Below are 144,179 nucleotides of genomic sequence, written 5' to 3'. Positions count from 1 at the left end.
CTGATTGCAGTAAGTAGTAGATAGTATTTTGACAGGAGTGCGTTCACATGGAAACACAGAGCTAGAGGAATTTGGGGTCTGGGGAATTTTGCTCGATATACAACGCTCCATTTTTTGTAGTATGTTACAATTGGTGAAACTGTGATCCACTAATGGTTAAATTTTGTGTATTCACTGAACTAGTAAGGAATAAAACTAGTATTTGAATCCAAGTAATTTTTATATATGACAAAATAATACTCATTTAAATTTTCACTTTTTCCATATCTTGGACTTCATTTCAGCTAGCATAATTTGATATGATCATGTGTACATAGCTATTGAGCAATTGTGATCTTCTGCTAGGACTATCCTAGACATACACTAATTATTACAAATGAGGAAACCATGGAACCTATGTTTGTTTTGATTTGGATTATTTCATCTAAGCCTTCCCATTTCCTTATGAATAGGACAATGTCTATGGAAGCATAGAATTCCATGGTGTATATATACCACATTTTCTTGATCCATTCATCTACTGAGGGGCATCTGGGTTGGTTTCATATCTTAGCTATGATAAATAATGCTGCAGTGATCATTGTTGTGTTGGTAACTTTAGTATGGCCTTGTTTGTGCCCAGGAATGGGATTGCTGGGTCATAGGGGAACTCTATGCTTAGTCTTTTCAGGAAAGTCCATACTGCTTTCCAGAGTGGTTGTATCAGTGTATATTCCCCAAAATAGTGTAGTAACATTCCCTTTATTCCACATCACATCCCTGACAGCATCTGTTATTATTTTTCTTGATAATGGCCATGCTAACCATTCTAACTGTGGTGAGGTGGAATCTCAATGTAGTTTTGATTTGCATTTCTTTTATGGCCAGAGATGCTGAACATTTCTTCACTGTTCTAGTGGCTATTCTTTTTTTTTTGTCAGTCATGAGGCATGAATTCTGGACCGGGCCATTGTCCTTGAGCTCCTCAGATCAAGGCTAGCACTCTGCCAATTGAGCCACAGTGCCACTTCTGGTTTTCTAGTGGTCAACTGCATTTATCCAGCCTTTCTTTGATTTGTTGTGTTTCTGAATCTTTACTTAGGATAATTTAACCTATGCAATGGAGCATTAGTATTTCTTCTATCCATTCCTGTATTATTTTCAGGATATCTAGTCTTTTTTAATTATTTTTTTGCCAGTCTTGGAGCTTGAACTCGGTGCCTGAGTACTCTTCTTGGACTTTCTGAAGGCTAGAGCTCTACCACTTGAGCAACAGCACCACTTCTGACTTTTTTTTTCTATGTGTGTGGTACCAAGGAATTGAACTCAGGTCTTTGTGCATGCTAGGAAAGCACTCTACCACTAGGCCAAACTAGTGGCCTGTATCTAGTCTTACATTGAGGTATTTGACCATTTGAAGTTCATTATGGTGCAGGAAGGATAATATAAGGATCTCATTTCAGTTTTCTACACATGAATAGTCAATTCTGCCAGCACCATTTGTTGAAAATACTTGTCTTCCTTCCATGTCATTATTTTGGCTCCCTTATCAAAGATTAGGTAGCCATTGATCTCTGGGATTATTTCTGGGACTTCAATTCTATTCCATTCCTCCTCAGGCCTGTTCATGTCCTAGTACCAAGCTGTTTTTATATAACTATGGCTTTATAATAAAGTTTGAAGTTTGGTATTGATATTCCTCCAGCACTATTTCCTGCTAAGGACTGTTTTTGCTATTTGGGTCTTCTATTATTCCATGTGAATTTTTGGATTGCATCTTCTATATCATTAAAAAATGAGGATGGGATATTGATGGCTATTGCATTGAATTTGTAGATAGCTTTGGGCAGCATTTCCATTTTCATGATGTTAATCCTCCCAGTCCTTAAATATATGATTATATCATCTACAAGAGGGAGAGATTTACTTCTTCTTTCCATATTTGGATCCTTTTTGTGTCCATCTTTTACCTTATTCCTCTAGCTAGGAATTCTAATAGTATTATTGAAGAGGTTTGACCAGAGTAAACATTCTTGTTCTTGTCTGGATTTGTAAAGGAATTGGTTTCAACTTTCACCAGTATGCAAAAAATTTATGTCTATGTAATTGTGTTTATATCTCCAATACCATGTCCATAGCATTGGGTATGCAAATATTGAGTCCTCGCTCTTGTACTGTTTGGATCTAATATCCACATATTAAGGATACCATGCGCCTTTTGTTCCTTTGGTCTTGACTTGTCTCACTAAACGTGATTTGCTCTAGATTCATCCACTTCCCTGAAAATGTCATTATATTATCTTGTGTTTGTAGAGCATTTTGAGAACTGTCCTTTAGGTTTTGCATTGATTGCTCTGTTTCCTGTTTATTTTGAGTAGGAGTTGAGGCTCCCTGACTTGCCATTTTTCTTGTGTTTCTATGGCTTGTTCTACTAGCCTGGAAATAAAAGCAAATCTAACACCACACCAGAAGACAATTTTAAGACAAGAACCAACCCAGATATCTGTAGACTGCACATATTTTAGAGGTTCATAATCATAGATAGATATTTCACTCTATCTCTTCTTTCAGAATGTAAAAGCAGATCCAATACCACGACAGAACACAATTTTAGAACAGAAATCAACCTCAAGCCCTGTAATTGCACTGACTTTAGAGGTTCAAAATCATCAACAGGTATTCCATTATCGATCTCTCCTTTTTTGTTTGTTCAGGGAAGGGTATAGTGATTCAAGAGTGAGGTTATATATAGTTGTAATCAGTGAATGAATCTGCCATGAGCTTTAGATCAGTCTCAACTACAAGGAAAATATGATTAGCTTCTTTGACACCATCACAAGGGGCACAGATAGTCTAACTTAATGACAAACAACTAGGGATAAAGAAAATGATGGCGTGAAGGGCCATAAGTAAAGAAAATGGGTTGAGGTGAAATCATCAGAAAAATTAAAATATATAATTATATATAAATGGGATATATAAAAGGAGAAAGAAGGCAAATATCATGTAACCCTTTTATTAACTACAATAAAAATATATTAAAAAGTATTTCAAAACAAAAAATAAATAAATAAAAGGAGAAAGAAGAATGGGGGAATGTAAAAAAGGAAAGGAGCAGAAGAAAGAACACTAAGACCTAAATACAGAGAAAGAGAACAAAGAAAACATTGAATAAATGAATAAAATAAATAACTTTTGAAGATTATATACATATGAAGTAATAATACTAAAATTTAAAGTACTAAAATTGTGAAATCAAAAACTGAGTAATCAAACTACAGCCTGATTTAAGTGTGCACACAATTAAGGATGAAGCCTAGCAATCACCATAGTCTGTTTTCCTAGGAATAAACATAACAGCACTGAAGAAGAAAAAGTGGGGAGGAGGGAGGAAAAAAGAAAAATTACAAAATAATAAATAAAAAAAATTAAACTTAGAAAACAAAAGCTCTTCAATTTGGCACATCTTGGGTTTCCACTATGTCCAATATCCAGTCCCTTGATGGAGCTTTTGATTTCCTTACAGTTGTCAATTTTCCTTGTAGCTTACTTGCTTTCTCAAATGAGTTTGCTTGAGCAGGCAGAAAAATGGTGTGCCTTACAAACTTGGAGTTTTTGTGTCCCTCATCCCAGACTAACTTAGTGCGAGGGGGCATTTGCTTTGGTTTAATGCTGGAAGGAGGTGGCTGGTTTCTGTAGATTGGAGGCTCTGCAAGTGAATTTGAGTATGGGTGGGATTGAAGTATGTCTAGAATCAATGGCTTTTCCCAGATGGGCTAGCTCTAGAGACTTTCTTTTGACTCAGCCTGGAGCTCCTCTTTGCTTTTTTCAGTCTATCCAGTTCTTTCCCTTTTTCTCTTTTCAATGAGATTTTCTATCTTTTTGCCTCTAAACTTTTGCAGCCAGCTAAGCTGCAGTTGTAGCTGCTGTATGATAACTGTAATGTCTTTGTTCAATACAGAAGGGTGGGGGTCAGTTATTGCTGTACCGCCTCTAGTAAAGTTGTCCCTCCCTGGGAAGAGCTTCCTCTTCCTGGGTGGAGAAACCTTAACCTGGGTAGAGTTGACTCTCACTGGTCAGATTCTTTGCCCTGTCAAAAAATGGTACTACTGTCACTCTTCCTCCAGCCCAAGTTGTATGCTAGCTGCTCTGGCAAGCTCTATGACATTATGAAAGATGACATTCTTCTCGGATGGGGAGGACAGCTCTCATCCAAAAGCTGTTCTGTGACTGGGAATGAAGATGTCATTCATGGAGTAGTCACGTTTTCTCTTGTTTTTTTTGGACCATCCGTGATCTGTACATGTCTATGGCCAGCAGGGTATGGATTTCTACTCCTACTCATCCACTTATTGCTGGTGGTGAGTGAAAAGCCTCACATACTCTGTATCTGGTGCCTTTGTCACTACCGTGTGCTTAAACCTGTATTGTTAAGCAGGCTGCCTCATTTTTTTTCTCTGACCAAAATCTCAGCACTATCACAACTCACTGAGTGTGAGTCTCTAGCCATGGACATTACTCTGGGATGCTAACACATGTTTCTTGGAGAAAGCTCAATTAGACTCCAGCTGCAGTCTACAATCTTTTTCTTTCCCTCAATTTTTACTTATTGAATAATACTCGGCCAAGTACTTATCCTAAAGCCAGAGCAACCCATATACTGGTACATATATACATACACAAATATGATGATATCTCTGTGTGTGTACAGAAAGCAAAAAGGGGGTGATATAGTTGAAAAGATAGGCCAAAATCTCTATTAACGAGTTCTTAATATTTACTTGCACTATTTTCAGGCGTAATCACTCTTGAAAACCTCATGCTTCACTTATAAATATTTAGGGATTTGAAAAAGTGTGAATCAAACACAGGCAAGAAAACCAAAATTGGACAAGTGAGATTACACCAAACTACAAAGCTTCTACTTAGTCAAGATACTGGAAAAATATAATAATGACCTGTGGAACAGGACAAAGCATTTGAAAAAGGTATACATTCAAAGGTTTATTGTCCACAATAGCTAAGGAATTCCAAACAATTCAATAGAAAGAAGACAAGTAGTTCAATGAAAACTTAAGAATCAGAATAGACAGCTTAGCATCACTAATCATCAGGGAAACTTAATTATATAGTGGGACATCACCTCACACCTGTTAGAATAATCATCATTTAAAAAATGAGAAGCCAGGGGCCAGGATTTTGGCCTAGTGGTAGAGAACTTGCCTAGCATGCACGAAAATGCAGGTTCTACTCCTTGGTACCACATATATAGAAAAAAGCTAGAAGTGGTGCTGTGGCTCAAATGGTAGAGCGCTAGCCTTGAGGAAAAGCCCAAGGACAGTGCTCAGGCCCTGAGTTCAAGCACCAGGACTGGCAAAAAAATGAAAAGCACCTGTATTCTTAGCTACTCAGGAGGCTGAGATCTGAGGATCATGGTTCAAAGCCAGTTTGAGAAAGAAAATCTATGATTGTTATCTCCAATTAACTATCAAAAATCTGGAAGTGGTGTCATGTCTCCAAGGGATAGAGCACTAGCCTTGAGCACAAAAGCTGAAGAACAGTACCCAGGTCCCAACGTCAAGCCCCAGGACAAGTATATATGAAAAAGAGAAACATGAGAAAGAGAGGGGGGGGGCAGACCGACAGAGACAGAGACAGAGACAGAGACAGATGGACAGACAGAAAGTGGAAATTCGCACCAAGGAGTTACTACTCAATAATTCAGTTTATCAGGACAATGTATCTTGATCAGTGTCATGCCTTTCATCATTCCACCTCAATTTTCTTAGTTTCATAGAATATGCATTGACTATTTTAATGTATTCTCTGCCATTTTGCTCTTCTTTCCTCTCCTTTATTCTCTCAATCTCTCCCTTACATCTTTCAAGTGCCAATTTCCTGGTATTCATTTTCTTTGACTGAGTTCTTTTTTAGAAGGAATTACACATTTAAATCCTTCCCCACAAATACCATACTTCACTTAATACATTTTTGTGCTCTTGTATACAACCCTGTATGTGTTTAATTGTACATTTATAAATTAGTTCTGGCATCCACATATGAGAGAGAACATACAGGCTTTGTCTTTCTGGGTCTGATGTGGGAAAAGAGATCCCTTGTACACTGTTGGTGTGAATATAAATTAATATATTTGCTATGGAAAATGCTATGTAGAATGCACAAAACCCTAAAATCACAACCACCATGTGATCCAGCAATCCCACTTTGAGGTGTATTTCTAAGGAAATGAAGTCAAGATGACAGGTATCTTCGCTCCCACGTGCATTGCCACACACAAGTCACAATAATCAAGATATGATCTTCAAAACTTCAAGTAAGGTTTTCAATATATACTCTATTTTCACTCTTGTAGAGTTAAAAAGTCATACCATTGTAAGTTGCAGACAATCTATATTTATTTGTCTTAATCTTTGCTTTAGAGTTACTTATGAGATCCTTGTAATACTCAGCTCTCTCATCATATGCAGCCAAACTGAAGCATTGATTAGAAATTTTGAGCACATGAATGGGACTATTGAATGACAGCTCCAGTAAGATGTAATGAAAATCGGGGAAAGATGGCAGCGGTTCAGGGTGAGTCTTTCTGAGCTCTCATCAAGATACCAGTTTTAGCACTGTAGTGGAAAGTTCATGCCTAAAGATTGACTCTAAGAAAGTTTTAGGCCCACAGAGATCTCAGTCAGAGAGGAAAAAGTCAGGCACCTTGCTCAAGAACAAAGTTTGGAGCCCACACCATTGGAAGCCTCGGTGCGAATCGCTCCCCAGAGGAGCTACAGCCGAGATACATGCTCCCACCCAAATCAGAGCAGCCAGCTGCTTCACTGCAGTGCAGATCTATGAGCTACAGACAGAGCTCAGGCAACCCTTCACCTACCCAAGGCGTGGACCTGCCAGCTTCACGGACCCACACAACCAAAGAAGTTGTGAGTACTTCACTAAAGACATTTTCACTTCTGCTCCCAAAACGGCATTGGAAAGGTAGCCCCTCTCCCACCAGACTACAGCAGTGCCATGCTGACTACTGGCAAAGATCCTGCCATACCAACTGGAACCTGAGAAGTGGCGCCAGCTCTCAAAAGGACAAAGGTTTTTCCCAGAGTCATCTTACCAGATATAAACTTTCTTGCCCTGGGAGAACCAGCTTGGCCTGCTCAGGGATACTCTCCCAGTAAACAAAGCCAGAGACAGCTCCACTCCAAGGCTCTCTGCTGATCTGGTTAAAAGAACAGTGGCCCCAGCTCTGAAGCTCACCACAGACTCCAGTAAGAATACAACTCCATTCTAACTCAAGCTACCAAAAACAGCAAATGTCCCCTGCAGGACACATAAAGCTCATCACCCTGCCAATAAATTAACCTGGGTGAACTGTCACAGAGTCCTTCTTCTTCCCAATCAAGCAAACTGATTGGAAAACCCACCTAAGCCAAATCATAGGAGAAAAAAAATGCCTCGTATAGCATCTGGATCCAGAATTCAGTAGAGACACAAGTCTCCCCCACCAAAAAAAAAAAACAAAAACAAAACAAAAAAAAACACCTAAATAATACTTTTTCTTTTTTCTTCTCCAGTCATAATTTTTTCAAATTTTAGTACTTTTTTCATTTGCATTTTTACTTGTTCTCACTTTCTTTTTTTCCATTTTACCTCTATTCTGTTTTTCATTTTTCTTTTCTCATTCCTTCAGTCATTGTGGTCATTCCTAAATACATAGTGATAGCATTGTGTACAGACCTGTTACAAATTGTACTTGAATTGACCCAGTCCCTTGCTTTTTAATCTGTCTGTTCTTAACCTTAGTGTTTCTTGTTTAAGAACTCATAATAGTGAGGTGTCCCTTTTTATCATTGATCGCTCTTCTTTATATACTCTTTTTATTACCCTTTTTATTTTTACAAGTTTTATGTATTATTTTTTTTCTTAGTTTTGTATTCATTTACTTTCCCCTTTCTAACACTTTAGGTCAGTAGTCTTCACTCTACCCTTTACTTCATTACTATGCTACTCTTACATTCCTACATTATTCTTTTTCTATTTCCCCACTTGTCTTTCATACTATCTTTCTATCTCTGGTTTTTTATTCCTGCTTCAATTCTTATAATGCATGGATATACAGTTGACTTTTGTTGACCAAGACTGTAAAAGTATGTGTTCAATTATACTATAGGTCCAGAGTGACCTATATCATAGGGATTGGATTCTGGGGTTTTTGGTCATACAACTGTGTTCAGAGTGTTGTTAGATTTGTCTGTAAGTGCACAAAAAGAGAGAAACAGTGATAATACTAGTCTAAAATTGTGAACTTCTACAGTTTGGGCAGCTATATAACTCTAGATTGGTTATACCTTAAAACTGTAATATTGTGTCTTGCTCCCATTTTCAAATGGGCAGAACAAGAAACTGAAGAAAAATGCCAAATCAAGGAATAGCAACTCCCGCCCAATATGAACAGACAATAGAGCAGTCAAAGGCAAACCTAGAGGAGAGCTCCCCAAATGTTCTACAAAAATGCAATTGGTAAGCATGATCAATGAAAACATACAAATGGATATATGTGAATGTGAGGAAGCAATAAACAAGTATATACCTGGATGTGAGGAAGCCTGTCAAAAAAAATGGATGAATTCATAGAATCTACAAACAAAAAGCTGACTGAACTCCAACGAATGTCCAATGAGAGTAAAGCTGCTGAGCTAAAGGACTTCAAAGGGACCACGCAAATCAAATCAAGGAGGTAAAGAAGTCCATACACAATCTAAAACAAGAGATACAAGGCATCAAAAATGACAAATTCGAAGTAGGGAGATAAAGAACAAAGTAGAAACTATTGATAGCAGTTTAGACAATGCAGGAGAGAGCCTCCAGGGACAAAGATAATCTAGATATTATAGAGAAAGTACAGAAAATGAGTCAAAACAAATCTAGGTAATATGAGAGATCTCTTCAGGAGCTCCAAGATACAATTAGGAAGCCTAATTTAAGGCTAATCGGTATTGAGGAGGGCCTGGAGAAGGAGGAAATGGAAATATACTTCGGGGAATCATCTCAGAGAACCCAAATACCCAGAGGGGCAGGCTCATGCAGATACAAGAAGCTTTTAGAACCCCAAACAGACCTGACCAGAAAAGAACATCCCACGGCCACATCATATTCCATACAAGATTAATAGAGACCAAGGAAAGGATCCTAAAAGTGGCCAGGGAGAAGAGAACAACCACCTACAGAGGAAACCCTATCAGAATAATCATAGATTTCTCAACAGAGACAAAGCAAGCAAAAAGAGCTTCAAAAGAGGCGTGTCACACCCTAAAGACAAATAAATACCAACCAAGAGCTAGCTCTCATTCATAACTGAGGGAACAATAAAGACTTTCCACTCCAAGAAAAACTTGCAACAATACGTATAGACCAAACCAACATTACACAAAATTCTCAAAGAGGTTTTACACATTGAAAATCAACACAAACATGATACTGACTGAAAAATGGCACCTAAAAATCATACCAGTTGATCACTGTAAGAATCAATAAACCACAGGCCCTAACAAAATTTTTTAAAATGGGAGGAACAAAAAAAAAGGCAGGAACTAGTAAATATTTTTCAATCCTAACCCACAATATAAGTGGTCTTAACTCTCCAATTAAACTGCATAGACTGTTTAGTTGGATCAAAAAGCAAGATCCATCCATCTACTGTATTCGAGACACATTTTGCCCCAAAAAACAAACATATTTTGAGAGTAAGAGGCTGGAATAAAATTTATCAAGCTAACGGCCCTCATAAAAAAGCTGGAGTTGCCATCCTCAAATTAGATAAAATAGACTTCAAACTAAAATTAGTGAGAAGAGACAAAGAAGGTTATTACATACTAATAAAGGGATCTCTCCTCTAGGAGGATATAACCATTCTAAATATCTACACGCCTAATGCCAGAGCACCGAACTTCATTAAAGAAACTTTACTTTCACTAAAACCACAAATAGATCCAAACACAGTGAATGTTGGTGATTTAACACATCACTCTCACCTATGGACAGATCAATCAGGCAAAAACTCAACAGAGAAACCACAGAATTGAACACCTGTGTAGACCAATTAGATCTAACAGACATCTGCAGGTTGTTCCACCCAGAAACAATAGAATATACATTTTTCAGCAGCACATGGAACATTGTCTAAAGTAGACCACATTTTAGAGCATGAAGCAAACCTGTGCAAATTCAGAAACACTGAAATTATTCCTGAATTCTCTCAAACCACAATGGCATCAAATTGGAACTGAACACAAATCTCCACAATGAAAACACTGTAACTCATGGAGATTGAACAACACATTATTGAATCACCAGTGGGTCATTAAGGAGATCAAAACAGAAATTCAACATTTTATGAAATTTAACAGAAAGGAGCACACAAAATACCAGCTCCTTTGGGACACAGGAAATGCAGTACTCAGAGGAAAATTTATAGCTAAGAGTGCCTACATTAGTAAATGGGAAAAAGCGCAAAGTAACAATTTAATGGTACACCTTAAGTTCTTGGATAAAGAGCAACAAACCAATCCCAGTTCCAGTAGAAGGAAGGAAATTATTAAAATCAAAGCAGATTTAAAGGAATTGGAGTCCAAAAAGCCATAGAAAGATTCAACAAAACAAGGAGTTAGTTCACTGAAAAATAACAAAATTGACCAACCCTTAGCAAATCTCACGAAAAAAAGAATAGATGCATCCAAATAAACAAAATCATGAGCAAGAATGGAAAAATCACGACAGAAATGATCAAGATACAGATTGTCATAAAGGAATACTTTTCAAAACTTTATGCCAACAAATTTGAGAAAATAGAAGAGCTGGATGAATTTCTAGCCAATATTAACATACACAAACTGAACTAAGAAGACCTAATCGAAATAAACAGACATATTTCAAGTACTGAAATAGAAATGGCAATAAGAAACCTCCCATCCAAGAAAAGCCCAAGGCCAGATGGATTCACAGCTGAATTCTATAAGGCCTTGAAAGCAGAGCAATACCAATATTCCTCAAGCACTTCAATGAAATTGAAAGCTAAGCCTCTTTGCCAAACATGTTCTACAAAGCCACCATACCCTCATCCTGAAAGACAGGGACTCATCAAAGAAAGAGAACTATGGACTCATTTCTATCACGAATATTGATGCAAAATTTCTCAACAAAATACTGGACAACCATCTTCAGCAACTCACCAAAAAATTATACACTGGAAACAGAAGATGGCGCCGAGACAATAGGGACGCTGCCTAGCTCTCTCTCACAAAAAGAGAGAACCAGGGAGTCCCACGAGCCAACTACCTTAAGAAATCCACAACAACAAACTCAAAAAGCAACGGAAGATTCAAACCGGAAAAGAAATCCAGATAAAGCTCACATCCAACTTTCCCAAAGAGTTTGGACAGCGAGGACCCCTCCCTCACCCCTTGCCACACTGAGCCGCGAAAAGCAGCGGTGGAGGGCCCCGGGCCGGGCAACCCCCACCCCCAGAAACCAGCATAGGACTGGGCCAGCGAGCCGCAGAAGCAGCAGAACCCAGACGCGGAACCAGAACAGCAAGCAGCGGAATCAAGATGCAGAACACAGGCAGCGGAGGAGACCTGAGGGGAGTGAAAGACTCCCCAACACCTTGGAACACCCGCAGGCAGAACACAGAGGCGAGAGTAATACAGCACATCCCCAAACACATAGGGAAAACAGAGCTGGTGCCAAGCAATAGAACTTAACTCAGACCCCTCCACCCCGCCTGAGAAAGACTGGTGGGAGCAGGGGGGGCAAAGAATTTAGAATCCTGTCCCTTCCCTCAACAGCCCCCTCCCCCAGGCCATTGACTGGAGACTGACAGGCGGGCGGGGCTAAGACCCGGCACCACACCAAGGGAGGCAGAGCTGTACCAACTCCCACCCGCCTAACAGGCTCAACTCCCAGCCCTCTGACTAGAGACTGACAGGCAGGCTACACTAAGACTCAGCACCCCACCAGGGGAGGCAGAGCTGTCCCAGCTCCCACCCACACAATAGGTTCTCTCCCAGGCCAATGGATCTGGAGAGTGGAGGGCACTGAGTTCATGCCTTAAAACAGCGGGTGGGGTGTGAGGGAAAATAGGAGCCAGCAACTGTCCCCCTCAAATCTTGAGCAAGACAGCACCAAGAGACTCACTGACAAAGCAGTGGAAACACAGCAGGGATCTGAAGGGCCGACCAGCAGCCAAGCTTGCCTTCGGAGAATCAGAAAGGCTCAGCTCCGCCCTTGGAGCCCACTTCCTCAGCTAGGCCCCGCCCCTGGGAACAGAGCGGTCTCCTGCTGGTCCTGCTGAGAACCCCTGGAAACTCTCAAACCCCAGACCCTTGGCCGGGGGCGCCTCTGGAAGCAGCACAGGAAAACATCCGCCCACCACGCTCAGACTGAAGCTCACAGATCCATCCCAGGGCCCACCGTGAGGCCATATAACGAATGATTGTTGTCCTTAATGTACTATGTTATCCCTCATCTCTTTTGCTGTCCCTTGGGTATCTCATATTGTTACAGTATCTCACTTTCTTATCTGATATATTGAATTTATTTGTATTTGGTTATCTGAAACTTGATAGGGAAGGGGGGGAAAACCAATACGGGGAGTGGGTGGTGGGTGGGGGGAGAGTAATGGGTACCAAGACATGTGAAAGGGTATCAATGTATGTGAATTAATACACCTTCTATCTGGCAAATATCATGTAACCCTTTTATTAATTACAATAAAAGTACATATAAAAAAAACAGCAGAGGCTGTCTAGTTGGATGAAAAAGCAAGAACCATCGTTCTGCTGTCTTCAAGAGACACATCTTACCCAAAAAAACAATCATCTTTTGAAAGTGAGAGGTTGGAATAAACTTTATCAAGCTAACAGCCCCCATAAAGAGGCTGGAGTTGCCATCCCCATATCAGATAAAATAGACTTCAAACTAAAATTTGTAAGAAAAGACAAAGAAGGTTACTACATACTACTAAAGGGATCTTTCCTCCAGGAAGACATAACGATCGTAAATATTTACACACCCAATCCCGGAGCTCCGAACTTCATTAAGCAAACTTTACTTGCACTGAAACCATACATAGATTGAAACACAGTGATTGTTGGTGACTTCAACACACCACTGTCACTTATGGACAGATCAACAAGGCAAAAACTCAACAGAGAAACCTTAGAACTGAACAACTATATAGACCAACTAGATCTAATAGACATCTGCAGAATATTCCACCCAGCAACAACACAATATACGTTTTTCTAAGCAGCACATGGAACATTTCCTAAAATAGACCACATCTTAGGCCATAAAACAAACCTGGACAGATTCAGAAACACTGAAATTATTCCCTGCATACTCTCAGACCACAAAGGCATCAAATTGGAACTGAACACACATCTCCACCAACGAAAACCCTATAACTCATGGAGACTGAGCAATACATTGTTGAATCACCAATGGGTCATCGAAGAGATCAGAACAGAAATCCAACATTTCATAAAATTTAACAATAAGGAGCACACAAAATACCAACTCCTGGGGACACAGCAAAGGCAGTACTCAGAGGAAAATTTATAGTGCTGAGTGCCTACAACAACAAGTTGGAAAAATTGCAAACCAACAAGTTAATGTCTCACCTTAAGCTCCTGGAAAAAGAGCAACAAACCAACCCTAATCCCAGTAGAAGGAAGCAAATTCTTAAAATCAAAGCAGAATTGGAATCCAAAAAAAACTATAGAAAGAATCAACAAAACAAGGAGTTGGTTCTTTGAAAGAATTAACAAAATTGGGGGCCGGGAGTTTGGCCTAGTGGTTAAAGTGCTTGCCTAGCATGCATGAAGACCCGGGTTGGATTCCTCGGTACCACATACATAGAAAAAAAGCCGGAAGTGGCGCTGAGGCTCAAGTGGTAGAGCGCTAGCCTTGAGAAAGTCCAAGGACAGTGCTCAGGCCCTGAGCTCAAGCACAGGACTGGCAAAAAAAAAAAATTAACAAAATTGACAAGCCCTTAGCAAATCTTACCAAAAAAAGAAGAGAGCATATCGAAATAAACAAAATTGCAGATGAAAATGGTAATATCAAGACAGAAATTACCAAGATCCAGAATATTATGAGGGAATATTTCTCAAACCTTTATTCCAACAAATTTGAGAATCTAGAAGAAATGGATGAATTCCTAGCCAATATTAACATACCCATACTGAACCAAGAAGAACTAACTGAACTAAACAGGCCTATTTCAAGCTCTGAAATAGAAATGGCAATAAGAGAACTTCTACCTAAGAAAAGCCCAGGGCCAGATGGATTCACAGCTGAATTCTATGAGGCCTTCAAAGCAGAGCTCACACCAATACTCCTCAAGCTCTTTAACGAAATTGAAAATGAAGGTTCCTTACTAAACTCATTCTATGAAGCCAGTATAACCCTCATGTCCAAACCAGACAGAGATTCATCAAAGAAAGAGAAATATAGACCTATTTCTTTGATAAACATCGATGCAAAACTTCTCAACAAAATACTGGCCAACCATCTACAACAACTTATTAAAAAATTATACACTATGATCAAACAGGATTCATCACAGGGAGACAAAGCTGGTTCAACATATGCAAATCAATTAATATAATTCAACACATCAACAGGAAAAAAGGACAAAAATCACATGATTGTCTCAATAGATGCAGAAAAGGCATTTGACAAGATCCAAATCCCCTTCATGTTAAAAGCTCTGGAGAAATTAGGAATCCATGGAACATTCCTCAATATAATAAAGGCTGTGTATGACAAACTCATTGCTAGTATTATACTTGATGTTGAAAAGCTAAAGTCATTCCCTCTAAAATAAGGAATGAGACAAGGATGCCCACTCTCTCCACTCCTCTTTAACAGAGTATTAAAATTTCTAGCCAATGCAATAAGGCAAGAAGCAAGCATAAAGGGGATCCAAGTAGGGAAAGAGGAAGTAAAACTATCCCTCTTTCAGATGACTTGATTCTGTAATTAAAGAATCTATACACTCTACTCCCAAGCTCCTTGAGCTGATTCAAAACTTTGGAAGGGTAGCAGGCTACTAAATTAACCCTCAGAAATTAACTGCCTTCCTCTACGCCAACAGTGAGAGGAACAAGGAAACAATCAGGAAAGCAACTCCATTCGCAATAGCCTCATAGAAAATAAAGTACCTAGGAATTAGCTTAACTAAGAATGTAAAGGACCTTTTTGATGAAAACTTTAAAACCCTAAAAAAGGAAATTAAAGCAGAACTAAGGAAATGGAAAAATCTCCCATGCTCCTGGATTGGAAGAATCAACATTGTGAAAATAACAATCTTGCCAAGGGCTACCTACAAATTCAATGCAATACCCATCAATATCCCAATGGCATTCTTTAAAGAAACAGAAGAGGCAATCCAAAATTTCATATGGAATAATAAAAGACTCCATATAGCAAAAACACTTCTCAGCAGAAAGAACAGTGCAAGAGGAATTTCAATTCCAAACTTTAGACTCTATTACAGAGCTATAATTCTCAAAACAGCTTGGTACTGGCACAAGAACATGCCTGAAGACCAATGGAATAGAACTGAGGACCCAGATATTAAACCACAGACCTATGGCCACCTAATCTTTGACAAGGGAGCCAAAAAATAGAATGGAAGAAAGACAGCCTCGTCAACAAGTTGTGCTGGCAGAATTGGTTAAGCACCTGCAAAAAAACTAAAGTTGGATCCTTCTTTGTCACCCTGCACTAGAATTAACTCCAAATGGATCAAAGACCTGGAGGTAAAAGCTGACACACTGAAAACTTTACAAGAAGGAATAGGAGATACACTAGGTCTCCTTGGCACAGGTCGAAACTTTCTTATCAATGACCAAGAATCACAGCAAATAAGAGAAAGGCTGGATAAATGGGACTGCATTAAACTGCAGAGCTTTTGTATGGCAAAGGACATAGCTAGTAAATTAATTAGGAAGCCTACAGAGTGGGAGAATATCTTCACCAACCAAACAACGGACAAAGGCCTCATATCTAAAATATATCAACAGCTCAAAAAATTGAATCATTCCAAAACTAACCTCCAAAGTAACAACCATCCCATTAAAAAATGGGCCAAAGACTTAAAGAGAGTCTTCTCTGAAGAAGAAATAAAAATGGCCTATAGACACATGAAGAAATGCTCAACATCTCTGGTCATAAAAGAAATGCAAATCAAAACAACTCTAAGATTCCACCTCACTCCAGTTAGAATGGCCAGGATCAGGAAAATGAATAAAAACAGAAGCTGGAAGGGATGTGGCCAGGAGGGATCACTACTACACTGTTGGTGGGAGTGCAAACCCGCTCAACCACTATGGAAAGCAATATGGCAGTGCCTCAGAAGGCTAAACATAGAGCTCCTCTATGACCCAGCAATTCCACTACTTGGCATTTACCCAATCATCCAGAATCTAGGGCATACTAAATCCACTAGCACAACAATGTTCATTGCAACATTATTCACCATAACAAAAATATGGAACCAACCTAGATGTCCCTGAGTTGATAAGTGGATCAACAATTTGTGGTATTTGTACACAATGGAATTCTATGCTGCTGTCAGAAAAAACTACATCGACCCATTTGTTAGGAAATGGAGAGTCTTAGAAAAAGTCATATTAAGTGAAGTAAGCCAGACTCAAAGGAAATTAGGCTCCATGGTTCCCCTCATTTGTCATAATCAGTAGAAACCTTGTGCTCTACTAGCAGAGATCTGCAATAGAGCAAAGCCTTGATACATAAGGACATATAGTACAAAGCTAAATGAAAAGACCTCCAGGATATTGAAACAAAAGCCATACAATGAATGTTTGTTGTCCTTAATGTACTATGTTATCATCTCCTTTGCTGTCCCTTGGTTATCTCATATTGATATAGTATCTCACTTTGTTATTTGATATATTGGATTTATTTGTATTTGGTTATTTGAAATGGGATAGGGAAGGGGGAAAAACCAAAACAGGGGGTGTGGAGGGAAGGGTAATCGGTACCAAGACATGTGAAAGGGTATCAATATATGTGAATTAATGGACCTTCTATCTGGCAAATATCATGTAACCCTTTTATTAATTACAATAAAAAATGATTCACTGTATATCTTCTGCTCCTTCGTCAAATACAAGTTGCCTATAGGTATGTGGTTCTCTTTCTGGGTCTTCTATTCTGTTCCGCTGATCTTCTGGTCTTTTTTGTGCCAATACCAAGTTGTTTTTGTTTTTATGGTTCTATACTAGAGTTTGAAGTCTGGTATTGTAATACCACCAGCATTGCTCTTTTTGCCTAAAATTGTTTTGGCTATTCTAGGTCTTTTCTTGTTCCATATGAATCTTTGGATTATATCTTCTATTTCAGTAAAGAATGTCTTTGGGATTTTGATGGGGATTGCATTGAATTTGTATATCAATTTTGGCAGTATAGCCATTTTCACTATGTTGGTTCCCCCTAAGCCATGAGCATGTGATGTCTTTCCATTTCCTAGTGCCCTCTGTAATTTGTTTCCTTAGGCTTTTATAGTTTTCATTGAATAATTCCTTTACATCTTTGGTTAAGTATATTCCTAAGTATTTTATTCTTTGGGGGGCTATTGCAAATGGGATCATTTTCTTGATTTGGCCTTCTGTGTGATAAATGGGACTACCTAAAAATAAAAAGTTTCTGTACAGGTAAATACATGGTCGTGAAACTAGAGAGACAGGCAATCAACTAGGAAAAGATATTTACCAATAATACATCTGACAAATGCTTAACATCCAGTATCTACAGGGAACTCAAGAAACTAATCCCCCGAAAACCCAATAAACCATTCACTAAATGGGCAAGGGAACTAAAGAGAGACCTATCAGAAGAAGAGATTAAAATGGCAGAAAAACATAAGAGAAAATGTTCATCATCTATGGGTCATAAAGGAAATGCAAATAAAAACAACCCTAAGATACCACCTTACCCAACAAGAATGGCCAAAATTTTGAACTCAGACAATGACAGTTGCTGGTGGGGTTGTGGAGAAAAAGGAACCCTACTACACTGCTGGTGGGAATGTAGACTAGTTCAGCCACTCTGGAAAGCAGTGCGGAGGTTCCTTAAAGAACTGAAAATAGACCTTCCCTATGATCCTGCCATACCACTTCTGGGCATCTATCCTGAACAGCATGACCCAGGATATTATAAAGACACCTGCTCAGCTATGTTCATCTCTGCACTATTCACAATAGCCAGGCGATGGAAACAATCCAGATGCCCTACTGCAGATGAATGGATACAGAAAATGTGGTATATATACACAATGGAATTCTACATAGCCAAAAGACAAGATAAAACAATGGCATTCGCAGGGAAGTGGATGAATCTAGAGCGAATCATGTTGAGTGAGATAAGTCAAGACTTAAGGAACAAAAGACACATGGTATCCTTAATATGTGGCTATTAAATCCAAAGAGTACAAGAGTGAGAACTCAATAACTGCATACCCAAAGCTACGGACATGGTAATGGAAATACAAACATAACTATATAGACATAAAAACCTATGACTCTATAGTCATAATTTTTTATTTCATAAATTGATATGTTCTTATGACATACAAACCCTTAGCCTAATTGTGATTGAGTTCTAAATACTAAGTCCCAGAGATTGTAATTTAGAGATTCCCTCCTTGAACACTTGTTTCTTAAACTTGTCATTTAAAATATGATGCAAATATAAGCCATATAATGAATGATTGTTGTTCTTGAGGTACTATGCTCTCTCATCTCTTTTGCTGTCCCTTGGTTATCTCATATTGTTACACTATCTCACTTAGTTACCTGATATATCAGATATATTTGTATTTGATTATCTGAAATTGGATAGGGAAAGGGGGAAAACAAGATGAGGGGTGGAGTTGGGGGGGAGGGAAATGGGGACCAGGACATGTGAAAGAGTATCAGTGTATGGGAATTAATGCACCAACTATCTGGCAAATATCATGCAACCCTTCTATTTATTACAATAAAAAAATATATGAAGAAAAGTAAATGCAAGAGAACAACTGGGCCACAAGAGTGCTGAGTTAAAAGTCACAAGGCCTGCAGGTAGGAGCACATTATTTCCATACTGCATCATCTCCATTCCCAAGAGGTCAATTTGTGGGCCAAGAAAAGCTCAAGGCGAAAGGTCAAATTCTGGATGTTTTGTTTTCTTTTAAAGAAGTTTATATAGATTGATCTTTTTAAAAAGTAAATGTATGGGTTGGGAGTTTATCCTAGTGGTAGAGTGCTTGCCTACCATGCACGAACACCTGGGTTCGATTTCTCAGGACCACATACATTAAAAAAAAGCCAGAAGTGGTGTTCAGGCTCAAGAAGTATAGCTCCAGCCTTGAGAAAGTCCAAGGACAGTGCTCAGGCCCTGAGCTCAAGCCCAGGACTGGCAAAAAAATAACACTAAAAAAATAAAAAAAGTCAATGTACGCAAAGATTGATTTAATAGGGTAGGTTATTATTACATGGTAGAGCCATGTGTTCTTTTTTTTTTAATTTTTTTTTATTGTAATTAGTAAAAGGGTTACATGATATTTGCCAGATAGAAGGTGCATTAATTCACATACATTGATACCCTTTCACATGTCTTGGTACCCATTACCCTCCCCCCCCACACCCCCACCCGTCTTGGTTTTCTCCCCTTCCCTATCAAATTTCAAATATCCAAATACAAATAAATTCAATATATCAGATAACAAAGTGAGATACTATACCAATATGAGATAACCAAGGGACAGCAAAGGAGATGAGAGACAACATAGTACATTAATGACAACAATCATTCATTATATGGCTTTTGTTTCAATATCCTGGAGGTCCTTTCAATTAGCTTCACATTATATGGACTTATGTATCAAGATTTTGCTCTATTGCAAATCTCTGCTAGTAGAGCCCAAGGTTTCTACTGATTATGACGAATGAGGGAAACCATTGAGCCTAAGTTCCTTTGAGTCTGGCTTACTTCACTTGATAGGATTTTTTCTAAGTCTTTCCATTTCCTAACAAATGGGTCGATGTCATTCTTTCTGACAGCAGCATAGAATTCCATTGTGTACAAATACCACAACTTGTTGATCCACTCATCAACTGAGGGACATCTAGGTTGGTTCCATATCTTTGCTATGGTGAATAGTGCTGCAATGAACATTGTTGTGCTAGTGGGTTTAGTATGTCCTTGTTTCTGGGTGGTTGGGTAAATGCCAAGTAGTGGAATTTAGAGCCGTGTGTTCTAAGAAGAGCAACTTTGAGAATTCAGGAGATGGTAATCCAATGTATAAATCTATTAACAATTTGTATTTTTGACACCAGTATCTGAAACCAGAAAATGCTAAGTTTGTATGTGGAAATGTGTTTGTTCTGCAGTTGAGATGTGCTATTTTGTACCTCATCAACCAATAAAACTTATCTACAACCACTAAAAACAAAAACAAACAAACAAAAAAACAAAAAAGTCAACTGCCTTCCTATATGCCAACAATGAGAGGAGCAAGGCAACAATAAGGAAAGCAACTTCTTTTATAATAGCCTCAAAGAAAATGACGTACAAAGGAATTAATGTAACTAAAAATATAAAGGACATTTTGATAAAAACTTTTAAACCCTGAAAAAGGAAATTAAAGCAATCAGGGACTCCTTTTGCAATAGCCTCAAGAAAATAAAATATCTATGAATTAACGTAACTAAGAATATAAAGGACCTTTTGATGAAAACTTTAAAACACTGAAAAAAAGAAATTAAAGCAGAATTGAGTATATGAAAAAGCCTCCCATGCTCCTGGATTGGAAGAATTAATATCGAGAAAATGGCAAACTTGCCAAGGGCTACCTACAAATTCAATGCAATACCCAGCAATATCCCAATGACATTCTTTAAAGAAATAGAAGAGGCAATCCAAAATTTCATATGGAATAATGAAAGACCCCGTATAGCAAAAACACTTCTTAGCAGAAAGAAGAGCGCAGGAGGAATTTCAATACCAAACTTTAGACTCTATTACAGAGCTATAATAATCAAAACAGCCTGGTACTGGCACAAGAACAGGCCTGAAGACCGATGGAATACAACTGAGGACTCAGATATTAACTCACAGTCATATGGCCACCTAATCTTTGATATGGGAGCCATAAACATAGAATGGAAGAAAGACAGCCTCTTCAACAAGTGGTGCTGGCAGAACTGGTTAAGCACCTGCAAAAAAAACTAAAGTTGGATCCTTCTTTGTCACCCTGCACTAGGATTAACTCCAAATGGATCAAAGACCTCAAGGAACCGAAAACTTTACAAGAAGGAATAAGAGATACACTTGGTCTCCTTGGCACAGGTCGAAAATTTCTTAATAAGGACCAAGAAACACAACAAATCAGAGAAAGGCTGGATAAGTGGGACTGCATTAAACTGCAGAGCCTCTGTATGGCAAAGGACATAGCTAGCAAATTAACTAGAAAGCCTGCAGAGTGGGAGAAGATCTTCACTAACCATACAATGGACAAAGGCCTCATATCTAAAATATACCAACAGCTCAAAAAATTGAATCACTCCAAAACTAATCTCCAAAGAAACAACCATCCCATTAAAAGATGGGCCAAAGACTTAAAGAGAGTCTTCTCTGAAGAAGAAATGAAAATGGCCTATAGACACATGAAGAAATGCTTGACATCTCTGGCCATAAAAGAAATGCAAATCAAAACAACTCTAAGATACCACCTTATCCCAACAAGAATGGCCAAGATTTTGAACTCAGACAATGACAGTTGCTGGCGGGGTTGTGGAGAAAAAGGAACCCTACTACACTGCTGGTGGGAATGTAGACTACTTCAGCCACTCTGGAAAGCAGTGCGGAGGTTCCTTAAAGAACCTGCTCAGCTATGTTCATCTCTGCACTATTCACAATAGCCAGGCGATGGAAACAATCCAGATGCCCTACTGCAGATGAATGGATACAGAAAATGTGGTATATATACACAATGGAATAACAACTGATGCTGGAGGGGATGTGGCCAGGAGGGATTAGTACTACACTGTTGGTGGGAGTGCAAACTCGTTCAACCACTATGGAAAGCAGTATGGCAGTTCCTCAAAAGACTAAACATAGAACTCCCCTATGACCCAGCAATTCCACTACTTGGCATTTACCCAATCATCCAGAAACAAGGACATACTAAATCCACTAGCACAACAATGTTCATTGCAGCATTATTCACCATAGGAAAAATATGGAACCAACCTAGATGTCCCTCAGTTGATGAGCGGATCAACAAGTTGTGGTGTTTGTACACAATGGAATTCTATGCGGCTGTCAGAAAGAATGACATTGCCCCATTTGTATGGAAATGGAAAGACTTAGAAAATATATTAAGCAAAGCCAAACCCAAAAGAAGATAGGCTCAATGATTTCCTTCATTTGTAATAATTAGTACAAACCTAGGACTCTCCTAGCAGAGGATTGCAATAGCTCAAACCCTAGATACATAAGCCCTTATAGAGTGAGGCCAAATTAATGAACCTCAAGGACATGGAAACAAGAGCTTAATGATGAGTGACTATTGTTCTTAATGTTCTGTGCATTTTTTCTCTTCTTTTCTGCTGTCCTTTAGTTAATCCCACATTGTTACACTATCTGACTTTGTTACCTGGTATATCATATATACATATATATATATTTGTTTATTTGAAAGAGGATGGTAAAAAATTAGGGGAGGGGTTAGGGGGAAGGAAATGAGGAGAAAAACATGAGAAGAGCTATCAATGTGTGAGAAATAATGCACCTTCTATCTGGCTAATATAACTGTAACCCCTCTATACATTAAAAATTTTAAAAAGATGTATTGCATATATGTTTTAATATACCAGGGGAGTCCCAAGTTATGTTGTCCCAATACACTTGCTAATAGAGCTTTTTTGTATCCTCAAAAATGTCCCATTTTGACATGAGAAAGCGTATCAATGTATATTTAGTAACACATCTTCTATCTGGTGAATATAATGTAGCCCTTGTATTAATTACAATAAAAATATATATCCTTAATATGTGGCTATTAAATCCAAAGAGTACAATAGTGAGAACTCAATAACTGCATACCCAAAGCTATGGACATGGTAATGGAAATACAAACATAACTATATAGACATAAAAACCTATGATTCTATAGACATAATGTTTTATTTCATAAATTAATGTTTCTATGACATACAAACCCTTAGCCTAACTTTGACTGTTCTAAATACTAAGTCCTAGTGATTGTAATTAGAGATTCCCTCCTTGAACACTTGTTTCTTAAACTTGTCATTTAAAATATGATGTAAACATAAGGCATATAATGAATGATTGTTGTTCTTAAGGTACTATGTTATCTCTCATCCCTTTTGCTGTCCCTTGGTTATCTCATATTGTTACACTATCTCACTTTGTTCCCTGATATATCGGATATATTTGTATTTGGTTATTTGACATTGGATAGGGAACGGGGAAAACAAGATGAGGGGTGGGGGTGGGGGGGAGGGAAATGGGGACCAAGACATGTGAAAGGGTATCACTGTATGGGAATTAATGCACCATCTACCTGGCAAATACCATGCAACCCTTCTATTAATTACAATAAAAATATATGAAAAGAATATATATATATGAAAAAATTTAAAAAATAAAAAACAATGAAAATGTCCCATTTTATAGAATAAATGACATGGTCATTCTAAATACAGAGCAATCTGCTTGGGACATTTATTAGAAATTCTTAGTGCCAATATATTACTTTTTTCCTTTTTGAAGTATTTCCCATTAATACTCTTTCAGATTTCTACTTATAGGTAAAGGTGAATGTTCTAGAAACTGCCAAATTATGGTGGATAAAAAATAAAAACATGACTTATACAAACTGAAGATCAAGTTGACAAAGGATATTTTGAGGATAATAACAGATTCTGGAGGGGATGTGGCCAGGAGGGATCAGTACTACACTGTTGGTGGGAGTGCAAACTCATTCAACCACTATGGAAAGCAGTGTGGCAGTGCCTCAAAAGGCTAAACATAGAACTCCCCTATGACCCAGCAATTCCACTACTTGGCATTTACCCAACCATCCAGAAACAAGGGCATACTAAATCCACTAGCACAACAATGTTCATTGCAGCACTATTCACCATAGCAAAAATATGGAACCAACCTAGATGTCCCTCAGTTGATGAGTGGATCAACAAGTTGTGGTATTTGTACACAATGGAATTCTATGCTGCTGTCAGAAAGAATGACATCGACCCATTTGTTAGGAAATGGAAAGGCTTAGAAAAAATCATATTAAGTGAAGTAAGCCAGACTCAAAGGAACTTAGGCTCAATGGTTTCCCTCATTTGTCATAATCAGTAGAAACCTTGGGCTCTACTAGCAGAGATCTGCAATAGAGCAAAATCTTGATACATAAGGCCATATAGTATGAAGCTAATTGAAAGGACCTCCAGGATATTGAAACAAAAGCCATATAACGAATGGTTGTTGTCCTTAATGTACTATGTTGTCTCTCATGTCCTTTGCTGTCCCTTGGTTATCTCATATTGTTACAGTATCTCACTTTGTTATCTGATATATTGAATTATTTGTATTTGGTTATTTGAAATTTGACAGGGAAGGGGGGAAAACCAAAACGGGTGGGGGATTTGGGGGGAGGGTAATGGGTACCAAGACATGTGAAAGGGTATCAATGTATGTGAATTAATGCACCTTCTATCTGGCAAATATCATGTAACCCTTTTACTAATTACAATAAAAAAGGATATTTCGAGGAGCTAGATGCAATTCACAGGACATTAATAAGTAATATTGGAATAAGATTATTGTGTCATATACACAACTGGTTAATCTCCATAAAAATTGTAAAAACAATGATTTTCAAGTGATCTTTTCTACTGGACAAGAATTATTTATATTTTTCTTGGGTGAAATGTGCAAGTTAACATAAAATATCAGAGTCTGAACCTTTAATAGAAATAGTAAGTCAAATAAAGGTCTATTTCCCTAGACAATTAAATCATTATTCAGCGATATTCTTAAACTCGGTAATATATGAAAAGATATGCTGAACTCAGCACCAGTGGCTAATGTCTTTAATCCTAGTTACCCATGAATATGAGGTCTGGTAGATCACATATCTAGGGAGGGGTGGCTTGGTTTGGCTTCCTTTTTGCTTTGGTTTGCCTCTTTTTTATTGTTGTTATTGCTAGTCCAGCATAGGAAATGGAATTCAGGGCTTTGCACTTACTAGGCCATTATAGCACTACTAACTGAGCTACACATGTAGTCAAACCTGTAGTTTCATGGTATTGTAGAGAAGGGTACACATTCAAATAGGCAAGGAGGGAGTGCTTCGTGAACCATTTTCAATCAGCCCTCTTCATATATCTTCCACTTAAATGCCAGTTTCAGAAGTGCATGGTACTTTCAGTTGCAGTCCATGGGAGGATTCTTTAGAGAAAAAGTAGGTTGACTCTCAGCTTTTCCCGCTACCTACCTAGAATTCATTTGTCTCAGAAATATTAATTCAGACTACTTTGATGAATCTTCCTTCCATCTTCCAAGATATTATTGCTGTCTCTTTGCCTCTATGTCTCTCCATCCTGGTTTTATGCTTTTAAAAATCTTTTCTTTGTAGCATGAGGTATGTTAGGTTTGATGAGATGTCAATATATTTCAGTCTTTTTCCATTAATTAAAAATGTCCATTTTTCAAAGCATATTACTTTTACATTTTACTTGCAAGATAACCTGCTAACTATTAACATTTAGATATTTGAGTATGGGAAGAAGTTAGGAAGTATTTGACATCAGGGTGAACAGATTCACTCACTTTCCTGGTTTGGGCATAGCATCTTTGCTCTCATTGGAATTAAACCAGTATAATTACTGGATCCAAGAAATAAAGGGAGTACTCTTAGAATGAAATTAGAAGCATGTGTTCAATTCACCAGCATCTGTGCCCCCAAAGTGTGGCTGCTTATTTCCTTCCTAATAAAATCATAGGGATAATTATATTGAGAAATTTAGAAGCTCCATCTATCAACTTAGGCAATAACAGGTGCCTGTTTTGTGAACTTAACATTTTAATCACTTCCCTACCACTAAAATAAGAACAAGCAGAACTGTGTTATCTATGAGAAGCCTAGAATGGTATCTAGCATTTAGGGACTGTTTATTATTACTGTTATCTGGAAACATCCAGTTTAATAGGCTTATGTTATTAAACTTATGAGCTGTATTGGCAGACCCTTATCCTCAGCATGTTAATATATCCATGTGTTTTCTTTACTTGTCACTGAATATTATACATTAAATTTATAAGCCATATGGCTCATTCACCTTAATTTGGAATTATATTTTCAATTTTGGTGTTAGACTTTCTTTGTACTGGTACTAGGGCTTGAACTCAAGACCTCATGAACTTGCTTAGATTTTTTTTTTCAATCAAAGCTATTGCTCTGCTGCTTTAAACCATACCTCTACTTCCTTGTATTAGACTATCTTAAACCTGTATGCTGCCTACCCATTACAGGTAATTTCTCACTCTGAAAATAAAAATGAGATTTGGGGGTCAAATTAATGTCTAAGCAGTGAATAAGAGAGAGATAAATAGAACTCCTTACTACAGAACTATTTTGGGTTTTAATAGACTAGCTTGGAGTATGGTTCTTTAAGGATATATAGGATATGCTCTATTTCCCAAACTTTTTGACAATGTAAACTGTTTTTCCCTCTCAGAAGCATCTCATGGGACTAATGTTCCACAGACCACACTTTGGGAAAGGCTTCATTAAGAAAATAGGTACTGCCATCTTGGTGCCTTTTTAACATCAATTTTGTGTTCATGTTTACTTTCATTTGTGCCCTTGAGCAAAATGATTGGATATACTGACACATTTCAGCAAAGACTGCAGTGGAGGCTGTCAAAAGGTTGACTGGTCTGAATAAATGCCCTTTTTCTTGAAATCGAAAGCCAAATGTAGAGGAAAGAAAATCCATGGAGATAAATGAATGGAGACCTTAGGGACTTTCTGCAAGATGACAGGAAAAGGAAAGAATGACTAGTGAATCAGTCTCAGAAACGAACTATGGAAGCTCTCAAAATCTCCCCAGAAGGAAGAATAGAAAAATGAACTGTGCTTCCACTCTACTCGTTTATAAAACTCTCATTTAGTCCATTTTCTCTCCAACAGTCCTGTGAGATTGATAAGTTTTCTCATTTTACCAGTGTTATTAATGTATTGAGACTTTAAACACCTCATACAATGTCACATGGTTAACAAATCTCAGGGCTTGCAGCTAAACTCAACCTTGTTTGTCACTGTGTCACTTTAGCAAGTGTTCTTGCATGCTATGCAAAATTACCTCTCAGCAATGATATTCAGAAATCTATGTAACAATTCCTGAGAAAGGACCACAGTTAGTTGGCGGCAAGTGCAAAGGTGATCTAATTGGCACACTCCCACTTCCTTCTCTAGAAGGAACCCATACATTTATTCAGGTCTGTAGCTGGCTCATACATGTGGATTTAGTGTCTTCAGGATTTTATTTTGCTCTGCATCTATGAGTTGCCTATCATCAGGGGTGGGGAAAGAGACAAGCAAACTAAAATGTTAGTGCAGAGAGTTGCCCAATGTGGTAGTATAGTGTGATTAATTTGCCGATGGGAAGATCAAACTGCTTGGGTTTAATCCTGGCTCTATCCCTTGTTACATGTGGATAAATTTCTTTATTTCTCTGACTCTTGTTTACTTATATATAAAATGGGAATCATAATAGCATGTTTTAATTAGCAAACATCAGTTATACAAAGGGGGGAAGCGCTTTCATTGTGACACATGTGTTCAATGTATCCTAATTAATCTTCCCTACTCACCTTCCCTCTTTCTAAAACAATTTCAAAGGTTTCACTGTTCTATTTTCCTATATACAAATAGCCAACTTTGACCATATGCAGGCAATATTTTCCCTCTTTTTCTCAAGGAACTGTGTAAGATTAAATGAGCTAAAATATATCTAGCGTTCGGTTAGAACAGAGTCTATTCCATAATATATGCTTTATTAGTTTAGGTAATTATTATTATCCCAATATATAGGCTATGATTATGAACACCTTCTAGAGTCAAATAAATGAATAAATAGAATTTCAGATTGTAAGCAAAAACAAACCAAAAACAAAAAACAAAAAACAAAACCAACAAGAATCAATCTGCAATTCAAGACTTAGTAACTAAGCAATACCAAGTGGTTAAAACCAGGGGATTATTATTAGCTGTTGGTGTCCTATTTTTAAAGTCCTACTGTGTAGCTGTGGATGTGACCTAGGAGATTCTCAAGCAACCAATCTCTGCTCTCTTATGTTTCTAACCTTGCTTCCTGTTGGCTTCTTAAAAGCTTGTATTTGTTTTGACTGACCTTACTCAATAAGGAGATTTGTTCTTCTTTTTTTTTACCACTTCTCATTATTAGCTTATTTTCCATTAAAGTAGAAGTCTGTGTTATTGCTATTTTAAAATACTGTCCAAGTTTTCTGATTAAGTTTTGCAGTTCCCTGAAGTGTTTACAGAATGGGCTCAGAACATAATGCTTACTTAAGGGAACACAACTTTCCCACAGAAAATCGCAAGGTATCCTGCCCTGAAATTTCTTTCTAGTCTCTTAAAATCAACAGTGTTAGTTTATCAAATTTACCTTGCCTCTAGATCAGTTGCCATCCTTTCCTGTACATCATTGTTGTAAGCTGCCTGACTTATAACAAGCATGCTTCATTATAGAGTAGTGGTTAAAGTCTTTACCGTCAGATGAATCTGGTTTTGAGTTATCCTCCAGTGGTGTGACCTTAGACACATTACTAACTGGCATTTAACACAGCCAAGCCTCAGTTTCCTTTTCTATGAAATGGAGGAAAAACCTGATACGCACCTCACAGGTCATTTGAAGGTGAAAAGATTCTCAACAAAACCTTCAGTGGAGTGATTACCCATAATTATAGCTAACACCAACTATGTGGGAGTGATCTAGCACCCTTTACTTGCCTGGAGTTATTTCAAGCTTATAATAATTCTAAGATTAAGGTTCCATTACTATCCCCATTTGGCAACTAAAAAAAACAGTAAGCATAATCAATGTATGTGAATTAAGCATAGAAAAGCTCGTTTACCTGTTCAGGTCACAAAGCATAACTGCTCAAGTCAAGGCAGCTTGTTTCCACTCACCATACTGTTACTACCTTCCGTGTATATTTACTCAAACTTCTCATCACTATTCTCAGCAAATGAAAATCTGTCCTGAGTACTTTGCTAAAAACTTGCATGGCATTCATGAATCTTAAACTCCATGAATTATTAGTGCTTTCTATTTCCTACATATGAAGTGACTAAGGCCTAGAGAGGTAAAGAAACTTGGTTAATGTAGCTCAGAGAGGAAGTGAAAAAGTAGAATTTTAGTTTCCTATCTGCAGAACTTCACTGGTACTACTATTCATGTTCTTCAAAGTTTTTTCTTTATATGACAGAAACAAAGAATATTCCCATTTTTGGGTAATTGTATAGTTTGTTTAGCCAGGTGGTGACTGTCCATAGAAACAGAAAATTGCTTTTATGAACGGAAGTCTTCATTTATCATAAAATTCCCCTTGGTATAGAAATGCCAAGGTAGCAGGTTTAGATCAAGGACTATCACTCTAATGGACTCCAGTATAAAACTAATTTTGGAGCTCTAATTGGTTACATAGACCTTGAAGACAAAAGTCTACGAAATTGTCCTGCATTCCTTAATCCTACTAAATTCTTCCATGGCTAAATCATATGTAATATGAATCTTCTATATTGTTATCTCATGAAAGCAGATCTAGAAGTGATTGTGTCATTCTATTCCTCAGAAGTCTTATAGAATTAGAATGAGTATGCTCAGCCTGACATGTAAGAACCTCTATAACCACAGTTCAACCTTCTTGCCAATATGTTACTCACATTCTAATCATACCTTTCTGTTTCCTGCTTCTAAGTTTACATTTTGCAATTTGTGCCTCTGCACCTGTGCCTACTCCCTATCCCCCTCCCCTATATCCAGTTTAGTATTTATCTTAGCTTCCTCATGAACTCCATCTCATAATGAGGTTTTGCTTCAATTTTACAATTCACAACCCATTTTACTATGGAAAAGAGTTAAACACAAGCATTTATTCAATATCAGCCTAACAAAATAACCATGTAGCTCTTGGAATGACTTAAGAAAGGTTCTCTACTACTGTGATTTCACAAGAGTTTAGTAATTGAAAATCCCAGTAAAGTTATTGGTTAAAAACATGATCTTGACCGGGAGTTTGGCCTAGTGGTAGAGTGTTCGTCTAGCATGCACGAAGCCCTGAGTTGGATTCCTCGGTACACATACACAGAAAAAGCAGGAAGTGGGGCCGGGAGTTTGGCCTAGTGGTAGAGTGCTTGCCTAGCATGCACGAAGACCCAGGTTCGATTCCTCGGTACCACATACATAGAAAAAAGCCAGAAGTGGTGCTGAGGCTCAAGTGGTAGAGCTCTAGCCTTGAGAAAGACCAAGAACAGTGCTCAGGCCCTGAGCTCAAGCCCAGGACTGGCAAAAAAAAATCTATTAAGTGAAGTAAGCCAGACACAAAAGAAACATAGGCTCAGTGGTTTCCCTCATTTGTAATAAGTAGTACAAACCTAGGACTCTCCTAGCAGAGGATTACAATACCTCAAAAAAAAAAAAGCAGGAAGTGGTGCTGTGGCTTAAATGGCAGACTGCTGGCATTGAGGAAAAAGTGGCCAAGGATATTGCCCAGGCTCTGAGCTCAAGCCCCAGGACTGGAAATAACAACAACAAAAACAACAACAACAAAAACCATGAAGTTTCAGTCCCTCAGGATGAATAAATTCTAGATACCTACTATCCAATGTGGTGACTATCGTTGTTATTGTATACTTGAAATTTGCAAAGAATATAGGTGTCAAATATTCTCACCACACATATAAATGATAACTATGTGAAGTAATGGATATGTTGATTAACTCAATGGTAATCACTTCACAACATATAGTAATACTAAAACAGCAATATAATAAATTTTAGATATGTACAATTCTGTTAATTGCATATTGGTAAACATTTGTAAATAGTGATCCTATTCTCCCTCAAACAATATAAATTCTACAAGGGCATGTCCTCCATTATATTTGTAGAATTTTTATAGTTCAGACTTCTGCTTAAGTACATGAGGGTTATTTATTAAGTATTTAAGAACTAAATGAACAGAACAAGGTAGCAGTATGTACAAACCTCTAAAGGGTACAGAAAGTATTTGTATGCATGAGTTGTTCATAAGGAAATTAAGTAATTTGCTTGTGGCAATTTACTCTATAGTCATTCCACCTATTCTTGCCATCAAAGGTTTCTTATCTTGCTTCTTTCAACAGATTGATCTCAAAACTTAGTTCAGAATTTCTGCCAACTTGAAATAATTGCACATTCTGTTTTGCATTTTAATTGTTCAATTTTCTCAAATTTTTCCTTCTGTCTCTGAAAGCTCTTATTTACTCAATCCTTTCAGAGTATCAACCATCGTTCTATTCATCATTCTTGCCAAACTTTGCAATGTCCCCTGTCATTTTATTGTGCCTTGTATTCTCTCTTGAACCAAATTCTTCTCAGTAGTCTGTCTCCACATCCCTTAATATGGATGCTTTAAGACTTCTTGATTTTTTTTAACTTTTCAGGAACTGTGATCACTAATAGCCACAGCTGCCCTATGCATCAGTTATATCTATGTTACTGAAAAGCCTAATAAAATCCCATTGCGCTTCAAATGTTCCCTCTTTACATCTTGTGATTTAGTTAAAAAAAAGAAAGAAAGAAAGAAAGAAAAATTGCTCATTTCTCTAGTTGAAAGCTTCAGAGAGATCCATATTTTGAGTATACTCTACTCCTCCCAAACAGAATTTCTTCTCCCAAGGCATTATCATGCCAACGCCTAATTGCCAGCCCATTTCCCTTTCAGTGATTTGCACAAGACTGTCAGCAAGCTGTCTAGATGAAGAAGACTTGGCTTTCAAAAGGCATAAAAGAGACTGAAATAATAGGCTTGTTCAGATATAGCAAGTGAAACCATTGCCCAAACTCCACCCTCTCTTTTTCTCTTTTTTTTCTAATCAAAATTTAGAAGCCTATGTATCCCTCTCTGGGCAACACTACTGACACCAATACAAATTGGAGGAAAGGAATAAATAATTCTGATTATTTTGGAGTATATTATGCTCATTATTTTAATCAAAATGATTATTTCTATGAAGTTGGAAAAGAGAAATCCAGATATGGAATTTCATTTTTAACTAGTATACATTTTTCTGGGTGTGTAGCATTGTAGAAAGAATGTTACTGATCCATTAGTAGTTTAATAACTTATTCAAACTATTCATGGCATCCAAAAATATTTCAGAGTGCCTGGAAAACAAGTTGATTCATTCATTACTGATGTGGGTATATGATTTCACTGAGTGTAATTAAATTTTCTCACTAAAAGTGTACAGTACCTGGGGCCGAGAGTTTGGCCTAGTGGTAGAGTGCTTGCCTAGCATGCACAAAGACCCAGGTTAGGTTCTTCGGTACCACATACATAGAAAAATGCTGGAAGTGGTGCTGAGGCTCAAGTGGTAGAGCTCTAGCCTTGAGAAAGTCCAAAGACAGTGCTCAGGCCCTGAGCTCAAGCCAAGGACTGACAAAAAAAATTATACAGTATCAACAGTTTTTCAAGGGTTAGAGAAAGAAGACTTCTTTACAACAAAAGATCAGAAGAATGGGTTTTCTCTTAGGATTCTGTCAATTTCGGTTTAATGACATTGTGTTATTACATACCATTCCAATTATCTTCCTTAATAATTAGTTCTACCCATGACCCAACGCTACAAACAATTATGTGTTTTCACTCCTAGAAGGAACAACACAGTACAGACTGGAAGGAATATATAATGAGAAGTAAACTAACAATGAAAGAAAGGGAAAACTGAACTCCAAAAGTTAAGGGATTGTAAATGATGATTACCCTCCCACCATTTACCATAGCTAAGATATGGAACCAACCCAGATGCCTCTCAGTAGATGAATGGATCAAGAAGATGTAGTACTTATACACACTGGAATTCTAGGCTGCCATCAGAAAGAATGATATCACCCCATTCATAAGAAAATAGAAAGACTTAGAAAGAAAACATATTAAGTGAAGTAAGACAGATCCAAAGGAGCATAGGTTCCATGACATCCCTCATTTATAATAATTAGTACACATCTAAGATTCTCCTAGCAAAGGATCATAATACCTCAAAATCTATATACATATGGTCATACAGGATGAGACTAAACAAAATGAACTACAGGTTAATGAAATAACAGGTTTATCTCTGTGATTGCTTTTCTTAATGTACTATGTGAAGTTATTTCTTTTCTCTTTTTCTCCACTTATGGTTAATCTCATGAGATTAGGGTATCTGAATTTGTATACTGGTATACTGTATATGCACTTATTTGTTTATTTGAAACAGGGAAGGGAAGGGGGGAAACAAGATCACTGGGTGGGGGTGGGGGAGGGAAAGGGGGACAAAAATATGAGAAGGGATATCAAGGTTCAAGAAGAAATGTACCCACGACCTGACAAATATAACTGTATGCCCTCTATACATTATCCCAACAATAAAACACAATAACAATGTCATCTAGACTCAGTCCCACAGGCAAACTTTCCATGCAGCCTGACTTAGGCACAGGTGCCCAGGAAAGCAAGCTCCTTAAGGGAAAAGTTTTTCATAAACAGATGGGAAAAATAAAATAAAAAGGGGGAAAAAAGGTCGTCTAGTATCAAAGAAAGACAACTAATTGAAAAACAGTTCTATGACTAGGTCTGGGAGATGGGCTTTCAAAGACAAAAGCATTCTGAAAATAATTTTTCTTTATCAAGTATATGACCATAAAAGCCAGTATTTAACTGAATTGAAGGTCAGGGTCTTCAATGGAAAAACAGATATTAAAGATTCTATCACACAAAGCTGTCATTAGTAAATTACACAATGGACACAAAGACTCTGGGACATGGGGAATATTTAATTATCATGTTTCCCTGATTTCAACTGAGTTTTTTGAACCAAAGCCTCACAATCTTGGGCTGTAAGAGAAAGAGGGAAATAACACTTTATATAGTTTAATGACCTCATTTTTACAGAGACAATAACATTTTAGAAAAGTTAAATGTGCTTTACTAGGCTGATTTGTAAAGTGGGAATAGGGCTCTGAGATATTAGTCAAATATTGTGAGAATGTCAATAATTCATTCTTCATCCAGATTAAGACCATGCACAGAAGATACACCGTATCTAATGATTTCCTAGATTTTATACTTAAGTCAGCTTCATATTTTAAGTGTACAATTATCAATCTGCAGCTCATAATTTCCATGGCTTTTTTCTCAGACACTTTCAAGGTTACTTAGGATGTGTGAAGGCAGAGAGTTGATCTCAAGAAAAGAAATGTGATGGAGAAGCAACCGGATGATTCACTTTCAAATGGCAGGAGAGAATTGGAAGAGGAGAATGCTGGAGGTTTAGAGCATTAAACAAGGTAGAAAAACAGGTTGGGGATGGTTTAAGGTATTTTGGGGATTCTGGTACTAGAGATTGAAACTAGGAGTATAGAACATAAGTGGGTTCACAATGGAATCAGAGAATATCAGTGTACTCTAGACATGCAATGCTTAAGGTGCCAGGGAACATTCAGGCCGAATGATCTACCAAGCAATGTTTCAGTCATCCCTTTGGGAAAGAAGGTGAAGTTGGGTTTTAGAGTAATTCAGGGGTGATCATGAGTCTGGTGAGTACAGTTTCTGATTTAGGGCTCTCATCAGAAATTTAGGCTGAGAATTGGGAAGTCGTTATCTGAGGCCAAGTAAAACGATAGGAATATGCAGGGATGAAGAAGATTAAAGATAAGCAATGAATGTTCTATAAGGATATAAAGGCATGCTGGGGGCCTAACTATATTGTAAGGTAAAGGACAAGATGAGAATTGGCTAGAAAAGGACACAATACTTATCTTAGATAAGGCAATGTTTAAAGAAACAAGTATAAATTCCACCATTTTTCATCTTTTTTTTTTTTACTGTGCTATGACCTAGTTACTTTCTCACTGCTTTACAAAATCTCTCCCAAAGGATTTCAAAGTACCATGTTCCACATATACCAGCAGGTTGAATCATAGATGTGAGATGAAGAAGAGGAAAACAAATTAAACCCCATATATGTCCGAGGTTACACAGGGACTCTCTTCTTGTCCTATCAATCAAGTGTTGGCCTTGAGAGTTATCATCCTCCCACATCTGCATGTATTAGACTTTGCAAAGAGCTTTCGTGACTATCATCCAAACAGGATCGTTAGAGAGCCATTGTGAAAAACAGATTAATGTATATGAACTTTACTTTACAGGTAAGGACTCTGAGTCTCAGGAAAGTAAAGAAGTCACTTGGATAGTCAGTGGCAGAGCTGCTTGTGGGATACAGGTTTTCAGCCTCTCAGTCTAATGGTCTATCTGCAGCAAACTCCTGTCAAACTAGGATCATTAGCTGGCGGCTCTGGTTTCTGTCCTATATGTGCTCATGAAAACTTGTCACATGTACCTCCAGGACATGCGTCATAATTATTGATAACATTGACAGCGCTGATAAGCAAAACCTCTGAAGAAAACCAACCTCACTTTAATACAATTTAATTCTGTTCCTGCCAGGTGCTTACAACAGAGAACAGAATATAGCATCTGTCCTCAAATAAACAATCTAAATAAAAAAATCATGTCCAAAAGGAATGTTTAGAGTTCCTTACTCTTCTACTAACAGTCTGTTACCATTGACAATAGCATAGATACTCCTTGCACATTCACCTCTTTTATTCCAGCACTCGATATGGTGGGGGGGGGGAGGAAACTAAAATGACGATGTCTAGGAAAGACAGCAATGAATGATAGAAGATGAGTGAAATAAAGGAAAAACACCACACATACTAGGGTATATAGAGAAATGGATGTCAACTGCAATAAGTTGATTTCACACATGTGTGCACATATGCACACACACACACATGCACACACACACACACACACACACACACACACACACTTACTTTCCATGAGTTAATTTATATCTTAGACTGATTTTCAGCTATAAAAAAAATCTCTCAAAGAAGCCTGGTAATTAGAAATCACTGAATGAATGTTAACTATTCTTATTATCATGATGGCCAGATCATAATCACTCTCATCGTAATCATCATCACTGGCAGGCCTATCTCAATATTTAGGCACCTGCAAGGTGTGTTTAACTGTTTAGACAGAAAGGTAGGAAAGCTCCAAATATGAATCTTATCCAATTCAATAACCTTACAGGGCCTTCCTGAAGCCCCCCACCCAAATCAAACAACATGAGACTATTAAAAGCTGGGTTTGCTTTCAACAATCTGGCCTATTTCTGTCAAAGTTTCCTGTTAGGTAGAACTGATATGCCTGGATGAGTTTGTGCAGCCCCAAACCCTGTGTTCCCTTCCAGCCAAACATGATTTTGCACTTTACAGTAAAGAGGTTTCTTTCTGAGAGATTTTTTTGTTGTTATTGTCAGACATGGGGCTTGAACTCTGGCCTCGGCAATTCAGTCCTGAGCAATTCAGCTCAAGGCTAGCATGCTATCACTTGAGCCACAGAGCCACTTTGGTTTTCTGGTGTATAATTGGAGGTAAGAATCTCATGGTCTTTTGTGCCTGGGTTGGCTTTTAACCATGATCCTCAGATCTCAGCCACCTGAGTAGCTAGGATTACAGGGGTGAGCCACTGGCACTTAGCTCCAAGAGAGATTTTTAAAATGGAATTCCTCATAGCTCAAGATGAAAGCATTGGACATGTCAGGACCAAAAGCTTAGACCACTAAGACTAACTGACCCAAGTGTTCTAATATAATTAGAACACAATCATAGTCACATCAGAAAAATCACAAACTTTATCTAGAGATTTCACATAATTGTCTTCTAAGTAATTATGAAAAGTGTTGCGTGGATACGAAACCAATACATTACCTCATGTTTTATTAGGCAATCTGGACAGAACAGAAACACAGAAGAGAGGAAAGCAATCAAGATGCTTTGATTACTAATGCTTACAGAATGAGTCATTTGCCTTGCTAGCTACCATTGTTTCCTTGGAATAGAAAATAAAATTGCTTTCCCCATACTCCAAGGTTATGTTCATTCCAAAGATCAGGAAGAAATTCCCAAGTAAATGTTGTCGTTATTAGATGCCTAACATTGACTATGGCAGGTCCTTTATAGTACAAGATCTAATTTAATTCTTGTAATACAGATGTATTACAGTTTGTAGATAGAACTTGCAACTATTATGATCATTACTAGATTACAAATAAAGAAATTACAACTTTATTCTATTCTGTCACATTATTTTATAGGGTCTCACTGTGTTATCACAGCTGGAACTAAAACTGTGTGGCACAGGGGATGAAACTCAGGGCCTTACACATGATAGGCAAGGATTCTACTTCTGAGCTACAGCTCTATTTATAAGTGTTAGCCTTCTCCTTGGTAGAAACACTGATAAGGTTAACCTTTAAATTACAATTAATAGGCATAAAAGAAAACCTGTACAAAAATAAAGACACTTGTCTTTTAATGTAAACATTCAAGGTTGTAAGATAATTGATATATTACTCTAAAGTTTATTGTATTTAATTGATATCCAAATGAAAATACTAAGGGGACTTTTTAAATTTTTAACATGCTATTAAAAACATGCAATAACAGCCAAAAAAACTAATGGAAAATGTTATAAAGCTAGGGTTATTACAACAGTGTAGGACTGGCTACTAAGAAAACAAAACAGGTTGGTGGAACAGTACACAGGGTCCAGAAAGAACAACCATACATATAAACATTTGTACTATATAGATGTTATTTAAAATTCATTTCTGTCAGGAAATGAATTATTCAATAACTGATGTTGGTATTCTTGGCTAATTCTTTGCCTCAAAATATATTCCAGATAGTAAAATACTGTAAAAAATACAATAATAAAATCACTAAATGGAAGGATGACAGAATATGAAGTTAATTGTATTTTGAGGCTAGCTTTCCTAATCAACAAATAAATCCCAGTAGTCATGTAGAAAAACAGGTTACTCTTCCACCAAATCTTTTCCTTGCCAAAATATATGTTCAGGGCCGGGAATTTGGCCTAGAGATAAGAGTGCTTGCCTAGCATGCACGAAGTCCCGGGTTCAATTCCTCAGTGCCACATACAGAGAAAAAAGCTAGAAGGGTACCGTAGCTCAAGTGGTAGAGTTCTAGCTTTGAAAAAGTCTAAGGACATTGCTCAGGCCCTGAGTCCAATCCCCACAATTAGTAAAATATATATATATATATACATATATATACACATATATATATACACATATATACCATATACATATATTCAGAAACTGAGAGTAATGGAAGTAGGGAAATTGTCCTAACTCTAACCCCTTTGCACATCACCTTAAAAAATCAAATAGAATGTTTTGAAATTATTTTGAGCATGTAACAAGTATTCTGAAGGTTTTATTATGTGTTACTTACTGAAAAACAAAAACTCCTCTCCCCCTACAGCTCCTATTTGATTTAGTAAATGTGAAGGGTGATAAATGTATTTTTGCTATCATTTCAACTTAAAACTGGACATTTTATTGTATAAAAATCTATAATTTGAGGGCGGGGAGTTTGGCCTAGTGGTAGAATGCTTGCCTAGCATGCATGAAGACCCTTGGTACCACATACATAGAAAAAAAGCCAGAAGTGGTACTGAGGCTCAAGTGGTAGAGCGCTAGCCTTGAGAAAGTCCAAGGACAGTGCTCAGACCCTGAGCTCAAGCCCAGGACTGGCAAAAAAAAATGTATAATTTGAGCCAGGGGTGTGGCCTAGTGGTAAAGTGCTTGCTTGGCATGCACCAAGCCCTGGATTGGATTCCATATATACAGAAAAAGCTGGAAGTTGTGCTATGGCTCAAGTGGTAAAGCACTTTCCTTGAGCAAAAAAAGTGAAAAGACAGTGCCCAGGCCCTGAGTTCAAGCCCCAGAACTGACAAATGTGTGTGTGTGTGTGTGTGTGTGTGTGTGTGAGATTTGAAAGAAAGAATTTACAAGAAAAGTACTAATTACACTCCTTTCAGGAAAATTGTACTAGAGAAAGGCATCTCTTTGGATGGAATTTACTATTCAGTTACAGATTTTATGATAGTTGAGTATTTGTAGTTCATTTTATATGTTTTTAAGGTAGAAAGCTTGTCTAGATAAACAAGATAGAATTTAATAAGCAAAAGATTCCTTATTTTTCAGTTAAAAACTGTATTTTAAAAATGCCTGGGATTTTCCTCTTAGCTATAGGCTAAAAATGATTCAATTATATGAAATCATTGCTAAAACAGTTTTAGGCAATTTTAGGCAGTGTAATAGAACCTTATTATGTAAATCAACATAATTGATTGTGTTTCTTTACTATGTGCTCTTTCAGCCATGTCTGAAGTATTATGGCCATTTTATAAGTTAGGAGAAGATAGATTCTTCATCTACTGAGAGTTTCTAGGACAAAGAAGAATGGATGAAGTAGCTGAGAAAGATGAATTACAAAAAGGTAAGGCTAAAGGAAATTAAAGAGATAATGTCTTCAAATATGTGATGCTAAGAAGAGGTAGACTTATTTTACAGTTATCCAAATAGCATGTTTTGGTTCAATATGAAAATGTTCTATTAATCTGGTTGCGAGGTGGGAATAGAGTTGGTGAAAAATAATATTTACTGTCTACTATATGACAGACTCATTGAAAACATAATACTAATCCTCACAGAAATCCTGCAGGGAAGGTATTATTATCTATTTTCTAGAGGAGAAAATGGAGGCTTTGTAATGAATAAATTTACCTAAGACCATACAGCTGTGAAGAACAGAGAAGGATTTTCTTTTCTCTTGCTTTCTCATTTTATTAGCATTGTTATTGTATAGATTTCATTCTAGTATTTGTCTCTCTGTCTCTCTTTCTGGCTCTTTCTGTATCTCTGTTTATCTCTGTCTGTCTGTCTCTGTCTGTCTGTCTGTCTGTCTGTCTGTCTGTCTGTCTATCTCTCTCTCCCCCTACCTCCCTCTCACCCTCCCTTGCTCCCCCCTCATATTTAATTCGATTTTCCCCTATTTGGAAAAGTACACTACCACCACACCTATAACAGCTGTACTCACCTGGATCTTACTCTTTACACACGCACACACACACGCGAGCATCCTTTCCTTTACCTGTAGGATAAAGTGCTAAGGGAGAAAGTCATCTTCACTCTCACCTTCCATGGGTCCGATTCCTCCATGTTTGATTCACTGTGCACGTGTAGATTGGACACGCATCACCAGAGGACTGATCCCCCTTCCTTCCTGAACTCACCCTCTCATCCCCTTTGCCTCTCCACCATTACAGAGCACACAGAAACATATCGGATCATAATCATGGCAGATTTATTTCATCACCCCGTGTCCCCTTGGGAGGAGGATAGCCCAGTTGTTCATGGCCAGGGATCTAGAGATGTCACAGATGATAATGAGGGACATGAGGTATGTTCCTGGCCTGGCCTTGTTTTCTCTTCCACTAGGCCTTCTGCCTTTTTTAAGTCACGTGATAGCATACTTGCTCCTCATCCCATGCCTGCCTTGGTACCAGAGACCCTTTTGGGTTGATCTCTGGACCTGGAAGGACAACAGGACGTTCTTAGAAAGCAATTTGCTAGAGAAAAAAGAGGTGGGTGGGAAGATGGGAATATTGAATGCACAGGAAGCAGATTAGAAACAAGTTGTGCCGGGGTTGGGAGGACAGGATCTTGGGGAAGAAATCAAGAGGAACAAGTGGCAGAGAATGGATGGGTCGCTTCACCTTTCCTTTACACCCAGATCTAGAAAATGCCCTTCTCTTGTTCGATTTTCCTCGCAGAAGTAAGGTACTCTTGCGGGAAGACCTCTTCCGCCCAATCATTGCTCTAGCCATGGTTTTTTTTTGTTTGTTTTTTTGTTTTTTGGGGTTTTTTTTTTTGCCAGTCCTGGGCTTGAGCTCAGGGCCTGAGCACTGTCCTTGGACTTTCTCAAGGCTAGAGCTCTATCACTTGAGCCTCAGCACCACTTCCGGCTTTTTTCTATGTATGTGGTACCAAGGAATCGAACCCAGGTCTTCGTGCATACTAGGCTAGCACGCTACCACTAGGCCAAACTCCTGGCCCAAGCCATGGTTTCTTGTTCTCTATCTTGAGCTGTCACATTCGTGGTCTGACTGCCAGGCCTCAGGATACTTAGGTATGCGCCAATCATGGAGGAGTGGCCACGCCCCAAGTCATTGTTAGGTCAGCAAGTGACTCCTGTCTCGCCAGCCACCAACCAGGGACGGGCTAACATGTCAAAAAGCACCAACCATGACTCCTTTGGGAGATGGGGCTGCAGGGTTGTAGAAGGGAAGAAGAGAAAAGTTTCCAGAAGGGGAAACCAATAATTTCTACCTGGAGAAACAGAGCTTTGCTTTAGATTGCCTTTCTATACCACCTCCTCGCCATCAAAGAGCACGCAGAAACACATATTGCATCATCACCCTGTTGAGTTTATTTTAAACAGCCCGTGTCCCCTTTAGAAAGGCAGAGGGTGGGTCAAATGTTTATGGCCAGAGATATACAGATATTACAGATGATGATGACGTCCATCTCTGGCCTTGTTCCCTCTTCCTTCCTTGGGTCTGGAGGCGGCTTACTTGTTGTTCATCCCACGCCGGCCACGGCTCCTGAGACCCTTCCGGGATGACCTGCGGAACTGGAAGGACGACAGGAAGACGTTAGAAAGCCACTGGATGGAGAGAAGAGGGTGGAGGGGAGAGGGAACAGGGAATTCACAGGAAGGCTGAGGGCTGGGAGCATTCTGTGCCAGGGGAGGGCAGGGAGGATCTTGGGGAAGAAGTCAAGGGGAAGAAGAGAGGACCTGGGGTAGATCACCTCACCTTTCCTTTCCCAGGTCCTCTTAGAGCCATGCAGTTCTTTCTTCCGCGTTTGGAAGATCGCCTTCGACGGAGTGAGGTCCCCTTGTGGGCCTTAGTGGCAGCCTGGCGCCTTGTAATCATTGCCATGCTTTCTTCTTGGATGCCTGAAGCAGTCTAGCCTCCGGCTGTCTGAACACTCAAATATATGCCAGGAAGCCACGCCCTTTGTCATTGTTAGGTCACCCAGCCAATCCCTGAACAGGAAGGGGCTAACAAAGCTCAAAGCATCATCTTGACTCCTGGGTGGTTGGAGATGAGGGATGCAGAGAGGAAGGGAGGAAAGCTTCTGGAATAGAAGGCCAAGAATTTGTATTTGGAGAAACAAGAGCTTTGCCTTATTACTCTTTCGTGTGTGTGTGTGTCCTGGAACTTGAACTCAGGTCTATTTATCTCAAAGCAATAACTCTATCTTAATACTGCTTGGCATTATCTATGAGCTTTGCTTTTTGCTCAAGGAAAGCATTCCATCTCTTGAGCCACACCCCCGCTTCTACCTCTTTGCAGATAGAGATTTTCATGAACATAAGAGTCTCATGGGCTTTCTTGCCAACGCTGGAAGCCACAATCCTAAGATCTCAGCCTCCCAAGCAGCTAGGATTATAGGTGTGAGCCAGTGTGTTTGGCTACTATTCTTTTGTTATTAATGATTTTTAAGTAGATGCACAAAGGATTATCAGTTCACATGTCAGTTCATGAATCCAATACGCCTTAATAAATGCTACCCTTTCCATTATCCATTATTCTTAGCTCAGTTGATAGAGTCATCCATATTCTGGCCTTCAGCTGTCTTTCTACAATCACTTATCACATTAAACTATACAGTAGCTATACAATTTTTGAGTTACTCCAACACATGTAGAAAAACGTTTCAAAACAGGATTCAATGTGTTATCCAGTTCTATCCATTTATTGTCACTGAATTATATTTGCAATTCTTTACAAATGTCAGATAACTAAGTGACAGGCAAATTATGTCATATACAACAGTGATTTTGTTCAAGTTTGTCTAGTTGCTTTATCTCAACATTCCTTCACTTCAAGTAAATCCATATAAAGAAGTGATGTTGGATTTTTTTAAAAATATATTATAGCAGATGCCTGATTTCTTCTATGTGTATTCATTTTTTTGTTTTTTCTTATTTTTCATACTTTAATGTTGACTTGAGGGTTTAAAATTATGATTTATTTACATATACAGGTTCTATGTCAGGTAGAAAATGAAAATTTCCTCCACAAACAACCAAACAAAAAACCAACAACTAAATTTTCCTATCACTTGTAAAGACACAGGTTTAAAACATTAAAAACTCCATGCAAATTTAACAGCACTAGATACTTTTATTTTGCAGAACACAACAATTAACAAGAATAACTTCTATCCTGAAGGCACTTTTACAAGAGGATGGGAATATTGGCAAAATCTGTGGGAAAAGAATGAGGTAACAACTGCTAAGAGTAATGGGACATATTACTAGAGTGTACTGGGGGCCGCCACAGTTTACCATTTTATATGACACCAAATATGACTGTGCTCACTCACAACGCCTTCCAGTGAAAGGTTTCTAAGGAAGCTCTATCTGCAGGAATCAGCACTTCAATCCCATTTAGACGTTTTCCTTCTCATATAACTATGTCCTTCACTGTCGATAGCTTCGTAGAGGTCCTTCTTATTGTCTTGTGTTGCGTGTAGATAACCAAGGTAAGCCACACAAAGCAAAAGGGTCACCAATCCAAAAGCCATTACTGGTTTGTTAGGTTTAATGAAGAGTTCAGAATTCACAGCTCGAAATAAGGTCGTTGTGTGAACGCCTCTGAGCCCTGGGTTTGGAAAGTCTTTCTCTTTGGGTGGTTCTTTTTTAAATGATGGAGGCTCAGGTGATGAAGACATCTTGACTGACAATGCTTTATTACCACTCTGCGGCACGCCGCCTGCGCGCCTATGTGTATTCATTTTGACATCTGTCTAAGAATCATAATTTTACCTTTGATTGAAAATTTAACATATGGCATAGGATCTTTTTTTAATATATATTTCTTATCTCTGTTCTGTCATATACTGTTTCCTCACTGATAATAACTTCCTAACTCTATCCTGTTTAATTGGAGAGGTTTAATTGAAGTAAAGTTAGAAAGAATGAACCAACTAACCTAGGTCTTTTTTGACAGCAAGTAGCAGTATATTCATTTGTCACATCATCTGAAGGAGAAGTTTTTTTTAACAATTAACTATTTGGTATATTATATTCCAAATAGAATCTATGAAGCTATGGTTATTTGAAATATGACAGAGAAGGGGGGAAATCGAGATGAGGGGGGGGAGAAGAAATGGGGACCATGACATGAGAAAGGGTATCAATATTGGAGAAGTAATGTACCTTCTGTTTGGTGAATATAATGTAACCCTTCTATTAATTACAATAAAAAATGAAGAAAAAATTAAAAAAAGAATCTATGAAGCAAAGCATAAAGACAGATGTGATTTCTAGTGCTCCTGGATGGCCTCCTGAATTTCTTAGGGAACAGCCCTATACATTTTTAACAAAAGCTGTTTCTTTTCATTTGTGTGGGAAAACTCAGACCAGTAATTTGTGAAAGAAAAGAATGGAAATGATCTCAATGAAATGGTACACAATGCTTATAATAGACTCCTCTCTTCCAAAGAAAACACTTCTTTACAATTCTAGCTGAGACGATAACAGAGACAGTACCTATGGAAAATAGCACAAATAACATAGGTATGTGACAGGTATAACTAGTTAAAAATCACATGCTCACTAAACACAGGCTCTTATTACTGCATCCATTAAATGGCAAACCTCAACAGCTAGAGCCAATCCACTGCACAAAGTATAGACAAGTTTTCTACAGAAGCTACAAAATTGTTCCAATCTTTTCTCATCTATTACTCCATACCAGTAGTTGGTAATTCCACCACAGGTGGTGTCACTACTTTGAGCTGAAAAATTACAGGAGATTACATTTTCAAATAGGACATGGAAAGGGATGGCCTGTCAGTTCTCATTAACAAGCTACATGTCTCCGAACAAGGTGCTTTCTATTTTTGGATTCCAGGTATAAAATGAAGGGTTGGGGCTATTTCTGTATTTTCCATTTCCAAAACATATTCTTTTTAAGCAGCTAATAAGTATTAACCAATCAACAAGATTCAGAACAGATAAATTATGACAGAAAGCAGGGAGAGAGAAATAAACAGGGCAATCATTCAATGGGGTTGAAGTGTGATAGGACACTACAGGAAGAGGAATTAAGCAGCTATATGGCTGATTCAGCATGAAATATACAGATACCGGGGCCGGGAGTTTGGCCTAGTGGTTAAAGTGCTTGCCTAGCATGCATGAAGACCCGTATTCGATTACTTCGTACCACATACATAGAAAAAAGCCAGAAGTGGTGCTGAGGCTCAAGTGGTAGAGCTCTAGCCTTGAGAAAGTCCAAGGACAGTGCCCTGAGCTCAAGCCCAGGACTGGCAAAAAAAAAAAAAAAGAAAAAAAAGAAAAAAAAAAGAAATATACAGATACCCAGTCCATGGAGCTCTGTGCATATAAACTTTATTTCATAATTTCTACTTCACACAGAGGATCTGAGATATATCCATATATTTGTGTCTCTGTCTCTTGGTCTCTCTGGTCTATCTCTGTCTCCACTTACCTTCTCGTTTCCCCCAGCATCCTCTCTTCTCCCTCCTAAGTACAGAAATTCTTAAGACTAATTTTCACTTCAGTAATCAATCTGCATTGGAAATTGTAAAGCAAATCCATGTTATTATTGTAGTACTTTTATTTGTTAGAAGAACAATGCTACAGAGGAATAAACTCTCTCCTTAGAAAAGTTTTTGGTTTTGGTTTATTTTTTCCTTTTTGCCCGTGGCTTGAACTCAGAGCCTGGGTGCTGTATCTGAGCTTCTTTTGCTCCAATCCAGAGCTCTATCACTTGAACCATAAAGCAACTTCTGGCCTTTTCTGAGTTCCACAGACTTTCCTGCCTGTGCTGGCTTCAAACCATGATCCTCAGAACTCAGCCTTCTGATAGAATTACAGGCATGAACTACCAGGGAGAGAGTGTTATTTTTCATGTATCATTTTATTTAATAAAGAGGCTCACCTGGACTAATTTGGACCAAAATTTTTAAACAACCCAGTTTACTTTTAAAGGAGTTCATCCTAGGTCTATTTAACTTTATCTGGAGATGCTTGTTTGCTTATCTACTCAGATAAAGGTAGTATCTAACTAGTGTTCAGAGAGGGTTCCAGTTAAACCTGGCAGAAAGCTCAGAAATTGATCTGTCTTGGTATCCTTTGGTTAAAACTTGCTTTGCATTCAATGGTTTATCTCATTTTCATAAGGTCCAAGGGCACATGTTTATTAGAATGTTCATAACTTGGCCAAGCCAGTCCTCTGGATCAAAGTACATTTGTTTTGTTTTTAGTATATGTACTATAAAATAAGAATCAATTTCTCCTAGCTTCTCATAACCAGATATTTGAGGGCTAGGCACTGTGCATATATCTATACAGAGCTCAGAAATGAAGTGCTGGATGACAAGGTAAATATGAGTCATTTCTAATATTGTAACCCTCAACTCTGACACACACACACACCATATTAAAAGAGAATAGTGAAAGATAATCAAGACACCTGATTAAAAAAAACATGCTCAGATTAGATATGACTATCAGAGTTTATTTACTCGACAAACCATAAGGTGGTGAACAATGAAAAATTTTCTTAGTAATTTAGATTTCAAATGGCCTGATGTACATCGATACATACCCATATAAATTGGGTCTTTTATCTTTGTATACCTGGCCACTGTGGAAAGAATGAAGAGGATGAGAGTAGAACAAAAGAAAAGGAAAGAAATGAGCAGAGAGGAAGAAACAGAAAAGACAAGAGTTTGTTGCTTTTCAAAGGTCAAGAAGCAGAGATCTCATGGCATTTTTTTGCCAGTCCTGGGGCTTGAGCTCAAGGTCTGAGCACTATCCTTAGGCTTTATCAAGGCTGGTGCTCTACCACTTGAGCCACAGCACCACTACCAGCTTTTTCTATGTATGTGGTACTGAATACCCAAACCCAGGACTTTGTGCATTCGAGTCAAACACTCTACCACTAAGCCACACTCCTGGCCCCTCACAGTATTTAAAAGAAAAAAGAAAAGAAAGCAGTCTTTTACATTTTAACAGTAGGAAAAAATGGACAGAATTTAATTTCTATTTAAAGTTCCACAGTGCAAGCACTCTTTAAAGACTTCCTTTTTTCTCACTTAAGGAGCATCCCAAAATTAAGCTGTGTAGGTGAAAGTAGTCTTTTGAGAACTAAATGAGTTGGTATATGTAAACCCCTAAAAACAGCATCAAGCACTTAGTAAGTAGCCATTATTGTTTATAGCCATCACAATCATCACACTTTTGCCAAGATAAACACTATCACTGTAAAACTTCCTCTTGCTTTTTTAACATTTTGTCACAAAACACATTAAATGTCATGTTTTTGTTCCTAACTTCACATATAAATAGAATCATCTCTTAAAAACTGACTTGTAAATGAAATAAAAAGAACCTTCAAGTCTAATCTTCATCCTCTGGGAGCTAAATGTTCCCTATTCTTGATAAAAATTTGAACATATTCAGGCCAATTACATTTTTGTTTTATGATCATTTGCTATGTAGGTATAGCTGTATTTCTGGTTAGTGTAGTCTCCAGAACGATCTGTACATGGTGAACAAATGACGAATTGTATCTTCGAAGAAGTCTAATCAAACCTCCATGTTGTAGTATTCTGAGCACTGTCCATACAGTACACAAGACAACTCCCTCCCATAAAACAGCAACACACTCAGATATAAGTGATTCAGACTAGGCTTTTGAAATATCCCCAGACAGAACAGATGATTCCAGTAAAAGCTGATTCTAGTCCCATGCAGTCAACATTATACTTAACCATAAGACTGAATAACTCCCCCTCGAAGTTCTGTTTTCTAAATTTTAAGCTTTATCTGGGTTTTTGTGAGTATATAAAAAAAGGTGATTGCCACTTACATGGGAAAAATTAGAATTTCTCCAAGTTCCAGAAGCAGTAAAACACATGCCTCTGTTTCCCAAGAAGGTCATGGTTTGATGGTTTGGACAGATTTTCTGTTATTCAAGAAAGTAATATTCAAAATTGGAAATTAGGGTACTTTATTAGTCAAAGTTGTCCTGAAAAACAAACAACCAACCGTGGGAAAACAATTATACCATGATACTCTAAGGCAGAGTTTCAATCCTAGGCTGCAGATCTAAGAACCAAGGAGGCCAATAGTGTAAGCTCCTGTCTGAATCTGAGTCCAAATGCAGAAAATTGATGCATTTAAAAGACTAAACATAGAACTCCCCTATGATCCAGCAATTCCACTACTTGGCATTTACCCTTATCGTCCACAAACAAGGACATACTAAATCCACTAGCACAACAATGTTCATTGCAGCACTATTTACCATACCAAAGACATGGAACCAACCCAGATGCCCCTCAGTGGATGAGTGGATCAACAAGATGTGGTATTTATACACAATGGAATTCTATGCTGCTGTCAGAAAAAAACGACATCGCCCCATTTGTTAGGAAATGGAAAGATTTAGAAAATCAATGTATGTGAATTAATGCACCTTCTATCTGGCAAATATCATGTAACCCTTTTATTAATTACAATAAAAACATTAAAAATAAATAAATAAAAGATAATCAGACCTTAATTATAGCCACTTAGAAGGCTGAGATGTGTAGATTGGAGGTTAAAGACAGCTAGAATAGAAAAAGTCCATGAGACTGTTTTGTTCATATATTTTTGTTGTAATTAATAGAAGGGTTACATTATATTCACCAGATAGAGGATGCATCACTTCACATACATTGATACCCTTTCTCATGTCTGGGTCCCCAATTCCCTCCCCCCACACCCGCCCCTCATCTTGTTTTCCTCCCTTCCTGTTGGGAGCCAGAGTGGAATCAAACTGTACTTTGATTTGCATCAGATAATTGCTTGATTGTCTTATTGTTTTTTGGCCTTGTCCTGTTCAATTGATCTGAGATTTACCATATGAATGTAACCCCCAACAGTTCCCTGATTAACCATCTGGATGTAACACCTGGCAGTACCCTGGTCTCAAGAAGGGATATAAGCTTTGAGTTGATAATAAACGGGGCGGCAGTTTTTGCCTGGGCTGCAGACCTCCAGGACCCGATGTGTTTGGCTCTCTTCTATTTTTTCCAGTCCCTGCCCCCTATTTCAGGAACCCCAATTTGCTGCCGGTAAGCCCCGGAACCTTCCCTATCCGACTTCAAATAACCAAATACACATATATACAATATATCAGATAACCAGGTGAAATACTGTAACAATATGAGATAACCAAGGGACAGAAAAAGAGATGAGAGATAACATAGTACGTTAAGGACAGCAATCACTCATTATATGGCTTTTGTTTCTATATCCTGGAGATCCTTCATTTAGCGTCATTCTACATGGCCTTACGTATTTAGGTTTTGTTCTATTGTAAATCTCTGCTAGGAGAGCCCAAGGTTTCTATTGAGGGAAACCATTGAGCCTATGTTCCTTTGAGTCTGGCTTACTTCACTTAATATGATTTTTCTAAGTCTTTCCATTTCCTTACAAATGGGGCGATGTCATTCTTTCTGACAGCAGCATAGAATTCCATTGTGTATAAATACCACATCTTGTTGATCCACTCATCCACTGAGGGGCATCTGGGCTGGTTCCATGTCTTTGGTATGGTAAATAGTGCTGCAATGAACATTGTTGTGCTAGTGGATTTAGTATGTCCTTGTTTGTGGACGATTAGGGTAAATGCCAAGTAGTGGAATTGCTGGGTCATAGTGGATTTAGTATGTCCTTGTTTGTGGACAATTAGGGTAAATGCCAAGTAGTGGAATTGCTGGGTCATAGGGGAGTTCTGTGTTTAGTCTTTTGAGGAACTGCCACACTGCTTTCCATAGTGGTTGAACGAGTTTGCACTCCCACCAACAGTGTAGTACTGATCCCTCCTGGCCACATCCCCTCCAGCATCTGTTGTTATTAGATTTCTTGATCCTGGCCATTCTAACTGTGAGGTGGAATCTTAGAGTTGTTTTGACTTGCATTTCTTTTTGTCAATGAGATTCTTAATTGCAATTATCTACCAAGCCTCAATACAGGCACAAGAAAAGATGGAGCATAGACTCCATGGCATCACTCACTTGTAATAATTAGTACACATCTAGGATTCTCCTAGAAAAGGATCACAATAGCTCAAAACTATGTACATATGGCCATAGAGGATGAGACTAAATGAAATGAACTCTAGGACATGGAAACAAGGGATTTATTTTTGTGGTTGCTGTTCTTAATGTACTATGTGAAGTTATTTCTTTTCTCTTTTTATTCCGCTTGTGGTTAATTTCATGTGGTTACTGTATCTAACTTTGTTACCTGGTACAGTACATACACTTATTAGTTTATTTGAAATAGGGAAGGGAAGGGGGAAAACAAGATGACTGGGAAGGGGAATGGCGAGGGAAAGGAAGACCAAACCATGAGAAGGGGTATCAAGGTTCAAGAAGTAATGTACCCACTACCTGACAAATGTAACTGTAACCCCTCTATACATTATTCCAACAATAAAATACAATAAAAAATAGAAAAAGGAAGATAATCAAGAAAAGACAGTGAAGGGATGGGTTGGGAAGGATGGGTGAGACTGTCTAAAAGGGTGACATTGATCAAGACACATTGTATTCATAAAATTCTTTGTGGAATAGAAACTATCCAACTAAAGATAATAATAAAAATGTTTACTCAACCTTTATTTGATATATTCCTGCAATACATTTGATGTGATTCATGCACATTAGGGAAGACAATCTCCTTTACTTAGTGTATGAATTCAGGTGTTAATCTCATTCAAAACATCCCTACAGATATATCCAAAATAGTGTTTAACCAGATACCTGGATAGCCCATGACCCATATAAGCAAATGTATAAATTTAACCATTATAGAGACTTAGGTGCTCATAATTTGGCTCTAAGTGTTGATCAAAATGAATGGTTAGATGGAAGAGGAACTTGTCCATCTTCCCATTTTAGCCTGCAATCTTCTCCCATGCAATCTTTATTCGTTGGCATTAGTATGTCCCTCAGCAGTTCCTGTTTTCCCAGCAAGCATTCATAACAAGATTGTTTGATGTTAGGAAGGTAAAAAGGTGATACTACTTCCTTATCCTACTTACTAATCTTATTCATTGGCTGGAGCATTCAAGGTGAATACTGAACTTCCATTTTTTTCACCATTCACTTGATAATATGGGGCTCTGATCAATGGCTTACACACAAAAGGCAATTTAATGTACAAAGGATACTTCTAAGACTTTGAACAAGGCCCAAATCTAGCTATAGACCAGAGGCAAAATGATTTTGAAAGGACAGAAAATGACAGGACAGCTATTCAGATTCAAAAAATCCATAGAAATCCAGAAATCCATAGAAAATGTAATTCCACATTTGCTCCTCCTTTCCTTCTCCAATATCAGGATTCGTTCTCCAAATGGCCTGACTTTTCTGAGAGCTATAAGAATGATAGAGTGTATGAGCCACTGCATTCAAAATAGGCACTATCTTAACAGATGGTGCAGAATCAGGAGTTGAAAGGAGAAAGCTATTGTTAGGCAACATTTCAAACAACAAAAAATAGGTTGTAGGGACTTGGGGAGGAGATTTTGTTTTGATTCAATGCAGCAAATTACCTGGATGGCTTACACTATTTGACAATCTAAGAATATCAAATTATCCACTGAAAATCTGGCTACCTAAGCTGCTTTGCCCAACCACACATTATTTGCTCAACAAATTTTCTGCTCTCAAGTCTCTAAGAGGAAATTTTAAAATGCTCTTTTCACCACTTCAGAAAAATTGATTTGTAAAAAAGCAACTCTAGAAAAAATTCACAAAATGAAACACTCTGGAACATCCAGGTTTCTCTTGAAAATAGTTATAGCTGTCTGTAGAAAACAATATCTTTCATGTCCATTGATTAAATGTGAAAACATACCTAAAACACTGTCAAGCACAGTATAACAAATATATGTATATATATATATATATTCATATCCCTTTCATCTAAAAATCTTAAAGTTTTGATGACACTTAAGTCCTTTGTTGTATACAGGGGAGGATATGGGCCAGATCTGTTTGCATGCAGAAGAATTGGCAAAATATGGGAAGCCCAGTTCAGTAAAGTCAGCTTTCATGGTTAGAGGGAACCAGTACTTCCTGTTCTCAAAAGAATTACTGTGAAGCCATTAGAACCCTCAAATATTATTGTCATAGCTACAAAATAATTATCACAAGATATTGCAAAGATCCCAAATTGACTTCTAGAGCAGTTCCACTCTATTTTGGACAATGAATAGACAGAAGCATAGTGGAAGGAACATTAGTTCTGGCATCAAACCTGTGCTTAATTTCTGGCTGAGCTATTTACTAGCTGTGGGATGCTAAATTTACCTGCTCTAAGATAGTGATAATCTTACTTGCTGCCAAAGATTGTTTTGATGAGCAAACTAAATAAAGCACCTAATGAAACTACTCTAGTCGTTGGTACCATATCATATACACAATATATAATAGCTTAAAAATAAAGGAGTGTGATGCAATGTGATGAATGATGTTAGTGAAAAAGATCCACATCCAGTAGCTTTCTGTTTACGTGAAATAATCATAATAGGTAAATTCATGCAGATAGTTCTAGGGATAACGATTTGTAGGGATGAGGAAAGGGATTGAAATGAGGAATATCTATTAATTATACCGGTTTCTTTGAGGAATCTTTTAAATGCCACTTTTATGCAATTTAAACTTAAAGTAACTATGTATATTTCTCATTTGTATACTATTCTGTTTCTTGTTCTTCTATCCTTTCCAGGGATTCCTTTTGGATCACTTGAGCATTTAATAGAATTCCATTTCTATTTTTATAAGTATTTGTTTTATAATTTATATTATATATTTTGCAGTGGCTGATATATACATATATACATGCATATACATATCTGTTTTCTTGTTTCCCTACTTTCAGTACCACCTCAAATGATGATATAAATTTTCTTGTATTTATCATAAAACAATTACAATTTAAAATGATTTTTAAAATTATAGTTTGAAAAAACAATTATTAGATTATATTTCCCTCCATTTTTACCTATTCTACTATTGGTTTCCTTCCTGAAGTTCTAGCACTTTTATTATTTCATTTGTGCTTAGAGAATTTAGCAACAAATCTGGGTTTTTTCTCAACATTGTCTTCCTTTCTCCATTTTTAGTGAGGCTTACTTAGACATACAGTCTCATGCATATTGAGCAAGCACACTGCCCCAAAGTCTCATCACCAGTCCTCACCTTCATGTTTGAAGGATACTTTAGTCACATACAAAATAAGGTGCTGACATTTCTTTCTATGCCATTTTCTTCAGAATTCCATTTTTTCAGTTAACAAGTTCATTGATATTTGGTTCCTTATTGCTCTGGCTTTTCCAAGACTTTTTTTGCCAGTCCTGGGGCTTGTTAAAACTCAGGGCTTCAGCACTGTCCTTGGGCTTTCCTCAAGGCTATAGCTCTACCACTTGAGCCACAGCAAAACTTCTGGCTTCTTCTATGCATGCTAGGCAAGCACTCTAACATTAGGCCAAACTCCCGGCCAATTTCCAAGATTTTTTTATGTTTAGGTTTCAGAAATTTATCATGAAATCTTGGTACAATTTTCTTTGGATTTATCCTACTTGGGCTACACATAGATTCTTAAATCTGTATATCTGTGTCTTTTTCCCCATTTCAAAATTGTTTACCTTGATTTAATCAACTTACTTTTCAGCTTGATGCTTTCTCCTTGTCTTCTAAAACTCTAATAACAGAAATTTGAGGGGTTTGTCATTGTAAAAATGAACAGTGGCTAAGGAGTGATGAACATTTTTATTATTTCTCACCTTATTTTCCCTCTGTATTCAAATGAGGCAATTTCCACTATCTACCCTTAAGTTCAAGCTCACTTATTTGTTCGTGTCTCACATTCACTCTATTACTGAGGCTGTCTGTGGATCTTTTAAAATTGAGTCAATATATTTGTCAGTGCCATTACATAGCTTCATAATAGTTTACATTCTTCATATTTTTCATTTATCTGATATGTTTTGTATTTATTATAAGAATATTTGTTGCATAGTACTGGTAGTTCATGCCTGCAATCCTAGCTACTCAGGAGGCTGAAAACTGAGGATTGTGAGTCAAAGCCAGCATAGGCAGGAAAGTCTTTGAGACTTTAATCTCCAATTAACCACTAAAAAAGGCAGAGATGGAGCTGTAGCTCAATTGATAGAACACTAGCCTTGAGAAAATAGTTTTTACAATTAGTTTTCAGGCCCTGAATTCAAGTCCCAGCACCAACACAGACAGACAGACAGACAGACAGACAGACAGACAGACAGACAGACACACACACACACACACACACACACACACACACACACACACACACACACGAGTGTTAGATAAGTCCAGTGGCTCACACCTGTAAATTAACACTTGCGATACTGAGATCAGAAGAATTAAGAATTTTGGGGGGCCAGGAGTTTGGCCTAGTGGTAGAGTGCTTGCTTAGCATGCACAAAGACTGGGGTTCGATTCCCTGGTAACACATACATAGAAAAAGCTAGAAGTGGTGCTGTGGCTCAAGTGGTAGACCTCTAGCCTTGAGGAAAGCCCAAGGGCAGTGCTCAGGCCCGGAGTTCAATAAATAAATAAATAAATAAATAAATACACGAAAATAAATATAATTTGCTGGCACAGAGGCTCACGCCTGTAATCCTACCTACTCAGAAGGCTGAGATCTGAGGATCTTGGTACAAAGCCAGCCTGAGCGATACAAAGCTGAGAGACTCTTGTCTCCAATTAACCACTGAAAAACAGAAAGTGGGACTATGGTTCAAGGGTAGGGTGGTATCCTTGAGCTGAAGAGCTCAGGGACAGCACCCAGGCCAGAGTTTAAGCCCCATGACACACACACAAAAAAATTTGTCTCACCACTGTCATCCCAGGTAAGATAGAAAGTATAAACAGTGATGCTATGCTTCAGAGATGCCCAGGCAAAAGGCAAGATTCTATTTTTAAAATAATGAGAACAAAAAGGGATGGAGTATGAGTCAAGTGGCAGAGCATCAGAGCATATGCCTAGAAGAGGAAAAGCCCTAAATTCAAACTCCAGTGTCATGAACATTAGTTTGCTATTGTGGATAGAAGCTTTTTTCTCAATTCTACTTTAATGGCCTCAAATAATTGTGTCATCTCATTATTTATGACTGCAGAGTATCTTCCTATACAAAGTGATTTTCAGTTGTATACTATGATATGATGTGCATACAATGCTGTGAGATTCTCGGCCCTTAATTTTTTTTTTTTTTTGGTCGGCTATGAGACTTCAACTCTGGGCCTGGGATTTGCACCAGCGCTGCTCTTCAACTCAAGTCTACAGCCCTACCCCTTGAGCCACATAGCCACTTCTGGTTTTCTGGTAGTTACTTGGAGATAAGAGTCTCATGGTCTTTAGTGCCCAGTCTCAGCCTCCTAATTAACTTGGATTAAAGGCATGACTACCTTGCCTAGCATCTTAATTTTCTTTATGCCTACCTTCCAAACCTACGTACAATCTTTAATGTCATTGTGTAGGGATGGAGATTCAACTCTCCCCTGGGCTCTGTTGCCATCATGTGGGGGTTGCAATTTCTATTATCTCATCTTTCTCCTTTTGTCTCACCTTGTTGAGCTAGGCAGAGGTATAGAAGCACACTTCCTTCTGGACTCACTGACAGCAACTTGAAGTGTCACATGCCTTTATCAGATAACTCAGAGGATGAAAAATCAGCTGCCCTTCTCACATTCCCAATATCAGCCCCAGACAAGGAAATATCATATCCCTTACTTCTACATAAGAGGGAACACCCAAGTACGGGGCTGAGAGGAACATCACCTTGTTTCATTTTGGGGAGTAGAGTCAAAGACCTGTTTTCCTGAATCAGAGTATAGTTATCACATTCTGCAAAAGAAGATAGTATGGAATATCAGTTTCTGCTTGGCTCCTCTGAAACTGTGAGAGATAGGGGAATAATTATTCCATTGGCGGTTACCTGTAGTAGAATAAGACTTGCCAACCAAACAGATACTTTTATATCAGGCCACAATTCTCTAGTACCTTAACAAGTGGGAACAGGCTGTTTATGAAACATTTGTTGTTGTTGTTATTGTTGTTGTTTTTAGTACGAGTCTATTGGATTTAGTTTGGGGGCTGCTGAAGCACCTTATGTTGGGTATATAGGAGATTAAAAACTCAAGCAAAATCACTACTGTGCTGCTCGTCAAGTCCCTAGTTCTGAACAATGATCTTCTTTCTTCCTCTCAGAGTCTCTCTATGATTGTTAAGTCTAGGGCTGAATTTATTAGTAACAAAAAGAATATAAGAAGAGATAGGCTTATCCTAAAAAGGAACAGTCTAGTATTCTTGGTAATATCAATAAGAGTGAAAACATCCTAGTTGTCTTTCAAGGAGAGAATATATGGTGGTGTCTGTCCTATAAATCCTACTCATCTACAGAACAATCGGGATCTTTATTTTTGATTATGTGCATGTACAGGTATGAAATATATCATACTGTTTCTCTCTAATGTGGAAGAGAAATGACAATGGGGTGGTGATTGAAAGGAACTTTAGTTTAACTGTATACTATATTGCATAAAGGCAGAATAGAAGCAAATAAGAAAAATAATGGCAGAGTCAGAGCAATTGGTGCTATTCTTGGAATTTTTCTGTAGTTTACTTTTTTTATGGTATGGATCTTAAATATTCTCCAAAAGTTTGATAGCCAAATATGAACCACTATTTGAGCATTGTGGATCTTTTTTTTAGATTACTGACAGTACATCTTTGAAAGGGATATTTGGATTCCAGAAGATTCAGATTCATATCTCCTCTCTCTCTCTCTCTCTCTCTCTCTCTCTCTCTCTCTCTCTCTCTCTCTCTCTCTCTCTCTCTCTCTCTCTCTCTCTCTCTCCCTCCCTCCCTCCCTCCCTCCCTCCCTCTCTCTCTCTCTCTAGACATTGGGAGCTTTTAATTAAGATGCCACCAGCTGGACAATGCACTCAAGGCGTGGGCATTACTGCGCCTTCTTCTTTGGCAATACGGTCTTTCTTAAGTGGTCTCATGAATGCTGTCTTCTCCATTATCTGGAAGTGGTCATGACCAAACTTGGAGGTAGTGTCGATGAACCTGAGGTCGATCTTCTCCAGAGCCCGCTATTTGGTTGTTACAAGCAAGGACTTCCTGAGGGCGAGCACTCGCTTCTTGGTTCCACCATACAGCCTTTCAGCATAACGAAGTCATTGGTCACTTCACCGTAATGGACAAAGCCATCCATTGGTTAATGCTGTCGTCTGAAAGGTGGTAGTCAGTGGACGCATTGTTCTTCATTAGCTTGCCATCTTTTATCAGGTAGCCCTGGCCGAGTTTGTAGATCTTATTGATCTCAGTGTGGTGATGGTAGCCTTTCTGTCCAGCCCGGGCCACAAAGAAGGCCACCCGGGCAGGATGCCAGGCTCCAATACAGGCAACCTTACGTAGGCCTCGATGGGTCTTGCAGGGGACTTTCCTGGTGTGCCAGAGACTGGTGACCCCTTTGTATCCATTGCCCTTGGTCAAAACAATGACATCAATCATCTCATCCTGCCTGAACACTTGGTTCACTGGGACCTGCTGCTCCAGCCTCTCCCAGGCCCAGTCCAGCTTCTCCGCCATGGTGCCCCCGTTCTCTTGGATCTCCATCAGGTGGGCCTTCTTCTGACACAGAGGAAGCAGGCACATCTGGGTGTGGGCTATAATGGAGATGACCTGGCAATACTTCTTCATGCTGTTGAAGTCCTTTTCCAGCTGCTTCTTACCAACGTCATCCTGCCATTTCTTGCAGTACTTGGTGAAGGCCTTCTTAGATTTGTGCCAGTTCTTGTAGAAGTGCCTTCTGCACTCATCACTGATGTGCTCTGCAAAGATTGTCTTGAAGGTCCGCAGGCCTCGAGGGTTTTCGATGTAGCCCATGATGCCGACAATCACTGTGGGTGGGGTCTCCACAATGGTCACTGCCTCTACAACTTTCTTCTTGGTCACCTTGGATCCTGGCTTCTCCACTTCCCGCACGATGTGAGTCATGCCAGCCTTATAGCCTAGAAAGGCCGTGACGTGGACAGGTTTAGAGGCGTCATCCTTGGGAAAGCTCTTCACCCTCCCCGGAGGCGGGTTGCTACATTTTCGAGAAGCCCAAGGACCCATGTCTGGGAGCGGGGAACTTCCTGTGAGACATTTGGCCTCGTGAGCCCACCAGTAGAGAGCCAGATTCCTCTGTTTCTAAGCTGCAATGAGCTGAGAAGATTTGCTCTCTATCACATGCATTCACCAAGATGTTCAGCTCCATTACAAGATCAAAGGAAGGTAACCAAGTGACTCAACTGGAAGCTCTGAAATCATGAGCCAAAAAAATATTTCCTCTATATAAATGTTTTAACTTAGGTATTTTGTCATGGTGATGGAATGCTAACTAATACAGGTCCATATCAAAATTTCTTATAAATGTCTCAATGGAAAGCAAAGGGTACATTTGCTTTGTTGTAAGAGACATATTAATGAAATAGAATTTTCTCTGAAGAAATGAGCAACAGCCAGTAGAATACTTCTTCATTCTAAAGGTTTATTCGTTCTAAAGGTTTATGACATATTTCTCCAATAAAGCATAGCTTTTACTTTTCCCTGCATCCTAACATCATTGGGACTTGCTTATTGTCGTTTGTTCTTTTTTAATTTTTATTTATTTTTTTAATTTTTTTATTGTTATTATAAAGATGACATACAGAAGGGTTACAGTTATAAAAGTCAGATAAAAAGTACATTTCTTTCTGAACAACGTCAGCCATTCCCTCACTATCTCCTAGATTTTCCCTCTGAGACCTATCAACAAATTGTAGTTTATTTTCAACATACTGTCTAGTGAGTATCATTGAGGCAATTATTCACATTTTGTCCCACCATTTCTGTGGACCCTCTAACCTCCCAAGACAGATAAATGAACAAACAAGACAAAAGAAAAAGAAAACAAAAACATCAACAAAGAAAAAGGAAACTCTTGCTTACATTTCCTGGAGTTCATTTTGATAAATATTATTTTATGCAATTAGATGCACATACCAACTGTGCCTTTTTGGTCCTCTCCTAAGAATATCTTCTTTTGGTCTCACTCTGTATGAATACCTAGATATCTGTATAATTTGCCATAACCCAGTGTATTTATTTTTCTTTTGCCATGTGTTTACTTACAGAGCTATAGACACCTTCTAGATGCTACAAATGGGAACTCATGAAACGTATGTTCCTTTGGGCCTGGCTTAAAACAAGGGAGCTAAAAACATAGGTTGGAAGAAAGACAGCCTCTTCAAAAAATGGTGCTCACAAAATTGGCTACCCACATGTAAAAAAAACTGATGCTAGAGCCTTATACATCACCCTGCACCAGAACAAATTGAAAATGCATGGAAGACCTCAATGTAAGGCCAGATAAGTGAAATGTTACAGGAAGTATAGAGTAAACACTAGGATGTCTAGACACAGGTTGAAATCTCTTAAGTAACAATTCAGAAAAAAAAAAAAAGATTCAAAATCAAAGCTGGGTGTGGTGGCTCAGGCCTGTAATCCTAGCTATTCAGGAGGCTGAGATCTGAGGATTAAGGTTCAAAGCCAAGCTGGGCACAAAAGAACCTGAGAGTCTTATCCCTAATTAGCCTCTAGAAAATGGGATGTGGGCTTGGCTCAAGGGTAGGTCGGAGTCTGTAGCCTTGGGCTAATGAGCGCAGGAACAATGCCCAGGGCCAGAGGTAGGGCAGTAGCCTTGAGCTGAAGAGCTCAAGGACAATGCCCAGGCCCAGAGTTCAAGTCCCACAACCTACAAGAGGAAGAGGAAGAAGAAGAAGAAGAAGAAGAAGAAGAAGAAGAAGAAGAAGAAGAAGAAGAAGAAGAAGAACAACAACAACAACAACAACAACAACAACAACAACAACAGCAGCCAATAGCCATATGAAGAAATGTTCAATCTCTCTGGCCACAGAATAAATACAAATTAAAAAACTTTGAGATTCTCCCTGACCCCAGTTAGAATGGCCATTATCAAGAAAACTAACAGATGCTGGTGGGGATGTGGCCAAAAGGGAACACTACCATAATGTGGATAGGAATGTAAACTCATCCAACAACTCTGGAAAGCAGGATGGAAGTTCCTCAAAAGACTAAACATAGAACTCCCCTATAATTCAGAAATACTACTCCTGGACATTTATCTAATAGAGCACAAACCAAGCCACAATAAAGTTACCAGCATAACAATGTTCATTGTAGCATCAATTGCCATAGCCAAGATATGGAATCAATTCACATGACTCTCAGTGGATGAATGGATCAAGAAAATGAAAGACTTAGAAAAAAATCATATTAAGGGAAGTAAGCCAGACTCAAAGGAACATAGGCTCAATGGTTTCCCTCATTTGTCATAATCAGTAGAAAGCTTGGGCTCTCCTAGCAGAGATTCACAATAGAACAAAATCTAGATACATAAGGCCATTTAGTATGATGCTAAATGTAAGGACCTCTAGGATATAGAAACAAAAGCCATATAATGAGTGATTGTTGTCATTAAAGTACTATGTTATCTCTCATCTCCTTTGCTGTCCCTTGGTTATCTCATATTGTTACAATATTTCACCTTGTTATCTGATACATTTTATATATGCTTAATTGGTTATTTGAAATAGGATAGGGAAAGGGGGAAATCAAGATGAGCAGAGAGAGGGGAGGAGAGAAATGGGGACCATGACATGAGAAAGGGTATCAATATTTGTGAAGTAATGCACCTTCTATCTGGTGAATATAATGTAACCCTTCTATTAATTAAAATAAAAATATATGAAAAAAATAAAAACAAAAACAAAAAAAAAGAAAATGTGGTATTTATACACAATGTAATTCTACTCTTTTATTAGAAAGAATGGCATTACCAGGCCGGGAGTTTGGCCTAGTGGTAGAGTGCTTGCCTAGCATGCATGACGACCCAGATTCAATTCCTTGGTACCACATACATAGAAAAAAGCCAGAAGTGGTGCTGAGGCTCAAGTGGTAGAGCTCTAGCCTTGAGAAACCCATGGACAGTGCTCAGGCCCTGAGCTCAAGCCCTGGACTGGCAAAAAAAAAAAAGAATGGCATTATCCCATCATAAGGAAATGGAAAGACTTGGAAAAATTATACTAACTGAAGTAAGCCAGATGCAAATAAACATATGTCATTTGATGTTGAATGAATAGCTCCTCATTCATTGACAAAGAATGTGGAAATTGACCCTTCTCCTTGCTAGAAACTGACCATATACTTCACGAATTTGCTTATCATCCTTGCGCAGGGGCCATGATAATCTTCTCTGTATTGTTCCATTTTTAGTATATGTGCTACCACAGTGAGCATGATCTCCAACTTTCCTCACATAGCATATAAGGCAGAGAATTAGAAATCTAGAGTTTTATTTTGCAGTGCTAGAGATTGAATGTAGGGCCACATATGTGCTAAAGAGATTTTTGCCATTTGAGCCATGGCTTCATTCCTTTCTCATTCTATTTTTCAGACACGTTTTTGCTTTTTCCAGAGCTGGGCTTTAACCATTATCCTTCTATCTCTTAACCCCATGCAACTGGGATTATGAGAGTGCACCACCATACTCGGCTTATTAACATGGGAGTCCACTAACATTTGCCAGACTAGCCTCCAACTGCAATTAACCTGATCTCTGCCTTTCTAAAAGTTAGAATTACAAATGTGAGCCACTATAGCAGATGTATTCATACACTATTAAATAGACAGACATGGGCAATGTTTAATACATTCAAAGGGAGCACATGAACAGAAATGTGTATTGGATATGTACCACTATTATAGCGGTGCTCAGAAAAAAAATCCCATTAACATTTGCTAAGATATTTCTAATTAGGCTGTAAACACTTGGAGGAAAAAAATCTGTTTCTCTTCCTTGTTTTACACTTATACGAGAGTAATATACACACTAATTTCTAGAGAAATAGCCAATTAGCAATTTGCAATTAGTAGCCATCTGCAACTCTTATGGCTAAAATACAAGAGTCATTCAGCTTCAATGACACCACACTGTTCTTCAGGTAAATCCCAGTGCAAAAATCTACCCCTTACATACCGTGCAAATTATAGTACTTTATATAACAATTCACTTTGCATTACAGGGCACTTTCCAATTGTCTTACCCCAACATTCCCAATAAACCATCAGCTTCTCCCTATCATGACTCTAATATGAACTTGTATATACAAGCCAGCTGGCTTCATACTACAGAATATTACTAATTAAGAGCAAAGGAGACTATTCTGGAATGTAGGATTTCTAATTAGAAGCCATTTAATTAGGGATTCTTTATGGTGTCTCTGAGAGATTCCCCTTTTCCTTGCCTTTTTTTTTTTATGGGGAAGGGGGGAAGTGCCTGTCCTGGAGATTGAACATAGGGCCTGAGCTCTGTCTCTGTTTTTTTGCCCAAATGATTTACCACTTGAGGCCACAACTCCATTTCCAGCATTTGGAATTAGTTACTTGAAGATGAATTTCATGGACTTTCCTGTCCAGGTTGACTTTAAACATTTATCCTTAGAACTCAGATTTCTGAGTAGCTAGGATTACAAATTACTACCTGTAAGTATATGTACAAAGTAGGTGTGAAATAACAAAGTAATTCATGAACCCAATGCATCTTAAACAATACCACAACTTTCAAACATCTTACCTATCCCTTTGAACCCACAGCTTCCCTTATTTTTCTTAGTTTTGTGAAATAGACATTGAATTTTTGACTGCATTCTTCTCCTCTTCTCTTCCTTCATCTACTATTTTCCCATTGGCTCCACCCCACCTCTTAATATAATTTTTCCTATTTTTCCATTTCTTTACAAATGTCACAATACTGTTCTTTCTAATGGATGTGCACAATTCCATTGGGAATATTCACCATATTTTCTTGATCTATTCATACATATAGGAGCACATGGGCAGATTCTATACCTTGGCTATGGTAAATACTGCTACAATAAATATGGTTGTGCCTGTGACCTTACTTTATCTGGCTTATGTTTTTAATGGATAAATATCCAGAAGTGGAATTGCTGGAGCATGGTAGTTCTGTATTTACTTTTTGAGCCACCTCCATACTGCTTTCCAGAGTGGTTGAAAAAGCTTACTTTTCCACCAACAGTGCATTAGGGATCTCCTTTAGCTGAGTCCACACCAGCATCCTGTTCTTGTTGGTTTTCTTGGCAATAGCCATTTCTAACTGGGGTGAAGTAGAATCTCAATGTTCTTTTGATTTACATTTCCTTTATGGCCAGAGATGTTGAGCATTTCTTATGTGTCTCTTTGGCATTTTTACTTCTGAGAAGTCTCATTTTAAGTCACTATCCCATTTTTTTTATTAAAGAATTTATTAACATTGATTTTTATATCATATTTCACTTAGTTTTTAGAACATAAAATTAGGCTAAGGGTATATATATATCATAGATACATATTAATCAATGTAATAAAACATTATGTCTATAGAGTCATAAGTTTTTATGTCTATGTAGTTATGTTTATATTTCCCATACTGTGTCCATATCATTGGGTATGCAAATATGGAGTCCTCGCTCTTGCACTTCTTTGATCTAATAGCCACATATTAAGGATACCATGCGCCTTTTGTTCCTTTGGTCTTGATTTGTCTCACTCAACATGATTCAGTCTAGATTCATCCACTTCCTTGCAAATGCCATTATTTTATCTTGTCTGTTGGCTATATAGAATTCCATTGTGTATATATATATATATATATATATATATATATATATATACCACATTTTCTGTATCCATTCATTTGCAGTAGGGCCTCTGGATTGTTTCCATCGCCTGGCTATTGTGAATGGTGCAGAGATAAACATAGCTGAGCAGGTGTCCTTATCATATCTTGGGTTATGTTCAGGGTAGAAGGTTAAATTTTTAAGCTCTATGCATATCCTGGATATTATGGCCTAGTATGATATACAGTAGGCAAAAATCTAGGGTTGCTCATTTTGAATACTCCATCATCTCCAAGGCCATCATTGCTGCAGTCCAACCTCTGCGTCTGCTGCTGTCTTTGTACATTGGGACTGGTGAAGGTTCCAGCACTTAATCACATTATAGAAAAAAGAATTAGTCAACCATTCTTGAGAAAAGGTTTCTGTGACACTGGGTTTCCAAAATCAATTCATCAGTAAAAATATGCTGGTTCATGAACTGATAGGCTCATTCAAAACATTTTTTATTTCCCAGACACTTAAATCAAGTTCACAGATTCAATTGTTTCACATCCTTTCCCTACTTTTTCTTTGCATTTGGCAAAAGCATTGGGTACCACTTGGGATGCATGACTTCATATGAATACTTGTAAGAAACAATTTCTACAAACATTACAGCTCTAAAATGGATCATTTCCTAAACTTTACTCTAAGTATTCTCTTAGGAGTTGGGATTTCCCAAAATGTTCATGATAATATTTCCCAGAGTTAAATAGCCAAGGACATAGGAATGAAGTCAAAATTTCTACCTTAGGAATGGTGTCTGTCTTGATGCACCAATAAAGCCATTCTCCTGACCTTCTGGGAAGGGTGCCAGATCTAACTTATCGGTGAGACCTTGGCCAGACCTTGTAGAAGTCTAATGGCAGGGAATTTGGATAAGAATATCATTGAGGGACAAGAACTAGTGGCTCATGCCAATAATCTTAGCTACTCAAGAGGATGGAATCTGTGAATCACAGTTTGAATCCAGCATGCTCATAAGACTCTTATCTGCAATTACCCACCAAAAAGCTGAAAATGAAGCAGTGGCAAGTTGTAGAAAGCTAGCTATCCTTAACAAAGAAAGCTCAAGGACAGCATCTAGGCTCTGAATTCAAGCCCAAGGATCAGGACAAACAAGAAGAGAAAGCAAAAGTAACACCCCAGGGCCAGGAGGGTAGCCTAGTGCTAGAGTACTCATCTAGCAAGTTCGAATCCCTGGCTTTGATTCCTCAGTACCTCAGTTCAAGCTACAAGACCAGAAAAAAAAATAACATCCATACTTCTGTTTAAGTCATAATAACAAAATATCATTTACTAATTTGAGAAGAATGTTATGGAGTTTTAGGAATCAGTTCCACCACATATCCGTATTGAAATTCTATCATTCCAGAGGACACAGTCAAGGCGATGATTATAATACTATGGAATTCTTGGAACTTATAAGAGTAGCCGAGAAATTCAGACCTAAACACTGAAGTCAAACATCCTTTTTTTAATAGACTGGAGACTAGATTTAACTGACATTTAGGATATGGTCAAATCATTTGCTGTGAAAGGTGTTATCTTTTGTGCTTGGATAAGTTTTTTCACACTTGTCTTTAGCAAAGTCATGGATATCAATTGGTTGTAGAAGACTAAAAGGTGTGTCTCTTAATACCTAATATTTGAGTTCAATCTAAGACAAATATTCTTTTTTATTTTTTATTGTAATTAGTAAAAGGGTTACATGATATTTGCCAGATAGAAGGTGCATTAATTCACATACATTGATACCCTTTCACATGTCCTGGTACCCATTTCCCTCCCCCCCCCACACCCCCCACCCGTCTTGGTTTTCCCCCCTTCCCTATCAAATTTCAAATATCCAAATACAAATAAATTCAATATATCAGATAACAAAGTGAGATACTATAACAATATGAGATAACCAAGGGACAGCAAAGGAGATGAGAGACAACATAGTACATTAAGGACAACAATCATTCATTATATGGCATTTGTTTCAATATCCTGGAGCTAAGACAAATATTCTACAAACAGACCTTGGTGTTATTTCTCACTTTCAATGCCAGAAACAATTTGAGGAAAAAATGAAAGAAAAGTACTTGAATACTGAAAATAAACAAGTCTGAATTGTAGTCTAAGAGCAGAAATATCAAACATCTCAAGAAATCAAGTCTACCCTCTTAATAAAAGCTAGTTAAACCTGAAGGCTGCAGTGAATCTAAGTGGTCACCTGACCAGAATCATAAATGCTGCCCTGTGAAAACTGACCCCTTTTTGTTCCAGCAATTGATTGTAATGAAATTATTTGAGAGTGATAAATCAAGTCATCCAGGCTCATATTTTCCTGGGGGAATTTCTGTTTATGACACCAGCTTAATGTGGGAATACATAGTTAGATTTTTGTACAAAAAGAAGCCAATGAACACGGTTATTTCCAACCACTTATTTGCTTTGGCTGACACAGAAGTAAAGAGATCAAGTACAGGTAGGTGGATGAGATTCTAGGATGACCCTTGGATTACAGACAGACCTTGTACTAAATGATTATAGTGAAAGTCATAAGCTTTGTCAAGCTGACCAGTATTCATACAGTTGACCATAACTATGGCAATAGTTTCATTCTGTGTAGGCCAAAAAGCCTATAGGCCCTCAGTCCCCAGGAATATATAGTATCGAGTATAGTAAGACCACACTGAGGAGGGTACAGCTTACATTCCCAGGAATTATTTAAGATGAATACAGGCTTTATTCTCAGTCATACTACTTTCTCTTTCCATTGGTAATGTCCTACTTGTGCAGGACTGACCAAAAGCATAAAAATGTATGAAGTAATGATTTAGCATTTGCACTACAGAAGAAAATGAATGTTTTGATTTAAAAATCCTCCATTTGGTCTGGGAGTTTGGCTAATGGCACACTGTTTGCCTGACATGCATGAAGACCCAGGATCCATTCCTCTGTACCACATATATTGTTAAAGAAAGTAGTAGGGCCGGGAGTTTGGACTAGTGGTAGAGTGCTTGCGTAGCATGCACGAAGACCCAGGTTCCTGGGTACCACATGCATAGAATAAAACCGGAAGTGGTGCTGAGGCTCAAGTGGTACAGCTCTAGCCTTGAAAAAGTCCAAGAACAGTGCTCAGGCTCTGAGCTCAAGCCGAGGACTGGCCAAGAAGAAAAAATTTAAAAAAAACAGTAATAGAGCCCTAGCCTTGAGAAAGCCCAAGAACAGTGCTCAAACCCTGAGATCAGGCCCCAGGACTTGCAAAAACAAAATAAAAATTAAAAGACCATACATGTACTATTTTTTACAAAAAGATTTTGTGTTTTCATATTAAAGCAAATAGGTACTCACATCATTTTGCCAAATAGTAGAACAGTGAGGAGAGGGCCCTTGTTACATGTTTACTTTGTGACATTTTATCTATGCATACTTAATCCTCACCTCATTTCATATGGACTTTCTCGAGGCTAGAGATCTACCACTTGAGTCTCAGCACCACTTCTGGCTTTTTTCTATGTATGTGGTACCAAGGAATCGAACCTGGGTCTTCATGTATGCTAGGCAAGCACTTTAACCACTAGGCCAAACTCCCGGCCCTTCAATTTCTTTTAGTTCACAGTTTTGGAGGTTATATTGCTGTTTGTCTAAGACCTGTAGTAAGATATCACATCATGACTTGAGTGCATGATAAAAAAAAATCTTCCAATAAATAAATACATAAATAACAATACTCTAGGTAAAAATGTGAAAGTTTGCAAAGTCCAACAAAATTTTTACAGTGGCTGTTCTTCACATATGAAGCATCTTTACTTTCGACAAGTTACTCCAGAACTCAAACTAGGTTGAGAATATTACTTTTTCTCTCTGTCTCTGTCTTTGTCTCTCTGTCTCTGTCTCTGTCTGTCTGTCTGTCTCTCTCTCGTTCTTGCTCTCTGTTACTCTTTCTTCTTTCACTCGTCATAGGACTTGAACTCATGGCCTAGGCAGTGTTTCTGAGCTTTTTTTTTTTATATATACCATAGCAGTACTTCCAGTTTTGCAGTGGTTAATTGGAGATTAAGAGTCTCATGAATTTTCCAGCCTGGGCTAGCTTCAAACTGTGATCCTCAGAGCTCAACCTCCTGAGTAGCTAGAATTTCAGGCATGAGCCATTGGTGCTCAACCAGAAGTTTCTGTTTTTCTTTCAAAGACCATAAGAGGATTTGTCCTGAAAGATGGATCACTCTGGACTTTGCAGGATTAAAGCAATATGCTTAAGCTTCTTCCGAGTTCTCTCCACTATAAAAAAAGTCACACTTAAGACAAACTCAACTTAGATATGACTGAATGATAAATCCACTAACATATTTGAGAGAGATGGACGTTGGCTATTTCTTTATTTTCCTTTCCATCACCAATGTCACAACAGACTCAGTGATGTCTGATTTAACTTTTCTGCAACTTTTTGTTCTGCTGCCAGATTCACAGTTCGAGGGTAAGTGAGATAGCTAATTTGCAGAGGGCACAATGGCCGTTTTCCCTTCTTTACCAAATGCATTTGTGTTTGTCTGAATTAAAAGAAGTAATAAAATTCTACTGCACTGGTACTCTTTCTTGATTTCAAAGAAGCGAACAACTCTTCCTTTTACTTTATAAACATAGTGATAGTGACTGAAACGTCATCACATATCTTTAGTTCCTGAGAATCAGGCACACAATAGCTTAGCAGCACTCAAGAAATGTTTTTACTGGGGATTAGAGACGTACTGTCACTTCTTGGGCAGGGAAGGAAAAGAAATAACAGGAACACTTTAAGAACCCAAGAAAAGATATTTCCTGCCAAATAGGAAAGCCCATTCAAATTTGCCTTAAGTGGTAAAGTTAAAAAACAAAAGTCAATAGGAAAGGTGACTGCAAATCACCACTGATTGCCCTAGACCCAGATTGGTCATCATGCAATCCCGGGGAGATAACTATTGAGGAACAGCTGACTCTCATTTCAAGATACGTCTAAAGGTAAACTAGTGCATCCATTGGGATTATGAAAAGTCAATAAAGATTATATTATGCTTATGCAATATAAAAAGCATAGAAAATAGGCCTGTGTACCCTCAAAATAAATTTTATAGATATGAGAACATTTGAACAGCACTGTAATATCTATTCCCTTCTTTTATTCTCACAGTGCCCCCTGAAGAAAAACAGAGCAGAAACTGTGAAATTTATGATTTTACAGATGGAAAAACAGGCTCAAAGAGATATAACTTGTACAATATCACAAGAAAGGACACCTTCTGACTTCTGTAAGGATGGCGTATATAGAAGTCTGCTGAGTAGATTTAAACTGCTTAATTTTAATTATGTTCTAAAATCTATGTGCCAGTGATTGTATATAGAGATTCCCTTCTTGAATACTTGTTTGTTAAACATGACATTTGAATTATGATGTAAAAATCAATGTTAATAAAATCTTAAAAAAATAAAATGAGTATGACTTATTTGTCTATAAGGTAAGTCTTTATCATTAATATACATTATGTGGCAAGATTTTGACTCAGGAACCAAAGAAAATAATGTATAGTGATATACTTCTAAGGTTGGTTCTGGTGACTCATGTCTGTAATCCTAGTTATTCAAGAGGCTTAGATCTGAGGATCATAGCCAGCCTGGGCAGAAAAGTCCCTGAGACTTCCATCTCCAGTAAACTACAAAAAAAACCAGAAGTGTTACTGTGTCTCAAGTTGGAGAGCACTAGCCTTGAGCAAAAGAAGCTTAGGGACATCACCCAGGCCCAGAGTTCAAGTGGAACAGCTGGAGAAAAAAAAAGATGTACTTATTGCACTGTGACTATAAATATATTGCATAACCTATCTGTACATCAATTTTTTCAGCTGTAAAATGCAGATAATAATAGTACCAGTCTGCATAAGACTGCTGGAAAAATTTAATACATAATACATCTAAGTGGTTGACATATAGTCAATACTCAGTAAATGCTAATTATTCTAATTATTTGTGTTTTTACAGTCCATGTGAGGCGCAATGCCTGATACATAGTAGATATTCAGAAAATATTTAGTGAGTCTAATAAAACCGCCTACTATTTCCAACAGGAGGGACATTAAAACAACATTATCCCTAGAGAGACTGAATAGCAGTGGAGTAGTAGTGGCTCACACCTGTAATCCTGCTACTTAGAAGGCTGACATATGAGGATCACGGTTCAAAGTCAGCCCGGGCACTAAAGTCAATGGGACTGTTATCACCATTTAACAACTAGAAAACAAAAGTAGCAGTGTGGCTCAAGGGGAGGGCACTAGCCTTGAGCTGAAGAGCTCAGGGACAGTACCCAGGCCCAGAGTTCAAGCCCCGTGACTGACCAAAAAACAGAAAAAGATACTTAGTTGGCTAAATGAAAATTAATGATGTTGAATCCATACAGAGGTTCTTTTTTTGCCTGGAGGGGACACAGTTTGTGGCATAAATGTCAGGCCTCACTCAGCCTTAGAGTATTTGGGTGTCTAGTGTTTTGTCCTTATTAGGAAATCAGTGAGGGAAGTCACTGAACATAGTTACTTGGTTTTAATAAATTGATTTGCACTTTTCTTCCAAGATAATCCCCAGTTGATCAGATCTTGAGACAAAATTAGAATTATGTGGAGAGAAAAAAAAATCCCCACATCTTGCTAAGTAAAATAAGCCAGACACAAAAAGAAAAATATTATATGATGTCACATATAAGTGGAATCTAAATCTGAAACTTAGGAAAGCAGAGTTTAGCCCCTGTGGTTGCCAGGGACTGAGAGACAGAAGCTGGGCAATGCTGGTCAAAGCACATGAAGTTTCAGTTACAGGATGGGTCATTCTTGGGACCTAATGGCTTTGTCTTTAAAATTAGATCACAGCATGGCTATGACATATCCTTACTACACACAAAAAGACGGTGTGGTGATGGATGTCTAGCTTATGGAATTTAACTGTGGTAATCATTTCACATTACATATCTTGAAAATAAATATAATTTTGTCAAATGTCTATTTTGAGATTTAGAAGAAAACATTTTGCAAAATTCATTGTGGTAAATTACAATGAAATGCTTCCTTTGAATTCATATGAATGACCAAGAGGAAGTCAAATGAAAGTCCACTATAATCCTGAATCCCCATCTGAGTGCTGCCAGGAAAAGGGGACAGCATTACCTTTATGCAATGTTACTGAAATTCTTACTTCAGTCATATTACATAGGATCCCTGTATGTGCAGGTAGAATGATCATTTGAAAAGACTGAAAATACAGCTTTGAAACCCACCAGTCCCTGGGCTGTCAGTAAAAGCATACAAGTATTTCCAAATATTGTCACATCATTATCTTATGCTTTGCAGTGCAAGCCTACAGTAAGTGAAATCACTTGATGCTTGGCAATTCTGGGAACAGTTCTGAGCCTGATATCCAGAATCACAATGAAGCAAGATGGCAAAGCCAGAAAGTTTATCCCTTAAACCACAACATCACCATTTCTGAATGGGCAAGCTTCCTTTCAACAATATTGCAATAATCTCCCTCCTATTACATGCTAGCATGCAGGTTCTATGTTAATCCCTGCACACTCCTGAAGTCCATACTTATTCAACCTTATTTTCTAGAACCTCATTCAGCACTATCGAGTGACTGATTAATCTGATAAACTCATTTTTGTACATGTGTCAGTACTTCCTCTTGCATATGTGACTCTTAGTACAACAGCCATCAATAGTGCCTTAGCTTAAATAAGACTATTGCCAGGCCAGAGGACATGGCTTCAGTGGTAGACCATCTTCCTATAAAGTGCAAGACCCTAAGTTCAAACTCCAGGAGTGCTGTCGGAGACATTCTCCCCTTCCCTGAATTCTTGGTGCCTGCATGTCTGCTTGCATTGATATGCAAACATCCTAACACCTGGCTTCTACCCGGAGCAGAAGCAAACATCCCATTACCACACCCCCTGCCCCAAGCGGTTCCCACACCCCAACCCCCTCCTGCCTCTCCTGAAGAGGCATATAAACCCCTGTGTGAAAAATAAAATTTGCAGCTTGATCAGAACGCTTGTCTTGCTGCCTTCTTCGTGTCTCCTGTCCCTTTCATTCCTCCCTCTAGGTTCTTGGCCCTAGTTGATGTCCCGCCGGACGGGACAAATGGCGCCCAACGTGCGGCTCGAGTGCCCGAGAGGCTGAGGAACGCTGTCTTCCAGGAAACCTTGGATCCAAGTGATTGTGTGACCAGCTCGGAGTAGCCCGCCCGAGACATCTCGGTCAACGCTGAGTGGAGACGGCGAAAGGTAAGTGACTGACCATGGGACAGGCATCATCGTCACAGGAATTGTTCATAGGCTCTCAAGACACGAAGAATTTGGGTTAAAAAGAATTAAGTACGGTGAGGAGGTACTGCGACAGGCCTCCCGACCCCCTTCTAAGTAAGTACGGCGAGGAGGTACTGCGACAGGCCTCCCGACCCCCTTCTCTCATGCCCCGGCTCTCCACGAGCCCGATCTCCCTATGCCTGATTTATTAGCCTTGCGGTGATCACTCCAACATAGACGGGAACATATTCAACTCCTTAAGAGTTGCGTTCCCTCCCTCGATTTAGAACTCTGCCACCTTGCTTTTGAAAAACCAAACCTTCTTAGCTTTCCCGGTAACCCAGAGCCAAGCTGGAGATCAGATTCATGTAGTTATTGCAATTGTGGTCAAATAAGGAAGATTTTCTGCTTGAAACTGTAAATAGTGCATGCTTTGCCATGTATGCTGGAAATAGCCTTTACCAAATGTGTTTGACAAGGAATTGTTTTTATGTAGATAAAAAATGATCATTGATCTTAAAGACTGCTTTTTTACAATTTCCCTACACTCTGATATTTTGTTGGCTGCTCAGGACAGGTCAGATCTACAAAATTAACCGGTGCTCATAGCGTCCAGATTTAAAAGCAGAGGTATGGAGATTTCAGATCTCTGGGAGGCCTTAACGTGTGCCGTGTTAATGGTAGCCATTCTTTTCAATTGGGCCACATGGGACTGCATATGTCTCCTGGTGAGAGGGAGGAAGATTAACTTGGGAGAGGATCCTCCCCTTGGGGTCTATCAGACTTTATCTGCCCTTAAGGCATCTAGGGCCAAGGAAACTTTAAATAAGAAGTGCTCAGAGTTGTGGAGAGTTAGCCTTCCCGCTGCTCAGGTTTTAGAGCCTCGCCCTGAGGAGGGATTTTTGGGCCCCTTTGATCCTGGGATCGGGCCCCAGAGCCCTACACCAAGTGCTCCTGCCCCAAAATTTGCGGCAGACAATTGGAGGGCAGAGCAGCCTCCGCCATTTTACTCCCACGCTTCACCTCATGTTAAACCGGAAGAGGAGGTTAACCCGCCATATCGCGGCAGCTCCTCCCCTGAAAGGAAAGGGCGGGTTAAGCCGCCATTTTACTCCTCCCCACCATGCTTGATAAATGCTAACCCTGGGGGCAATAGACCTGCCCTAAAAGACCTTAAGAAAGCAGTCTCCAAAAATGGGCCTAATTCGCCCTGGGCCAAAACCATCCTCCAAAGCCTGGCTCATCAGCAATCCTCTCAGGCCTTAAGCTCCCAGCAACTAGAAACTGCCACAGGCCCCAGCTCTTGGGTGTAGCTGGCCTAGCAGCATCTTAGCAATTGGCAAGCCCCCTGTCCTGGCCAGAGCCATTCAGCCGCTGCTCTTAAAGAGGACCTGCCCTGTAATCTCTAGGGAGAGACAAGATATAGATGTTGTGACATTTTATGATGACTGCATTAGTTATGAAACAATTAGCATAGAACTGCTCCCCCAATTCTAGGGGCCATAGTCTAATTGCATGCCCCCCGCCCTGTGGGTGGAGCAATGACCTATTGGCCGGGAAAACAATTGGAGCTACTAAAATTAATAAGGATCAGGCAAATACAAGTTTCAAATACAGGTTTCTTCATGATCTCCCTGCAGTATGCCCATGGGAATGACCCGACCAGGGCTCCCAAGTCTTTTATCAATTCCTAATAATTTGTATATTCATGCTATTGAGATAAGATTGCTAGAAAGATAAGATTTCTAGAAACAGTGGTTTTCCTTTAACAACCATTTTTGTAAAAGATGCCCAGGTATAGTGGTTTCATTTTTGCCCCCCCTCATTCGGGAGAAGCCACAAAGGATGTTATTTCACATCTTGTCACAGCCTTTTCTGTTCTGGGAAAACCTGTTAAAATTAAAACAGATAATGGTCCTGCTTATGTTAGTGCAAAATTTAGACAGTTTTGTGAAGCGCTTCACATTAATCACATTACAGGAATCCCCTATAAATTGTTGAGAGAGCCCATCAAACGCTAAAAACTTGGCTTACGCGGCTTAAACCCACTTCTTTATCCTTTGCTTCCCCCCGTGATCGATTAAGACATGCACTCTTTGTGTTAAATTTTCTGACTTTGGATAATAACGATCATTTGGCTGCAGACCGCCACTGGCACCCTTCTCTAGATACGTCTCCGCCTATGGTGATGTGGCGAGACCCCCTCACTAATAACTGGAATGGTCCAGATCCAGTACTCATTTGGGGACGCGGTTCAGCCTGTGTCCTGGATCAAAAACAATCGGCACCGAGATGGCTGCCCGAGAGATTGATTAAGCAAGTTAACTCATCAGCCCCTAAGGACATTAACGTTTAAAAGATGCCCAGGTGAAAAGCAAAGGCCTCCGGAGGTAAGTATCGGCCGACCCCCTGTATGTCTGTGTTTTGTTTTGTTTTGTTCTGTTTTGTTTTATTTTTATAATACAGAGGCCTGGGTGGTCAAGGGACGCCTTGACCCGCCCCCCCCCTTCTGAGTTTCTTGTCGATAACAGAGCATTCCTGAGAGTCCCACCAGCAAGACATGTCTAAATCTAAAAATAACTGTTTGGTGAAAACATTTGCCTGAGCTCGTGTTTTTGTGTTAAGTATATCTGATTGAGTATATGTCAATGTCTGATTTTGTTTCAGAGCCTTTTGTTAGGTGTGTTAGGATGGACTCCATCTGCCAGCTGGTAGTTTAAGGCCAGGCATGCCATCAAAAGTTTAGGAGTCTCTTCTCTGTCTTGTTCGTGTTACATATTTTTCCTTGTCCAGTTTTGTCTTTAAAATTGGTACCAGTTCTAAATAAGGATCCTTATGGTTTTTCTGCGTGTACTCAAGCACACATCCTTGTTATCTACTTGAATATTTCTGGGAAGTAAAAAGTTTTGGCTCCACTCGGGCCTGGTATGGCCCCTCCCAATCCGCTGCAGCTGAGGTGAGCAGAGGCCAGACAAAGCAGCTGCAGGCTTCGTTCAGTTTCCTTTTTCCTACAACCTGCTGAAGTGACAGTCTAGAGACACTTGGTGACAGGACACAGACTTGTCTTAGTTCTCCTAGGTTTAAGACTCCCACCCAACTTTCATCTGCAAAAAGTAATATGTCTGATATCAGAAACAAACTCTGGAAGAATAAATTTCAGCTAAGTTGCCTTGTTAGAAAGCTTTGTTTAAAAACAAAAACAACAACAACAACAAAAAACCTGGTTGTCACCTCCAAGAATAAGCTTTGCAAAAACAACAACAACAAAAAAACCCTCATGGTACTAAAATTTCCGGAAAATGAACGGCCGATATTAATTTTGCGCGCTTTAAGATCTTTGAGTATGAATGTGTGTACGAATGGGTGTGAGTGAACATGTTCAAGGTTAAATTGTCAGCATGCTGTATAAAACAATGGTTGAGCTCATTTGAAACACAAAAGCAATTGGGTAAATCTAAGTCTAAACTTCAAGAAAATTAGTAGGTTTGAATGTTTCCTATGTCTCAAAGGATTATTGCATTGTCTTAAAGAAAAACTGGTAAATATTTTTCTAGATCCTGAAATCTGCATTTTATTGCAAGGCATACAGCTGTTTACATTGTAAACATTGTATCCTGTTTAGCACAGAGATGTTAGGGAATTTGGGATTTATTACTTTAAGTTAAAGTTTGGAAACATGTATTAGAGATTTAAATGTGAAATTGTTCATTAACGTCAGAAATTTTGCCTGTCTGTCTTTTCTTGCAAATCTGATGGTAAAATGTGGATAATGTGATTAGTATTTTAAAGGAATGTTTAAAGGTTTATCTCCATGCTATTGGGTGTATTTAAAAAAAAAAAAAAAAAAAAAGAGAGGAAACTAAGTCCAGACCTAGACTTTTGGTGCACTGATGTCTATAGTTCTTGCATTAGGGAAAAACTGTTATTTGAGTTTAAACTGTTGTTGGAGTTTAAGACAGTAATCTAAACTGCAAAAAAAAAAAAAAAAAAAGCCCTTTTCTAAAAGGCAAGAGGAGTGACTTGAGCCCTAGGGGGCCTGAAGGCAGAAGGAGTTCTTTGTGCCCTTAAAGGTTTTTCAATTGCAAATAAAGGCTAAGGTGTTGATTGTTTAAGCCAGTATCAGCAAAAGTTTTAAGAACATTGGAAATGGGTTTCTAAACAATATTTGAAAGTGAAATTGTCTTAAATGTTTAAAGAAAGAGAAAAAAGGAAAATCAGGACTACCAAAGTAATTGCTTAATTGCTATTTCAGCTTGCTCTTGTAACTTCCAGCTAGCCCATGGAGAAGAACAGCAATCCTTATTCAGATGTAACTTTGGCTTTTACCAGGTTCTAGGTAAGCTCATGCTTAGAGACTATTTCTGTGTCGACCACCTTGTTGCTCTAATTGGAGTAACGTGGCCTTTTGTAGGACTCACTGATCTGAAAACTGCAGTTTCCAGCCAGCCCGGGCAAAGCAAAGGTCCCTGTGAGACTGTGGTGTCTAATCTGGCAGCAGAGTGCTAATTGAGGCAGAGTTGCTTTGGAGCTCAAAGTGGCAGAGTGCTAGCCTTGAGCTGGAGAGCTGAGGGACAGTGCCCAGGCCCCGAGTTCAAGTCCAGCAACCAAGCAAGTGAAATGCCAATGGGATGTTTATCCCTGTGTGGAGACACACTACTGGGACAATGAAGTATCCAGATGCAGAAAGCCTCTGCGTGGATGGCAGAGATGGTGTCAGACCCTAGAGTCACTTGTGCTTGGCCATTCAATATTAATCAGAGCCGGGAGGTCATAGAATAGTTTATAAGCATGCCTTACTAATGCCCATGCCTTCCATAACTGGGCAGGAACTTGTCAATCATCTGTGATAATGGGTAGTTTAAAGTCCTAACTGAGTAAAGTTTGATTTGACTCCAGCCACAAATTCAGGAAAGTTTGTGGATCTGAGACTTGTGTCTCTATTAATCTGTTTAGATCTGACAACTAAAGCATTGTTTAAGGTTGCAGAGATTTAGTTTCCCAGACAATCAGGAAAATGCCTTTGCAAATGGGTGCTAAGTAAGCTAAACTATTGAAGCTAAAGAAGGTTTGTGCAGTTGTTAAATGTCAAATATGATCTAGTTGGAGCAAATCATTGTTCCTGATAGCTAATCCTGGCAACCCCTTGGTAAAATAGGCTAAGCTTTTTAAGGTTCCTGGTCAAGTACAGAGACAACACCCCTGAGTCAGCTTGAAGAAGTTATAGAAGATGAATCTCCGCCCGTCAATCCTCTTTACATAAAGGGACCAGGGAATCATTGGGAGAATTCACTGAAGCCAGGCCTTAGGTTAAGCTGCTTTAACCAGTTTGCGCAGAAATTTGCAGGCAATCCAGCAGGAGCTGTGACATTCCATTGGAGTTCCTGAGAGATGAAGCTGCTACCACGTATTCTGCCCTGCCTGATTCCACCACCACCGCACAGCTGTTTCCTGAGCTCCTGTGGGGCGGGACGCGCCCGATAAGTTGGCATCCTCAGCAAAAAGACAGACACATCAGCTAGTGTGTCTTGCTTCTTGGTCAACACGATCTCCTTTCTATTAGGGCCTCTGTTCCCCCACTCAGATTAAATCCTCGCCCTCACTTATTTTAAGGTTTAGGGAGGATATGTCGGAGACATTCTCCCCTTCCCTGAATTCTTGGTGCCTGCATGTCTGCTTGCATTGATATGCAAACATCCTAACACCTGGCTTCTACCCGGAGCAGAAGCAAACATCCCATTACCACACCCCCTGCCCCAAGCGGTTCCCACACCCCAACCCCCTCCTGCCTCTCCTGAAGAGGCATATAAACCCCTGTGTGAAAAATAAAATTTGCAGCTTGATCAGAACGCTTGTCTTGCTGCCTTCTTCGTGTCTCCTGTCCCTTTCATTCCTCCCTCTAGGTTCTTGGCCCTAGTTGATGTCCCGCCGGACGGGACAAATGGCGCCCAACGTGCGGCTCGAGTGCCCGAGAGGCTGAGGAACGCTGTCTTCCAGGAAACCTTGGATCCAAGTGATTGTGTGACCAGCTCGGAGTAGCCCGCCCGAGACATCTCGGTCAACGCTGAGTGGAGACGGCGAAAGGTAAGTGACTGACCATGGGACAGGCATCATCGTCACAGGAATTGTTCATAGGCTCTCAAGACACGAAGAATTTGGGTTAAAAAGAATTAAGTACGGTGAGGAGGTACTGCGACAGGCCTCCCGACCCCCTTCTAAGTAAGTACGGCGAGGAGGTACTGCGACAGGCCTCCCGACCCCCTTCTCTCATGCCCCGGCTCTCCACGAGCCCGATCTCCCTATGCCTGATTTATTAGCCTTGCGGTGATCACTCCAACATAGACGGGAACATATTCAACTCCTTAAGAGTTGCGTTCCCTCCCTCGATTTAGAACTCTGCCACCTTGCTTTTGAAAAACCAAACCTTCTTAGCTTTCCCGGTAACCCAGAGCCAAGCTGGAGATCAGATTCATGTAGTTATTGCAATTGTGGTCAAATAAGGAAGATTTTCTGCTTGAAACTGTAAATAGTGCATGCTTTGCCATGTATGCTGGAAATAGCCTTTACCAAATGTGTTTGACAAGGAATTGTTTTTATGTAGATAAAAAATGATCATTGATCTTAAAGACTGCTTTTTTACAATTTCCCTACACTCTGATATTTTGTTGGCTGCTCAGGACAGGTCAGATCTACAAAATTAACCGGTGCTCATAGCGTCCAGATTTAAAAGCAGAGGTATGGAGATTTCAGATCTCTGGGAGGCCTTAACGTGTGCCGTGTTAATGGTAGCCATTCTTTTCAATTGGGCCACATGGGACTGCATATGTCTCCTGGTGAGAGGGAGGAAGATTAACTTGGGAGAGGATCCTCCCCTTGGGGTCTATCAGACTTTATCTGCCCTTAAGGCATCTAGGGCCAAGGAAACTTTAAATAAGAAGTGCTCAGAGTTGTGGAGAGTTAGCCTTCCCGCTGCTCAGGTTTTAGAGCCTCGCCCTGAGGAGGGATTTTTGGGCCCCTTTGATCCTGGGATCGGGCCCCAGAGCCCTACACCAAGTGCTCCTGCCCCAAAATTTGCGGCAGACAATTGGAGGGCAGAGCAGCCTCCGCCATTTTACTCCCACGCTTCACCTCATGTTAAACCGGAAGAGGAGGTTAACCCGCCATATCGCGGCAGCTCCTCCCCTGAAAGGAAAGGGCGGGTTAAGCCGCCATTTTACTCCTCCCCACCATGCTTGATAAATGCTAACCCTGGGGGCAATAGACCTGCCCTAAAAGACCTTAAGAAAGCAGTCTCCAAAAATGGGCCTAATTCGCCCTGGGCCAAAACCATCCTCCAAAGCCTGGCTCATCAGCAATCCTCTCAGGCCTTAAGCTCCCAGCAACTAGAAACTGCCACAGGCCCCAGCTCTTGGGTGTAGCTGGCCTAGCAGCATCTTAGCAATTGGCAAGCCCCCTGTCCTGGCCAGAGCCATTCAGCCGCTGCTCTTAAAGAGGACCTGCCCTGTAATCTCTAGGGAGAGACAAGATATAGATGTTGTGACATTTTATGATGACTGCATTAGTTATGAAACAATTAGCATAGAACTGCTCCCCCAATTCTAGGGGCCATAGTCTAATTGCATGCCCCCCGCCCTGTGGGTGGAGCAATGACCTATTGGCCGGGAAAACAATTGGAGCTACTAAAATTAATAAGGATCAGGCAAATACAAGTTTCAAATACAGGTTTCTTCATGATCTCCCTGCAGTATGCCCATGGGAATGACCCGACCAGGGCTCCCAAGTCTTTTATCAATTCCTAATAATTTGTATATTCATGCTATTGAGATAAGATTGCTAGAAAGATAAGATTTCTAGAAACAGTGGTTTTCCTTTAACAACCATTTTTGTAAAAGATGCCCAGGTATAGTGGTTTCATTTTTGCCCCCCCTCATTCGGGAGAAGCCACAAAGGATGTTATTTCACATCTTGTCACAGCCTTTTCTGTTCTGGGAAAACCTGTTAAAATTAAAACAGATAATGGTCCTGCTTATGTTAGTGCAAAATTTAGACAGTTTTGTGAAGCGCTTCACATTAATCACATTACAGGAATCCCCTATAAATTGTTGAGAGAGCCCATCAAACGCTAAAAACTTGGCTTACGCGGCTTAAACCCACTTCTTTATCCTTTGCTTCCCCCCGTGATCGATTAAGACATGCACTCTTTGTGTTAAATTTTCTGACTTTGGATAATAACGATCATTTGGCTGCAGACCGCCACTGGCACCCTTCTCTAGATACGTCTCCGCCTATGGTGATGTGGCGAGACCCCCTCACTAATAACTGGAATGGTCCAGATCCAGTACTCATTTGGGGACGCGGTTCAGCCTGTGTCCTGGATCAAAAACAATCGGCACCGAGATGGCTGCCCGAGAGATTGATTAAGCAAGTTAACTCATCAGCCCCTAAGGACATTAACGTTTAAAAGATGCCCAGGTGAAAAGCAAAGGCCTCCGGAGGTAAGTATCGGCCGACCCCCTGTATGTCTGTGTTTTGTTTTGTTTTGTTCTGTTTTGTTTTATTTTTATAATACAGAGGCCTGGGTGGTCAAGGGACGCCTTGACCCGCCCCCCCCCTTCTGAGTTTCTTGTCGATAACAGAGCATTCCTGAGAGTCCCACCAGCAAGACATGTCTAAATCTAAAAATAACTGTTTGGTGAAAACATTTGCCTGAGCTCGTGTTTTTGTGTTAAGTATATCTGATTGAGTATATGTCAATGTCTGATTTTGTTTCAGAGCCTTTTGTTAGGTGTGTTAGGATGGACTCCATCTGCCAGCTGGTAGTTTAAGGCCAGGCATGCCATCAAAAGTTTAGGAGTCTCTTCTCTGTCTTGTTCGTGTTACATATTTTTCCTTGTCCAGTTTTGTCTTTAAAATTGGTACCAGTTCTAAATAAGGATCCTTATGGTTTTTCTGCGTGTACTCAAGCACACATCCTTGTTATCTACTTGAATATTTCTGGGAAGTAAAAAGTTTTGGCTCCACTCGGGCCTGGTATGGCCCCTCCCAATCCGCTGCAGCTGAGGTGAGCAGAGGCCAGACAAAGCAGCTGCAGGCTTCGTTCAGTTTCCTTTTTCCTACAACCTGCTGAAGTGACAGTCTAGAGACACTTGGTGACAGGACACAGACTTGTCTTAGTTCTCCTAGGTTTAAGACTCCCACCCAACTTTCATCTGCAAAAAGTAATATGTCTGATATCAGAAACAAACTCTGGAAGAATAAATTTCAGCTAAGTTGCCTTGTTAGAAAGCTTTGTTTAAAAACAAAAACAACAACAACAACAAAAAACCTGGTTGTCACCTCCAAGAATAAGCTTTGCAAAAACAACAACAACAAAAAAACCCTCATGGTACTAAAATTTCCGGAAAATGAACGGCCGATATTAATTTTGCGCGCTTTAAGATCTTTGAGTATGAATGTGTGTACGAATGGGTGTGAGTGAACATGTTCAAGGTTAAATTGTCAGCATGCTGTATAAAACAATGGTTGAGCTCATTTGAAACACAAAAGCAATTGGGTAAATCTAAGTCTAAACTTCAAGAAAATTAGTAGGTTTGAATGTTTCCTATGTCTCAAAGGATTATTGCATTGTCTTAAAGAAAAACTGGTAAATATTTTTCTAGATCCTGAAATCTGCATTTTATTGCAAGGCATACAGCTGTTTACATTGTAAACATTGTATCCTGTTTAGCACAGAGATGTTAGGGAATTTGGGATTTATTACTTTAAGTTAAAGTTTGGAAACATGTATTAGAGATTTAAATGTGAAATTGTTCATTAACGTCAGAAATTTTGCCTGTCTGTCTTTTCTTGCAAATCTGATGGTAAAATGTGGATAATGTGATTAGTATTTTAAAGGAATGTTTAAAGGTTTATCTCCATGCTATTGGGTGTATTTAAAAAAAAAAAAAAAAAAAAGAGAGGAAACTAAGTCCAGACCTAGACTTTTGGTGCACTGATGTCTATAGTTCTTGCATTAGGGAAAAACTGTTATTTGAGTTTAAACTGTTGTTGGAGTTTAAGACAGTAATCTAAACTGCAAAAAAAAAAAAAAAAAAAGCCCTTTTCTAAAAGGCAAGAGGAGTGACTTGAGCCCTAGGGGGCCTGAAGGCAGAAGGAGTTCTTTGTGCCCTTAAAGGTTTTTCAATTGCAAATAAAGGCTAAGGTGTTGATTGTTTAAGCCAGTATCAGCAAAAGTTTTAAGAACATTGGAAATGGGTTTCTAAACAATATTTGAAAGTGAAATTGTCTTAAATGTTTAAAGAAAGAGAAAAAAGGAAAATCAGGACTACCAAAGTAATTGCTTAATTGCTATTTCAGCTTGCTCTTGTAACTTCCAGCTAGCCCATGGAGAAGAACAGCAATCCTTATTCAGATGTAACTTTGGCTTTTACCAGGTTCTAGGTAAGCTCATGCTTAGAGACTATTTCTGTGTCGACCACCTTGTTGCTCTAATTGGAGTAACGTGGCCTTTTGTAGGACTCACTGATCTGAAAACTGCAGTTTCCAGCCAGCCCGGGCAAAGCAAAGGTCCCTGTGAGACTGTGGTGTCTAATCTGGCAGCAGAGTGCTAATTGAGGCAGAGTTGCTTTGGAGCTCAAAGTGGCAGAGTGCTAGCCTTGAGCTGGAGAGCTGAGGGACAGTGCCCAGGCCCCGAGTTCAAGTCCAGCAACCAAGCAAGTGAAATGCCAATGGGATGTTTATCCCTGTGTGGAGACACACTACTGGGACAATGAAGTATCCAGATGCAGAAAGCCTCTGCGTGGATGGCAGAGATGGTGTCAGACCCTAGAGTCACTTGTGCTTGGCCATTCAATATTAATCAGAGCCGGGAGGTCATAGAATAGTTTATAAGCATGCCTTACTAATGCCCATGCCTTCCATAACTGGGCAGGAACTTGTCAATCATCTGTGATAATGGGTAGTTTAAAGTCCTAACTGAGTAAAGTTTGATTTGACTCCAGCCACAAATTCAGGAAAGTTTGTGGATCTGAGACTTGTGTCTCTATTAATCTGTTTAGATCTGACAACTAAAGCATTGTTTAAGGTTGCAGAGATTTAGTTTCCCAGACAATCAGGAAAATGCCTTTGCAAATGGGTGCTAAGTAAGCTAAACTATTGAAGCTAAAGAAGGTTTGTGCAGTTGTTAAATGTCAAATATGATCTAGTTGGAGCAAATCATTGTTCCTGATAGCTAATCCTGGCAACCCCTTGGTAAAATAGGCTAAGCTTTTTAAGGTTCCTGGTCAAGTACAGAGACAACACCCCTGAGTCAGCTTGAAGAAGTTATAGAAGATGAATCTCCGCCCGTCAATCCTCTTTACATAAAGGGACCAGGGAATCATTGGGAGAATTCACTGAAGCCAGGCCTTAGGTTAAGCTGCTTTAACCAGTTTGCGCAGAAATTTGCAGGCAATCCAGCAGGAGCTGTGACATTCCATTGGAGTTCCTGAGAGATGAAGCTGCTACCACGTATTCTGCCCTGCCTGATTCCACCACCACCGCACAGCTGTTTCCTGAGCTCCTGTGGGGCGGGACGCGCCCGATAAGTTGGCATCCTCAGCAAAAAGACAGACACATCAGCTAGTGTGTCTTGCTTCTTGGTCAACACGATCTCCTTTCTATTAGGGCCTCTGTTCCCCCACTCAGATTAAATCCTCGCCCTCACTTATTTTAAGGTTTAGGGAGGATATGTCGGAGACATTCTCCCCTTCCCTGAATTCTTGGTGCCTGCATGTCTGCTTGCATTGATATGCAAACATCCTAACACCTGGCTTCTACCCGGAGCAGAAGCAAACATCCCATTACCACACCCCCTGCCCCAAGCGGTTCCCACACCCCAACCCCCTCCTGCCTCTCCTGAAGAGGCATATAAACCCCTGTGTGAAAAATAAAATTTGCAGCTTGATCAGAACGCTTGTCTTGCTGCCTTCTTCGTGTCTCCTGTCCCTTTCATTCCTCCCTCTAGGTTCTTGGCCCTAGTTGATGTCCCGCCGGACGGGACAGAGTGCCCATTTTTTTTAAACAAAGGCAAGCAGCAATATTGTTTAGGTAAGCACAGTTGCTCATATGGATAATCCTAGCTACTCGAAATACTGAATTTGAGAGGATCCCTATTGAAGCAAAAAATTTCTTTCAAGATCTTCTCTCAACCAATAAAAAGGTGGGTGCTTTGGCACTCACCTCTTATCCTAGCTATAAAACAAGAGTAAATAGGAGGACACTGACAAAGCAAAATACTATTTGAAAGCTAACAAAACCATAAAGGCCTGAAGATATGTCTCAAGTGGCAGAGTATCCACATACCACATATAATGCCCCAAGTTTAAGCCTTAGCTCCATTAAAATTGAGGAGCATTGAAGAAAAACTTTAGATACCACAAAGTAATATAGGGTTGAATACTCTCCATCCTGTCACCTTGACAACAATGGCTGTGAAGAAATCAGACCTAAGTTTATGAACACCAGAAACATCTGGCTGTCTCCTCCCTGAAGGCCAAAGACTGAGTTGATGGATTGGTATTGGCTGTTTCTTTGACAACTTCTTCATCACCTTATCAGCCTTCTGAACCTGACTGCCACTCAGGCACATCACAGTGCATGGAAAGTAAGTTTTAATACACTGATACCATAGTTCACAGCCCCAATTTTAATCCTAAAGGTATTCCTTCTCATTCATTCATACCCAAATAGATATAAATGTGAGGGAAAATGTATATGTAAATTTCAGGCAAGGCAACATTTTATAGTTTACTGGGAGGTAAGAGAACTGAAAACAGCTCCAGCCTGATTGGCGGCCCTGATCAAATATTGAGTTGAGCTTATGAGTCACCAAAGACAAGTTCAAATACTATCTTTTCAATTGGGCTGATAAAAAGAATTGTACATTGTAGCCCGTATCTTTAATACAATATAGTTGAGAAACAAAAGTATGAGTGACATTTTTGGTACAGAAGAAATAATATCTAGAGTTAATTAGGCACGTAGTACATGTCTAACACTTTCTATAGATTTTTGCTCATTTGTACAATGACTCTACAGGCTCATCTTTATCTTCATTTAACATCCTTGTAATATGAGGCTTAAAGAGGTCTGTGTCTCTACTTAGTAAATCAATGTGGGAGCAAGAGTTTGAGTTCATATATGTCTTATATGCAAACCCATTTTCTTGTTATTGTGCTTCAATGCTTTTCTGCATTGTGCTACCAGATTAACTCCTTAAGGAACTTTGTCCAATGAGGTTTATCTGGAATCACCCATTACAAATAGGAAAGGACATATATGTGAAGAGTGGGAAATTGACATACAAAAGGTTTCACAGATAAAAATACCAATAAGCTGGACTTACCAAAGAATGGACTAACACTGGAGGGAAAGACTGTTCCTGAAACTGGGTACAGTATACACAAAGACATAGAAAATGAATTGTAAGGCCAGGAGTTTGGCCTAGTGGAAGAGTGCTTGCCTAGCATGCACGAAGACCCAGGTTCGATTCCTCGGTACCACATTCATAGAAAAAAACTGCAAATGGTGCTGAGCTCAAACGGTGGAGCTCTAGCCTTGGAATAATCCTAAGGACAGTGCTCAGGCCCTGAGCTCAAGCCCGGGACTGGCAAAAAAAAAAAAAAAAGAATTGTAGAATAAGAAAGCCCTGGATTTAATCACTATAACTTCATTCAATTCTCTGTCATGTTGTATGTGACTGTTCTCTTCCTATTTGTACTCTCTCATGTTCACCTATGCTGGAGTACTTACTTGCTAGAATTGTGCACCTGTCTACTTACCTCTGAGTTCAGGGACTCTGCACGTATGTCTTGTAATGAGCATTTACAATACGGAAAGTGGAAAATGCTGTAAATCCATTTTCTTTTTTTTACCTAGAATGATGATTGCCATTTATCAGCATGCCACTGCAGACGCTGCAGTAGTAGAGCCAGAGTATCTGTCTTTATTCAGAAGTTCTACATTCATTCTTCAGCATGATCATTTGTAAAATGTCTTGTGGCAGCAGTTCATAAACTTAGGCATGCATGAGAATCAGTGAAGGTGAGCGTTCTAAATGTGTATTCATGGATCCCCTGACTAAAATCCTAATGCATTGGGTCAGGAATACTATGTTAATAAATATGGAAATAATATGTTAATAAAATCTCCTCCACTACAATAACCCCATGTAGCAAGTGAGCTGGTATCTGGTCACACGTACACATTCACTGTAGGGGATGGAGGCAAAGCAAAATTCAGAGACATTAATCTATGCCAATCACAGACAGGTAAATCAACAGAATTGCCCAAATTTCTCATCAGGATTTTTGTTTGATTGTTTGAAAGCAGTTGATTAAGCAGCTGGAGAGAAATTGTTCTCATAATGAATATGGAACAAAAGCAAAAGAATAAAATGTACCCCAAAACCCAATGCTTACCAGTTAGATACAGCTAGTTTTCTAGTCACTTCCCCCACCCCCAAATCTTGCATTACATACATATGTGATAAGCCAGAGACAATTACTGGCAAAACAAGAGCTTAAAAGAAGCCAAGATAACCTTTGAAAGGGAGTAGATTTGGAGATTAGAATGGAGCCTAAAGGTTGACAGAAAACAAAGACTGCTATTAAGCAGGCAAGCTCTGCAACCTTAATTTCTGAGTTTCAATCTCTGTCCCATCACAGATTAGTGCTGTGACTTTAGGCAGGTTATTGAATAACTCTGAGCCTCATATTCTATCAATTAAGTGAGCCTATTATTAGTAACTGCATACTGGACTCATCATGAAGATTAAACGAATTAATATTTATGAAATGCTCTAATGAGTACCTGGCACCTGAGAAGCACTATCTAAGTTTTGTAGACAAATAATCGACGTGTGGGAAATGAAGCAATACTGAGGCCATTGGTTACAGCTTGTATTCAGCATGTTATGTTTAACGCTATCCACCTGCTCAATGAAAAGAAAATAAAGATGGAGAGTGTAGCATAGACACCCCATCTCCCATCAAATGTTCACCTTCCTGGGAAAGATAGTCATTGTAGCTATTTTACATGATCAATTGAGAGATTTCTTGTCATTAAGGTCATATAAGAATGAGTCAGAAACACAAACATCTGTTTTTCACATTGTGAAATAAATGCAATTCTCCAAGCTCATTTGTTGTCACCCAAAATACCCCGTTGTACTGCTTTCCTTTGTAAGCCATGTCTCTAGTGACATGATTCTCAGATGGTCCATTATCCTTAGCTGTCTCAGACTTGCACATATTCTGTGATAATGGGATAAAGTTTAGGCTTCACAGATTGAAGAATCAGGCAGGGGAAAGGGAGAACTGATAGCTGACTAACAGGTATTCAGCACTAACATCTACTATTAAAAAATAGAGGAAAAATATAATGGCTTTGCCAGAGAGTACCCAAGACTGATTTGATTGTGGCTTTCAAGAATTACAAGGCATCACTTCATGAGTCAGAAGAAAGTATTGAAAACTTCCGTTAAGAAAAAGAAATAACCACTGGAAAATGAGCACTTAACTTAGGTCAATTATTAAAAAAAAATTTCTTGTAAGGAGAGGGTAATAAAAAGTGGTAAGGATTAGTGAATAAGGCTCAGAGACTAAAAGACCTTGCTGGTATGACATTTTAAATTAGGGATAAATTCTAGAATAATTCTAGTGGAATCCCCACTAAATGAAGGAAAATGAATAAGAGACCTTCAAGGTTTCTTCCTATGAGTTTAATAACTGAAAATGTCAAAAGATAGAGCTGAAAACTATCCCAGATGTACCTACGAAGGCTGAGTTGTGGGCTAAGGTGCTCTTAGTGACCCAGAAGATGTTGTTTTACAGGAGAGGTAAAATAGCAGACACCTTGGGCAACCCCCAGTGCAGCCTTTTGTCTTTAAATTATCTGTCTCATTTAAGATAGTCAAGTCCAAGTTAGATTAGATTACAAGGAAATAGGATTCTTTTAAGTAGATAATACAAAACATGTCTAAGGAAACTCAATGATAATTGCATTATCTCTGGCAAGCTGTCAGGGAATTATCTGTATTGTATTAGGTGGTGGAAGGATGCCAAAAGCTATTTAAAATGCAAACTCAATTGTGCCATTCAATTGGTCTTTGGTTACAAATGAATCAAAAAAACGGAAAGACTTCATATTCATAATTCCAGGCACCTTTCTTTACCAGTGGTGACGAGAGCAGGATATAATTAAGTGACAGCTTGAACTTGCAGGAAAAAGCTTTATGATGATAATCTCATCTTTTGACCCTGAATCCTCTTTCTCTCACCTGATTCATGCTATCTGCAAAACGCCACTGGAAGGAGCAGTGCTCAGCATCCTAGGCAGGCATCAGCTCCTGCTGAGAGTTGTGAATAATACTGTTTTCATGATATATTAACATTTGTATCATAATACGTTCACTCTCCACTAACGAGAGTAGAAACATTAGTAATGGTTTTCACTCCCCCATCTCCACTCCTTTCCCTAGCAATTGGCAGGAAAGCCCAAGAAGGTTGTCACAATATACCAAGGCCACGATACCTATTTGCTAACTACATGGCATCATTTTAATTCAGCATTTCGTTGATTGGGTCCTAATGAATGGCAGGAATATTTTTACCATCTCAAAGATTACCAAAGTGAGGCTGTGCTCCAATGGCTTCAGTTACTGGAGCTGAGCCAACCTCTAATTCCAGAATTCTGCAGATTTATTTGATCTTGTAGACTACAATGTATTTTGTGCCCTGTAGTTGTACAGGGGCACCATTCTAATGGGTTGGCTAGAGAGGAGACATGTTAAATATCTGCTTTCTGTCCATCATTTTTTTTTATCATCCGGACTAGCTCTTGTGGGTTTGTTAAAATTTCATGCACTCTAGGAAAGAAATCAAGCCAATTCCTTAGGATTCTATATAGTTCTTAGTGTGATATTTTTTAATTCATTGTCTCTACTAGTGGTAGAGTGCTTGCCTGGCATGCATAAAGACCCAGGTTCCATTCCTCGGTTCCATATACATAGAGAAAAGCCAGAAATGGTGCTGTGGCTCAAGTGGTAGAGCTCTAGTGTTGAGAAAGCCCAAGGACAGTGCCCAGGCCCTGAGTCCAAGGCCCAAGACTGGCAAAAAAGAAAAAAGAAATAAGATCTTCTTCCACTCTGTAGGCTTTTTTCCCCTTTCATATTTATTGTATAAAATCTGAGAAAATGAAAAGCCTTGAATAAACTTGTGTTGAACATAAGATCTTATATCATTTTATATCATTATGTCTGTTGCATAGAACAGAGCAAGACCCTATTTTCAAAACAAGATATTCAAAAGCTAATAGGTAACAGAACTATTAAAACAAACAAATAAATAAAACAAACAAAGCAATTGATCAATCCTAAATAAACTAAATTCATGCTAAGTAATGCCATAATAAGGATGCTTATTCTTTGCTTTGATATAAAGTCACCATTTCCTCTAGTTAGTAATGATGTGGAATAAGCAAATAGAAATGGAATAAAACCCAAAGAGAAACCAAAAACAATATGCAACATCATCTCTGGGTACATTTTGTCAAACATCCTTTGTCCTGTTATAACGGTTAAGCATATTTAGGGAAACTTCTTGGTAGAGTAGTCAGGTACCCCAGCAATGGAGCCCAACAAAGACTTTCCCAGCCCAGCAGTCTAACCTGAAGCCTCATCTACATCTCATTATAGTTGCAGCTTCATGCATATACTTCCCCTCACATTGAAACCTTGCTTGACTCAGGGACACCTTATTAGAGAAACCACTTCCATCCTTCAATTATTACAAAAGCCCATTCATTTCTAAGAAATCTCTACAGTTACATATCCTTAACATAATCATTAAACTCTACAATAAAAGTGTCTAAGACCTGAGAGCTCAGACGAACGAACCTCTTAGTTAGGTTAATAGCCCTCAATTTCCTCTAATGGTGAACTTGCCTTTGTACATTTACTTTCTCTCCAATAAATCTCAGTTTAGAAAAACTCCTCTATGTGTCTCCCTTTCATTTCTTTCTGCCAGAAAACTAAGATTCTGCCATTTATCTCCCCTGACAATACCTGAAATTTTCTTGAGAAAATAATATCCCATCATTTTCAGTTCAAGTTGATCAGATGTGGTACTTACCATTCCCTGACACAACAGAAAAACAGATGACCTGGGCATGTCCAGTAAGGTGAACCTTTAGATAACAATGGAAAATATTGGAAAAATGAGATATTTTCCTTGCAGTTGTGCTAAGCTAGCAGGATATGAGATTAGAATGGCTCGTGACCATCTTTCCTAGCATTTGATAAGATCATAAATAAGAACACCAACAACACAGAGAAAGATGCAACTAAGAAACATACAAGTAACTCATGACCTGACTGTAACACCTTGTCCTTCCTTGATGAACAGTACCTCCCTGAATCAGTAAATTACATAAATTATTTTTTTCAAAAATGAGGTTGTGTTTCTATTCTTAAACAAAAATGAAAAAATGTCAATTCATAACTAAACCATGAGATTTGTTGTTTGGAGGACACCATGGAATTCTTTGAAAACAATTAATTGAATGCCTTTATTTTTAATAGTGTTGCCATTGCTTCAATTTTGGTAGAATTCAACTTCATGGAGACCTTTTAAAAATATGCTGTCTGTACAAAAGAATACCCATCTTTCAATTCAGCAAATAAAACTAGACTAGCAAAACAACTTGACCTTAATCTTAAAGAAGTCACTGCTTTATAGGATTATTTAAAAATCCAATTATGTTCTAGAAAAAGGGGACAGAGCTCCTTTGAAGAGATATATTAGTGTTAAGAGCCAGACTATAAAACTGTTCTGTGAAATTTTAATGAGTAAACAAAACATTATCTACAGGCAGGGGGATAGGAATACTGGAATTGTTTGGATCTATCCAAGTAGGAAAACAACCAGAGAACGTTGGGTTGATGCTGAGTAGCAGACTAGGAAAAGGGTAAGGAGAGAGAAAGGATTTTTCTCTTTGTCTCTTTGTTCCTTTCTTTCACTCTACATAACCCAGGCTGGCTAGAATTCACTATATAGTCCCTGCTGGCCTTCAACAAACAATCTTCCTTTCTCAGTCTTCCCAGTGTCATAACTACAGGCTTGTACTACCATGATAAACTGAGAAGAAAGTTTCTATCCTAGTCAATCCTCATAGTAAGTCTTCAAAAGTCTAATCAGTCAAGTACTGGTAGCTTATGCCTGTGAATCTACTTACTCAGGAGATAGAGATCTGAGCTAGCCCAGGCAGGAAAGTCCATTACACACTTATCACCAATAAACCACCAGAAAACTGGAAGTGGAGCCTTGTCTCAAAGTAGTAAAGTGCTAGTCTTGATCAAAAGATCTTCAATCTCTGAGTTCAAAACTCATGACCAACAGCAACAAAAAAAAAGTTTAAACAGAACCAAGAGTAGTATAGGAAATACAGAGACTCTATATCAGGTTTCAAATGAATTGGATTACTAATTGCCAATAGGCAGAAAATGGAAAACTGAAGAAAAACAAAGAACTACAGTATTCCCAGAAAGAAAATCTACAGAGAGAGAGCCACATGATTTAGCTTTATACAATGTTGCCAGCTAGCAACATTTTGTCTGATTTATTAGCAGCTTGATAGATGGTCTGATGATATGCAACATGACAGAGATAGTAGGTTTGTTCATCTCAGAAAACAATGAAATGACACAGAGCCACAGCTGTGTCTCTTGCTACTGTACATTTTGTTCTTCATGTTGGACCCTACCAAAGATACTCCAGTTACAAAACATTCTGAACACATAATGAATGCTGGGAAATGAATTACAGGTAAAATTAGATGACATTTGTTTTTAGGGCCCCTCACTTACTCCTCTTAAAACAGGTGATGTTACCAAAGTACTTGTTCAAGTAATTCATGAAATATCGAATAATTTCTTATAGTGCTCCATTTACTAGAGGGTGCTACCCCAAACCCTTTAGATGCCAGTACTGGGGCTTGAACTCAAGCCCTGGGCACTGTCCTTGGGCCTTCACTAGGCTAGTGCTCTATCATTTGAGCCACAGCACCACATTCCACTATTCTGTATATGGCTCTGTCTGAGGAATCAAACCTGCGGCTTTGTGCATGCTAGTTGAGCACTCTATTACTAGGCCACTCTCCCATCCCCTTCCTGTCTTTTTTTTTTTTTCCTCGCCAGTCCTGGGCTTGAGCTCAGGGTCTGAGCCCTGTCCTTACACTTTCTCAAGGCTAGAGCTCTACTACTTGAGCCTCAGCACCACTTTTTGCTTTTTTCTATGTATGTGGTACCGAGGAATCGAACCAAGGCCTTCGTGCACGCTAGTCAAGCACTCTACCACTAGGCCAAACTCCCTTCCTGCCTTTTTTGAAAGGTACTTCTAAACACTAGCAGATGGGAAATAAAATCCTATTGAACAGAGAAGTTAGTCATTTATTGTGCTTATACTACTGGCAGAAAATATTGTCATCTTCTTTCCCCTTTAGTCAACACTTGATTATTTATTATATATATCATCACATATCACACATAATGCAAAAATCTCATATAGTCTGCTTTATAATTTTACCTGCAACCAAATGAGTACATTAAAATCTGAAGAATTAGACAGGAAAATGCAGACAATTGGCATAAATGCCTTTGTTCAAACTCGTTTCTACCACTTAATGGAATTTAGAGGAAAAAAATGAATATAAAATTGCTAGTCTTGTGGAGATCAAGCCACACACAATGGAAAAGACATAGTCCTGTCTAATTTTTGAAATATGTGTCACCCTCATGAGTTAGGCCATACTCAAGGATACTAATCTCTATGAATAATAAAGCCACCATATGTGCTACTACTTCAGAACTCCAGAGGAGAGCAGAAGAGAAAGGCTCTGCAATAGTTCTCTCCACATTGCTCAGCTTCCCTATGATCAGTAGCAACAAGAAATCCATATCTATTCTCCCTTTCATCCTTCAATTTCCTTCCACCGATAGTAGCATCGACCAGTGCTAACCTCTGAGCAAGAATGTCAATTTGTCTAATGTTTAATGAGAGCCATTGATTGCAAGACTCCTAACATTCTAGACAAACCCTGTTGTCAAGAATGGATCATTAACTCTTCACACAGCTAGTGAAGGACTGCTGGATTAAAGTTCTCGTTAAGTAAGCAGAAGCCAGAGCCTTTGAAATAAGTAACAAGATCATCTAATTTCTGTGTAAATGTTAAAAGGCTGTTCTAACATCATTGGAAGAACTGAGCCAATTCTTCAGCCTACTGATGCTGGAGAAAACTTTTTGCCCTTTCTGTACTAAAGCAAACATTCTTGAGAAGATAATTCTATCTTAAGAGGTCTAAGCCAATCACCTCTCCCACTTTTACACTAAAAACGGAGGACATCCATTACTATAAGAAAGCTTTTCATGGAGAGGAAAGGAAGTAGAGGAAGAGAACACTACAGACCCCGAAATTTGTGAAAAATTAGAAAATTACTTTTATATAAATTTCCTCAACTAGAATCCATAGAGAAAATCAGTAATTGCTGCTAACACAGACAAAATAATTCCTATCTGTAGCCACATAATACCTTTAAAAAACTTTTTATGATTATTAATACACAAGCATCTGATGGTTACGAGTATGGTGATTATAAATTCATGATGTTCTAATGCATTTATAGAAACGACTTTTGCTACTTTAATATGATAAAATATTTTATTTTGACGATGCTAAAGAGGCTTTTCACTCAGGTCACCAACATCTTCTTCAGTGTTTATGATGAGATCCCACGGAGAGTACTAAGAACTCCTTTCCAAGGCAGACCACAATGTTGCGAGTATTTCAAATGAGATTTCACCTGTCCTCCTAAGACAGACTTTCTGCTCTATGGCTTTGGTACTGCACCATAAACCTAAAATGAAATTACACAGCATTCATTATTATGAGAAACAATGAAGATTGTTGACTGATATACAACCTTGACCTTATTGTGTTAGTAGCCAATTTTAAAGGTTTTAGAAATACTTGGTGGTAGTAGAAGGTAGGCTAAAGACTTAAAGAGAATCTTCTCTGAAGAGGAAATAAAAATGGCCTATAGACACATGAAGAAATGTTCCACACCTCTGGCCATAACAGAAAGGCAAATCAAAACAACTTTGAGATTCCACCTCACTCCAGGTAGAATGGCCATTATCAAGAAATCTAATAATAACGGATGCTGGCATGGATGTAGCCAGGAGGAGTCCCTACTACACTGTTGGTGGAAGTGCAAACTCGTTCAACCATGATGGAAAGCAGAATGGTGATTCCTCAAAAGACTAAACACAGAGCTCCCCTATGATCCAGCAATCCCATTACTAGGCATTTACCCAAATGTCCAGAAACAAGGACATAGTAAATCCACTAGCACAATAATGTTAATTGCAGCATTATTTATCATAGCAAAGATACGGAACCAACCCAGATGTCCTTCAGTTGATGAGTAGATCAAAAAGATGTGGTACTTATACACAAGGCAATTCTATGCTGCATCAGAAAGAATGTCATCGCCCCATTTGTAAGGAAATGGAAAGACTTGGAAAAATTCATATTCAGTGAAGTAAGCCAGACCCAAAGGAACTTAGGCTCAAAGGTTTTCCTCATTTGTAGTAATTACTACACATGTAGGAATATCCTAGCAGGGGATTACAGTAGCTCAAAATCTAGGTCTGTACAGTCATATAGTATGAGACAAAATGAAATTAAATCTAGGATATAGAAACAAGAGCTTTATCTTGTGTGGTTGTTTTTCTTAAGGTACTATGTTATTTCTTTTCTCTTCTTTTGCCCTTATGGTTAATCTCATGTTGTTACTGTATCTGACTTTATTACCTGGTATATTGTATATATGGTTATTTTTTATTTGAAAGAGGGAAGGGAAGGGGGAAAGCAAGATGATTGGGAGGGGGTAGGGGGAGGGAAACAGGGATAAAAACATGAGAAGGATTATCAATATGTGAGAAGTAATTCACCTACTACCTGGTGAATTTAACTGTAACCCCTGTATACATTATCCCAACAATAAAATAAAATAAATTGAAAATAAATGAAAAAAAAGAAATACTTGGTGAGAAATTGGGACACTTTTGCATTGTTGATAGGAATGTTAAATGGTAGAGCCATTGTTGGATTGAAAAAAATAAGAATAAAATTACCATATATATGATGCAGAAATTACACTTCTGGGAAAATACTCAAACAATTGAAAACAAATAACAGAGAGCATTTTCACTCAAAACAACCATAAGATAGAAACAACGCAGATGTCTGTGAATAGACAAGTAGATACTCAGAGTATATCATAATTGAATATTATTCCATATTAAATAAGAAATAATGGAGGGGGTCACAAGTATGGGGATTCATGCCTTTAATCTCAGCTATTTGCAGGGCAGATAGAAAGCTTCCAATTCCATGACAGTCTAGGCAATGTTAGTGAGAACTTATCACAATGAAAAATGCTGGGCATCATGGTTTTTATCTGTAATCCCAGCTACATTAGAGTTTGAGGCAGAAGAATTGTGGTTAAAGGCCTTCAGGGAAAAATCATGTAGGCCCATCTTAAAACAAATTAAAATAAAAAGGTCTGTGGGTATGGCTGAAGGTCTGAAGTGGTAGAGTTGTTTGCCTAGCAAGTGCAAGCCCCTGAATTCAGACAATGGTACCACCAACAAATGGAAAGTAGCACATGAAATTTAAGCATGTTACATCATAAATAAATTTTGAAAATATATGAAGTGAAATAAGCCAGTGATGATGGGGCAAATATTATGTGATTCTACTTGTATGAGACACCCAAGTGTCCAGAAACAGGGCATACTAAACTTATTACCACAACAATGTTCATTGCAGCATTATTTACCATAGCAAAAATATGGAACCAACCCAGATGCCCCTCAGTTGATGAGTGGATCAAGAAGATGTGGTATTTATATACAATGGAATTCTATGCTGCCATCAGAAAGAATGACATTTCCCCATTTGTAAGGAAATGGAAAGACTTGGAAAAAATCATATTAAGTGAAGTAAGCCAGACCCAAAGAACATAGGCTCTATGGTTTCCCTCATTTGTAAAAATTAGTACACATCTAAGATTCTCCTAGCAGAGGATCACAATGGTTCAAAAGCTATGTGCATGTGGCCACACAGGATGAGACTAAAAAAATGAACTCCGGTATAAGGAAACAAGAGGTTCATCTTTGTGATTGTTGTGCATAATGTACTATGTGAAGTTATTTCTTGTCTCTTTTTTTCCTCATGATTTATCTGATGTTACTGATCTGACTTTGTTACCTAGTGTATTGCATATATGCTTATTTGTTTGTTTGAAATAGGAAAAACAAGATGAGGGGAGGGAAAGTGAGAAAAAAAACATAAGAATTAATGTACCCACTATCTGACGAATCTAACTGTACCCCTCTATATGTTACCCTCACAATAAAATACATTTTTTTAAAGCTGTTATTCCTGAGGGTCAATTTTATACCCTGCTACATTGCCAAAGTTTCATATCCACTCAAATGAATTTGGAGTGGAGTTTATAGGGTTTTTTAAATACAGGATGAGACAAAGAGGGAACGTTTTCCTTCATTTTTCGCTATTTGCATCCTTTTATGTTTGTCTTTGGCCTTATTGCTCTGGCTAGGAATTTCAATGCTATATTGAAAAGAAGTGGAGAGAAGAAATGGCTTTAACTAAAATGCTAGCTGCAGGTTTGTGATATACATCCTTTATTGAACATATGACCTTATAAAATGATGCTAATTGAAATGAACCCTAAGAAACGGAAACGAAAGTATTTTTTGTTGTTTTTTGTGTATTGTGTGAAGTTATTTCTTTTTCCATTCGTTTTTCACCTTTTGATTTATCCCTGCTGTCCCTGTTTTTTACTTATGGTGTCTTAGGTGTACATTTAGGGAAGGAAAAGGATGAGACAAAGAACAAAGTGTGAACCAATGCAACAGATACCAACAAGATACCAGGTCGGGGAAATGGTGCTGTGGCTCAAGGGGTAGGGCAGTAGCCTTGAGCTGAAGAACTCAGGGACAATGCCCAGGCCCAGAGTATAAGTCCCATGACCGACAATAAAAAAAAGAGAGAGAGAGAGAATGTGTTGAAAATGTTGGGAGAGGGTCAAGAAGTCAGAGAAGGAAAGTGGGAGAAAATGAGGGCAGGGTAACACTGTTCAACAAGAAATATACTCTAATACCACATTTATGTAAATGTAACTGTTCATCACCATTACAATAAATTAAATAAAGACATAGTATGTCTCTAAATATATCCTAACTATATTAGTTTTAATGGTACGTGGACATTAAAATAAAAATATAAAAAAATATAAAAAATATGCCTGATTATCTTCACATAGTATATTTAATAAATCATATTCTTCAATTAGGTTAAAAAAACAAATCTCATAGGCTTTCCTGCCCAGGCTGGCTTCAAGCCAATCAGACCTTAGCATCCTAAGTAGCTAGGAGTACAGGTCTGAGTCACAGACACCAGGTAGAATAGGTGTTTGATAAGAAGAAACTGTATTGATTGAACATGGGGAAGAAAACACACACTAATTAGGTAAGCAGTGCTACAAAGTGACCAGGCAAGCATTGACCACTCATGGCTTTTTTCCTTGGAATTAACCTCCAGGCCCACCTTGTTGCCATGTTTGAACTTCAGTTTTGCCACTAGCAATCTTCTCTCAAAATCTCAGGTGGGTCATCTTCTAGTTCTGGATTACAAAATTGTGAGTCTAGTACTTAAAAGTTTAGCGCGGGCAGGTGCTAATGGCTCATGCCTACATTTCTAGCTACTGAGAAAGCTGAGACATAGAGGATAATAGTCTGAAGCCAGCCTGAGAGAAAAACTTCAACATTCTACCTTCAATTAACCAGTAAAAAAAGCCAAGGCATGGCTAAAGTAGTAGAGTGCCAGTTGTGAACAAGATGGCTGTGCAAGACCTGAGTTCAAACATCATTACAGGCATATATGCATGAAATACCTTAGATTGTATGTCTGATAGCAAGAAAACCAAAGGGTTAGTGATTCCTAAAGCACTTTATAGGAAGAACGGCCATTAAAAATCAGAATGTTTTGTTTGGAAGGAAAGGTCACTGAATAGCGTTCACTAGTAATTCATAACTGTATTGAAGTATAATGATCATACTCACTGCTAAATGCAGACTCTGTGAATGTATGGGCAAACTATTTTATTTTCCTAAAACTCAATAAACAAGGTGCTATCGCCATTCTTAATTTATGAGCGTGATCATTTTACTGTGACAGGGAATGTTTGCAGAGTGAATAGTGAAGATTATCACATTTATTATACACTCCTTATTTAACCCATTACCAAACCTTGTTTTTTTTTCCCCAAAGCAATTCTTACCATTTGATTGTATCTTATTAGTTGCTCATTCCTCAACTAGGATATAACCTCAAAGGAAAAATATTTACTATTATTTTATATTATGTCTGTATGCCTAGCATAGTGACTACATATCACATAATACTCAATAATACTTTGTAGGAGACAGGGAAGCAATGAGGAAGGAGAGACTAAAACTTCAATAGATATAACCCACACTGTGGTACTACTACGGGTCTGAGCACCATAGGCTAAATCCTAGATCCATTAACTGAAAAACTGACAACAAACATAATTCCATGTGCTATATCAAAGCAAGAGATGAATAACAGTCAGAGATTTTTTGGTAGTCTATTAGATGTTGTCTTCTGCTAGTCTTCTATGTGGTGTGGTACCAGACATATTCGTTTCAACTGGAAACACCCAGGGCACACCTGCATTGGAACTCGTACACATAGACACATATTTTTTTTTGAGAGATAGACCTATCAGTTCAATCTTTCTGGATTCCAGAAATTTTAAAACAAAAAAATATCCATTTTAATCTCTGTTCCTGTATTTTAATTAGTCTTTCTAAGCTCCTCAGTGACTGTCATGCAAAACCATTAAAATTAAAAGAACATTTTCCTGATTAAATCCCTTCCCTGCACTTTCAAGCCTTCGGTTGTCTATTTATGACTCTACACTTCATGCTACTGAGTTCTATTTCTAGGCCACTAATATCATCTCATGCAGAGAGAAAGATGTATTCAGCTTTCTATGTGGTGTCAGTTCTGCAAGGAGTGAAGCTTTATCTCCAATGTCTTACTATTCCTTTTTTACAAAAAGTTTTAAAACATGTAAACCAACAGTCTTGAAGGAACAGTTCCTATTTTCCATTCCTGTTACTGAATCTGAATGATGAAGAGTGGCTATGTATACATGATACAAACTTCTGCATGTGTGTGAAGCTCCTTGGGCTTGAACTCGGATCCTAAAGGCTGTCACTGAAGTTTTGTGCTCAAGGCTAGTGCTCTACCATTTGAGCCACAGCTCTACTCCTGTTTTTTTTGGTGATTAATTGGATATGAATCTCAGACTTTCTTGCCTAGACTGCATTTGAACCACAATCTTCTGATATCATCCTCTTGACTAGGTAGAATTATAGGTGTAGGTTGGTATATAAGACTCATGATATAGAGCTTAAGGGGAAAATTATCCCCTTTGGGGAAAATTTAATATTCTCTGGTACTTGTGAATTTTAAGGTAAAAGAAAAGATACCTGTTTTGTTTTATTCTCACATAAGCAGAAGATATCTGCCAAGAATCCCATTTTCTCCTTAGATGAGATGCCTGAAATTTTTTGTAGGGCTTTACAAAATGAAAATTAACTGAGTGGGGTAACTGGTTTGTTGCTTTTTCTCTATTACCTATGCAGGCTTAAGAGTGCACAGATTGCATTTGAAATGATATGACCCATAGATTTCTGATGTTCAGGAGTGTAATCAAGCTAAAATTTCAATGACAGTAGGGAAATGCACTCATGTACAAGAAAATCAAATATCAGCTATATGTCAATATTTTTTGGTATTCTTTTTTTATCATATCTGTGATAAAGGACCTACGACAATTGTATGCTGTCTCACAATCAAGACTACATCATATTGATTTAGGCATGAAATGTTATCATTAAGCAAGCACTTAATATAAGCCACATACTGTACTTTTCATTCAGCTAGTTTCCAGTGTTCCCAACAATATTGTCAGGTGGTATTGTGATAAGCCCAAGTTTGTACACAAAGAACAGAAATAATTTATGATCACAACTTTCATCACACATCTCTCTGCTTGTAATATTATGTCTCAACATGAATTTTTGTCACTTCTGGGGCACTGTCACTGAACTCTTCAGATCAAGGCCAGCACTCCATCACATTGAGCCACAGTACCACTTCTGGTCTTCTGGTGGTTATTTGGAGATAAGAATCTCATAGACTTTTGTGCCCCAGCATCCTATGTACTGCGATCCTCAGATCTCAGCCTCCTGAGTAGCTAGGATTGCAGGCATGAGCCATCAGCACCCAACTTTCAACATTTCTTATACTGTGTCCCCAGTAAAGCAAAAAAGAAGAGTTCAAACAGGTTAGATTTAAAAAAAATAGCATAAAATACATAGAGTTATTTTGCTTCTACTGTAAATCAAAGTCCAAGACTCCAAATAGTCTAAAGTAATGTTGAAAGAAAGCTAAAATTTATCCTAACACCTTGGAAAACACTTCATTCATTTGAACAGTTTAGAATGGTTGATCCTTTGATTTTTCAAGTGTATTTCAAAAGGCTGTTCAAAAAAGAGATAAGTTGGGCTGGGAGTTTGGCCTAGTGGTAGAGTGCTTGCCTAGAATGCACAAAGACCAAGGTTCAATTCCTCAGTACCACATGCATAGAAAAAAGCCAGAAGTGGTGCTGAGGCTCAAGTGGTAGAACTCTGGCTTTGTAAAAGTCCAAAGACATTGCTCAGGCTCGAAGCTCAAGCCCAGGACTGACCAAAAAGAAAAAATAAAAAAGAGAGAGAAAGAGAGAGATAAGCTAGACCAACAACTCATACTTATAATCCTATATACACAGGAGAATGAGATATGAGGATTGCAATTTGAAGCAGGCCCTGGCATGAAAGCCCATGAGACTCAGAAAAAGCCAGAAGCAGTGCTGTGTCTCTAGTGGTACAGCACTAGCGTTGAGCACAAAGAGGATCAATGACAGCATCTAGTCCCTGAGTTCAAGCCAAGAGTGGTGAGAAAAAGAGAAGACAGAAGAATAAAAATCAAGATTTAGCAATATGTTGCCAGGGATTCCTCTTTAAGTCCCATCATCAAATGGAGGGCTTTAGCACATTCTTTTTAAAATTATTATCATTGCTCCAGGAGTTTGGCCTACTGGAAGAGTGCTTGCCTAGCACACATGAAGACCCGGGTTACTTTCCTTAGTACCACATACATAGAAAAAGGCAGAAGAGGTGTTGTGGCTCAAGTGGCAGAGCTCTAGACTTGAGAATGTCCAAGGAAAAGTGCTCAGACAAAAAATAGTGTCATCTTTAAGTTATTGTACAAAGGGATTGGCCTCAACAAAGCAGTTACGAATACAAGGTATCTTGATCAGTGTTACCTCTTTAATTATTCTCACCCATCCCTCACCTACTTCCCCTTTCCCTCACTCTTCTTAATTTTGTAGGATACACATGTCTAAGTTTAATTAGTGACTAGGGAGGCTGCTTTGATCAAGCATCACTCTTAAATTGGCAACTCTCAGTAGGTCCTGTTACCCTACATTACAGCAGAAGTCATCAGTTGTATGAGTAACAAAGATTTGTTAAGAAACATGATTATTTCTACACAAACAATTATTTGGTGACCTTTTCAAATGAAATGATGTCTATCAAAACTAAATGCTATTAGGAACCATTAGTTTAAGGGTAGTTTCTCTGGACTTTGCAATGGATGTTTTGATTTAACCCTTGACCTCAATGTCAGAAGTCTCTATTCTTAGCAAATTGAACAATGTACAAGTCCTATGTCTGTCTAAATACGAAATGCTCTGAGGCCAAATAAGTCAATGAGGTTAATTTATATATAGTCTCTAGTGTCTGTTATTATTGCTAAATATATTTAAAATGGACATAATGTGTAAGAGTAGGACCCAGTGTTTTGACCCTGCATCCTACTAAATCTTGAATTCAATGAATCTAGTAATCTTTTAGAGTGCCAGAGTACCATGATGAGTATTAAGGGCCTTTGAGATAAGTTGAGGGGATACATTTACTAGGCAGACCCAGTACCAAACTCTAACTTCTGCTTCACCAGAACAGATTTATGTTTTAGTGGTTGCATAAGCAACCTTTGTTACTTTACATCTCTTGTCTTGGTTTACTGAGCATCAGCTGGGTTGTTTTCCTCTCCATATACTCTCATCCCAAATATGACCTCTATTGACATTCCACAGATTGTCAATAGAGGAATTGGAAACCAAAGGAATTACATTTCTTTAGATTCAATAATTTCATAAAACATTACTGTACTCAATCACAGATATATGCCAGACCATAAGAATGGATGGAATCTTTGAGTAGTGAAATTTAAGTGACCAGATGATATTCTTATTTTAAAAATACATGGCTGTGATTGATGCACATCAATTTATGACATCCTTTTGAAACAAACTTGTTCTTTCAAGTTATAATAATTACAAAGAGGAAAATAATACAATACACTGGAATGGAGTAACTACACTGGTAAAGGGAGGAATTTTCCAAGGACGTAATACTATTCATCAAAATTATGGTGAGATCACAAAAACCAATACCAAAAGCTGATATAACATTGCATGCTTCAATTTACAAAACTTTGAAATGACCATATTTTATTTATTTTTTTTTTTGCCAGTCCTGGGCTTCAGCTCAGGGCCTGAGCACTGTCCTTGGACTTTCTCAAGGTTAGAGCTCTACCACTTGAGCCTCAGCACCACTTCTGGCTTTTTTCTATGTATGTGGTACCGAGGAATCGAACCCGGGTCTTCGTGCATGCTAGGCAAGCACTTTAACCACTAGGCCAAACTCCCGGCCCCAAATGACCATATTTTATAATTGTAGAAGAAATTTGTTTGCCGAGAGTTATCTTTAGGGTACAGATTGCAGAAGGGAGGTGAATTTGGTTATAAATGGACAATGGAGGACATTATTGTTAAGCAGTTAATGAGTCTTTACTGTAATGGTGCCATGTATGTCTCATGTAATAAAATAGCACAAAAATAGACACATACAGTAAGTCCACATAAAGTTGGAGTAATTTGAAGATGACAGCAGTTTTGTAATATATTCTAAATTAATGAAAGATAATATTGTTGAGGGAAAAGACATAAAGGTATATTTATTTTCTTCCTTTTTTATTTTCAATAGAGCATCCATCACTGAAGCTATCCTCAAATTTACTATGTAGCACAACATGGTCTCAAATTAGGGATCCTTCTGCCTCCACCTCCTTTATGTTGTAACTGTAGTAGACCTAGCTTGTATTTGTTATGACTTCATATAGAGGCAATTATCCCAAAATAAAAATGAAGTACAAATCAATAAACATTTAAAAAGAAAATAGCACAAAATCTACATCATAAAATGAATGTATTTCTCACACAGGAAAAAGTCTCCTGTAAGCTCATACTATAATCTAATTTGATCTTTCAGGAGCACTTTTCTCCCTATTACATGGCTGTCAATTGGATTCCCAAAGGGGCTAGGTGCTTTTCAATCCTTTTCTTCTTTGTATTACTTGTATTTGTCTGGTCCTTGACATGCTTTAAGTACACTACAAACACTGATGAAAGGCACTCTGTCTTAGAGATACCTTTTGGAAATAGGCGAGTGTAGGAAAAGTCCCTCTAGGGAAAGTAGGATTGGAAGAGAATTTATACTAGAAAGCTGAAATAGAAAGGTAAAATAAAGAGGAAGCGGAATCAAATAAGGATAACAGAAAACATTTTTTGTTCAACACTCCATTCTCTCCTCTGCCTCGATATACTCTCTTTATTTCACCTCTCTACGAGTGTAAACTTTTGTTCTTGGTAAATATTGAATCATTCCTTTACATTGGACTGGTTGTTGTGGACAGAAACATTTTGATTTCAAATGGTATATGTATTTGAGCAATCACAGTCAACTAGAATGACTGCAAACTTAGTTGTTAATGAACTTTCCATTTTGATTTCTGGTTTGCTCTTGTTGGCTTTTTAATGTCATTTTGACTGATACCAGGTTTGAACCCAAGGCCATGAGTTTACTTGGTTTCTTTAATTGGTTGGCCCTTTACAATTTAAGCCATACCCCAATCTGACTTACTTTCTGGTAATCTGGGAAATATAATTTAATAGGCTTTTCTGCCTGGGGAATGTTTTGAACATAATTACCAGATTTTAACTTCTGGAATGACATTGATTATAAGCATGAGACACCATTAGACAGATCTTTTGATATGATCGTCATCAGGTTTGTTGTTTAAATCAGCCCTATTCATGTTGGATATAAGAGTCTCACCAGTTCTTAAGAGTCATGGGTGGCTTTGAACCTTGATGCTCAGATCTCAGACTACTGAGTAGATAGGATTACAGGTGTAAGCCACGCACCAGCTGAAACGAAGACCCAGGTACGATTCCAGGGTACCACATACAATATAAAAAGCCGGAAGTGGTGCTGAGGCTCAAGTGGTAGAGCTCTGGCCTTGAGAAAGACCAAGGAGAGTCCTCAGGTCTTAAGCTCAAGCCAAGGCTGGCAAAAAAAAGACTGACAAGGAAAAAAAATCATGAATTATTAGAAGGGAATGAAATAGATGCCATCAGTATAGACTCTGCAGACATCATAAAAATAATAAATATATAATTTAAAAAATTGTATATATACAAATGTGAAACTTTGATACAATGTATTAATTCACACTGGGTACAGAAGGATGATGCCTCTCAATCTAGCAGCTCAGAGGATGAGATCTGAGGATGGTGATTTGAAGGTAGCTTGGGAAGAAAAGTCCATGACACTCCAATCAACTATTAAAAGTGGAGCTATGACTTAAGAAGTGGTAGAGCGCTAGTCTTGAGCATAAATGCAGAGGGACAGCTCCCATGCCCTGATTTTAAGCCCTAATACTGGCATAAGGACCAGCACACACACACGCACGCACGCACGCACGCACGCACGCACGCACACAGTACAAAAAGAATTTCTTTCTAACCAAAAGTTCCACTATAATACTGTGAGTATCTCTGTAATTTAGGAAAACCGAAGTTTTAAACCTACAACTCCATAAGACCCAGAGATACAACTCAGGAATCTATCTAGAGCATTGCAAGTAAGGATACTGCAAAGACACTTACAAATTCATATTCACTGTTACCCTATTAAAGATAGACAAGTTATAGAAACAGATCAGATGCTCTCTAATGGATGACAGGATCAAGAAAATATGATACATATATACAATGGAATTGCACTCATCTTTCAGAAATAATAATATCATTTGCAGGAGAATGAGTGGAAGTAGAAAAAATTGTTCAATGAAATAGGTCAGGCTCAGAAAGACTAATAGTGCATATTTCTCTCATACGTAGAAGCTAGATATAAAATACAAACACACTTGATAACATATACAGGGTTTTATGTATATATACACAAACTGAGTAAAGGATGACATACTAAAGGGGAAATTTCAAAGGTATAACTACTCTAACGAACTAATAAACTGTTTAAAAAATGAATACCAAGAAGTAGAAAAATGGTGGGGGCAGGAGGAAAATGACAGTGGGGTACGAAACTGGAGAGAGGAGAAGTGAGCGAATGGAGTTATTTTCAATGTACATTATGTAAAAATTGAAATATATAATAAGGTTAAAGATGAGAAGAGGACATTTGGACAGAACTATGGAGGCTAACAAAATGAAATCTCCAAGACCATGCAGTTCTACCCCAAAAATCTCTGAAAATGCATAAATAGCAACAGGAGTAAGATGTCTGTAGTTCAATTGTTAGTTTAATTGCTATTTTAATTATACAAATTTATGGGTTACAAATGTGATGATTAGATACATGCATACAGTAGGCAAGTATAAAATCAGGATAGTTGAAAGTTTCATCTGTTTAAACTTTAAAAACATTTGATCAACACAAAATAATTGTATATATTTGTGGGGTACAGTGTAATAATATTTTAATATATTCATATAATGTGTACTGATCAAACAAAGGTAATTAACATTTAGTGTATTTGGAGCCTTTTAGCGCCTCCTTTTATTCTGTTGCAAACTACATAATAGCTTACTGTACACTAAAGTTTTATTCCGCTGTGCTGTAGAACAGTAGATGTTATTTTTGTATGTTTTAGTATTTATTATACAACTTCCTTCTATCCTCAATTTCCATAATCCATTCTAGTCACTAATACTATACTACATCTTATGATTACCTTTTTAAATATCCAGATAAGAGAGGGAACATATAGTACTCTTCTTTTTTTGACTTGTTTCACTTGACCTAATATCCCAATATCCTAAAGTTCCATCCAGTTTATTGCAAGGGACACAAATTTACTTTTATTTGGTTGCATAATATTGTACAATTTCTTCATTTTCTCATCCATCACTGAGAACCTAGCCTAATTCTGTATCTAAGCTACTATAATTACTGACACATTGGCATACAGGCATCTCTATACTAAGTGCAGGATCAGTCATTTATAAGAATAAAATTTATTATCACAGTTCTTGAGAGTAGAAAGTGTACCAGAATCTGGACAGGACCTGTGATTTGTCCTTGAACTCTTTAGCTCAAAGCTAGCATTCTCCCACTTTGAGACATAGCTCTACTTCCAGTTTTTAGGGGGTTAATTGGAGATAAAAGTTTCACAGTCTTTACTGCCCAGATTGGCTTTGAACGGTGATCTTCACATCTCAGCATCCTGAGTAGCAATGAGCCCCCAGCACCTGATTCACACTTAACTTCTTACCATCAGAAACCAACTCCCTTGAAAATGGGAATTACCTACTTATGAAAGCAGAATGTGAAGAAAATTGTCCAATCACCTCCTACAATTCTTATCTCTTAATTCTGTTACAGTAGCAAGTAAAGGTCGCTTGGAAAGAAGCAGTGGTTAGGAGACAAAAATAACAAGTGAGAGAGAAGAAAAGTCAAGCATCACATATGTCTATACAATTAGTTTTTGGTTTGTTTTTGTTTGTTTGTTTGTTTGTTTGTTTGTTTTTTTGCCAGTCCTGGACCATGAACTCAGGGCCTGAGCACTGTCCTTGGACTTTCTCAAGACTAGAGCCCAATAATTAGTTTTAAAAAAAAAATTGTCCCTGGGGCCGGGAGATTGGCCTAGTGGTAGAGTGCTTGCCTAGCATGTACAAAGACCCAGGTTCGATTCCTCAGTACCACATGCATAGAAAAAAGCTGGAAGTGGTGCTGAGGCTCAAGTGGTAGAGCTCTAGCATTGAGAAAGTTCAAGGTGAGGGCTCAGGCCCTGAGCTCAAGCCCAGGACTGGCCAAAAAACAAAAAAATTGTCCCTCTGTAGTTTATCATTTATGTACCTTAAGTAATTTTAAAGTTTCTTGTGCCCTACCAAATCAAGAGACACGGCATGCTGGCAGTTCTCAAGGGTTTTTCCAGTTCATCATGAGAGCCCATTCTTCAAGTGTGGGAAAGGGGATTTTTCTATTTGGATGGAAGGCTCAGAAGACTGGCCAGAAGATCACTGCAAAAAAAATGTCACCATAATACATCAGGGTGTCACCATATGTAAGAAATTCATTGCAAAAAAGAATAACATATCCATCCATCAGACAAAACTACTTCTTAGCCTCCCCCTTGGGTGTGGGGGGGGGAAGACAGCTGATATCATATCTAATTATGTTTCCAGATGAAAGAAGATAGAAAAAGATTAGGAAAGTTAATAACTATTAAAGAATTTCCTACATGAAAGAGAAAGTCATGAGATATTCCTGTGGCTTATAAGCTATGAAAACAAATCTCAATTAGACTTTACCAACTTTCAGAAATGAAATAAAGCTTTATTAGAAGTTTGTTCCCAAGGGAGATTTTCTCAGGATTTAGACAATGTCGTTTGGGGAGTAGGGCCTTCATGATAAATATTTTTCTAGTGAAAAGATTCAAGCGGTCTTTTCACTGAAGCAAAATTGGCGAAACACAATTCCAAATCCAGTCAATGTGTAAAACCAGAAAGAGGTGTGATTTTTAATAATCAACCATAGAAACAAGGAAACTTTAAACAGCAAAACATTTATTAAGGAATATAAATTAGCTACAACAATGGGCTTAATTTTAATATTTTCATATTTTCAGAGATGCGTATAACATACTGATCATAGTGATTAACTGAGTTATTTACGTTGCTTCACTTTGCTGTTCCTTCTGATCTCTTGCTTTTTGTCTAACATTCTTCCCTTTTAATTTCTTCCTTCTTTTTTTGTAGTACTAGGGACTGAATCCAGAGTCTCATATATGCAAGGTAAGTACTCTGCTACTTGAGCCATGTCCTGAGGCCCTTTTTTCAGGCAGGGAAGAGGACAGAATTTCACTACCTTTTGCCTATGTTATCTTTTATATAAAGTTCCATACACAGAAGAAAATGTGTCATATTTGCCTTCTAAACCTAATTTATCTTGCTAAATATCATGATGACCAATTTTTCTTATTTCCCTACAAACAGGAGAAATTCATGGGTAAATAAAACATGATTGTTGACATATATGTTTTAATCCATTTCCTCTATCAATAAGCACTAAGGCCCATTTCACAGCTTAGCTATTGGGAATAGTACCACAATGTGCAGATAACTATGTTATATACTGACTTTGGTTCCTTCATGTGTAGATGAAGACATGATCAACAGGGTCCTATGGTGCCTATACTTTTAATTTTCCCAGCAAATCCACTGTATGTCATAAACAAAGAAATATAGGGTTACAGTCTTCACGAATGTATCATGTATATATATGTATATATATATCTTATATGATCATATGTAATATATGTGCAAATTGAGAAAGAATAGCTGGCCTGGAAGCAAGAAGATGCAGGAGATGGCCTCCCTGGCCTATGGCCTTCATTCTTCCCTTATTAAGCCAAGGAGGTTGGATTAGGTCCTCAAAAGCCTTTTCAACTTACATATTTATTTAAATAACTGAGTATATAAAACTAGGAAGGCGATAAATGAGCAATGCATGATAGAGCAGATTTAGAAATTTAACTTTGGTGTTGCTTTTTCTTTTTTGGTGGTTCTAGGTTTTGAACATAGGGCTTTGAGCATACTAGTCAGGAACACAACTGCTTGAGCTATACCTCCACCCCTATTTGCTCTGTTTACATTTCAGATATTTTGCTCAGGCTAGCCTGGACAATGATCTCCTGTTTATGTTTCCCTATTGGCTGGGATGACAGGTTCCTACCACCAGGTTCTCCTGGTCTAGATTTTGCTTTTGTTTTTAAGATGACCTTTCATAATGCAAGGTCACAAGTTAGCTTCCCAGAGGTTCAGGGTAATCAAAAAATAGAGGTTCATAAAAGTTCAATGCCAAGGGTATACAACATTTTCTCTATGAGGATCAGTAAACAGAGTCAGGTACAGGAAAGCTAGTGACTCATTCTGAGACCTCAGAGAAAATGTACAGGGCAATTCAAATGTGAGCATCAATGGTTCCACATTTTCCTTTCTCTTCATCTGCTGTCCAAATGCCAAAGAATTGGAGGATGATTACTATCAGGGGCCATTATTTTGGCAGAGAGCCAGTATCTGCCTGGGAAGGAAGGCAGCCTTGGTGCTCATGAACACGGTTGGTAAATCCTTTCTAACATTGCTGAGGGGACAATGTTAACCTTTAGGCAAAGGATATAATCAGGCAAGAGATGAATAGAAGACAATGGAACAAGAAATAGACATAGTCATGTGCAAAGATTATGAGTGTAGTTTGGATTTATTTAGGGTTAAGCTCATCAACTAGAGCTCCAACGAAATAGGTACTTTTCTAATCTCAATGATTTATGTACAATGAGGATAATAATATTGATTCCACAAGAATGATTGGAAACACATTAAGTAACATTATGTATGAAGTGGAGGACGTGAGACAAATACATAATACAAGGTCAGTAAATTGTTAATTATTCACATTGTCATTGCCATCACCATAACCATATATTCCTTAATCATTCATATAACAAATGACTTAACAAAGGTTAATGGTATTAAGTGTTTAAAAAGCACCAGTAGCTAAAGTTTCAAGTCCAAACTCCATTGGTCCTTAATGTCCTCCACACTGGCCTAATATAGACTCTCATACATCAATAGCCTTAGATGTCATACATTTGAAAGCCCAGGACTGTTGAATTACCATATAATTTCTAATCATGGCTGATGTGCATTGGTAGCTTTATATCTGCAAGATGGTAGATTTTCCTTAGTTTTCATGATATCCAATGAGGCTCTTACAGCTGGACTCTGTGTAGCATGCCTCTTCTTGACTCACCCTGGTCATATCTAGGTGACTAAACTTTGCTTCAGCTTCCGGGTAAGTATGAAAGTTGACCTTATTGTTGTACCAAATTCTAATAAGTATCGTCTCAAGATGTGGAATTCTGTCCAGTGTCTGAGGTTCTTATTACAAGACACGACTGAGAACTGAAATGTCACCCAACATTTCTTTAGTATTTCTATCAACTAGATTGTCTTTCTCACATATCTTACAAATCTCAGCATTCCTTGGAGTAAAATATTATATAGATATTTCAGTCATAGTCACCAAAGGAAATAAAAGGTACACTCAGAAGCTGGGAGCAGTGGCTCAGTCCTGTAATCCTAGCTACTAAGGAGGCAGAGATCTGAGGATTAAGGTTCAAAGCCAGCACGGGCATAAAAGGACCTGAGACTCTTATCTCCAATTAACCTCTAGAAAAATGGGAAGGCGAAATAGCTCAAGAATAGGGTGGTAGCCTTAGCCTGAAGAGCTCACGGACAGCGCCCAGGCCAGGTTCAAGCCCCATGACGAAAAAAAAAAAAAAAGGTATACTCAGAGTGAGTAATCAAGATGTTAAATGTAAATGCTATTCAAATGGTGTGGGAAGGTTAAAGAAAAAAAAAAGATGGATGCCAAAGCACCCTAAAATTTATACCAGCAGAGATGTTCCCCTAAGACCCAAATGTCAAGAGGCAAGTGTAGGAATCAATCCTGCCTTGCAGAGGAAAACATGGCTAGGAGATAGAATTTTCCCTACTAAATCGTCTCTTTTGGTAGAGGAAATTAGAACCAATGAGAACAATTACCAATGCCAGCAGGGGTCAGAGGGATAAATACATATCCAGCCATGAAGTAAAATGTCAAAATAACTCCTGTGACATATCCATACAGATCACACTGCTGGAGTACACAGTAAAATAGACAGATACAAACTGTATTTAGAGGTACAAGAATAAAATATTCAGTTTCAGGTAGAAACTTCTGTCTCAGTAGGTATAAAAGATCTATCAACGTTCTGGCCTACTCAAACTTCTTAGTGCTATTATGGTTCCTGCCACCTGTAGTGTCTAATTCCTAACCTCTCAGTAAACCAAGGACAAGCTTTTATGCACCCACCTCTATTGTTCCATAACATCCCAAATAATTCCTAATCACTGCTTTACAGGAATTGCAATTTTTCCAGTTTATCGCCCTCCCATCTGCCTGTCTGCACACTTGACAAATACTTGATGTGTTTCCAACATGTATCAGCCTCATTACTATGTGATAGGAATACAATGATATATAAACATATATGAGTTCTTTTCAGGGACCTGGAAATATACTAGAAGAAGAAAAGACTAACCAAAGAACCACACTAGCAAGTATGAGCACCAATACCTTATAAATACATACAATGTGCCTTCCACCCACTATTTAGTGACTTTATGTCAAATTAGTTATCTGACACTGTTTCCCAGAATTACAGTACTTATATTACTACAAGATGGACTGGCTGCAAGAGAAAATTGCATACGATTTGCATGATGAAAGTTAAGAAGCAAACATTTTTAATACTCTGAAGGTCATTGTGGGGCAAGTTGCTGCTTTGCTTCCTTATGTTTGCTAATGTGCTGATCCATCTCATTTGCATGGGGAAAAAAGTAGGAACTAGGTTGGCTCCATATTTTAGTTATGGTAAACAATGCTGCAATGAACACAGTTGTGCTGCGATTGTCATCATTTGGTAAATGTCCAGGAATGGGATTGCTGGATTATAGGGGAGTTCAATGTTTTGTCTAAAGCATAATTTACCATGGAACCAACCCATATGTCCCTCAGTAGATGAATGGATCAAGACAATATGGTATATGTGTATACATAAATGGGATATATGTAATAAAATTCTATGCTTCCCCGAGAAAGAATGACATTGGTCCATTTGTAAGAAAATAAATCATATTGGAATAAGTCATATTAAGTGAAGTAAGCCAGACCCAAGGAAACATAGACTCCATGGCTTCTTTCATATGTAGTAATTAGTATATGTCTACCATAGTTATAGCAGAGAATCACTATGACTCAGTAGATGTGTACATGGGAACATAAAATAATGCTATTGAAAATAGTCTAGGGCCATACCACCCTGAACGCGCCCAATCTCGTCTGAAAATGAGAGGATATGGAAACAATAGGGCTTTATTATTGTTGATGTTGTTGTTTTTAATGTACCATATGAAATTTGTTTGTTTGTTTTTTGCCAGTCCTTGGCTTGAGCTCAGGTCCAGAGCACTGTCCTTGAACTTTCTCAAGGGTAGAGCTCTACCACTTGAGCCTCAGCACCACTTCTACCTTTTTTCTAAGTATGTGGTACCAAGGAATGGAACCCAGGTCTTCATGCATGCTAGGCAAGCACTCTATCACTAGGCCAAACTCCTAGCCCATGAAATTTGTTTTTTATTTTCGTTTTTTTCCTTTGGTTTGTCCCCTTTAGTCACGATTTTTTATTCTGGTGGCCTGTGCCTTTATCTGATTTGGGGCAAGAAAGGGGAATCACAAAATATCAAAACAAGAACAAAGGGTGAACCAAAGCAACAGCGATACTTACAGGACATTAGTTTGGGGGGAGAGGAGTCAGGAGGAAGGGATAGTGAGAGAAAAAGAGAGAGGGGTAATAATGTTCAACATTATTAGTCATGTTGGGTACCAGTGGCTCATGCCTGTAATTCTAGCTATTCACGAGGCTGAGATCTGAGGATATAGGTAAAAGACAGGACAGACAGGAAGGCCATGAGACTCTTATCAACAATTAACCACTAGAACACCAGAGGTGGCCCTGTGGCTCAAGGGGTAGAGTGTTAGCCTTGAGTTGAAAGGCTCAGGGACAACACTCAAGCCTAGAGTTCAAGCCCCACTACTGACCAAAAACAAACAAAACAAAAAGACATACTCATTGCCTTATTCATGCAACTGCAACACCTCTTCCCTCTGTACATCATTTTCACACCAAAATTAAATGATTTTTTTTTTTTGCCAGTCCTGGGCTTGAGCTCAGGGCCTGAGTACTGTCCTTGGGATTTCTCAAGGCTAGAGTTCTACCACTTGAGCCTCAGCACCATTTCTTTATTTTTTCTATGTATGCGGCAGCAAGGAATCTAACCCGGGCCTTCATGCATGCTAGGCAAGCACTCTACCACTAGGCCAAACTCCTACCTCATGAAATTTAAATTTTTAGAAAGACAGGAAAAAAAAGGAGTAGGAATCGTACATCGTAGAGCTCCCATAAGACATTTCCTTTACCATCTCTGAATCCTGGTATAGGATTCACTACAGCTTTATAGTGAATAATGTCAGCTTGTCCTGTGTATTACCCACATCAAGACTAGAAGTGGTGAAAGACAGTTTACAAATATCCTCATGGGATCCAGTGTATTTTTGTGGTTTCCAATTTGTTTGTTCTCCATTCTTTCCCACTCCTGACCTTAGGTTTGGCTGCAAACATTGAAATAAGTTGTATAGAAACTAATTAGGTCCCCAAATGGCCTCAAGTCTCATCATTAAAATAAAGTCCTTTATTTTTTGACCCCCTAGTCGAACCTTACCTAAGTCTGAAGCTTGTATCATTATTACACTTATATTTTAAAATAAATTTTATTATCTCTAGTTGCATAGAGATGCCATTTAACAAAGTAGTTTATGACTACAGCGCATCTTGATCAATATCATTCCCCATTATGATTCTTACCCCTACTTTGACACACCCTTTCACTTACTTAATTGCGTGGTTAAGTCCAATGAAGTCTTTCTTGCATGCTTATTCCATTCCCCCCTTCGTTCTACTTCTTTCTCCTTGGCCCTATCCCTCTTTCAAGTACCCAATTCCTGTTGCTTGTATTTTTTACTTTGACTTTGTCTTTCTACAAAATTACAATAGTTGAGCTTTACATAGGGCCTACTATACTTCAATTAATTCATTTGAAAGTGCTAGCATAACACATGACATGTTTATTTATAAATTTACAGGATCATTGTAGTTATCCAAAATAAGAGAAAACATGAAACCTTTGTTTGTGTCCTACTTTTACTTCATTTAATTTTTCCAAGCCTTTCCATTTCCTTAAGAATGCAATACCATTCTTTCTGATGCATGAGTAAAATTCCATTGTGTATATACATTTTCTTTTTTTTTTTTTTTTGCACCAGTCTTGGGGCTTGAACTCAGGATCTGAGCACTGTCTTTGAGCTTTGTAAGTGCTCCGCCACTTGAGCCACAGCACCACCTCCAGCGTTTTCTGTATATGTGGTACTGAAGAATTGAACAAACTCAGTACTTCATGCATGCTAGGCAAGCACTCTACCACTAGGCCACGCTAGTGACCGAACATTACATTTTCTTGATCCATTTGTCAGTTGAGGGGCACCTGGGATGATGTGATTCAATATCTTGGCTATAGTGAATAGTGCTATAGTAAACATGGTTGGGCTAGTGGTTTTACTGTAGCCTTGTTTGTGATCTATTGGATAAATGTCTAGGAGTAGAATATATTTTAAAGAAAGATATAAAGACACAGAGAGATTAAGGAACTTGCTCAAAATCAAACCATAAGCACAAGAATCTAACTTTTAATTCCAAGCAGTTTAGACTAAGAGTATTATGTATATGACTATTCTTGTACCTGCCTGTTTAACCTTGGTTTATAATTAGACACCAAAAAGAAATACAAAAGAAAGAAACTTATCCAAAAACAGCATACCATATAAAAAAAGGAGCCTAGCTATTCACATGTCAATCCTAATTATATCTCAACTTAGAAAAAAACATACATTTTTAGCAAAATACCTAAGAGGGAAAATGCCTAATCAGCTGAAATCTGGACAAAGATGAAGAAAAATGAGTCCTTTCCCACTTCTGACACTACTGTTGGGATCTAGTGGCTGCCTATTCTCCAACTGAGAAACAATACTGCCATGAGTATAACCAGAATTGTTTACAGTACTTAGCAGTGGTGATGGAATAGAACAAAGTGCACTAGAGTAAGAATCAAGAAAATAGTGAACCATCCCAATTCTGCTTCTGATTTTTCTATATTTAACTCTATACATGTGAGTTCTTCCTCTGCATCTCAGTTACTCCTTTCTACAATGGTATGGTTGAACGCTACCATCTGTAAGGCTCTGCAGTTACAGGATTCAATAGCCAGGATCCTATATTAGAGTCTGTCCAGATGTTCAGTTCAGCAAAGCAAGAACTAGCATAAAAACCTGGGACACTGTGGTAATTATTTGCTGCTTCTTAATATAAAACAAGACAAATAAACATTGAATTACTTTTGCTGGAACTAGGGAAAAGAAATAGAAATAAAAGATTATGGGAAAGGTTTACCTGGTCACAAACTAGTAGCTGCAGGATTTAAGCCATTTCTATCACCAACAATCCCAAGTGAATCTTTGTGCTGCAATAAAAAAGATGAACACATTCATTTTACAGAGATGATCTCTTCATCTAAAAAGTCTCCAGAGAAAGTTTTATCAAATGGGAAAATGTGAAAGCAAAGCATGATTCAAGCAAACCACATGACCTCCGCCCAGAGAATGATGAATTATCTGCCTTGGTCAGGAAGGAAAACATGAACTAGAATTGATTTGTTCTCTTCTCTTGGGAGAAAGTGTGAGTGAAGGAAGATGCTAGAAACTGTCTTAAGAAGTCTGGATTTAACTATATGTATTTTCTTCACATAGAAAGTAAAATAAAAATGCTTGTCCGGTTCAGTGTCTGTTGTTTTGGAGAATAGTGTCTGTGAATTGAACATATGTTTCTAAATAAATGTTCAGATGATACAGCTTCAAAGTAAACAGTTTAGATATTATGGCTCAGTTTATATTTTAGGCAGCCATCTCTTAAATGAAGAAAGATAATAACTTCAGATTTAGTCTGATATCATGAAGCTTCTGAATCAGATAATTGAAAAACTAAGACAGATCTCCTTTTTATCTTTAAAGTAAATTAGGCAATTTAAAGAAATGGCTTTTAGGGATAAGAGAACCAAAATACGGTTGGTAATATGGATGGGATAAGATCATTTTGCTTTGACCTGCAAATCAATAAGGCACATTAACTAGTTATTTAATGTAAGAGAAATGAACTGGACTCTTTCAATTAGCATAGGGTATTTTAAAGGGGAAAAGGCATCTTAATTATTTGCTTGTAAATGGCCCTTTTTGAAGAGATGCAAAATCTCCAGTAGAAATTTTTGTTTAGAGATGAGGTATTTATACACAATGGAATTCTATCCTACCATCAAAAAGAACAACATGCACCATTTGTAAGGAAATGGGAAGACGTGGGAAAAATCATATTAAGTGAAGTAAGCCAGACACAAATGAACAAAGGATCAGTGGTTGCCTTCATCTATAATAATTAGTACACATCAAGAACTCTCCTAGCAGAAGATTACAATAGTTCAAACCCTAGATATATAAGGTCATATAGGATGAGGCCAAATTAATGGACCTCCAGGAGATGGAAACAAGATCTTAATTATAAGTGACTGTTACTCTTTATGTATTATGTTTTTCTCTCTTCTCTTGAGTTGAGTTAATCTCATATTGTTACAGCATCCCACTTTGTTACCTGGTATATTATATAGATGTTTACTTGTTTATTTGAAATAGGAGGGGAAAAATGAGAGGAGGGGGTAGGAAGAAGGAAATGGGGATAAAAACATAAGAAGGAATATCAATGTGTGAGAAGTAATGTACCTTCTATCTGGCAAATGTAACTCTAATCCCTCTATACATTGAAATAAAAAATTTATTTAAAAAAGAAAATTTTGTTTAGACAGATAATCTGTCATGGGAAGTTGTTTTTCACAACTTTTTTTGTTTCTAGTTGCTCGATTTCATTGTGGCATTTGTTCAATTAAGGAATTCATTGAAATATCTATGAAGCATGATTTTTCATATATTTTTATTGTAATTAATAGAAGGGTTCCATTATAATCACCAGATAGAAGGTGCATTACTTCACAAACACTGATACCCTTTCTCATGTCTTGGACCCCATTTCCCTTCCCCTACCCCCGCTCCTCATCTTGTTTCCCCCCCTTCCCTACCCTATTTCAAATAACCAAATTAACATATATACAATATAACAGATAACAAGGTAAAATACTGTAACAATATGAGATAACCAACGGATAGCAAAGAGATGAGAGATAGCATAGTACATTAAGGACAGCAATCACTCATTATATGGCTTTATGTATCTAGGTTTTACTCTATTGTAAATCTCTGGTAGGAGAGCCCAAGGTTTCTACTGATTATGACAAATGAGGGAAACCATTGAGCCTATGTTCCTTTGAGTCTGGCTTACTTCACTTAATATGATTTTTTTCTAAGTCTTTCCATTTCCTTACAAATGGGGCGATGTCATTCTTTCTGACAACAGCATAGAATTCCATAGTCTATAAATACGGTATCTTGTTGATCTAATCATCAGCTGAAGGGCATCTGGGTTGGTTCCATTAACTTTGCTGTGGTAAATAGTGCTGCAATGAATATCGTTGTGCTAGTGGATTTAATATGCCCTTGTTTCTGAACGAGTGGGAGCTGTATGGTTAATCTTTTGAGGAACGGCCATACTGTTTTCCATCATGGTTGAATGAGTTTTCACTCCCACCAAGAGTGTAGTAATGATCCCTCCCAGCCACATCTCTGCCAGCATCTGTTGTTATTAGATTTCTTAATCATGGCCGTTCTAACTGGAGTGAGGTAGAATTTTAGAGTTGTTTTCATTTGCACTTCTTTTATGGCCAGAGATTTTTATATTATGTAATGAACTAAATACTGACATATCCCTTTGGCTCTTGATATTTTAAGAGATCTGTTTAGATCTTGGGTCTCTAGGGCTGGGACTATAATACTAATTTTAACATCGTTTAATTTTTCTCCAAAATTTCCTCTTAGTCTGATTTTCCTTCAATATACTGTTTTTAATTACATTATAGGTTACAGAAAAGTAGAAGGAAAGTGTGTTGTGTGATAAAACTATAAGCCATGGTTATAACGCACAGAAAAAAATTCCCAATCATTAAGGGCAGTTTTGCTGATCATTTACGTTACTCAGGTCCACAATAAATCACAAATATGCCCTTGTTGTCAGACTCTTAGAATTCTGCATCATATATGTGGATTCAAGTGTTCCATGCCTAACCAAAGTAGATAGTGCCTGTTTTTCGCCTACATTATTTGTCTACAGAACCCTTGTCCAGGACTGCTGGTTTACGAAGATAGAGGATTGTTCAGCAACTAGATCATGCTTATGTAGCTCTGAGATATCATTTGTACCCACTGGCATCACTACCTATTCTGTATTGCTTTATCTTTAATTAAAAAATTCAGATTAACAGTCTTCTACATTTACATAATTCATACGCACATACACATCATGTATGTATGCATATACATGAATGCATATGTATATGCATACATATAGTTAACTGTTTGAGCTTTATATAGATGGAGAATTCATTCTGTCTCATTTTCTCAGTACAGTATATAGCAACGCCTTCAAAATTTATTTAATAAGAAAATTAATGATATTTGTTTGACTTTTCCTATGCTCCTCCACCTCAATCTATAGTACTAATTTGATCTTTTCCTTGGCCTTCAATCCTCTGCTTGTCCTTCCTTATATACAAGATTCTCCTTGTTGTACTAGACCCATGCATAGTCCAGTGATGAAAAATATCAAAGCATGTTTTGCGTACAAAAGTAGTTCGGCCCTAAGGGTAGAGTGCTTGCCTAGCATGCATGAAGACCCAGGTTTGATTCCTTGATGGAACATACATAGAAAAAAGCCAGAAGTGGTGCTGAGGCTCAAGTGGTAGAGCTCTAGCCTTGAGAAAGTCCAAGGACAGTTCACAGGCCCTGAGCTCAAGCCCAGGACTGGAAATTTTTTCTTATAAAACACCTTAAGTATTCATTTTTCTTGAATCTATTTTTATGTTAATATCTTCGAGAATATAAACTTGTACCAGATACCTCACTGTGCATAATATTCCCTTTTAAGAACTGTACTCTTCAGTCTTTAGTCTCACTCAGTTTACTTCCCCTCCAACATCTTCATAGGCCCTAAATTCAGTTCATAGGCAAGAAAAAAATCTCAGTCCCACATTAATTGAGATAACCCACACTTGGAAAGTTGTAATATCCTCTCAAGTCATTAGGTCTGTCTCTCTTTCTATTTTTATATTGGGCAGTCCATGCTTGAAAATGAGTTCAGAACGTAGTAAGTACTGGGAATATGTTCTCTACAATGGTTCAATCTGGTCAGTTGCTTCTTTTCCAAATACCACAGTCATGTCAATCTTACAAAGAACTCTTCAAGAGGACTAGTCTTTTTCCCATTGACAATTTAAGAGTCTCTTCACACTCTGCTTCTTCTGTGTATCACTGATCAATTTCCTTTCAGGAGTATAGTAAAAGAGATATATGCGGTGAGAATTGCCTTCTAGTCAACACTGGGAGTATCTCTGGCCTGTTCTGCACTTTAGATATGCTGTCATAGATAACATCATCACAGAGGAAACCTCTATGATACCTGACAATAAAACAGGACGAGATTCCGTAAACAAAACTTTTCAATGAAAAAATGCAATTCATTTTGGAATAATCTTAGATTCACCGAAAAGCTGCAAAATTAGCACCCAATTTATCCTATTATTAGCATCTTATATAACTGTGACAAACTTTTCAATATAAAAAATAAAATTTGACACATTTCTGCTAACTAAAGTATGAGATTTGTTTGTACCACTAACATAATTTTACTGTTTCAGAGTCTTATCCAAGATTCCAAATTTCATTGAGCAGAGTTTTCTGATAAAATGTGAGACTATCCAATCAAGCTAAACACATCAAGAGAAAACAGCTCACATCTCTTTCTTTTTCCAGAACAGAAGTCCTACTTAGTCTATCTGCATTGTGTAGCCAAAGAGAGCTTGGCTCCAGGGCAAGCTCAGAAAGAATGTTGTAAAGGGAAGGACATCTTTTAGACATGGAAAAGCACAGGAAAAAGGAAAGGTAACAATGTCCAATGCCAAGTAGAAATTGGGAAGACAAAAGGGAAGCTAATGGCTAATTTTCAAGGACTCCAAAGTGAAAAATCAGAAGTTTTCAAAATTCATTAAAGAAGTAGCAAGGGTGACTGCAGACATGATATGGAGAATGCCGACACTGGATGGATCCTGTGCCCTTCACCATCTCAATGACAAACCTCTATTCTGAAGCAGACAAGTTAGAGTCTCAAAATTGAAGTGTGCCAAACTCAAAAATAATCGAGCCCAGGGGTTAAGAAACTGTAATCCTGCCAGCCAAATATTGCCTTCTGCAAGATTTTATAAATTTTTATGGGAACACCTAGCCACATCCACTTGTTTCTGTACTGCCTCTGATAACTTTTGCATTTTAAAGACAGCTGAGACAAAGAACACCTGGCCCACAAAGCCTAAAATATGCATCATTCAGACATATATAGAGAAAAGGGATATAGATTTAATTAAGAAATGGAGAAGCAAGAGCCTGTATAGTCTTTATCTAGTAGGTGTTTAATTGTTAGGCTAAATACGAAGCCTTTGTTACAGGTCTGATGCATTGCCTGTGGAATACCCATTAGTTGAGGGAGGCTTCCCTGATACCTCTGGAAATATCAGATTTCTGAAACTGCTTCTACTCCAGACCCCAGCTCCTAGAAAATCTAAGAATGGATCGAGAAACCACAAAAAAGTTGCTTGGTTATAGAAAGGGAGTCAGGGAATCACTCCTAACCCAAACTCTGAGAAACCTTTGCAGGAATCAGATAGCACAAGAAACAAAAAGGACAGACTATAACTAGATATTTAGTGTTTTCCATTGACGATATTGTATCGCCAGGAAAGCTTTAACATATTTTGATACCATTACACAAAAATTTTATCGTTCAAGACGTTATCGAATGCTTAATATATGCACAGCCTTGTGGATTGCCAGATGGAGTTATAGCCTGTGATTTTACAAATAGTCATCCAACTATCTATGATAAAAGTACAATATGGAAAGTATTAAAAGATCTAAATAGTTCTAGTTAGTTCCAATTCACACATTTCTAAAGATGACTCTGGAATTTCTTTCCCTAGGGCATCCTTGTAATCTTTATCATTATGACCCATGAAATAATCATGAAAAAACTCTAATATGCATACCTTCTTCCAACAGCAACTCTTTGCTTAACTAAATAATGGGTCAATATAAGGATCTTGCTATCCTCTGAGCTCTCTCATGAACAAGCTGTTCGGTCTCCTACATTTTAGAAATCATATCACCAACACAATTGCTCTGTCATTCATATTTTCAATAAGGAAAACTGAGGTTAGAAAGGCGAAGTCACAAATGGGGACAAAAACATGAGAAAGGGTAGCAATGTTTGTGAAGTAATGCACCTTCTATCTGGCGAATATAATGTAACCCTTCTACTAATTACAATTAAAAAATATTAATTAAAAAACAAAACAACAAAAAAATAATAGAAAAAAACCATATTATCAAGCTGGGTACTGGTGGCTCATGCTTGCAATCCTAGCTACTCAAGGGGCTGAGATCTAAGGATCATGGTTAAAAGTAAGCCTGAGTATGGGAGACTCTTATCTCCAAATAACCACCAGAAAACTACATGTGACACCACGGCTCAAAGTGGTAAAGTGCTAGCCTTCAGCAAAATAGCTCAGGGACAGGACCCAATCAAGCCCTGAATTCAAGCCCGAGGACTGACAAAAATTATCATATTATGTACAATACAATGCAATTGTTTTAAGAAGAGGAAGGAGGATGGGAGAACATGATAAAAGAAGTGAGGATGATGAGGATATATTATTTACATGTGTAGAAATGTCACAATAAAAGCCTCTTATACATAAAAAATAATCATATTGTGACCAGAATGTTTCCTAGAGCATGCAATAAATCCTAGAGGTCACTAATGGAAAAAGGGAATCTATTGGTTCATATGAAGTCTTGCTATCACTAATTACCCACTCACTTCACTTTGTTGAATGAAACCATTGTCACCAGCAACCACATGACAATTGTCATCTCGTAGGATGTTTGGATGTGGGGTAGATTCAGAAAAAGTCAAGAGATATAAGTAAGGATCTGGGTGCCTGTGATTCTAAATACTAGCTAGTCTGGGGGTTGAGATTAGAATGATCACAGTTCAAAGACAGCCCAAGCAATGGTCCAGCTATGTGAGAAACAGAAATTTTGAGGATCACATTTTCTAATCCAGTCAAGACAAAAAAAACACACACAACAAAAAGAAGCTGGGCCTAATGGTAAATGGCTTATAGGCACACCCCGTACTGTGGCTAGTGTAAAATATGAGGATTGTGGACAAAGTTCAAACCTGGACAAAGCAAGACTTTATCTCAAAATAATCTGTGGGTCTTTTTAAAGACCTTGAGATATGCTTAGGTGTACACCACCTGCTATGCAAAATGTTTATTCCAATTTTGCTCTTGGTCTACATTTTTTAAAATTAATGAACTTAACAAATTCCCCAGATATGTCACTGGGCAATCCAACTTATTAGCTATAAATCTAACACACAATTGGAAGTTTACCCTTTGTCAATGACCATACAAACATGAGTATCTTTAATGGACACATACTGACTTAGACCAATATGACTTTTTTACCTGCAAACTCATGATCCATTTTTGGGGAATTCTGGGGGAAGTTTTTAATCTCATCTCATTACTTCCTTTCATAAACACAAAGATAAAAGATTCCAATGCACTTACCTTTAAATAGAAGAAATCAAGTAAAACAGCAGAGTAAGGAAAGCTTGCCAAGCCCAAAGCAGAAGATGGGTAGCTATGGTAGAAGAGGAATAGGCTTAGAGATTTATTCTAAATTAAAAACGCTAATTCAAATTACTTAAGTAATAGTTACTACTCATCAGATCCTGTTTTTAACATTTGATACAAATCAACATACTGAATCTCTGCACATCTTTAGGATGAAAATACTTTCAGTATGTTCCTTGGCAGTTCAAGAAACTGAGGCACTAAGTATGAGTGTCACGTGCCTGCAATCTATCACTCAAAAGAAGACTGAGGACAAAGGATGACAAGCTTGAGGCTAGCTTGGGCTATATAGTGAGACACTACACAAAAACACAATGAGACACAGACTCACTCAGATAATCCACTTAGGAAATTGTAAAAACCAAATGCCTTGATTCTGGTATCTTTCCCCTTTACTATTCAGTGCACTAATTCTCTGGGAAAACAAAGCACTTTCACAAGTAGGCTTCATTAACCAACTTTAAGTGAAAGAATTTTCCCCACCTCCATGGGCAGAGAGCATTGCCTATTGGTAGAGTGCTTGCCTTGCATGCACAAAGCCCTAGGTTTGATTCCTCAGTATCACATACACAGAAAAGGCCAAAGTGGTGCTGTGGCTCAAGTGGAAGACCAAGAAAGGCCAAGGACAGTGCCCAGGCCCTTAGTTCAAGCTCAGGACAGGCAATAAAATTAAAAAGAAACAAAAAGAAATTGCCCCTAATTATTCTTTTTCACTTTCTCCAGTCAGTTTTTCTTTCTACATATTCTGCTCCCTCTGTGTACCTCTTCTGACCTGCAGCCATCTATATTGACAATTACTGGTAATTGAAACTCTTCACAGGAGAGTTTCTCCATTTTGAGGAAAATAAATCTTGTACCTTTTCCTTGCTTTGTCATTTGATTTCCTATTAGTACTTGGGAACATGCAAAAAATTACTTTGCCTCCTACACTCCTACTCCTCTCCTTCCTCCAGGTTGTTCAGATCATTCAAGACCACAGTCTTTATGGTTAAGGAGACAGAAAATTGAAAGAATTGGAGAATAATGTGCTGCATCATTTTTATATTCTCTATTAGTGGACCCATAAGCTACAGTGGCTCTTGAGAGTTGTTATTGAATAAAACATTGCTAAGTAATAGGAAATCTTAGGCTATTACTAATCTGTGCCTTTGTCGAGAATGCCATATTCATTACTCATTCAAACTCTAGAGGAAGAACTAATCTATTGGATGGAGGAAATTTCAATAAGTCAATTATTTCTCAAGTTGGAGATCACTTTAATCACCTTCCTCCTTCAGAGTGCTATTAAGTTTCTATATGAATTTATGTTTATGAAAACACTGTACATTTTACTGAGTATATTTCATTTAATTGATGGCAATTAAATAAAAGCAAATAAGAAAAAAGAAAACAATATAACACAGGGACTCTCCAACAGTAAAGAAATTTTGGGAGGCCCTTGACAGTATATCAGCAGGACCAAAAATCACAGGGCTAGAAGAGCACCTCAAGACAGAGAAAGGATATTATGTTAGCTCACTATTGCATTAAGTTCTTTGCAAGGTCTTTTTCTGGTTGTTACCTGTCTCTGTAAGATTGATGCGAATGTAAAGCTAGAGTAATAAAAAAAAACAATAAATGAATTAAAGTCAAAAATAGTAATCATGAAAGAGGGATCTAGAGCATGTTTAAGTGTGGACTCTGTTTCAATGGATATGATTTCAGTGTTCTTGGAGCAATGGGAGACCAATGACTTAAGCTGATTGGATTCAAAACATTCTAATTCCACAAGGATTTATTGAGCACATACTGTGAATGTGGGGGAAGGAAGAAAGAGCAGGGATGAGATCAGGAAGAAAGCGTAAAAAGTAGGAAATAAGAAGAACATCATTTTCTTCGCAGAAAATCATGTTTTTGGTTGGACAAATAAGACAGGAGAGAGAAAGGTGTTCATCTGAACATATAAACAAGCTTTGGAAAGGATGGCATAGGTTATTGTTTGCTCAAAACATGTATCACTTTACTCATTTTCTGGAGTCTGAAAATCAACTCTGCCTTAAAATTGCACTGTATATTTCAAGTAGGGCTTAAGTGTTTCTTTTTTCTAAAGAATTGGGTTTTTTTAAATTAATAACATTTTACTGTGGTCAACAGATGATATACAGATTCTGATTCCCTGAAATGGGAATAATCTGTGTTCTCTGTAAGTAGTCATACACATGAGGCAGTACTTGATAAGGAGCCTCAAAATATAAGCAAAATAGAATGATCCACACAGAAGGGGGAGCATTCTTCAAAGGATTATAAGAAAGGACAAACAGAATGAATAACACCAGGAAGAAGAATGATGACCATAACCTGGAAATAGGAAGAAGAGTATGCCTAGAGCTAAAGTTTGTAACACTAATTGGCTCACCCTGAACAGTTCCCTTCCCTCATCTAGACTTGTTTCCAGAACTGTAAAATTAGTGCCATTTTATGAAAGAGCAGAAAGTAACAAGTTAACTCCCCCCTCACCCCATAGATTAAAAGACAAGAGTGCCAGGGACATTTATTCCAACTGCCCTATCTTATAGGACCTTACGTTGCATAGCTCATCTCACTGGCACCTCCTCCCAACCCTATGAAGTAGGCTCTATTTTTCATTGCCTTTTTGACCGTGAAGAAAATTGCAATGCACCGAGTTTCTGTGTCTTGACTAGAGCTGATTGGGTGTAACTCCATAAGTCTATGCTCATATCTTCCACTATGAATGCCATCACTATTTGAAGCACTGTGCAACAAAGGCAAAAGAAATGTAGAGGGACTTGATGGTAGAAGAACACGGAAGTAATATAAGTAAAGGCTACCCTTCCCTTGCAACATAGAGAGACAAAGCCAGACTCAGCGACTCAGCAATTCAGCATACAAATACTATCTTTTGGGTCTAAGCTAAATCCCACAATTGACAAAAGCCTAGGAACGATGCAATGGAGCTTCACATTAATTTTTGAAAAAAAATTTTTACTCCATTTTACAGAGTCAAGGACAACATAGCATATCTTGGGAAAGTTAAATAACATGTCCAAGGATACAAAGAAAAGAACTTGACCAAGCCAACATTAAAATACAGGTTTTCTGGCTTGGTTCTATATATTTGAGTTCTTACTACAACTCCAGGCTATGTATAGTTTGTCACATGTTAAGGATACTCAACAAATAATGAATGACATCTACTGCCTGGCTCCCAACCAAGGGTAGAACACAATGCAAATGTGGTCTGTGCATCTAAAAGCAGTGGAATATAAGGAACAGACAAATGAAGAGAAGTGCAAATTGCGTGCCAGGTGCTTAGTATTCAGCATTTAGCATCAGCAGCAGGCGTCAACGTTGAGGCAATTCTATTTTGAGATGCCGCTAAATAAATTCATCTCCTTTCCTTGGTATGACAGTAAAAGTAATAAATTCTCCTGATTTTTCAAGACAAGACTCTACCCACTTCTATCCTGTGAAACGGAAAATAGTGATCAAAATAAGTGAAAACATATCCATGGTAGGAGTTTTGTACAAACTATACTTAGGGGATCCTTGTCTACATGGGAAAGGGCATGAATTAAGCCCAGGAATTCCTACAATGAAATTCATGATAATTAACTATTTCAAAGTTCTCTCAGTGGCTTAGTTATATTTTGCCCTGAGGCTTATCCTCCTCTTCATGATTTTAACTGAAAAAACGGATTTGGTTTAATTGGAGCAAGTTATGCCTACTACAAAATATAGAGCAGTATTAAAGTGCTGAGGGAAAAGAGGTTCTAAACTAAATTCTATCACAAACAATGTCAAGAAAATCATTTTTCTTTCCATTAATGGATAACATGTACAAGGTTAATGTCTTTATAGCTGGAATAAAAGATATTTGGCAGCTTTTTTTAAATCAGTTTTACAATGAATCATTCCAACACTGTCCCAATCACATTCATTCAAAGAAAAGTCTATCCATGGAAAGAACAAGGGGGAGAAAAGTGTTAGCTGACTGGAACAGAAAAATTTCATTTTTCACAAGGCAGTTTGTTTCCTGAAACTTTTTTTTTTCAGGCAGGATTGAATCAAGGTGAACCAAATGTTTTACTGTTGGTTCTCAATTTTTTAAGTATTGGCTATTTTTTATTGTCTTAATTATATTTAAATAGTTGTACAACAGTTTCATTTCAGCATGTACATTTATGTGTACAATACATCTTGGTCTGCATCATTCCTTCATCATTTCCCTGTCATCTTTTGAAATCCCACTCACTCCTCTGGTTACCTGGTTTCACCTATGTACATTGACTATTCGCCCACTATTTCTCTCTCCATTTATCTTCCCACTTCCTTCTAAGCCCCACCCCTCACAAACAAGATATATTTCAACTTCCTGTTATTCATTTTTTAACTGTTAAAGGTTACACCATGCAAAAGGATGCCCCCACATATCATACTTGAGACAGTTTGTGCATATCGTCAGATGGTCCTGTATGTGTTTTCATACATTTTTATATTTTAGATCTTACTTTTACTTATGATAGAAAACATATGACCTTCATCTCTCTGACACTGACTTACTCTTAAACCAGGTTAATTTGATTATATACCAATAATACGTGTGTTAAAAGTGTCCAAACTTCCTTTCCCCAAACCCTCCCTCCCTCACTTCATCCCCCCCCCCTCCGTTGCTACAGGGGCTCAAGCTCCTGATTTTGACTTTTCAGTCACAACTGGGTCTCTAATGCTTGAGCCACAACTTCATGTCCAGGTTTTTGCTAATTAATCAAACTAAGAATCTTGAGGCCTTTTTGCCTGGATTGGTTGCTAACCTCAATTGTCAGATCTCAACATCCTAGCTAGGATTATAGGACTGTTAAAAGCAAATCACAAAAGCTGTTAGTTATTGGTATTACAGTTAAGCCATTGCTTATAGAAGAAAGGTTTCAATCAGAATAGAGAGAGGCCTTTACAGTGTTAATCTTGAAAGACAGAGAAGGCGAGAGAAAGGAAGAACACAGAAACCTACAAAAGTAGTCCCGGAGAATACCAGGTATGATGGTATGTGGTCTTAAAAAGATGATCATGTAGGCTTAGCACAATTCCTTGTGCATAGAAAATGCTCAACAAATTAAAGGTGTCATTTTTCTCTGCTACAAGTCAGAGACAACTCTGTTCTCTGTCTTAGAATGTTCTGTCCCTATACCTCATCTCTCAGAAGAAAGAACTAAAACTCATATTTACATTTTCAGGGACAGTGGCCAAGATAGAAGAAAGATTTTCCTATACATCTCCCCTATGACACAGCAATTCACTATTTGGCATTTACTCAATTGCCCAGAAACAAGGACATACTAAATCTACTAGCACAACGATGTTCATTGCAGCATATTTACCAAGGCAAAGATATGGAATCAATTCAGATTAAGTGAAGTAAGCTAGGGTTCCATTCCTCGGTACCACATACATACAAGAATCCACAAGTGGTGCTGTGGTTCAAGTGGTATGAGTTCTAGCCTTGACAAAGCCCAAGGACAGTGCTCAGCCTGGAGTTTAAGTCGCTGAACTGGCCAAAAAGAAAAAGTCGCATTAGATAATGAATATGACAACTACACTAATAGAAAAATGGATAGAAAAACGCAATACAGAGTTCCCTCAAGGCCATTGATCTAATACTGTTTGTCTATGAATGATTACCACCATTGCTAATGCACGTGTTTGTGAATATTCTGACCTGCAAGGCCACCATCCTGAAGATGGAACCAAGAGACACAATCAAGAATATCAAGGGTTTGAGATTGGATGTTTGGTTCAGGCGGTAGACCACCATCCAATAAGCAAAAGTGTCAAGGTACTGAATTTGAATTTTGATCTTGGGGATAAAAAGGAAAGTCAAGGCCAAGATCTAGACCAAAATGGCATTCCTACTAATCAGCAGAAACTGGTCTTTGCAGGTAAGCTGATAGAAGATAGCTGTACCCTGTCTGACTACAACATCTAGAAGAAAAGTACTCTGAACCTGAAGAGATTTCTGCATTTGAGGGAGATTTCCCTGACTCCCCTTTTAAGCTTATGACATATTTCATTGCACTTTTGTTTCAATGAAGATCTTCCTCAAAAAAAAACCAATACTTAAAAAGCAAAATATAGGTGACAAAAAAAAAACATTTGGCCAAGTGCAAAGAATGTATATTAAACATAGAATTATTTGGTAAAAAACTTAAAGCTAGATAATAACTAGAATATGAAGGAATTTCCAGAAACAATCTTTCTGCTATATTCTGTTTTACCCTGTATATGTGTAAGCTTCTTGAAAGCTAGTGTGGCCGAATCTGTTCCAAGGCCTTCAAAATATAAACAATTTGTCACAATGTTTTTGCTTCTAGAAATTGATGCTTAGAAAATTATCAGGAAATAACCAAGAGTTATCCACAGGGAGATTAATAATAATTACTCACAAAAGAATTAAAAAGGCCGGGAGTTTGGCCTAGTGGTTAAAGTGCTTGCCTAGCATGCATGAAGACCCGGGTTCGATTCCTCGGTACCACATACATAGAAAAAAGTCGGAAGTGGTGCTGAGGCTCAAGTGGTAGAGCTCTAGCCTTGAGAAAGTCCAAGGACAGTGCTCAGGCCCTGAGCTCAAGCCCAGGACTGGCAAAAAAAAACAAAAAAGAATTAAAAAGAAAACAAAGGCTCCTGCAATTTGTTTGTCCAAGAATCAAACAATCCGTCAATTGTATCTTGATGTACTGTGTCATAATGGAATATTTAGTAGTTATTAAAATTTTGTAGGTATTGTACCACTAATAAGTAACTGAAAAGACTTGGGAAAAATTACATTAAGTGAAGCAAGACCCAGGGGAACATAGGTTGAATTAATGCTTTTCTGTATTTGTTGTAGCTAGAATGTAACTATAAATGTACAAGTAAACACATTGGCTGGTAGAAGAAAAAATATACTTGGACAGGATAAACAATACAGGTTGCTAGGCATTCACGCACAGGAAATCCTTAAGAGAAGAACACAAAGGCACAATAGCAACAAGAATCTGATCGTATAAATAGTATTTATCAAAATGAAGTCCAGAAATTGAAGCAAGAGATTTTTCTTTGTTGTTGTTTTTTTTTTCTTTTGTCTTGATTGTTCATATATCTGTTTGGAGGCACAGAAATGGAGGAATAAAGGGTGAACAAATAGAGTACATAAAATAATTACTACAAACCTTGAACTCTCCTAGGAGAGGATTAGAATAGCGCAAAACCTAGTTACATAAGGCCATATAGGATAAGGCTAAAGGAAAGGATCCCCAGTATATGGAAACAAGATGTATATAATGAATAAATGCTGTTCTTAATGTACTATAAAATAGGAAAGGAAAGGAGGAAAAATAAGATGAGGGGAGGTGGCAGGGGGAGGGAAATGGGCACAAAAACATGAGAAGGGTTATCAATGTGTGAGAAGTAATGTACCTTCTGTCTATTGAATACAACTGTAATCCTTCTATTAATTACAAAAATATATGAAAAAAAGATTTAAAAATGCAGTACATACCTACCCTATAGGGCCTTTTGTCTATGAAACTATTTGCCTATTGAGCAATTTGTCTCTCATAAATATATATATATATGTACTTGTAGAATATATATACTAAAATATTGATATACATATTAATGCGTATATGTATGAGTACTACATTTCTTAGACAAGCAGCATGCGTCTTGCAACCTTTCTTCTGTTTGTGCGTGAAAGCTGGAGGGCTATGATGTGCTGATCTAGCATAAAAAATCTGAATCCTCATACCTTCCTGTACTGCAGGTGGCAAAGCAGCAGGCCCTGTTCTTTATGACTGCTCTCTGGATTTCAGCTAGACCTTCTTGTGTATTGTTTCGTACTTTTGGATGTTTTCATTACCTTTAAGTAGTTTTACAAAGGAGTTGCTATTTCACAAAGCAGTTTATGAATATAATACAACTTGATAGTCACCCCTCGTTCTTGCATATTTGAAGCTTCAATCCTGGTCCTAGTTTTCAATACAGAATCTTCTCCCACTCATATCTTTTAGTCTATTCCGGCTGTGTCTAAACTGACCTTTGATAGACTCCCTGCTGCAGACTTGCCATTAGTTCATTCATTCTGGATCTGTGGAATCCTCTTCACTACCCTAGCTCCAGCCTTTAACTCCCTGTGGTCGTACTGATCTTGTGATCTCTCCACACCTTTTACTACATTAGTCTGAACCAATATATCCTAGGTGGTTACGCTAATGAACATGAGGTCAGAACTCTATCCTTGGACTTTCTCAAGGCTAGAGCTCTACCTCTTGAGCAACAACACCACTTCCGACTTTTTCTATGTATGCGGTGCTCAGGAATCGAACCCAGGTTCGAATTGGTGCGGCGATACAAGTAGTAGAGCACTAGCCTTGAGAAAGCCCAAGGACACTGCTCAGGTCCTGAGTTCAAGTCCCAGGACTGGCAAATGAAAATTAAATAAATAAATAATAAATCTTTCATGAATATTCTTGTACATAAGTGTAGAAGGATAGAATTTAGGTGGTTTGGAGCTTACAGTCAATAGCCATAGAACTACTCAAGTTATCAAAAGACTGAAAATGATTTTTTTTTCATTTTCACAGTAAGAACAATTATTATTCATATATGAATACTAGACAAAGAATGTATATTTTTAAGCAGCTATATATTTTAATTTTAAAATCCAATTCATTATATGCCATTACCCCATAGCAATGCTGAACAAGAAAACCTAAAGCATGGAATACAGGAAGATATCATTCTCACTCTAATTTTTCACCTAACAAAACCAATAATTTCCAACCATTAGGGAGGAGTCAATGAATGAGTGGGAAGCAAGTAGAGGTTATATGATAATATTCATTATACAAAATATTAGACTTCAAGCCTGGCGCGGTGGCTCAAGCCTGTACTACTCAGGAGGCTGAGATCTGAGAATCAGAATTCAAAACCAGCCTGGGCACAAAAGGACTTGAGACTCTTATCTCCAATTGACCCCTAGAAAATGGGAAATGGGGCTTGGCTCTAAGGTAGGCTGGTAGCCTTGAACTGAAGAGTACAGGGACAATGACCCCATAGACCAGCTTCCTACTGGTCTCTTTATTTTATAACATTCCCTCTTCAACATTCATGTCTTTTTAAGATTCCACATATAACCTAAAAGATGCAGTTTAATTCCATTTATCTAATAAATTCTGATATAATGTAAGATTACCCTTCTTTCCGAACAACACCTGGGTCTTTGTGCATGGTAGGCAAGCATTCTACCACTAGACCAAAATTCTGGCCCACAGGATCCATTCTTATGGAGGCTAGAGTTGAGTAAGGAAATTATTCTGGCTCAAGATCCCAATTACAAAACCTACATAAGAACGCCCTTTATGGCCAGGTGTTGCTGGTTCATGCCTGTAATACTAGCTACCCAGGAAGCTGAGATTTGAGGATCATAGATTGAGGCCAGTCCCTGAGACCCTTATCTCCAACTATGCATCAAAAGTGCAGCTGTGGATCAAATGGTAGAATGTTAGCACTGAGCAATAAAGCTCAGGAATATTACCCAGGACATACATAGACACACACACACACACACACACACACACACACACACACACACACACACACACACACACAGAATTCCCTAAGTGCCATCCAGTAGCCATTCCAAACCTGTTAAAACTCAGAGGTAAGAATGAAGTGAAATGTAAAATACTGGGCAAAAGTTAGTTAGAATTCTGTCAACCTCAACTAGCCTATGTCAAGTCCCAAAGGCCTTCGTGTTGTACACTGGTGAAGTCTTGGCCTGTTTCAGTCTTGTCTGTTGTCCTTAGGACCAGTCTAAAGACAGCCTTCTCATTTCAACAATAGATAAAAGCAACCTGGGTAAGATCTGTTAGCCTTATCCTGTTGCTTCTGACAGGTCCTTGGAAGAGTTGGCAGGAAGAACCACTTCCCTTTCAAACAGTGCTTGTTTTATGCATTTAGTCAGCACTCAACAGACACATTAGCAACTAGATTGACCCACATGGGGTAACCACATGTGATGCTCCCTCCTCTCTTCACTCCTTATAGCATGCTATTTTTAAATACGCATAGCTGTCGACATGTACATTTTGTGATTAGAGAAGCTATTGGGTAGGAGCTTGAAACAGAATTGCTGCAAAATAGTTTGATTAGTCATTGCTTTGAATGGATTTAAGTAGCATGAACAGCTGCCATGATAAAGGGTAAGAGGGAGATGAGATTGCCAAGATAAATTTCACTTGTTTGGCTTCTACAACACTATAGGGGTATACTGAATACCACCACAGCTTCCTTTTTATTACATTGTTATTTCTAGGTAAAGGAGGAACATGTCTCATAGAAAAAAAGTGGACTTCTGGGCACTAGTGGCTCACAGCTATAATCTCAGCTACTCAGAAGTCTGAGAGCTGTGCATTACAGTTCGAAGCAACCACAGGTAGGAAAGTCTGTGAGACCCTTATTTCTAATGAGCCACTCAAAAGCCAAAAGTGAAAGTGTGGCTCAAGTGTTTGAGAGCTAGCCTTAAGCACAAAACCTCATGGACAGTGCACAGGCCCCAGAATCAGTGCACACCAAAAAAGAATAGACTGAATATTCCCATCGGGCTTTCCACCTTCTTATCACTATCAGAGAAAGAATTCAGAGAGGAGACAAAGGAAGGAGTTGAGAGGACAATTTATTAGAAGGCAAAAGTGCCTACTCAAAGGGTAACATTTGCTTCTCAAGAAAAAGAAACATTTGCCTAATAATCTGAGTAACACCATATTGACAAACTTTAGTGGAGAAGGGAGCTATTTCTGAGTTGACAGGTAAGAAAGAAGCAGGGAATTCCAGAAACTAATCGGTAATTTCCCTATGTAGTATTTACTCCTCTTTCATGTATCTTCAGATATAGCTTCAGGTGCTTAAGGAAATGTTTTAAGGTTACTTTTTCTTTTGCTCCTTTCTGTGTGTGTGTGTGTGTGTGTGTGTGTGTGTGTGTGTGTGTGTGTGTGTGTGTGTGTGTGTCTGTGTCTGTGCCTGTATTAGTATACTGGGCTTCAACACAGGGAAACTGACCTGCAACCTTGCTCAAGGCTGGTACCCTACCACTTGAGGCACAGCTTCACTTCCAGATTTCTAGAATATGTCTGCCCAGGGTCGCTGCACACCTTGATCCTAAGATCTCAGCCTCCTGAGTAGCTAGGATTACAGGTGTCAACCATCAGTGTGTCATTAGAATAAACCAAACACAATGAGAGGTCATCCTGATTGACCATGGTTAGCTGGATTAGGGTGGTATTGCTTTTCTACAGTGTGAGTTGCCATACGAAATTCTACTATCATAAAAGGGCTCTGCAGTTGTCTCACCCTCTAGCAACCATGCAGTTTGCCTCTTTGTTCCCCTCTGTCTCTCTCAGTTGCTAATGAAAAGAAAACATGAAAAAGACATTTCAGCACTGACATGAAATCAGTCACCTAGCTAGCTTCAGTGAAAGAGAAGTAGAGCAAATGACTTCATTATGGATATTTCTCTGTATAAGGTTGAAGTGATAAAGGCAAACTTTGGCAGTGAGTCAGACTAACCTGAATGGTCCATCCACAGCAGATTGTGAGGTGGAGTTGAGGAGAGCAGTAGAGAGGAATGGAAAACAAGCATCTCCAAATAAATACCACTTGATGATCTCTGACTACGTACGTGTTTCATAATTGCCTTTGGCTCAGCTCTGAGCTTTTTTCATTAAATATTTGCTGAGAGACTTAAAATCAACCACACAACACCATAAGCTTCCAATCAACAAAAAAAGTAACCCCAGTGAAACCGTGCTCTGTGAGGTCACGTACTGGCAACAACTTAACTTGAATGCCTAAGAATGGTTAAAGATGAAGGAATTATACATCAGGGCCAGGAGTGTGGCCTAGTGGTAGAGTGCTTGCCTAGCATGCATGAAGCCCAGGGCTTCAATTCCTTGGGACCACATGCATAGTAAAAGCCATACGTGGTGCTGTGACTCAAGAGGTAGACCTCTAGGCTTAAGAAAACCCCAGGACAGTGCTCAGGCCCTGAGTTCAGTCTCCAGGATTGCCGGAAAAAATTATACAAAGAAACATTGCAATGCTGTGTTACACCCTGCCTCTTCCTTTTACTGACATTATTTCAGATGCTATGTATGTCAAAGAGACAGTGAGAAGGCAAAGTGGTCCTCAAAAGCTCCAGGTTACTTTATGCAAACAGGATAGTACCGAACAGAGTACATAAGAACATTTCTCAAAGTCCAGAGAAAATGAATGGACAGAAACATAACCTCATTGAATGCTTTTAGAGTAATAAGAGTTTCTGGCCATGTCCCCTCATAGTGCACTGTGTTTTACACTGAACTCTTTCAAAACAAAAACACAAGATGATCTCTCAGGACATGGGTATTTTCAACCTACATTCCATGTTCCTTTACAACAATCATGGCTGGGTCTTTAGATGGTCCATGTACCTATGTAAATCTATGGAATAGTTCATGCTCATCTTCTCCTGGGGATTTTCCAAGTAGAGATTTCAAAAATCTTTTAAAAATTGTATTTTATTATCATTAATTGTAAGCAGGAGTTAGTTTTTAATCAATTTATAAGTACATTGCATCCTGATCAATGTCACTCTTTCATTATTTTCCCCAATCGTTTCAATCCCTCTCCCCAATTGTCCTAGTTTCATAAGATACGGATTGGATATTATAGCTGTCTTCAAAGTTTTATTTATAAGATTTGTCAGGGACCTTTTACTCTGAAAAGAATAAATATCCCAATGCAGAATGTTTCTCTTATTGAACATTTGTGTGCCTTCATTCTACAATGTCAGCAGATTCAAGACAGAAGGAGAGGTGAAAGAAAAGGAAGTAGTATGGCTATGGCTGGGTAGGGGGTAGAGAGGAAGTGCACGTGAGGAGCAATTGCTGAGACTGTGAGTGTATCTGCTATGCCTTTCAATTTCTTTGAGACTGCTCCCTTCTCCATCCTTCCTATATGTTGCTGCTAATCATGTGGCTTCTGGTCAAAAGTTTTGAGAACGCTAATCAACAAAACAAAGTTGGTAAAGAATGCTTTCTCGTATTTATTTTGATAGAAGAGAAAAGATAAGTAACATCTATAATTGCTAATGTTCCATTCCTTGGATATGTGAAAGAAAATGACAAGCATTCCAAGCTTAGAAATGTTTTTCTGGATTTGACAATTTTGTTAACTGTCTTGACTTTCCAAAACACTCAAGGCTTCTTGAAACTTAATTTATTGCCATATATACGCCAGATTGATGGCAATAAGCATAAGGCGCGTTCTCATTTTCTTTGAAGCCACAATCAAATTTTTTAAAATACAGAATAAAAAAAAAACCCTTATGTTTTCATAGCTCTGTTTCAAATTTTTTTCCCACATGGATTATTTCATTTAGTTCTCACTATTCTAGCAGAAGGAAAATTATGGCCTGGAGATGAGAAACATTAGCCCTAAGGGCACGTAGTTTATACATGGCAAGGTCAGGATTTTGACTAAGGTTTTTAGCATTGAGTCCTAGTGTTCCTTTCAGGACACATATCTGTGTCCTATTTTGACAGTAGGAAAATTGGGTTGGATTGGGTCAATGACTGTTCTCTGTACAGGATCTTTCCTGAAATTCTTTTATCCTATGAAATCTCTCAGAACTAGGAAAACAGGAAAGATTTGTCACTCTAGTTGTTAAACATTAGTTATGACCTCATTCAGCACCCTTCCCACTCTAGAGTACCTATATTTCAACCCAAATCCAATGACATTGACTGGAAGAGTTCTTTTACTTTTTTGCTCCTATATATCACAAATATATACTTGCTTAAAGACAACAAATATTTAGAAAAAAACAAGTTTATGAACATCTTTATTTATGGCCATTGCATCATGTGGTGTGAATAAACAGTTAATAATGACTCTTCAATCACTCCGAAAGTAGAATGATTGAGGTCCAAGAGGAAGCATTGAATTTGGGATTCGGTGACTGAAATCAAGATAGATACCACTTGCTACTCTCTAGTTTCAGGCAATATTCTTTTCCTGTTCTTAACCTTAATTTTCTTACTTGACAATAGATAGAATAATCTCTGTAAACACTCATCTCATAATGAGGAAATTAGGTATGTTTGAAAAGAGCTGACAAAGGGCTGAGTACCTTGTCAGGCAAAAGAAAAATCATACAATGTATTAATCATACATCCAGAAAGAATCATTCTGTTTATTTACCCAGTGCTAGAAATCATACCTAGGGCCTATGACTATCAGGCAAATACTAACATTGAGCTACATCTACAGGCTGAGTACGTTAGCATCGTAGCATTAAAAAACATAAAGCTGATGATAAGCTGTATTCATTCTGGATACTGTCTGGTTCATGTCAGCTCTTTCTGCACTCAGTACATCCTTGGAAAGTAAGCAGTGGATCATAAAAATGGTGGAAATGAGGAAATGATCTTTGTCATGATTACATCATTTGGCCTACACAGAGGCAATTTTAGCTTGCTCTCATTATGGCCACCTGATGGCTAGAAACATAGCACTGTTTCATCCTTCTTGGAGCTTATTTACTTTATTGACTAAATTTGCCAAATGTGTTCCCTGCCTCTGGGTGTAATTAGCAGTAAGCAGGATATAACATCTTGCCATCAATACCTACTTCTCAGATGACAGGAAACTTAGAAATAACCCCATGCTTAGATGTCTAGATATTCAAAGTAAATACAATTTAGGAAAGCTAACACTATTAACGCCTTGAAGTTTGGAGAGCTTCTCACACACAATTTCCTTGCCCAGAGAGGAAATGACATATGTAACAAATTCATTTCTCAAACACTCAGTTGTTTATACTAAGGAATCTGATGATGAGTCCATGGCAAAAGTCTAAGATTAAATCTGAGAAAAGCAACGCATGATGAACAGGCATTTACAACTTGGTATTTCATGATGAGTTTGAGACATTTTCAAGAGCCAGAATGAGACTTACAATAAAGCAGTTATCACAGTGACTACAAAAGCTGAACTGAGGCAATGCTTATGAATTTGTTCAAACTCCCACCCCATTCACTACAAGGAAAAACACAATGACTGCAAAATTATTAAATCTGTCATCAGTATAACTCTCCTTTCCTTGTCACATTCTCCAGCTACATTCCCAAAGAATGATCATCTGAAAATGACTGGCCAGGCCTTCTTGTCAAGACAATCTATCTTCCACCAACTAGTTTGGAATAGCAAAGGGTAACATGGAAAAATTGGTATCATGCCCTTATTATTGCACCTCTAAACTCTGATCTTTTGAGAGCTCGTCACCACATACCAAGGTAAATGCCAAAGTCCGTAATTTTATCCTGAAGGCCTATTTTGACTTCCTAGTTACTTCCCTGGCCTCATTTCTTAATAGCACTGCCCATGATCCTACCTCTCTGTCATTGCAACCCCTTTGCTACCCAGAATCTGCACCAGCCATTAGACTGCTTCATGGAATTTGTGCTTGTGTTAGGAACTCTATTTTGAATGTTCTTTCCCAGATATCAGTCTGGACTTCAGCACTTTACTCATATAAACACCTTCTCAGTCGTCCCTTCACTACTCTCTGTTTAAAACTACAAGTATCATTTAGAATACTTTAACACGTCCTATCACCTTCTATTCATTTTCTACTTGCTATGCACATTTAACCTATAGTGATACTTATTTTTTTTTTAAATCTAGCTCCTTTAAGAATAACTATAAGTACAAGGAACCTGCAAAGAGTGTAAGGTCAAATGTTTGCTGGAGAAAGCCTTTCATAAAGAGGTGATGGATGGTAGGACAAAGGGTCAAGTAAATCAACAATGATACTCGCTAGAAACTATGTTGAAAATGAACTATACAACTTGTAGGAGAGCGGGTAGTGAAGGAAAAAGCTGTGAGACAATGAGAAGATAGCACTGTTCAAAAAGAAATGTAGGGGCCAGGGGTTTGGCCTAGTGGTTAAAGTGCTTGCCTAGCATGCACGAAGACCCGGGTTTGATTCCTCGGTACCACATACATAGAAAAAAGCCGGAAGTGGTGCTGAGGCTCAAGTGGTAGAGCTCTAGCCTTGAGAAAGTCCAAAGACAGTGCTCAGGCTCTGAGCTCAAGCCCAGGACTGGCAAAAAAGAAAAAGAAATGTAGCTGGCACAAGTGGCTCATGCCTGTTAATCCTAGCTACTCAGGAGGCTGAGGTCTGAGGATCACAGGTCAAAGCCAGCCTAGGCACTAAAGTTTATGAGACTCTTATCTCCATTTAACCACTAGAAAACCAGAAGTGGTGCTGTGACTCAATGGGTAGGGCAAAATCCTTGAGCTGAAGAACACAGTGACAATGCCCAGGCCCAGGGATAGGGTAATAGCCTTGATCTGAAGAACTCAGGGACAGACAGACGAAAGAAAGAAAGAAAGAAAGAAAGAAAGAAAGAAAGAAAGAAAGAAAGAAAGAAAGAAAGAAAGAAAGGAAAGGAAGGAAGGAAAGGAAAGGAAAGGAAGGAAGGAAGGAAGGAAGGAAGGAAGGAAGGAAGGAAAAAGAAAGAAAGAGAAAGAAAGGGAAAGAAAGAGAAAAAAAGAAGAAAATCAATGCCTGATATATGCAACTGCAGCCCCACTGTACATCACAACAAAAATTTAAAATGAGGGGTGGGGGTGGGGGAGGGAAATGGGGACCAAGACTTGAGAAAGGGTATCAATGTATGTGAATTAATGCACCTTCTATCTGGCAAATATAATGTAACCCTTCTATTAATTACAATAAAAATATATGAAAAAAAATTAATGAGATAAAAGAAGTGATAAAGTCACTCAATAAACACTTTCTTTTAATACTCTTATTGTAAGGTGATATACAGAGGGATTACAGTTCCATAAATAAGGTAATGAATACATTTCTTTTTGAACAGTGTTACCCAACCAAATATTTTAGACTGCTTTCCCACCCTCCCCTACTTCCCTATCTGCCAAGTTTGTGAAGTTTATTTCGATCATAATGTCTAGTGGGTATTGCTGTGATATTTTTAATCAATCACTTTCTTATTGATCAGTTATTCTTATAAAAGTTTAGTTCAAAATGGGAGAAAAAAGACATTAAATTATAGATAACTAATACAAGTATGGTATCAATCACTGTCCCACAATAGTGGCTGGCTCTATTATGATACGTGGTTCAAACCCACAGAATTCTTTCAACACTGGCCTACAATCCCGTAATTCAGCATTTGGTAACAAGGCAATGAGGGAGTAAGGTGAGAATCTGTGTTCTAACATTCTAAAGCCAAAGGGTACAAAGAATCCAATTGAATAGTATCAAAGCACAAGGCAGGACAGAAGGAAAAAGAAGCCAATTCAGTGATAGGACTACAAATTCTATAACAACAATAAAAACATTGTAGATATACCATTTTATATTGTCCCTGACTTTTTGTTTGTGCCCTTCATTTGAGATGAGAGCACTCTGTGATGGGGTGATGATAATAAAATCAGATGTTGTTAGTCTTTAAAACTGAAGTTCTCCAGTTGGCAAGCTGGCATTGTTTGCTCTGTTGTACTGACTGGGTCAGCATCTGCCTTTCAGCAGAACACTCCTTCCTCCTGGACTCATCTTGATTCACCTTGAATTTCACTTTAATTGAATGGGTTTGTCCTCCTGTTTGCTTGCTGTTTGGTCATACTGTACCCTGCTGCTTCCTTCTGATCTCACCTTGTCTTTTTTTCCACCTCTGTCTACACTTGTTCTCTTGTTCATTCAGAAGTGTAATTTTAAATTCTCTCTATATGTTAAAGACTCACAAACACATCCAGTTTAGAATTCCCTCTCCTAAACTCCAGGTTCTTGATGTCAACCAAGTATTGCTACTTTGCTATAAACATGTGATCTTCCTCCCAAAAAATCACCATAATACCCTCTCTGGCATGCAAACACAAAATGCAGGCACCTACTCCCATTTCCTTCCTATTCTATATCAAATGTATCAGTAAGGGTTACTGGCTTTACTTCTAAAATACATGATTTTCATGAATTTATCCACTTCTTACCTAATGCATTGCTGTTTTATTTTGTTATTGTCTTTAAGTAGTTGCACAAAGCAGTTTCATATCATCAAGTCAGTTTGTGAATACAATGCTTCTAGACAAATATCACCCTTTTATCATTTTCCCCATACGTTGCTAACTCTTTTAGGGCCTAAATTACTGAAACCCATTTCAGTCTGATCGCCAGGCATTCAATTGATCAGTCGTGGGGCTTGAACGCAGGGCCTGGGTGCTGTCCCTGAGGTCTTCAGCTCAAAGCGAGAGGTCTGCTACTTGAGCCATAGCGCTACTTCCAGTTTTCTGATGGTTAATTGGAGATGAGTCTCATTGACTTTCACGCCCAGACTAGCTTAAAACTGTGACCGTCAGATCACATCCTCCTAAGTAGCATGGATTACAGGTATGAGCCACTGGTACTCGAAGTGATCATTCTTAACTTATTATTATAGTAAAATGATTTCTTTATTCAGTGCTTTAAATGTCCCACAAAACATTCTCATTGAACTAGAAATAAAATCCGGACATCTTTCCTTCCCCTCCAAGCACTTATAAAAATCACTGTAATCTGGGCCAGGAGTTTGGCCTACTAGTAAGAGTGCTTGCCTACCAAGCATGAACATCCGGGTTCGATTCCTCAGTACCACATACATAGAAAAAGCCAGAAGTGGTGCTGTGGCTCAAGTGGTAAAGCTCTAATGCTGGGAAAGCCCAAGGACAGTGCTCAGGCTCTGAGCTCAAACCCAGAACTGGAAGAAAAAAAAAGAAAATCACTGTTCTCACAGCTCACTGAGTTTCTTTATCTAAACCTTGAATTTATACCTGTTTTTCTTCTGGGTAGATATTTCTCAGAAACTGTCCTGAGATGGCTTCTTTCTCATCATTCAGATCTCAGCTGAGATGTCACCTATATCTCATCCTCAGGAACTTTTTTATCATCCCCCAAATAAGCAGTATATCTCTGTTGCCCTGCCAGGGCATTCTCTGTCCCAGTCACCCAATCCTTTCCATCATAATACATGACAATTTGGTAAGCAATAAATATGTATTTTGGTTATATTTCTATGGAATTCATTGTCCCCATACTAGCAGGGCACTGTGACAAGGACAGAAGTTTGCCAAGTCTGCTGCAAGTTTCTACAGCATAAGACAATACAGGTGCTATAGGACCTCACCAAATAATTTGGTGGACACACGAATGAAAGAAGAAACGTCATTAGTGACTATATATACCTCAGTCTTCAAATCCCCTGCCCACCTTCAAGAAGCCCACCTTCAAGAAGCCCACTTCCTAAATGTAGTATGACAATAAATCTGTTCTCTATCCCATTCATATTCCTGACAGGTGAATTAAGCATCAACATAACTGGATGAAAGTACTCTTTTCATGGCAAAACTGATTTCCCTAGTCTACAAAAGATGGTAATGAAAAACAATTCATCAAGATCAAAAATATTGTTCCTAACTATGGTCATGATGAATATATAACAATTAACGTATTCCAACTACTGTCACTTGCTTGGCATACTCCAGTTAAAGAGGATGCTATAAATAACGAGGTTGAAAACATCATCTGTTGAAAGCATTTCTATAGGAAAAGAGCTTCTGCACTGAACCTTCCAGGATAATAGTTCTCATGATGAATGGTTTATTGCCACAGAAAGAAATTGACTTGTATTAGCCACAGACATAGAGGAGAGGACCATTATGCTGGAATAGAAATTCACTTCCCAGTTAGCATAAAAAACATAGAAAAATCAATCCAAATAGATTCAAAAGCAAGACTGGCCATAGGGAGCACTGTACAAGGAAGACAGTTGTCCAGAAAAGGAGACAAGTGCAAAATTTTCACCTTCTCCATTATTCAGCTACATGAGAGAGAAAATGAAAAGAACAGAGAGGAATTTGATTTGGAGCTTGTAATAAAGTAAGTTGCAATGTTTAACTCCCATTACAATAATCTAGGAATACTAAAAGATAGTCATGCCTAAACTGTATGCCCAGTAATTCTGATTTAATCTGCAGTACATGCCAGGTAGTGCTAGATCACATAATCTTCCATGATTCCAATGTGCAGTCAGGCTTGAGAGCCATGTTCAGCTAATCTAGATCTTAAGGCAAGCAATGTAAGTTTATCCCTT

General features: G+C 38.3%; 1 long non-coding RNA gene, 1 other non-coding gene and 2 pseudogenes across 2 annotated transcripts; all 4 read right to left on the bottom strand.

Annotated features, from left to right (window-relative positions):
• Window positions 1-41,775: 41,775 nt before the first annotated feature.
• Window positions 41,776-116,510, bottom strand: LOC150041357 (uncharacterized). Its single transcript, XR_016533809.1, has 3 exons — window positions 116,439-116,510; window positions 42,187-42,511; window positions 41,776-42,002 (listed from the first exon to the last, which is right to left on the bottom strand). It is a non-coding gene; the product is annotated as an uncharacterized LOC150041357 (long non-coding RNA).
• LOC150041360 (small integral membrane protein 8 pseudogene) lies at window positions 43,787-44,113 on the bottom strand (annotated as a pseudogene).
• On the bottom strand, window positions 57,461-58,671 carry LOC150041359 (large ribosomal subunit protein uL3 pseudogene; annotated as a pseudogene).
• Window positions 61,759-61,865, bottom strand: LOC150041358 (U6 spliceosomal RNA). The gene has a single exon (XR_016533987.1). It is a non-coding gene; the product is annotated as a U6 spliceosomal RNA (small nuclear RNA).
• Window positions 116,511-144,179: the final 27,669 nt, after the last annotated feature.

Source organism: Megascapheus bottae, chromosome X (assembly GCF_031878675.1).
Source record: "Megascapheus bottae isolate mThoBot1 chromosome X, mThoBot2.hap1, whole genome shotgun sequence".
Classification (NCBI taxonomy): Eukaryota; Metazoa; Chordata; class Mammalia; order Rodentia; family Geomyidae; genus Megascapheus; species Megascapheus bottae.
This window is presented reverse-complemented; position numbering and strand designations above follow the sequence as displayed.